Source organism: Camelina sativa, chromosome 7 (assembly GCF_030686135.1).
Source record: "Camelina sativa cultivar CO46 ecotype springtype chromosome 7, ASM3068613v1".
NCBI classification, from domain to species: Eukaryota; Viridiplantae; Streptophyta; class Magnoliopsida; order Brassicales; family Brassicaceae; genus Camelina; species Camelina sativa.
Window position 1 is genome coordinate 16992070 of NC_141886.1, and position 121896 is coordinate 17113965.

General features: G+C 36.0%; 9 protein-coding genes, 4 long non-coding RNA genes and 3 pseudogenes across 20 annotated transcripts in view; 5 read left to right on the forward strand and 11 right to left on the reverse strand.

Annotated features, from left to right (window-relative positions):
- The window catches only part of LOC104701159 (protein ASYMMETRIC LEAVES 2), a 3004-nt gene extending 2244 nt beyond the window's left edge, over positions 1 to 760 (forward strand). For all 5 annotated transcript variants that reach the window (XM_087456682.1, XM_087456683.1, XM_087456684.1 and 2 more), the window contains one exon: positions 1 to 760. This exon is cut by the window's left edge and continues 127 nt beyond it. In XM_087456682.1, coding sequence (XP_087312808.1) covers positions 1 to 516 — 516 coding nt within the window. In that variant the 3' untranslated portion in view covers positions 517 to 760.
- Positions 761 to 6618: 5858 nt separating this feature from the next.
- On the forward strand, positions 6619 to 7056 carry LOC147941327 (uncharacterized). The gene has a single exon (XM_087458474.1). The coding sequence runs from the start codon at positions 6619 to 6621 to the stop codon at positions 7054 to 7056; it is 438 nt and encodes a 145-aa protein (XP_087314600.1).
- A 17650-nt stretch (positions 7057 to 24706) lies between these two features.
- Positions 24707 to 25750, reverse strand: LOC147941328 (uncharacterized). The gene is made up of 4 exons (XM_087458475.1): positions 25478 to 25750; positions 25284 to 25429; positions 24940 to 25193; positions 24707 to 24777 (listed from the first exon to the last, which is right to left on the reverse strand). The coding sequence occupies exons 1-4, from the start codon at positions 25748 to 25750 to the stop codon at positions 24707 to 24709; spliced, it is 744 nt and encodes a 247-aa protein (XP_087314601.1).
- Positions 25751 to 38144: 12394 nt separating this feature from the next.
- LOC104704617 (putative protease Do-like 3, mitochondrial) lies at positions 38145 to 40902 on the reverse strand. Its single transcript, XM_010420673.2, has 8 exons — positions 40497 to 40902; positions 40117 to 40362; positions 39682 to 39877; positions 39229 to 39488; positions 39014 to 39141; positions 38688 to 38861; positions 38552 to 38602; positions 38145 to 38402 (listed from the first exon to the last, which is right to left on the reverse strand). The coding sequence occupies exons 1-8, from the start codon at positions 40900 to 40902 to the stop codon at positions 38145 to 38147; spliced, it is 1719 nt and encodes a 572-aa protein (XP_010418975.2).
- Positions 40903 to 56531: 15629 nt separating this feature from the next.
- On the reverse strand, positions 56532 to 57972 carry LOC104704618 (F-box/LRR-repeat protein At5g02910 pseudogene; annotated as a pseudogene).
- Positions 57973 to 58310: 338 nt separating this feature from the next.
- LOC104701160 (ubiquitin carboxyl-terminal hydrolase 2) lies at positions 58311 to 61087 on the reverse strand. Its single transcript, XM_010416806.3, has 6 exons — positions 60891 to 61087; positions 60729 to 60770; positions 60119 to 60165; positions 59601 to 59647; positions 59312 to 59414; positions 58311 to 59226 (listed from the first exon to the last, which is right to left on the reverse strand). Exons 2-6 carry the CDS (start codon positions 60757 to 60759, stop codon positions 58471 to 58473), a joined length of 984 nt encoding a protein of 327 aa, XP_010415108.1. The 5' UTR covers positions 60760 to 60770; positions 60891 to 61087; the 3' UTR covers positions 58311 to 58470.
- Positions 61088 to 61892: 805 nt separating this feature from the next.
- On the reverse strand, positions 61893 to 65372 carry LOC104701161 (pre-mRNA-splicing factor SLU7-A). Its single transcript, XM_010416807.3, has 10 exons — positions 65258 to 65372; positions 64511 to 64674; positions 64303 to 64415; positions 63662 to 64075; positions 63411 to 63546; positions 63017 to 63316; positions 62718 to 62934; positions 62443 to 62546; positions 62277 to 62345; positions 61893 to 62185 (listed from the first exon to the last, which is right to left on the reverse strand). Exons 1-10 carry the CDS (start codon positions 65271 to 65273, stop codon positions 62108 to 62110), a joined length of 1611 nt encoding a protein of 536 aa, XP_010415109.1. The 5' UTR covers positions 65274 to 65372; the 3' UTR covers positions 61893 to 62107.
- A 13221-nt stretch (positions 65373 to 78593) lies between these two features.
- LOC104701162 (uncharacterized) lies at positions 78594 to 80298 on the forward strand. The gene is made up of 3 exons (XR_015562464.1): positions 78594 to 78743; positions 79405 to 79500; positions 79587 to 80298. It is a non-coding gene; the product is annotated as an uncharacterized LOC104701162 (long non-coding RNA).
- Positions 80299 to 81786: 1488 nt separating this feature from the next.
- LOC104701163 (receptor protein kinase-like protein At4g34220) lies at positions 81787 to 88717 on the reverse strand. Its single transcript, XR_015561984.1, has 5 exons — positions 88664 to 88717; positions 87771 to 88032; positions 87370 to 87627; positions 87101 to 87300; positions 81787 to 81945 (listed from the first exon to the last, which is right to left on the reverse strand). It is a non-coding gene; the product is annotated as a receptor protein kinase-like protein At4g34220 (long non-coding RNA).
- Positions 86927 to 91017, reverse strand: LOC147941329 (uncharacterized). Its single transcript, XM_087458792.1, has 12 exons — positions 90884 to 91017; positions 90794 to 90806; positions 90580 to 90635; positions 90394 to 90433; positions 90199 to 90285; positions 89918 to 90027; positions 89720 to 89828; positions 89503 to 89572; positions 89274 to 89373; positions 88573 to 89018; positions 87771 to 88032; positions 86927 to 87627 (listed from the first exon to the last, which is right to left on the reverse strand). The coding sequence occupies exons 3-7, from the start codon at positions 90614 to 90616 to the stop codon at positions 89794 to 89796; spliced, it is 309 nt and encodes a 102-aa protein (XP_087314918.1). The 5' UTR covers positions 90617 to 90635; positions 90794 to 90806; positions 90884 to 91017; the 3' UTR covers positions 86927 to 87627; positions 87771 to 88032; positions 88573 to 89018; positions 89274 to 89373; positions 89503 to 89572; positions 89720 to 89793.
- Positions 91018 to 91179: 162 nt separating this feature from the next.
- Positions 91180 to 92293, forward strand: LOC147941330 (uncharacterized). The gene is made up of 2 exons (XR_015562059.1): positions 91180 to 91469; positions 91612 to 92293. It is a non-coding gene; the product is annotated as an uncharacterized LOC147941330 (long non-coding RNA).
- Positions 92294 to 106381: 14088 nt separating this feature from the next.
- On the forward strand, positions 106382 to 107533 carry LOC104704619 (uncharacterized; annotated as a pseudogene). The gene is made up of 2 exons (XR_002032631.2): positions 106382 to 106787; positions 106865 to 107533. The product of XR_002032631.2 is annotated as an uncharacterized LOC104704619 (transcript).
- Positions 107534 to 108909: 1376 nt separating this feature from the next.
- On the reverse strand, positions 108910 to 110247 carry LOC104701164 (NDR1/HIN1-like protein 6). The gene is made up of 2 exons (XM_010416810.3): positions 109663 to 110247; positions 108910 to 109370 (listed from the first exon to the last, which is right to left on the reverse strand). Exons 1-2 carry the CDS (start codon positions 110129 to 110131, stop codon positions 109075 to 109077), a joined length of 765 nt encoding a protein of 254 aa, XP_010415112.2. The 5' UTR covers positions 110132 to 110247; the 3' UTR covers positions 108910 to 109074.
- A 2712-nt stretch (positions 110248 to 112959) lies between these two features.
- On the reverse strand, positions 112960 to 115591 carry LOC109124766 (sm-like protein LSM8). 2 transcript variants are annotated; one of them, XR_015560747.1, is made up of 7 exons: positions 115455 to 115591; positions 115125 to 115187; positions 114973 to 115013; positions 114836 to 114894; positions 113704 to 113756; positions 113281 to 113612; positions 112960 to 113092 (listed from the first exon to the last, which is right to left on the reverse strand). XR_015560747.1 is itself a non-coding variant. In XM_010416811.3 (6 exons), the coding sequence occupies exons 2-6, from the start codon at positions 115159 to 115161 to the stop codon at positions 113522 to 113524; spliced, it is 255 nt and encodes an 84-aa protein (XP_010415113.2). In that variant the 5' UTR covers positions 115162 to 115187; positions 115455 to 115591; the 3' UTR covers positions 113336 to 113521. The 2 variants fall into 2 exon arrangements, 1 of the variants encoding a protein (XP_010415113.2); XM_010416811.3 differs by lacking the exon at positions 112960 to 113092 and having other exon boundaries at positions 113336 to 113612; positions 114862 to 114894.
- A 1539-nt stretch (positions 115592 to 117130) lies between these two features.
- On the reverse strand, positions 117131 to 118547 carry LOC104701167 (uncharacterized). Its single transcript, XR_753768.3, has 2 exons — positions 118064 to 118547; positions 117131 to 117564 (listed from the first exon to the last, which is right to left on the reverse strand). It is a non-coding gene; the product is annotated as an uncharacterized LOC104701167 (long non-coding RNA).
- Positions 118548 to 120006: 1459 nt separating this feature from the next.
- Positions 120007 to 121588, reverse strand: LOC104701168 (uncharacterized protein At1g65710 pseudogene; annotated as a pseudogene). Its single transcript, XR_015561275.1, has one exon. The product of XR_015561275.1 is annotated as an uncharacterized protein At1g65710 pseudogene (transcript).
- Between the last annotated feature and the right edge of the window lie 308 nt (positions 121589 to 121896).

Here is a 121896-nt window from a genome sequence, read left to right on the forward strand (position 1 = left end):
TTCCCACCGGACCAGCCACAAAAATTTGCAAACGTTCACAAAGTGTTTGGAGCAAGCAACGTCACTAAGCTCCTTAACGAGCTTCACCCTTCACAACGTGAAGACGCAGTTAACTCTTTGGCCTATGAAGCCGACATGCGTCTCCGTGACCCTGTCTACGGCTGCGTTGGAGTCATCTCTCTCCTCCAACATCAGCTCCGTCAGCTTCAGATAGATCTCAGCTGTGCTAAATCAGAGCTCTCGAAGTACCAAAGCCTCGGTATCCTCGCCGCCACTCATCAGAGTCTAGGCATCAACTTACTCGCCGGAGCAGCCGATGGAACAGCTACCGCCGCCGTGAGAGATCACTACCACCACCACCAGTTTTTTCCTAGAGAACAGATGTTTGGTGGCTTGGATGTTCCGGCCGGTAACAACTACGACGGTGGGATTCTGGCCATTGGACAGATCACTCAGTTTCAGCAGCCGAGAGCCGCCGCCGGAGACGACGGTCGCCGTACTGTTGATCCTTCTTGAGAATTTAGGGTTTTGGTGGTTCATCATCGTCGATCGCTTGGTGTTAATGAAATTATAATTAAAAAAGAATTATATTTGATGTGGAAAACCAAAATATTTTAAACGTATGGTACGTCTCTCTTGATGACATTAATTTATGTTTTATTATTATTATTATTATTATTATTATTATTATTATCACTTAGATATATGATGATAGTCCCTTTTGTATTTCTTTCAAATTATAAGGATTTATTTCTCTTAATTTATATTTTCATATTTATTTCCAGCAAGAAATATAGATCTAATATCAGTTAATATTGAGGTGATTTTTAATCAATACTAGTGAATGTTAGACTTGTAAAGTATTTATTATTAAGAAAATAATGAATATAAAACCATGTAGGGTAGAGTAATGTACATGAAATATGTTGTATATACTATAAATGATATATATTTGCAAGAAAAGAGGTTTGATGTGGAACACTGTCAGCGTCAAGGATAAGATTTGATGTAGGAAGGAGCTTAACGGAATACAACATGAACATGAAGCATCTTATCTCCGGGCGAATGATACCTACTAGGCTCTTTCTAGGCTTTCTCTCTAATTAAGTCTCCTTCAACTATTTATTATGATGACTCTGTTTATTGTTGTTGTAAATACTAATTGTCACATCAAGTCATCAACTATGTTAGAAGATTTGTTTCTTTTTTCTTTTAACTATTTGGTTACTATAGTAACATGCAAAATCTCAGTTATCCACTACTAGAGTATAACTGGTGTTCTTTAAAAAAAAAAATCAGTATAGAAATTCACAGAACAAAATACAAAATAAATAACCTTTCACGAAATCTACAAACATGTTAAAAGAATTCTGACCAACAAAAAAATATGTTAATTTATCTAATGGAAATTCTAACTGAATTTTTGTTGGTAACTCTTAAATAGTTTTTTTTTGGAAAAAATTATTTGGTTATAGTAAGTTGTAACGTGCAAAATCTCAATTACACTACTACATTAGAAGTGGTATATATACTTTTTTAAATCAGCATTTTTATATAAATGAAAACAAAATTATATAACGAATTAGAATGTATATTAAAATCAAATGTAAAAACCTTTCCTAAAATGAATACTGGAGTATTAAAAATAAAGATAATTTCTTTCTTTTGCTCTGGTTTGCTTCTAAATGAAGGAAATGTTGTTAGTTTTTAAATACGCGTTTCTTCTTTTTTTTTTTCTTTTCTTTTCTTTTTACGTGTTACAATGCAACCGTATCTAGTCAATTGCATTATTTTTGTCAACTAGTCAATTGCATTTAAGATACATAAAAATGATGATTATAGTATCTATATTTACACTTTAATTTGATCTGTTCATTAACTAGTATAATTAATGACAAGTATCGACACAATTCCCAGTGTTGACCAAAATCCCCCAAATTTTCAGAGTACTTTTGAAGAAACCCTAAAGTTAAAAGATTGCCAAAATGGTTTGCTCGCCTTGCACCTGTCGCCCGCACGGTTGCATCATCCAATTTTTTTTTTTTTACTTTCTTACTCCATAAATATATTAAAATTAAGCTTATTCTTTTCTTTTCGATCTTTCATTGCCAAAACGGGTTACCAAAGCAAGTTCATTGACATCGGAATTTCTATAGGATAATTAATTAAAACCCTATAAGCAATTTTAAAAAACATTATATATATTAACAGAAAAGGTAATAAAATAATAACAAGTTAGTGCGTATAAAATATTACTAGTTATATCTATTTAAACCATATATTTATAATTAGAATGAGGTTAGAATCACAATTTTTTTTAGTAAAAAAGAAGATATTTGGATTATTTTTGTTCATCAAATGGTAAGTGTAGATTTAAGTATAACCTCATTCTAATGAAAAAGTATTATATGTAAACCATTTATTTAAAATATAATATTTTGTAATACATGGTATATATATATATGTCATTTGTTCACTTTTTACGTTTTGAACACACGTTTTACTATTTTGTACCATTCAAAATATTTATCACAATTTTTACGTTTTAGAAAAGTACAATATATCAAATTATAACTTGAAAATAAAAACATGATTAATCTACTAAAAACAAATTTTCAATAATATATAATTATTTAGAGCTTTTTGTACAGTTCAGTTTATTTTGCTAAAAATTATTCAATTATTATGCTATTTTATAACATCATCTCTTATATAATATAAATAATAACCGTTAAAAATTCTTTAAATCCAACTTAATTGTTGAAAAAAATAATTAAATAGCCTAGATTGTCATCGGTGGAAAAAAAAATAGTTAGTTGTGAAATGACTTTAGTGCATTAAGTTAATGGTAAGTCTAATTATAGAAGACACCATTATACTAATGATCGAGTTATGGTCCTTATGACTATAGAGATTTGGCTAATGAGTCGACTCGTTGTGGTCTAATAATTAATATAAAAAGTTAGTTAGTTTTTATATTATAAATTAGTAGTATGTGAAACGAAAGATGTTTAGTTTGAGTAAAAACTCTTAATATAAATTTAGATTAAATTGATAATTTTTATTTTTATACAGCAAAATTTGTCTTCTTTTTATTTATTATTAGACAATGTACCCAATATATGAAGAAGTTAACGAGATCCCTCCAGGAAGTCATTCAATCTCTCATCAAGATTGAGAGCCGGCTTTAAAACTCGATGCTTTAGTCCAAAAAAAAAAAAAAACTCGATGCTCGGCGGAAAATTTTGTGAAGAGGTTCTCGGAAGGGATTGGTTACGTTTCTCGTGGGTCGCATGAAATATCATGAGTCATGGGAAACATGTTTTGCTATCTTTAACCAACATGGTAAAGGCAGTCTCCATAAAGAATAATAAAGATAAGAGAGTCAAGAGGACCATAATAATGTCGATGAAAAGAATCGTACTAGAAATTATCTGAATCATTTTCCATCACTTGGCTAATAAAATAAACAAACCTTGTAAGCTTTTTGACTCCTCATTGGAGAATCTATGCTGCCATGTCAAAAAGTTCAAAAACTTTTTGAGTTTGATCCTTTCATCCTTTATTGATAATATTTAGTTCTTATAGAAAATATTTTTGCTTTTTACCCTATTTGTTTTCTTAAAAACAATATACATATATACTTATTCAGGTTAGTTTCGCTATAAATAGGTAATGATTCTAATTAGATAATTTATCATACATAACGAGATGATGTCAATGAAGGATTTATAACAATACAAGTTAATTAAGAATACATATTAAAATATTTACTTTATTTTTTATTAATATATTACACTATTGTAGATCATTACTACACAAAAATTTCAGGGTTAGACAAGGAAAATTGTTATAAACATGGTATTAAAATCTGAAACACACTTTATTTTAAAAAAAAAAATATACAATACTAAAACCTCACTAATCTAAAACAAAAAGTAAATTATGGAGTGATAAAAACTAAAGGTAGTGTATAAAAAAGGGAAAATGTATGAGAAGTGTACTTATCTAATAGTGTGATGGCAGAAATAGGTACAGCTTCGTGGGAAATTTTACTTCTTGAATCCATCCAAAACCTTCTTTTGTGATCTTCTCAATTCATAACAAACTGTTTGCTTTTTAATACATTATCTTAAAAGCTGTTTTTTTTTCTACACTCACTCTCCCTATATCTCTGTCACAAACAAAGCGACCCCCACATAATATGAGAGACAATGTTCATCCATGGGGCATGTTTCGTATATACGATTATTTAAAAAGTCGAATGATACAAAATTGGGTGCAGTACTTTCCAAAAAAAAAAATGAAATATATATACATATATCAAGCTGCACATATGCTTTAAGTTTGGGACTCAAAAATTTACAGCAAACAAGGCGAGCCTTTGTGACTCAGTTTTTGGAGTTAGATTTTTTTAAGAAGAGTAAACACATAAGATTTCAATGAAGTCAAAATTAATTATGTCTTCACATATATAATTAGGTTCTGCAAAAACTGTAGGCCAAATGTTTGAAACATTGCTTAGTCCATAATGACGTAGTCGTGTTAGTTATTATTTCATCTTCTTTGTGTTTGGATGATAGTGTTCTTTGTTGTAAGATAACTAGTCACTCTAAAGGCACAAGAATTTATAAAATTTCTTCACCTAAAAAAAGTCTTATGAACCATAATTTTATCACTCTACTGGTTATATTTTCTGGTAATGGTTTATGGTTTTTTTTTTTTTTTTGGCAAAAGGTAATGATTAATCTAATCCAAAAAATACCTATGAAAATTTACATACATACTATATATTGGATGAGCTAATTTAAGAGCACTGGCTGGAGCTTAAGAGAGAGTCGCGTAGTAAGACATGTTAATAACTTAATATGATAAATTGATAACCAAACAAGCCCTCCTCTGTTTCATCACTTTAAACTTGGCAAAGTTATAATACTAGTTGACAAAATCTTGGTATGATTTTTTGGCGTCGGTAAATGGATGTATATAATGTAGTAATGTATATTACACGAGTGTGTAAAGCAATGAATGAGTTAGTTTTGAGAAGACTGAGAAAGAGAGAGAGTGAATAAATGCAAAAGCTCTAAAATAGTTAGGAGAGGAGAGGAGACTGTTAAGCAAGAAGGGCTTCCCAAAAGAAGAAAGCCAAAGAGACGAAATAGAAAAGGACAAAAATAGCGACAAAAAGGCAAATGAATAGTGGTTGTTGAGATATGAGCCTATTCCATTTATTATGTAAATCCTTTTTAATATAAATACTTTTTTTTTCTATTTTCATGGCTTAGTATTCAAAATTTATACTACTTTATATATATTGTGTGTGTGACAGATGGCTAAGGATATGTCATTTGAGATAGAGAGATCATCATGTCTCATTTATTACCTTCTTCTTGCTTTTATTTCTCCATCGATGTTCTCAATTTTTTTTCCTTTTTTTCTAATAGCAAAATGAAATTTATTTATTTTCTTTTGAGTTTAAATTTTGCACATATTGTTGTCTCAAAATAATAGTACTACAAATTGTTGGGACAACAAAAGTAAGTAATACACTAATTTTTTTTCTGTGTTTATATTCTACTGCAATAGTTTTCAACCATCAGAATATTTAGTAACTATATAGTTTAACATTTGCAAGAAATCAATAATAACACAAACCAAATTTTATATTTTTATAGTGGATAAAATAATAAAAAGCGAAATAAATAAATTATGTTATTTATTTAACCTTTAACATATTATAAGAACGCAAGATATATGTTAATACGTTTGAAAGAATTATAGTATTATGCAAATTGCTTTTTTAGAAAAATTAATATTCTTAATATTTACACAAAAGAAATTTAAAAATTAAAAGTTAATACGGAGAGAGATCAATAATGAAAAAAGAACACAGCAGAGAGAAGCTACTTTGCTTTTCGCTCATATCACATCACGCACAGAATTATCAGATGCTACTGATTTGAAAGACGTAGTCAAATTTTTTTATTATGATTTTTATTTAATACAAATTCACTAAAAATAATATATAAAAAAGACAGAGGTTGGGATTACAATGATGACGTACTTTCGCAATGATGCTCTTTGTCTTAAATGCATCGCCACTGTTTTACTCTCTCTCTCCTTTCCTTCGTAATGTAATTGTACCGCTGACGCAATGCACATTCAATTTTTGATTTCTTCGTTCATTTTGTTGATGTGAAGATCAACTGTGTTTAAGCTTGGTTTTTTAATTACTGTAGAATGTTTATTCTTAAGTTCCAATTTTAAACATCTTTAGGCGCTAAGTACAATTTATAGTTTGCATATGGATACATATTGTAATAGTTTAATGTTACGATTGAGAAAATAGGAAACATTTGATAAATCTCTTTGTTAATGAACTCTATTAGGAACTAACATTTGATTTTTTACTTGTTAACCTGGTATTTTAGATACTACTTATGACAAAACTCAGTTAACTATATAGATCCAGTTATGTTTGTCAGTTTGTTATGGAAACTCAATCAATCTCATTCGAGCGGCAATTTTTCCTCCAGACAGTTATGGAAGCACTTACATCCTTCGGGACCTCCAGTTGTGTGGCATTCGCAGGTTTGGTTCAAGGAGAGAATCCCAAAAATGGCTTTCATGACTTGGCTCACAGTTCTTGATAGGTTAACGACTCGAGATCGGCTCAGAAGATGGAATCTCCCTATTCCAGCAAATTGTCTGCTCTGCTCAGCAGGAATTGAATCTCGTGACCACTTGTTCTTCCAATGTAACTTCTCGCTTCAACTCTGGAATGACTTCTTCACTCAATTCGATCCTCCACAGGCTACATCTTTCACAGGATCACTCCAATGGATTAAGAATCCTACAAGAAACAGGAAGCTTAATATCATTTGCAAGTTGATTTTACAAGCTCTGATTTACAATATCTGGAAGGAACGTAATGCCCGACTTCATACGCCCTCTATAAGCTCTGAAAATCAAATCAAGAGAGAGATCCACCAGTTGCTCCGACGGAAACTAGCTATTCTAGACAGGAAATCCAATCTGATCGCGCCTCCACAGTAAGAATCATTCCTCACTCTATGGTTTTCACATTTTCATTTAACTTAGCTAGCCTTGACAAAAGCTCTCTTCTCTTAACCTGTTTTGGCATTTTGTGCTCTCTTAAAATTGATATAATATAAAATCGGTATCCTTTTTAAAAAAAAAAAAAAAAAAAAATGTTTGTCAGTTTGTACGTAAGACTATTACTTAATTCATAAAATGAGACCGTTTAAAAATGAGGCCGATGGGAGTTTTGTTTATACTGCTCTTGGTTTACATTAAATCAAATTATTTATGTCTTAGTGTTACATTATTGATATATTAATTTAGGTGACTACAAAAAACAACTTTCTTTTGTAGATAATTATTTTCCTTGCCATAAGAAGTAAATCGTAAATATTACTGAGTATGTTTTTTTAACAATTTTTGCATTTTACTATGTACTCTCTGTAGTCTGCCAAACCATAAAAAATAATAGCGTAACATTTTTTGCAATTACCTAGTAGCTGTAATTTTCTTATATAATTCATGGATCAATATATGTAATAATTTTTTGTCGATCCCATGGGAGCGAAGACTTCTCCAAGTATTTTATGTTGTATAACCGTATCATTACTTAGTCCAGTTTGATAGTTGATAACCACATCTGATGGTAACTTAAGGGTAAGAAATGAAGCTCACTTGTTCTACTTCCGGTGATAGCATAACATGTCGAACTTTCTATTACTTTGCTTTGACATCGGATGACCCCTAATTGTTATGTCCGTATGAATTCGGAATAACACCTCAATGCCGATTGTTAGATCATACCAAGTACAATTAAACAATGTATGCATTTAAAATTCACGAATTCTGAATATTTGACTTCTATAATTTTTTACAAGACTATCAAACTCCGGTGAATCAGAGAATCAAAAGAGAAGAGAAAAATCAGAGAGTCAACCAAACCCTCTTTATTCAACAATCACTAAAGTTTGTTACAATCTCATCAATCTACACAAAATGTATATACTTTATTAAAATAGAAACTTAGCTTTGTATATAAAGAATAACTCTATTTTATTAATGTTTAGAAAATATATCTCTTAAAACTAAACATACAAAACTCTCTAATATCTCATGTATGATTGTCATAACTCAACAACCATATTTATAGAACTAGAATTTTTTTACTAATCCACATGAATAGAAAACTTCTTTTTCCTATTCCTAATATAATTTGAACTTTTCTTTTTAGCCTATCTTGTCATTAACTCCAGGAACATGTTCTACATCCACCAGCTCTCTTTCAATACATTCTCGTATGAAGTGGTACTGCTTGTGAATATTTTTGCTTCTACCATGAAACAAAGAGTTCTTGGTAAGAGAAATCGCTGACTTGCTATCGACATTAATGACAGTTTGTTCTTTCTTCCATCGTGTGACTTCGCTTAAAAGATCATGCAGCCATATGGCTTGCTTTGCAGCTTTTGTTGCAGCCATAAACCCTTCTTTGCATGAAGATAGTGCAACTGTGTTATGTTTCTGCATACACCACATGACTAGTGAGCTCCCGAAATTGAACAAATGACCAGTGGTACTTCTTCCATCGTGATCAGGATCAATGTTGTGACTACTGTCACTGTAGCCAACAATCTTCTTTAAGCCTCCTCACTTATATTTTAGACCATAACCTGCAGTTCCTCTAAAATAACGAAAAATCTGTTTCATTATCTCTCCATATGACTTACGAGGGCTCTGCATATATCTGCTCATAACTCCCAATGCAAATGTTAGGTCTTGGCGTGTGTGTGTCAAATATCTCAAACTTCCTTTTTTCCTCCTGAACTGAGTAGGATCAATCTTTGTTTCTCCAAGAGCTTTCGAAATCTGTAAACCAAACTCCATAGGTATTACATTCGAATTACAACTCTCTCGAGACCAACTTCTTCCAAGGTTCTTTGTGCACATCCTTCTTGTCTAATACCGATTCCACTCTTTTATCACGTCAAATTTTTTGCCAGTCACAAACAGATAATCTACATAGACACATCCACTAAGAGTAAGTTTCCATCCTTCTCCTTTGGATACACTGATTCAAAAACTCCAGGTTGATCCACATAGACATCTTCTTTTAATTCTCCATGTAGAAAGATTGTCTTCACGTCCAAGTGATGAATTTCCCATCCATCTGATGTCGCTAATGCTATCAACATTCATATAGTATCCATACGTAGTACAAGAGCAAAAGCTTCTTCAAAACCCACTCCTCTTTGTTGAACATAACCTTTAGCAATGAGTCTTGCTTTGTACTTTTTTATAGTACCGTCTGCATTCCTCTTGATCTTAAGATCCATTTTAGACCAATTAACTTCAAATCTCTTGGTTTGTCAACAAGAATCCATGTTCTGTTTTTGTTGATAGAACTGATCTCTTCCTCACAAGCTTTTCTCCACTCTTGCAGTACTTTTGCATCTTTATAAAATCTTGGCTCATCATTGATCAACAACAATAGGTCTTTACTGTCAATTTCCATAAGAAAAACATAGTATTTTAGATACTTTGGTGGATTTGACTGTCTTTCCGATCATCTTAGTTTTTGTGGTTGTGGTTCTTGATCATTAACAACTTCATTGTTATCATTACCCTTGATAACGACTTAAGAGTTGCTTGCTTCGTCTTAGTTTTCTTCCTCTTTTTTTTTGTGTTTGTGAAATAGAGTTTGGAGAGTTGCTTCCTAGAGGTCCTTCTCCAGCATCCTCAATTTCTTCCCATCTCATGTGGAACATCCCTGGATCTCTCCTTGAATCATCTGAAGTTTCATTCCAGGTCCACTTTTTGTCTCATCAAACACCACATCGCAACTTACTACAACTCTCTGTGTTGTATGATTGTACAACCGATATGCTTTGGAACCAAGCTCAATTCCAAGGTATACCAAGGTCTGTGACCTTTCATCAAGCTTCTCAAGATTAGCAGCGTCAATCTTAGAATAAGTAAATACATCCAAAAACTCTTAGATGATCAATGTTCGGTTTTCTCCCTCATAGGCACTCGTATAGTGTCATGTTATCAAGTGATTTCGTAGGCACTCGATTAATCACATATGTGGCATGGCGTACTCCTTTCCTCCAAAGGTAATTCAGTACTTTCACAGCTTTAATCATGCTTCATGTCATCTCCATCAACGTTATGTTTCTTTTTTCCACAACTCCTGTAACGCCCGGATTGCCACCTCTTAGTGGGGCCAATGTCCAATCCCAGTCCATGGGCCCACCTTCCTTAATGGGCCTCACATCCTCTCACTAGGCCCGTGAGTCCATCTATATCCGACGGTCGGTTTGCTACGTCTGGGAGGATTTAAAAACTTGTTATCGTTCCTACAAATAACCACATGATCTTTTCCTGTGTTTTGTCCTCACTCGCATAGTTCCGACAATCACTTCTCGGAAGGTCACACATCCTGAGACTACTCCAGCTTAAGCACACTTAACTCTGGAGTTCTCTCAAGACCCTTGACCGAAAGGATAAGTGCACTTTGGTGTGATATAGGTGGCCAAATCAATTCTTTTAAACCTCTCCACAAGTCTCTGAAACCGGGGTGTCACAACTCTGTTCTGTTGTGGCGTGTATGGAGCCGTCAAGTTCCTTTTGATGCCATTAGCTTCACAAAAATCATTGAACTCCTTTGAATTGAACTCTCCACCTCTATTAGTCCTAGGAGTAATGATTTTTTTCCCAAGATCTTTCTCCATAACATACTTAAACCCATTGAACCTTTCAAACGCTTCACTCTTCTCTTTTAGCAAGATAGCCCACATGTATCTTGAAAAATCATCCACAATATATTTGTTATGAGCAAGTGTAGATGGTGATATTGGTCCCCATAGGTCAGCGTGGAGAAGCTCTAATGGCTTTGATGCCCGAAACGATGTTGCTTTTGGGAAGGCTTGACGCACTTGTTTGCCCACTAAGCAAGTTTCGTACAATCTTTCTCTACTCTTACTTCTGGCAAACCATGAACCAAGAGACAATGCTTTGATTGTTTTAAAGCTTATATGTCCCAACCTTGCATGCTACTTCCATGTGTTCTTCTCTAACCGTGACTGTAGACAGATTGGTCTTCCAATCTTGAGATTAATTTTGTACAACCGGCTCGATGATCACATTACTTTAACCAAAAGCCTCTCGCTTGGATCATGAACTATCAAGTAGTCATGCTTCATGCACACATAACACCATACTTCAGTATTAATACAATCTCCCTAGGATAGAACTCCGATGAAAGGCTGAGGATAAGTGATAGGTGACGAGATCTGGTTGATGATGATGGGCGAATGACTTTGAGTGATGATGTGTGAAGATCGAATGATGAAAACAGTGGTTCGATGGAAATAGATGTTTAGGTGGTTGTATGGATTGGAACAAAGTGAAGAGTTTCTGAATCACAAAGTGTATAGAAACCCAGAAATCAAGAACGCATTCTAGAATTCAAAGTGAGGAAAAAGTGTGACAATACTTGTTCATACAACTTCTTCCCTACCAAACAAGGAGGCGTGGCTTTTGGGTTTTATAATAAACCCTAGGGTTCGACACTCCAAATAAAACAACAAGGCGTGTAAAGGAAATAAGAAAAACAACGAAGCGTTTAAGTGATCTGTAGTAGTACAGAAGCCACTTGTATTAGTACATTATTCCCCATTGGTAATGACTTCTAGATAACTCGACATAGTGATCCATTTGCCTCATTAAAAACCATACCGAGAAAACCCAGTGGGACAAAACTCAGCTATGGGAAAAGTACAAACTTCACACCTAAGTTATCTAGTTATCATTACCGGGTGAAGTCTTCAGGGTGGATATGTTGAAGACTTGGATCCTCGGTAGATTGAATGACCCGTCAGCTATGAGTGCATGAGCTTCCTTGGCCATCTCCTTAGCTCTTGAACGAGTGATCCTTCCCACGATCTCCGGTTTCTCTGCAGCTTCTGTCTCCTTGCTGGCCACGATCATATCATCCTCCCCCTCTTCAAAAGGATTTGTCCTCAAATCGGAATCTGCATAGTAAGGGAGCAAGTCAGAAACATTGAATGTTGATGATAAGGTATACTTACCTTGAAGATCAATCTGATATGCGTTGTCATTGATTCGCTTGATGACTTCAAATGGACCATCAGCTAGTGGTAGAAGCTTGCTCTTCCTCTCTTCTGGGAACCTATCCTTGCGTAAGTGAATCCACACTAAGTCTCCTTCTTCGAAAACGAGCTCCCTCCTCCCCTTGTTCGCATGCTTCTCGTATTGCTTGGTCCTTTTCTCTATGTTCTCCTTAGCTTTAGCATGTATCCTCCTGGCCTGTTCAGCCTTTTCTTTGCCATCAAAGCTACAGTGTGGTAAACATTCTTCCCATGATTTGAGATTGCTTTTCACTAAGGTCCTGAGGAGTGTAGATAGCGTTCTGTTCACAACTTCGGTTTGCCCATCTGTTTGCGGATGGCATGTGGTTGAGAATGATAGCTTGGTTCCGAGTTTAGCCCATAGCGTTCTCCAGAAGTGTCCTAGAAACTTAGTATCTCGGTCTGAAACGATTACTTGAGGTATTCCATGCAGACGTACTACTTCCCTGAAAAACAAGTTAGCTACAATAACAGCATCATCCGTCTTGTGACTTGCAATGAAGTGAGCCATCTTGCTAAACCTGTCAACCACAACAAAAATCGAATCTCTACCATTTCTGGTTCGAGGTAAGCCAAGAACAAAGTCCATAGAAATATGAGTCCAAGGTTGAGAAGGGATAGGGAGAGGAGTGTACAAGCCGTTGGGCTGTACTTTACCCTTGGCCATTTTGCAGATATGGCACCTAGAACAGATTTTCTCAACGTCTTTCTTCATTTGAGGCCAATAGAAGTGTTCTTGCAGTCCAAGTAGAGTCTTTGACACTCCGAAATGTCCAGCTAGTCCACCTCCGTGAGCTTCTCTAATCAACATTTCCCTAATGGATCCTCTTGGTATGCACAATCGATCCTTATAGAACAGATATCCATCCTGCCTATAATAGTTTTCAAAAGCAAACTTATGGCATTTGCCATAGCTCTCAGCAAAATCGATGTCAGTCTCATAAAGTCCTACTATTTCATCAAAACCTTCTAGCTTAGAAGACAAAGTAGAAACGAGAGTGTACCTCCGGGATAATGCATCTGCGACTACATTATCCTTACCTTTCTTGTACTTAACCGTGTAGGGAAAAGTCTCAATGAACTCCATCCATCTGGCATGTCTCTTGTTGAGCTTCTGTTGTCCTTTGAGATGCTTCAGGGACTCATGATCTGTGTGAATAACGAACTCCTTGGGCCACAGATAATGCTGCCACGTTTGAAGAGCCCGAACCAAGGCGTACAGCTCCTTGTCATACGTAGGATAGTTCAATGTCGATCCTCCTAGCTTCTCACTGAAGTAAGCTACTGGCTTCCTATCCTGCATCAAAACAGCACCTATACCCACTCCGGAGGCATCACATTCAATCTCAAAAGTTTTCATAAAGTCATGAAGTAAAAGAATAGGGGCAGTGATAAGCTTCTCTTTTAAGGTTGAAAATGCCTTCTCTTGTGCTTCCTCCCATCTGAATCCTACATCCTTCTTGACAACTTCTGTAAGTGGCGCTGCAATAGTACTGAAGTCTTGCACAAATCGCCTGTAGAACCCTGCTAGTCTGTGAAAGCTCCTGACTTCGGCCACGTTTTTGGGTGTTGGCCACTCCTTGATAGCCTTGACCTTCTCATCGTCCACTCTAACTCCTTCTGCACTGACAACAAAGCCTAGAAAAACAACCTCAGTAGTACAGAATGAACATTTAGAAAAATTAGCAAAGAGGGATTGAGAACGAAGAACATTTAGAACTTGGCGGATGTGTTCTAAGTGTTCTTCTAGACCTTTGCTGTAGATGAGTATGTCATCGAAGTACACAACCACGAAGATGTCTATGAAAGGTCGGAGAGCATGATTCATTAAACGCATGAAGGTGCTAGGAGCATTGGTGAGACCAAACGGCATGACTAGCCATTCGTAGAGCCCTTGCTTGGTCTTGAAAGCCGTTTTCCATTCATCTCCTTCCTTCATTCTGATCTGGTGATACCCACTCTTCAAATCTATCTTAGAGAAGACTGTTGAACCACATAACTCGTCCAACTTGTCATCTAATCTCGGAATTGGATGTCTGTACTTCACTGTGATGTTGTTAATAGCTCTGCTGTCAACACACATCCTCCATGAACCATCTTTCTTTGGTACAAGCAAAACTGGTACTGCACATGGACTGAGACTCTCTCTGATGTGTCCCTTGCTCATCAGCTCTTCTACTTGCTTCTGAAGCTCTTTAGTCTCTACTGGATTGGTTCTGTAAGCTGGTCTATTTGGTAGAGCTGAACCTGGTACCAAATCGATCTGATGCTCTATCCCACGTATTGGCGGCAAACCTGGAGGCATCTCTTCTGGAAATACATCCTTGTACTCCTCTATAATCTCTATCATCTCGCGTGGAAGTTCTCCTGCTGACTTAGTACTGGTGAGTGTCTCCTTATACACAAACATGAATGTGGTCATCTCTGGATCAAATAGCTTGTTGAACTCGCTGTGATTGATGTACAGGCTGTGAGACACTTTCTCTGTATCCTTGCGGTTCATGTGAAGCTGGTCCTGGTAGATTTCGCTGGGTGTAAGTGGTAGAAGAGTGACCTTGCATCCTTTGAACTCAAATGACTGCTTGTTGGTATAGCCATCATGAAACACTCCTCTGTCGAACTGCCATGGTCTTCCCAAAAGGATATGACTGGACTTCATCGGAATCACATCACAAAGCAGCTCATCCTCATATTTCCCAATCGCTAGTTTCACCATCACTTGCTGTGAGACTGTTAAAGCTCCCTTGTTGTTCAACCACTGTAGCTGATAAGGCCTTGGATGTGAAGTCGTCTTGAGATTCAGCTTATGTACCATCTCTTCACTAGCTGCATTAGTACAGCTACCACCATCAACGATCAAGGTGCAGACCTTGTCTTGAACCATACACCTGGTGTGAAATAGGTTCTCACGCTGCCCTCTGTCATCTGGATGAATTTGAACACTTAAAGCTCTGCGTGCTACTAGCATCTCTCCCATGACTGCTGGTTCACCTTTTTCACCGAATTCAGACTCTGGTTCACTCTCTGAACTGTCTACTGGCACAATCTCTCCTCCTTCTTGAAGAAGAAACATCTTCTTGTTAGGACAGTCTCTGGAATAATGCCCCATTCCTTGGCATTTGAAACACCTGATATGACTTGTAGAGGTGCTACTCTTGGGCTTGAAATCGATTTTAACTTCCTCTTTGACTGTGGCTGTCACGGGTTTGCTGTCCTTGGTGAAGGCGGGTTTGCTGAACTCCCTCGGCTTGGACATGTTAGGCGTAAACGTAGACCTCACTCCCTTTCTCTTGATCTGCGATTCAATCAACTCTGCCTTATGTACCATTTCTTGTACATCTTCATAGTCCTGCAACTCTACCTTGTCTTGAATCTCTCTGTTCAAACCTCCAAGAAACCTAGACATAACCATGTCTTCACTTTCTCTTAGATCAGCCCTGATCATAAGCGTTTCCAGCTCTTGATAGTAGTCTCTAACAGACTTAGTGCCTTGGATGAGACGCCTAAGCTTGTTAAGAATCTCTCTCTGGTAATGTGTAGGCACAAACTTCTTTCTCATCTGCGTGACTAACTGTTCCCATGTAGTGATAGCAGGCTCTCTCTGTCGATGTCGAGTAAGTCCCAGTTGCTCCCACCACAACAAGGCATAGCCATTGAATTCGGATATGGCTATCTTCACCTTGTTCAACTCATAAGTACCCTGAACCTGAAAGTTAGATTCCATCTTCCTTTCCCAGTCTAGATAAGTCTCTGGATCATTGGTACCATGAAAAGAAGGATACTGAATTTTGAGGTGCTTCAGCTGCTGCCTCAAAGGATCATAATCCCTGCCATGATCTCTATTTCTGTTTCTCCTCATTGTCTCTTGACTATGATCTGAAACTTCTTCTTCTTCAGAGTACTCTCTATCTGACTCAATGTATAGTCGATGTCCAGCTACTTGTTCAGCTCGTCGTGGGCGTGTAGGATCTCTACCAGTTCGTCGATGCTCTCTTTCTGTGCTTTGAGTGTTTCTTCTCTGATTGAAACAAGTCTCTCTTCCCCCAGTGGGTGACTTAGCTGTTCTGATCCGTGTATGTTTGGAAGAAGCTCCCACGTGTGCCTTTCCTTTAGCTAAACGAAGGGCCTTATTAGGACTAGGCGGTTCTGAAGAACTCTGATCTGAAGCGCTAGTTGTGTGAGCCATATCTTTGATCTGCTTCTCAAACTTGTTACTGAGCTGCTCCATCTGTTGCTGAAACTGAGTAGACATTGTCTTGTTTGCTTCGGCTATTTGCTTAGACATGGATTGGTTCAAAGCTTCCATAGCTTCTGGAGAAAGCTCCATTGTACCTGCAAGTTAAAACAAGAAACTCGCAGTAAAATATTCCTTGAATGAGAAAAACGAAAATAAACTCTAAGACTCGGAATTTTAGACAATAGACTCACGGCTATAGACCTAATATCGAGCAACACTACAAGAGAATCGATCAATACCAACCCTATAATGAACAAACTTCGAAATAACTAAACCCTAATTTGCAGTCTAATTTCGAAACAACACAAAACTAAATCCTAAACTCACAGAATTCGATCTAAACACCAATGAACAACGAAAACAAACCCTAAAACTAGACAAACGAAATAAATCAAACAACACAAACGAGGTTAGGGTTTTTAGAATCGCTTAGCCTTTGGCACAGAGTTGGCTCTGATACCACATAATACGATCTCCCTAGGATACAACTCCGATGAAAGGCTGAGGATAAGTGATAGGTGACGAGATCTGGTTGATGATGATGGGCGAATGACTTTGAGTGATGATGTGTGAAGATCGAATGATGAAAACAGTGGTTCGATGGAAATAGATGTTTAGGTGGTTGTATGGATTGGAACAAAGTGAAGAGTTTCTGAATCACAAAGTGTATAGAAACCCAGAAATCAAGAACGCATTCTAGAATTCAAAGTGAGGAAAAAGTGTGACAATACTTGTTCATACAACTTCTTCCCTACCAAACAAGGAGGCGTGGCTTTTGGGTTTTATAATAAACCCTAGGGTTCGACACTCCAAATAAAACAACAAGGAGTGTAAAGGAAATAAGAAAAACAACGAAGCGTTTAAGTGATCTGTAGTAGTACAGAAGCCACTTGTATTAGTACATTATTCCCCATTGGTAATGACTTCTAGATAACTCGACATAGTGATCCATTTGCCTCATTAAAAACCATACCGAGAAAACCCAGTGGGACAAAACTCAGCTATGGGAAAAAGAGTACAAACTTCACACCTAAGTTATCTAGTTATCATTACCGGGTGAAGTCTTCAGGGTGGATATGTTGAAGACTTGGATCCTCGGTAGATTGAATGACCCGTCAGTTATGAGTGCATGAGCTTCCTTGGCCATCTCCTTAGCTCTTGAACGAGTGATCCTTCCCACGATCTCCGGTTTCTCTGCAGCTTCTGTCTCCTTGCTGGCCACGATCATATCAAGTATCCTGTCCTAGACTTAGGATGTTGCTCTTAAGTGCAGGGATATAGTAAATGTCTGAAACAAGAATTTGTTCACCATTCTTGCTTTCAAACAAAATCGATCTTTTGCCTTCTATCTCCACACATGATCCATCTCCAAACTTCACTTTTCCTCTTACGTTCTCTTTATGCTCTGAGAAATACTCTTTATTTCAAATGATTACTCACCCCATTGTCAAGATACCACACACCACCTTCCTTGTAGTTCTTTGACATGGGTTTGTCTTTGTTCAGGAACACAATTTCATGCATAGAGAGACTTTGATCAGTATGATTTGATCATGTATATAGTTCTTTGGCATGGGTTTGTCTCCCTTTTCTCAACCTTGTTTGATTCATGCAGTTTTTTTACTCTATCAGGACATGTTGAAGCGACCAGGCTTGTCACAACAGAAACAAATTATAACTTTGTCGTTCTTGTCTTGAGTTTGATTCTGATCAGTTTGATAAGTGGATTGTTCTTGTGAATTATATTTTCCCCTATCTCTACCTCTGCCTATTCCTTGAGTCTTCGTACTATGTCTTTAAAACTGGTAGTGTTGAGGTCCAATTACTTGCTCGAGAGAAGCGATAAGATGAATAAACTTGCTTCTAGGTAGAATGTTTAGAAACTTCTTCACTAGCTTAGGTTCTTCAATCGGCTCTCCATGTGATGCTGCTTTTGTTGCTCTCTCATATAACTTTCCTGAAAATTTATCAACTTTGTCTAAATCCTCGATCTTTATCTTCTCGAAATCAGACATGAGGGTCTGTAATTGTGCCTCCTTGACACAAACAGCTCCTTGATTCCTTGACTTGATTGAATTCCAAATATCCTCGATCTTTATCTTCTCGAAATCAGACATGAGGGTTTGTAAGTTTTTTTTAGTTCTTAATAAATAGCAAGGGTATTCCCCTTGTATATTACCAAAAGAAAATTCCAATAACATCAATTGTTGGTTGGCTAAGGAAGTTTTGTCCATGTAAAGATAGATCCATTATTTCGGATGCTAAGGTTAATTTATAGGTAATAGTTTTTTATTTTATTTTGGACAAAGATTGTAAGCAATAGTTAAACTGAGCTTATTCAACTACGACGTCCTATTTCCCCTTCAAAATTATCATATCGTACCAGATCCACCCCGATCTTTGATCTCGTTCTATATCTCCTCCAAACTTAAATGTTTCATATATTTCTACCTGAATCCATAGTTCTAGCACTATTTCTCTAGTGAACTGGGTTTAGACGGTTTTGGAACTAAACCTAATATAAACCGTTGAAAACCGGTTTAAAACTAATTTATAACCCAAACAAACATGTACAATCTGACCCATCATCTTCTTCACTTGAAATCAAAAATCCTAAAATTTATTCTGTAAAAACTCTAAATGACTAAACCAGAAGAACAAATCATGAACAGTTTTGAGGTAAAATGCATTGCTTCTCCATGAAGGAGCTCTTGAATCTGTAAACACATACACGATTCCTACATTCTTTTTCTTGATCGTGTGTATATTGACCTCTCTACAACCCTGACCCCTTTATTTTAATATTCTTTCTTTCCTCACAACTAAAATGGTCGAGTACTGTAGCAGCCATCAGAGTTTCCTTTTGGGTCTCTCTTTTGTTTGTCCGATTCCAATTTTTTATAAGGCTCTCTCTGCACTTAAAAGAAATATACAGCAAAATAAACGAGACAGACTTCTGATTCTTATTCATTGGCAACTGTATTCTTAAGAAGAAGTTATATGTGAATTAGCTATAACCTAAGTTGCACTGAAACGGGTACGGGAACAGGAATTGGGTACAGAAACGGAAACGGAAAACGGCAAAGTAAAAATTAGAAGATAAGGGTATGGTATGGGTACTTCAATAAACATAAGAAAATTATAAATATAAGTCTCAACATAACTAATAATGATAACTATACGTCTCAAAATAGAAGAAAATTAGTCTTAAATAACTTGAAAAAACAGATCAAGAGAAATCAGAAAAGGTGAACTGGTGAAGATTGAAGAATATAAGGCACTAGACATGGGCGCAGGGCAGTGAATAGTCTTAAATCTAGTACACGTGAACGTGAAGAGATCAAGAGAAAACTAGAAGAGGTGAACTGGTGAAGATTGAAGAATATAAGGCACTAGACAGGGGCGCAGGGCAGTGAATCGTTTATATAAACGCCTTATACCCTAGAATATGCCTTTTAATTACTTTTTTTGTTTGAGGTTCTCTATAGAAAATAGCCTATTCTGAAAAGGGGACACTTAAATTATCTTAGAAACGACTCAGAGACGTCCCCTTATCTGTTTACTCCCGTTTCCTTTTTTGGTTGTCGTCTCTGCTTTCTCTGAAACGGCAGAGAAACATTTCAGTGCTGTCCCCGTAAGATATCCGTCCCCAAAACGAATCCAGGACGGGAGACGGCTGTCCGTAGGCGTCCCCGTGCATCATAGGCTACAACAATCCTCATATGTTTTACACTTTTAACAAATTCTAGGATTTGACTTCTCTGATTTTGTTTAGTAGATGAAAAATATATAAAATCAACCTTTGATAAAATCTTCATGTGTAATTGACTAAGCTTATGTAATTGAGTATCTGTCTTTTTATGATTGTTTGCACAGTTTTGAATTCCACTTCTCTAGAATGAAAAGAAGAAAACGAGGAGAAGAAGAAGACAAATCGATTTGGGAATATTGATTTTAGAGTTTTCTACGTTTAGTTTTGTAATTGGGTTGAATTTTTGTTTGATCCGGTTAAATGAATTCATTAGTTGGTTAATCAAATAATAAACCAACAGTAAACGATATAAACCGAGATTCATGGGGTAATAGATGATATCTATAGTCTAAGGAAGAAATAGCTATAAAACTAGGGATTCATATAAAAATAGATGGAACATTTAAGTTTGGGGGAGATATAGAAAGAGGTCAAAGATCGGGGTGAATCTGATACGATATGATAGTTTTGAGGGGATATAGGTAGTCAACTCAACTAAAGCATTAAGATCAATTGAAGATAGAGAACCATAACAAAAATACAATAATAAAGTCAAACTAGCAATTACAAATACAATATTGTTGTAAACTAGAGAAACTCGAAGGAGGTTTTCTCTTGTCTTATTATTGATTTAATCGTTTAGAGGTTATACATATATATAGTAAAGCAAAGGCTTAAACATAAACCGGCTTAGACTAAGACAATATGGCCGATGGGCCTTTGTGGTCTTGGACATGTATGGGCCGGTTATGGAAGTCCACTCCAGTGTTTTACAACACTCCCCCTTGGATGACATAACCATGTCGATGCTAAGAGATCAGTACAATACGCTTGGAGGTGCTGCCTCATTAAAACCTTACCAGGAAAACCCAGTGGGACAAAACCATGGTGAAGGAAAAAGAGTACAACACGCATTGCTCCCCCTGTTCTAAGCATTACTGAAAGTCCTTAAGCCTCCGCATTCCAATCTGATGCGTGAGCTTCTTGAATGTTGATGCCAGTAAAGACTTGGTGAAGAGATCGACTGAATTGTCGCAGGACTGAACTTGTACCACTTGAACTTCTCCGGCCTTCTGTAATTCATGCGTGAAGAAGAACTTAGGTAATATGTGCTTCATCCGATCTCCCTTGATGTAGCCTTTCTTGAGCTGTGAGATGCAAGCCGTATTGTCCTCGTAGATCACGGTTGGTTCTTCGTCATCGACCATACCACAGTTCGTCCTGATATGTTGAGTCATCGACCTCAACCATACACATTCCCGACTGGCCTCATGCATAGCTAAAATCTCTGCATGGTTAGACGATGTAGCTGCAATGGTCTGCTTCATAGAACGCCAAGATATTGCAGTACCACCGTGTGTAAATACATAACCGGTTTGGGACCTAGCATTATGTGGATCGGATAGATAATCTGCATCAGCAAAACCAACTAAACCTTCTTTGTTATGGTTAGTATAAAATAAACCCAAATCGGTCGTCCCTTGTAGGTAACGTAAAACATGTTTGATACCGTTCCAGTGCCTTTGGGTCGGACAAGAGCTAAATCTAGCTAGGAGGTTCACGACAAAACATATGTCTGGTCTAGTGTGGCTAGCCAAGAACATTAACGCTCCTATAGCACTGAGGTATGGCACTTCAGGACCAAGAACTTCTTCATCGTCCTTCTTTGGACCGAATGGATCTTTATCCAAATCAAGGCTCCTTACAACCATTGGGCTAGTCAATGGGTGAGCTTGGTCAATATTAAACCTCTTGAGTACCTTTTCAGTATATGCCATTTGATGCACAAGGATTCCATCATCTATGTACTCAAGTTGCAACCCCAAACAGAACTTAGTCTTACCTAGGTCTTTCATTTCAAACTCTTTCTTGAGATATTCAACTGTTTGGGCGATTTCCCCAGAGGTTCCTTGGATATTAAAATCATCCACATATACTGCTATGATTACAAACTCTTTGTTTGCAAACTTCTTTATAAAAATACATGGACTGATGGGATCATTCTTATAGCTTTCTTTGGCTAGGTACTCACTTAGTCTATTGTACCACATTCGCGCACTTTGTTTCAGTCCATAAAGGGATTTGTCTAGCCTTATGCAATATTGTTCTCGAGAACCACTCTTATCTTTGAGCTCAATACCCTCTGGTAATCTCATATAAATTTCATTTTCCAGTGGACCATATAAATATGCGGTTACAACATCCATTAACCGCAAATCCAGTAGCAAATATCTAAAAGTCGTTGCATCCATCACAGGGGAGTATGTCTCCTCATAATCTATTCCTGGTCTTTGAGAGAATCCTTGTGCTACAAGCCGTGCTTTATATCTCACGATTTCATTATTCTCATTTCTCTTTCTTACAAAGACCCACTTGTGTCCAACTGGTTTTATATCGAATGGTGTCCTTAAGATCGGACCAAACACATTCCTCTTCTTTAAAGAGTCTAACTCCACGTCAATGGCTTCTTTCTATTTTAGACAATCTTTACTTTGAGTGCACTCTACTATAGACGTGGGTTCATGATCCTCATTTATCTCAAGTGCTACCTTGCATGCAAATATTTCATCGATGTCGACATCTTTTCGGTTCTATTGTATTCCAGACATGATATAATTGATTGAGATCTCATTATTATCAACACCTTCAGGACCTTGAGGTTCAGCGTCCCAAACCTCATTCGGTACCTTAGGATTTGCCGCAGCCATGTCGATAATTTCCTTAACCTCGGTTTGTTTTGCACCTTTCTTAGATTTCCGAGGGTTCTTATCTTTGGAGCCTAATGGTCTACCATGTTTCAAACGGGCCTTAGACTCTGTAGCAACTTGATTATTGTGTTCCTTTTGAACATCAATATGTACTGGTGCATTACAAGCTGGTATGTACGATTTAATTACTCTCTTTGGGTCAACAATTGAATAGCTAGCTTTTGCAAATGTATAATATTTTGGACCTCTGCCTCACATGCTAGAGTCCGAGGATCTTGCCAATTTAAGGATGTTTGATTCCATGATATTTTTTTGACCAGCTTGTTATTCTCTCCACTCAACATAGAAAATTCGGATTCAGCAAACTGACAATCCGCGTATCTGGCCTTAATTAAATCACCCATAGTTGGCTCAAGAAACTTAATAATGGTGGGAGAATCATATCCAACATATATTCCCATCCTCCTTTGAGGTCCCATCTTAGTTCTCTGTGGTGGAGCAATCGGTACATAAACGGCACACCCGAATGTTTTTAGATGGGTTATGTCTGGCTCATGACCCATTAATAATTGGGATGGTGAATACTTATGTTCACTAGATGGCCTGATGCGTATAAGCTCAGCTGCATGTAATACTGCGTGTCCCCAAGCTGACACAGGAAGCTTCGACCTCATAAGTAATAGCCGAGCAATCAATTAAATACGTTTAATGAAGGATTCAGCTAATCCATTATGTGTATGGACATGTGCCACAGGATATTCCACACTCACTCCCATGGACATACAATATTCATTAAACGCTTGGGATGTAAATTCACCAGCATTATCTAGACGTATAGTCTTAAGTGGAAAATCTGGAAAGTGGGCTCGCAGACGTATAATCTGGGCCATCAATCTAGCAAACGCAAGGTTTCTAGTTGACAATAAACAAACATGCGACCATCTGGTCGATGCATCAATAAGGACCATAAAATATCTAAACGTCCCACAAGGTGGGTGTATTGGTCCACATATATCTCCTTGTATCCTTTCCAGAAAATTTAAAGTCTCTTTAGTCACTTTGAGTGGTGATGGCCTTATAATAAGTTTCACTTGTGCACATGCTACACACGTGACATGTTTAGGGATAACTTTTCTCTTTTTAAGAGTGTGCCCATTTGAATTCATAATTAGCTTACGCATCATGTTAGAACCCGGATGGCCAAGCCGGTCATGCCATAGAGTGAATTGTTCATTGAACATTTTATTCATTGCCAAATTAGCCTCTATCATATTTATCCTAGCATGATAAAGACCAGTAGCTAGTGCGGGTATAGACTCTAGGACTTTCTTATGTCCTTGGGTGATTTTAGTAATATATAGGAACTCTTTGTTTCCTTCACCCTTTGTTTCAACATGGAAACCATTCAAACGAATGTCCTTAAAGCTCAATAAACTTCTCTTTGAGCTGGGTGAATATAAGGCATCACTTATTTCAAGATGTGTGCCATTAGGTAATAAATTATGAGCCTGCCGTAGCCCTCAATAAGACTTGCTATACCCGCAATTGTACTAATATTGGCAATTTTCATTATGAGATTAACAAAATATCTCTTGTCCTTCAAAATTGTGTGGCTTGATCCACTATCAACCACAAGTATATTCTTGTCCTCAGCCATTTCTAGAATGGACAAGAATTTATGTTTTAAACCTTAAAGTAATAAAACAAGCAAATATATAATGAAGAAAAATAATTGAATTTAAACCAAAAATAATAATCCAAACAATAATCCAATCAAATGCAATGCATAAAATATAAAATTAAATCAAGACCACATTCGAGTTTAATTATCCTCTCTTAAACAATCAGAGGTTTCGTAATCCAACAGATCATCCTTCTCATGGTCGAAATCACCTTCACCATCGAGATGAACCAGGTTAGCTTCTGGATCCTTTTTCAAATTCTCTTGATAGAGATCAACAAGGTGCTTAGGAGTTCTGCATGTTTTTATCCAGTGGTTATCCATACCACATCTATGGCAAGTGGACTTGGTCTTATGTTGCGGTTTAAATATACCGCGACCTCTACCCCGACCTCGGCCGAAGCCGAATCGGTTTCCACGGCCTTGACCACCAAAATTGTGTCCTTGGTAACTCCCACGACCAGGACCATCACGTCCACTTCTCCCACGGCCACGGACAAACTTGTCCCTATGGACATAGTTAGACTCTTTAGTCTCTTTTGGCTCTTTAGGATCTTTGGGATTTTTCTTTGCCATGTCAACCTTGTGAGCTTCCGATAATGGAGCTGTACCCGGAGGTCTCAAAGCACTATTCATCATCAATAGCTCATTGTTCTGCTCAGCAAGCAACAAACAAGAAATGAGATTTGCATATGTCTTAAACCCCTTCTCACGATACTGTGGTTGAAGCAGTATGTTATTGGTGTGAAAGGCTGAGAATGTCTTCTTTAGCAAATCCTTCTCAGTATCCTCAGTACCACATAACCTTAGGATTGAGACTATCTTAAATAGCTCTGAATTATATTCATCCACAGACTTGTAGTCCTGGATCCTTAGGTTTTTCCAATCAAATTGAGCATTTGGTAGGAGCACCGTCTCTTGGTGTCCATATCTGCTTTTCAGCTCTGTCCAAAAGTCAAGAGGATCTTCAACACTGAGGTACTGGTTCTTGAGACTCTCAGCAAGGTGGTGGCGTATATGCATAATTGCCTTGTACTTATCCTTTTCTAAACATTCAACCTCATCCTCAATGCATTCGTATAAATCTTTTGATTTCAGATGGATCTTAGTGTCCAAAGCCCATTGCAAGTAATTGTCTCCAGAAGCATTAAGGGCAGCATATGAAAGGTTGTTCAGCTTTGCCATCTATAAAATAGAAAACAAGCACCAAGTTAAATCATGTGGTATTTGAGACCGATCCATGCAACAAAATTAGGCCATGCGGTATTTGAGACCGAACCATGCCAATCACTTAGGGCCATGCGGTATTTGAGACCGAATCATGCCATAATATTACACTTAAATTTTGTGGTTATGCATGAAACAACAATCCTAAATACTAACATGCAAAGATTTCTTTTTTCTTAAGTTTTCCTTTTCTTAGATTAAATTTCCCTTTTCTTAACATGGGATAACAACAAAATATTTTCTTAAGCTTTTAAGATAATGACTATAATTATTTAGAAGTTATCCTAATTTATTTTCATGCAAGCATAGAACAAACAGTTTTATATTTTCTATATGAATTTCAAATTTAAGGGTTTAGTTCTAAAGTTCTCATGCATCAAGTAAACAATCATAATCGGATTTTAATCATAGTATAATTGGTTTAATTTACAAACAATCTATGCAACCCTAAGCATCAAGACAATCGATTTTATAGTTTTAAAGTTATAGGGTTTTAAGATTTCAAAGCATAAGAACTTGTTTGTTGATCGTTTACTTGTAGTTTTAGGGTTCCAATAAATTAAGAGATCAAGTGCGATTCATAGGTTCTAAGAGGGTTTGATTTTATTTACCTTCCACCGATTTGGGGTTGATTGGAATTGAACCGGGAGCTAAAGCCCTCGGTTGTACCTTGAGTTGATCCACGAACCTCGAACAGGGTAAGCACACGAACCGAGCAGAGCTTGACCACGAACAGATCTCCGAACAGGAACTAGCCGCGAACACGGATGGGAACTGATCGTCGTCTTGGACGAACAAGAACTTTGTAGGCGACGATTTTTAGGGTTTTAGGGTAAGGGTTTTTCTCAGCTGGTTTTAGAGGTTCGTGCTGATAACGTGTTGTAAACTAGAAAAACTCGAAGGAGGTTTTCTCTTGTCTTATTATTGATTTAATCGTTTAGAGGTTATACATATATATAGTAAAGCAAAGGCTTAAACATAAACCGACTTAGACTAAGACAATAGGGCCAATGAGCCTTTGTGGTCTTGGACATGTATGGACCGGTTATGGAAGTCCACTCCAGTGTTTTACAACAAATACAAAATATTCTAAATATTTTTCATTTGCTAAAATATATTTAAATGAAGTTATATCTAAAAGAGAAGTATAAATTGAACTTGGGTAGGGTCATAACAAGAAATTAACCTGAAATTAACAAAATCGGATATCGGGTTGTTTATATCCGAAATCTCCAAATGGGTGATCCGAAATCTATATTAAATCATAAACATTAAACAATAGTCTTCAAAACAATTAAACAAAGATCTTCAAAATAAATTAGGTCGTTTTACGGTTCCTATAATTTAGGAAACAATTAAAAATTTTGAGATATCAAAGATATCATATCTTAGCCAAATATATTTTCTGGGATTCTTATCCTTAATTTCAGTCAACTAAAATCTTCTAATTAGTTTGGAAAAAAATAAGGAATCGCTAAAACATTGTAAGATCTCATAACTTTACCAAATATATTTTCGCTTAAATGATCCTTAATTTTTGAAGCGTAATTGATTCCCAAAAACTAAATCGAAAACTCATTCAACTAAACTTTCGGAAATTTAATTACCGAATTAATTAGTAAATCAATGATAAAATACTCTACCTATAAATACTCATTAGTCATACACATAAACATCATATTTTCGACCAAAGATTTTCAGCACATCTCGCTTAAGCTAAAAAAATGGCTGTCAATCTAGCAATAACTGACCTTGCATCGATCAACCCTTTCAAGACTGTTTGAAAGATCCAAGTCTAAATAATCCATAGCTGGCAACCGTGTACTACCTACTCTGGAGAAACCATGGAAATGGTCATAACTGATGTCTCGGTAAGCTTCATAGTCATCCTTTTTACAAATATAGAGATGTTTATGTTTTGAATATATCACAAAAATTGAGCATTTACTATGAATATGTTTTCCTCTCGCGTTTAGGGTAATTTGATCCATGCGACTCTAAAGAAACAACAGCTACATAAGTTCCAGCGTATGATCGTTCCTGGTCAGTGGAGAATCATTGAGAATTTTTCATTGACTAAGGCTACTGTAAAATAGCATTTTATATATGCAATAACCAATCTAACATATCAATATGAATATATAAAGTAGATGAGAATACTTACCATTATCAATTATGTTGCACAATTTCATCTCCAATCTAGATAAAACGAATACTAGCAATTAGTAAAATTGTATAGGATATAGAAAATTCAAACTTGATAGAAGTGATAGTCGTTTATTAATTCTGGAACCAGAAATTAACTTAACCAATTAACTGGGATTAGTTTAGAAGATTAGTAAAATCCACAATATAATCCACCGTTTATGATGTCTCTGTCTTTGTCCGTCTGTTTGATTAGATCTCATTCACATATTCATTGAAAATTTGCAACATATCAATAAGACCATTACAAATTAAAGCAAAGGATACATATAACATATCGTAGACTAATATTTTTTTGATAGAATTGATAAAACGAATTCTAATAATTCCTCAAATTGCAAACAATAAAGCTAAATTCAAACCCGTGAAGGTACTGATAGTGGTCTTATTATTCGTAATCAGAATCAACTTACCCAATTAACTAAGGTAGATAAGGAGATTTGTAAAACCCACAATTGAATCCGCCGTGTAAGAAATCAACCAACGGTAAATATATTTACACTTTGTCTTCGAGTTGCAGATTTGGTTGTTCTTGATTACGACTACCTCTCCAAAATTGTAGAACAGAAAAGGGACTGCACTGTGTGATGGAAATAATCGGGTTTCAATCAATTCTCTCCAAAAGGATTAGATTCGAGAAGTGGAAACGGAGTAAAGCAGTCGATGGATTCTTTTGGGGAGGGTGATCGGAAAAACTATTAACTTCTCCAGGCTTTTTTTTTCTGTTAAAACCCCCACGCATTGTCATCTGCAGTTGTTTATTGATGATTTTTAAATAACTATAAAACACAATTTCGGCCCAACTGAGCCCAATCACAACATAAGTGCAATATTTTGGTCCATTTTAAAAATATACATACTATATTATTATGTTCATTAATTGTGTATTGTATCCCCCAATGTTTTCAAATCTAATTCATAAATAAGACTTATATAGAGATAAAACCCTACCATACTTAACAGTTGTTTAGAATGAACATGTATATAAAATTTTCCTCCGCGCTGTAGCAGGTCAAATTCTAGTTGTAATAACAAAAACTAGTTAAAAAGTCTAAATAAAGAAAAACAAAGCGATGAAGAAGGCGACGACGGATCTAGGTCTTTGAACAGTTTTGATTGGTTTTTGCTCGGGGATTTTTTGGGTTCTTGATGTGGCCTGTCTTTAGAGATTCTCTCTGGATTATTGGTTTGATTGGAATATAAAAAAGAGGTTTGATGATCTTCATAAGGAAGATCCTCTATCGATCCGGAGATATGGTTTCATTTTAAGATATTGGGTTTCTATGGGCAAGTGAAATCCGGAATGGGAGATTCGATCGGAGCTGCGGGGGATTGAGATTGTGACATCAGGGATCTTTCTCCCTTTGAGATTCGATTGTTTTGTACGATCTCACATCACCGGTAATGGTGGCTATATGATTCGGAATGGAGCTATGATATTTTTTCTGAATTAGATCAGTGCAGATTGATTCTCAATGGAGAAGGAATGAGATTCGTATTCTTGTTTTGGAAGATTTAGTAGTGTTATCGAGTACTCTGTCAGTATCTGTGTATCAAGAGATTATCAATTGTCATTATTTTTTTAAATCACTGGGATTTCTAGTCCGATGCTATTGGAAAGTTTGGGTGTATAAAAAGGACCGCATCACAATATTCAGTCCTCATCACAACAACTTTGCTTTCGAGTTCTCAATATTTGGCTTTTCCTTTTGCTTATCTCTTTGGTGTGTGTGGGTTTTTCTGGTGAGTTTGATCATGTCATAGAGTGATCTTTTAGGGAAGAGTGTGTCAGGTAAGAGTGAAGAAGGGATGGTTCCTAAGCGGAGAATCAAAATCCCATATTTTGACAACTCGGCTATGACAGCGGGTTACTCGAAGATGGTCGTAGGTCGTTGTATGAATCCTCGGATGCAGGACATGAAATCGCTCTTGTTCATGCTCCCCAGGATCTAGCATTTGGAGGGGAAGGTTATCGGAGCTGATTTAGGACTTGGGAAGTTCCAGTTTAACTTCGACAATGAAGACGACATCACAGAGGTCCTCCAGATGGCTCCATTTCATTTTGATCGTTGGATGGTCAATGGTACGCTGGAGTCCAACGGTGGATCCGGCTTACCCCTCAGATTTAACCGTTTGGATCAGGGTTTGGGGTGTCCCCTTTCAATTTTGGGTTGAACCAACTTTTCGCAGTACCGGTTCAGACCTTGGTCGAGTTCTACAATGGTGAGGAGACCATTGTTACTCTCCGTTTTGAGAGACTTCATGGCTTCTGCAAGAAGTGTTTCAGCCTCTGTCACGATGTGGATCACTGTACTTCATGGGCTTCTTCTCGGATCACTCCTGGTTTACACATTCCTATGGAGGAAGACACGATTCGTCCTAATGCAGAGCTACAAAGGGGCGGTCACAAATGACAGGAAGAAAGGAAAAGGAAAGGGAAAGGAGGTGGAGGGTAAAGAGAAGGCACATATTAATGCCAAGCAACAGTCACTTAAAGGGAAGCAGGATTCAATAATAAAGATTCGGCCAGAGGGGGAGGCTGGTGAACCTTCATCTAAACCTCGCTGGTTTAATAACTATGCTCAGTTCAATGACCACCGCCACATGGCTCGGGTTGTTGCGGCTGCTGCCTCTTCATCTGGAGCAGTACTGGTCGAAGAACTAGAACAAGGACAAATCCCAATCCCTAAATAATAGGGGGCGTTGCAATCCGTGACAATTAGTATTCCACCGTTAAAGAGGGTGCAGAGACCCATCTTTCAGGACTCAGGTTTGATCACCAATTCTTATCAGGGAGAAAGGGGTGTCTCAGACACGGCTATGGTTTTGCCATGTACTGGTTCAGCTAATTCAGATGACGGTGTGACAGGTGCAAGGTCATTTGTTTCGGATGCCATGCCGATTGATTCAATGGAAGAAACTTTGGTAATGTCCCTGAGGTTACACACATGACAGGTCTAGAGATGGTTCGAGAGGATCAGTCTGTGATAGGGAAAACTCCGGAGGAATCCTCTAAACAGCAGATGACTCAGGCTCAGATCAAAGATTCAGGTTCAGAGGTACTTGCTGCAGACCAGAAGGTTGATGAAGGAGTGGAGGTTTCTTTGGAGGACCCTGCCTTGGGTACTGATTCAATTACTGCAGATCTTGGAGGGGAGGTTGCTCATAGAGGGGAGGATTCCATGGATATGACTGTCGATGTAAGTGTTGAGTCCGTCGTTGCACCGCTGATGGATAAGGTTCGTAAGACTAAGCCTCCTTTGGCTCTCAAGGGAATTACTTCTAAGAAACTGAATGTATATTTGCGCACAACACCAAGGAAATGTCCTGCTCCTAAAGCTAATGACTTAGCTGGAGAAGGAACAAACCCGAGGAACCAGGATCAGGAGAAGGGAACAACTGGTGGGTCAAAGCCACCAAAACCAACGCTGGATAAATGAGGATTTTAAGCTGGAATTTTCCAGGATTTGGGAACAAAGCAACTATTCGATATCTCAGGGATTTGTGGGGGAAGCATAGACCTAATTTTTTATTTTTATCTGAAACTAGACAGCCTTTATCTTATTTGGAACATTTTGTTGGTCATTTTGGTTTTTTAACCTTATAAACGGTTGATTCTATTGGTTGTAGTGGCGGTTTAGCCTAATTTTATAATAATAATTATGATGTTTAGGTTTTATTTGAATCTAATATGTTGATTGATGTGGAACTTACCTATAAAGGACAAATAATCTACTTTACTTTTGTTTATGGTGATCCGGTTCCAACGAACCGTGATTTAGTGTGGGAACGTTTAACGCGAATTAGTTTATCTAGAGATTCTCTTTGGTTTATTATTAGAGATTTCAACGAATTAAAAGGCAATCATGAAAAAGGTGGAGGGAAACTCCGTCATGCGTCCTCCTTTGTTGGTTTTAATACAATGATTCGACATTGTGGCTTACTAGAGTTTCCTGCGGTTGGGGATATCTTATCTTGGCGTGGATGGCGGGATAATAATCCATTTCATTGTCGCCTCAATCGAGCTCTGGCCAATGAGAAGCTACATGATATTTTTAGTAATGCTTTCACAGAATACTTACCTATGATAACTTCAGATCATAAACCGGTATTAGCCTCTATTGAGGAGACGTTGCTTTCGTTTTGACCGACGTTGGTTTAATAAAGAGGGTTTATTTGGAGACATCTCAGAAGGTTGGGATTCTGGGGTAGTGGTTCCAACGGGCAATTTTATGGACAAGATTATTAAGTGTCGTTAGGCAATTTCCCAGTGGCGGAAAACGCAGGTCCCGTATGGGCGGGAGACGATTGAGGAATTGAAGAACCAGTTGGCGACCGCTTAGGCAGTTGACTTTGTCTCTCTTGAGGTCACTTTAAAATTGACTTGGAAATTGCGAGAGGCTTACCGGGACGAAGAGATATACTCGTATCAAAAGAGTAGGAGCCGTTGGATGCGTCTTGGGGATCAAAATACTAGTTATTTTCATGCTCAGACAAAACAAAGACGATCTAAGAATTGCATTGTGGGTCTTCATGACGAGGCTGGACATTGGGTTACAGATGAGACCGAGGTTCAGGGCATTGCTGCCTCTTATTTCCAGGATGTTTTTACGTCCACGGATCCTTCAGATTTCGAAGAAACACTGGGTGAAAGTAATGAATCCTTGACGCGATCAGTCACAGAACAGGAAATCATAGAGGCTTTATTTATGATGCATCCTGATAAAGCCCCGGTACCGGATGGTATGACGGCCCTTTTTTATCAGCGAGCATGGGATACAGTTAGGGATGATTTAACGCTTTTGGTAAACTCTTTCTTTCAGAATGGTGTTTTTAATAAAAGACTAAATATGACAAATATTTGCCTTATTCCTAAGGTGGATAAGCCGACTCGGATGACTGAATAGAGACCCATAAGTCTTTGTAATGTTGGATACAAGATCATCTCAAAAATCGTATGTCAGCGTTTGCGTTCTTTTTTGCCGGCATTGATCTCTAAGACACAATCGGCATTTGTGGAGGTACGTTTGATTACGGAAAATATTTTGATTTCTCAAGAGATGTTTAATGGCCTCCGCACCAACCCTTCTTGCAAGAGTAAGTTTATGGCCATTAAAATAGACATGAGTAAGGCCTATGATTTGGTAGAATGGTCTTTTATTGAAAATTTACTGCGAAAATTCGGTTTTTGTGAAAAATGGATTTCTTGGGTTATGTGGTGTGTGACGTCTGTTTATTATAAAGTAACCACATGGTTCCATACTTCCTTCTAGAGGGCTTCGGCAGGGAGATCCCCTGTCGCCATATCTTTTTATTCTTTGCACAGAGGTTCTCATTGCAAATCTCTATAAGGCAGAACGCGCCAAGTTTATCACGGGTATTAAGGTATCGACTGCTTGCCCCGCGATCTCTCACTTGTTGTTTGCAGACGATAGTCTTTTTTCTGTCGTGCTACGAAGGAGCAGTGTGAGACTGTTTTAGGGATTCTACGGCAGTATGAACGTGTTTCTTGACAGCAAATTAATTTCCAGAAGTCCTTGGTTCAATTTGGTTATATAGTTGATGTGAATTTACGAGAGGAGTTAAAAGGGGTCTTGGGAATTACTACCTTGGGTGGTATGAGCTCTTATTTGGGCATTCCCGAGAGTCTTGGGTGTTCAAAAACAAAGATTTTTTCCTTTGTTCAGGATCGACTGCAAAAACGGACAGGTGGCTAGCCTGCCCGATTGCTGTCTAGGGGGGGGGGAAGAGGTAATGATCAAATCATTAGCGACTGCTTTCCCTACCTTTGTCATGTCTTGCTTCCGTCTCCCAAAAACGGTTACGCGGAAACTCACTAGCGCGATTTCTAATTTTTGGTGGAGTGCTTCTGGGGACACACGAGAGTTACATTGGATAGCTTGGGACAAATTGTGTGTTGATAAGCTAGACGGAAGATTGGGTTTTTGGTGTTTGGATGATTTTAACACCGCGTTGTTGGCTAAACACCTATGGCAGTTGATTACAGTTCCAGACTCATTATTTGCTAAGGTTTTTAAAGGTCGGTATTATAGGCATTCCAACCCGTTGGATCCAGTTAAATCTTATTCACTGTCTTATGGATGGCGAAGTATGATGTCTGCTCTCTCTCTGGTAAACAAAGAACTTATTAAACAGGTAGGATCCTGTGATTTCATTTTAGTATGGTCTGGTCCCTGGATTCGTGATCAATCCCCGAGACCAGCATTGCGTTCGGGATCGCCCACTGATCCTACGCTTAAAGTTGAAACTTTTCTTGACAAGAGCTTGCACTCCTAGAATCTGTCTTTGCTTTCGGCCTCTTTCGAGCCGGAGGATGTTGCCATTATTTCTGCTTTACCTCTTGGTAATTCAAATTCACCGCATAGGTTGGACTAACATTTAACAAAAACTGGTCTATACACAGTTAAGTCTGGGTATAATGCTTTGCGTCAGAATCAGGCAGTCTTTGTACCTGTTTTTGGCCCCAATATTATTCCTTTGCATTAATTTGTTTGGCAGATTAGGTTCCCACCAAAAATTCGACATTTTATGTGGCAAGCAATAACAGGTTGTGTGGCGACAACATCTAATCTGTGGCAACACGGTATGGCTTGTGATTTTGAGTGTGGCCTTTGTGGTGGATCAGAGGAGACAATCAATCATACCCTTTTTATATGTCCTCCGGCTAGACAGGTCTTGGCTTTGTCCTCATTCCCGACATCCCCGGGCTGTTTTCCTTCAGAATCTGTCTATGCAAACATGGATTATTTATTCTGGAGATTTCAGCAGAGTCCTTCAGCGGATATCTTCCCATTGATTTTATGATATATTTGGAAGGCTAGGAATGATAAAATTTTTAGCAATTGGGATTCCAACCCACTAGCGATTTTACAGTCAGCAGAGGAGGAAGCTAAGCTTTGGTTTTCGGCGCAAGCAGGCACATTAGGAATATCTCCCCAGGACGGGTCTCGACTCACTTCTGACCCTATGATTAAGGATATTGCTGCAGTCAACAGACATGGAAATAGTTACCGATGTTTTGTGGATGAATCTTGGAAGGTGACTGACCATTATACAGGCCGAGGATGGTATTGCATTTCCCCTGAGGGGGAATATCCCACTATGGGTGCATTTAACCTTCGTCGTAGCTTGTCACCCCTCCATGCAGAAGTTGAAGCTCTAATTTGGGCAATGCGATGTATGATTGGTGCGGATAATGAGAATGTTGTTTTTCTCACAGACTGTTTTGATTTGGTGAAAACTGTCTTCGCCTTCCGAGTGGCCTGCTTTCAAAATATATCTGGACGAGATTGAGGCGGACAAGGAGGATTTTCTATCTTTTTCATTAGTTTTCGTCCCCCGAACGCAGAATGGTAATGCAGACAAGCTGGCACGTCGTGCTAGAATTGAGTCACATCAAATTACCTTTGTAAACGTTTTTCCTACCAATTGGCTCGTTTGAGTCGATCTTGTACCTTGTTGTCAAAAAAAAAAAAGATATTTAAATGCTCCTGGTTCATGCGATAAGCGAGTACATAACTATAATTATATATATTTTTACGGGTTGGTCATAAAAGACGCAAACTATTATAGTTTGATCTAGGAAGAGTAAAATGAGAGAATCCTACTATATTAATTGGGAAGTACAAATATGAAACTAACCTTAAAATGTGTAAAAAAATACATTCAATTGCCATTATAAAACCTTAATTAAGATTAATTAATTAATTAAATAAATATAATTAATTAAAAATGAAAATTGGATACACATAAAATAAAATTAATTGTAGAAAAAAAAATCTATTAGAATCAAAACTAATTCGCACTTTAAGAAAAAAATATAACAGGTAAGATTTTTAAAATCTATATAACTACAAATTTTATCAAAAACCTTTTCCAGCACGGATTAAATTTTTATCAAAAATCAAATAAAATACAATATATAACAGTTCTGTTTAACAGCTTAGATTTTAAAAATTAATAAATAAAAATAAATGATATAGATATAGTATCTTATCTATTTAAAAAAGCTATATTTTTCTTTTAGCCAGCATTTCTTTAGCAAGGATTGCGTTTAATTGACAAATGTTTAAACAAATTCATTCATTACATGCAAATGTTTTATTGACAGGTTTCCAATAAACATTTTTAAAATACAAAAAATTTAATATAAGCAACCCAATTTTTTAATCACAAACCTTTATAAATAACATAATAACAAAATAAATTATTAAAAAATTTCATTAGAAAAAAGTTCAGCCCGCGGTTTTAGCGGGTTAGTACCTAGTTGTTACATTAACCCTAACCCATGCCATCTTACTCATACATGAAATTGAAAATAGTTATTAAAATTTTATAATATAGATTAAAAAAATATTATTAAAAAAATATTTTGTTTATAATAATTACAACTACTAATCCTTTATCCTATAAAGCACAAATCACATGTTGAATGAGATTATGTCACATAGATTTCTATATTAAATTTTAATTTTTTTAAAAATAATTGTAAAACAATTTTAAGATCGTGTGCAAAACAGCAAAAAAGATGAAAAAAAACTGATTATTTGAAATGCCCGAGAACCGGAATACCGATTTAGAGACAAGAAGCACAATACAATGCCTTAAATAAGCACAATACAATGCCTTAAAGAAGCACAATACAATGCCTTTTCTCAACTTAATTTCATCACCATTCCTATACGTCTACTCCTTAAATTATTAAGAGAAAGACATGACTTGATAAAATTTCCACACATCATGAATAAATTATCTCCAACCATACGTATAATACAATGTTATGCATCACTCTATATACCCCAAAAATGATAACTAAACTGGAGGCAATATTACCTGCACTCCATTGACTTGCATTTGTTGAATAAGCTCGGTAATTTATAGTACTCTTCACTTCATAGCAGTGGCGGAGCAGAAAAATTATCCATGGGTGTCATAACTCAAAAAAATATAGATTATACTATAAAAAAAAGTTATTACAAAAGTTCATTCTAAAGATGAATCCTACGCTCACTCATACTTTGGAAATATTTAATCACTTTTAACTGGATCCCATGGCAAATCATCCGAATCAATGTTGGGTGGTGGAGATTTTCTTTTCAAAAATCTATCAAGTATATTGCCTATAAAAAAATACACAAAAGAACGAATTATCTATACATATTTGCATAATTATTTGTAAAAAATCTAACATACAAGTAATAATGAAATAAGTTTTTGTTATGTTCCAACTAGGTAACAAACTAACAATAATAATATAATAAGTCATGATTCCATTCCCACGAAGATATCTAACTAAGAGAAAAACTATTAAGCAATCCCTTCTATTTTCACAAATCCAAAACCGTGTATAGTATTTTAATTACTTAAAGTAAACAAAAAAAGTTTTTAAACTACAAATCAATTAACTTACGATTCATAGTTTTCAATCTGCTGATGATGGAAATTGGAAGAGGAAGAGTAAGACACGATCTCACACGATGGTGATAGAAGAGGAAGAGTCCAAATTTTTGATAAATTAGGTTTTTTTATTCAACTTATAATTATGTTTAGCCCATAAATTAGGTTTTTGTTAAAGGTTAAACCCACAAGTTTGTCAAAAGCCCAATGACCATATGTTAATATTTATTTAACAGGTGTCAACAAAATTTCAGAAGGGTGTCAAAGGTTACGTAAACATATGCTAATTAATTATTTTTATAAAAACTCATCTAAAATTTATAATTTCATGGGTGTCATATGACACCCCTCATTCTTCACTACCTCCGCCACTGCCTGTGTTTGCAACATCTCAACATCTCAAACGACTCTTTCTCAATACCTTTTGATCTCTCAGCTTCTTCCAACATTTCCTTGATTCTCTTATTCTTTTCCAACATTTGGTGATTCTAAAAGGCTCTTTTAAAGAGAACCCAATGAAGTGAAGAGTCAGTTAAAAAATCAAAATTTGGGCTTTCCCAAGGCTTTTGTCACTTCCTCTCCAATAGAAGTTAAGTTCTTAAGTTTAAGTCATTTGAAATTTGGTATTAGAAAAAAAAAAAAAAAACAACTAGAATCAAATTTAGTTAAGTAATTGCCTTTAAAAGCCTATAATAATCCTTGCTGGGATCAAGCTGCCACTGAAGCTGACTCAATGTTTCTTGCTCCGCCGTGGAACTTTGCGGCGCTCGTGACTATTGTGCTGTCTAGGCTGAAGGTCTTCAGACACGGCGGATAGAATTTTGAGATTTTTCAAGATCTTAGGAGTGGCTTCCTTCGCAGATTTATAATGGAGGCCGAAAAACTTGTCTTTTTCCAAATCGAACCTCAAATACTCGGTGCAACAGTTCTCTATTAGGTTAAACAGGTGCTTCAAATTATCTACTTGCACTCCATTCACTTTCTTTACCTAATTTCCACCACACATAACGTATTCAGGGAAAATACATTCATTTTCAAGTAACTCATAGAGTGTACGTGAAACTAAGTCTTAAGATTCACTTTTCATAAGTCGTTATGTTTTGTAAAAGTATATAGAGTAAGCAATAAATACATTACCTGTAAATCTTCAAAAATACCGAGTCCTGAAGTGATATCATCCTCTAAAATCTGTACCAGGAACCAAAATCTTAGCTCTCGAAATTAACACGTTTAGAAAACTAGAAATGAATTAATGTGGAAAAGCATAACGAACCTGGGAAATAATTACTATTTGTTCATCGGCTTTTGTTGGCATCTTTTCTAAAGCACATTCGGAAACATAAGAACTATCAACGTATGCTTGGCTTAGAGGTACAAAAACAAGACCCCCGAATATATAGTAACTTGGTGGCTTGTCAAAATGATTCACTGGAACTAGCGGTTGCACCTGCATACATATTTCAAACCGTAAAAATCCTTCACATTACATATTATGTGTTTTAACAAAATGTCAACGTCCATCATTTAACCTAAATCATGGAATCAGTTGTTTATTTATCTGGGAAAGAAGTTACAAAAAAGAGGAACGAGACATCTTACAGGTTTTAGACTTATATTGAACTCATACTCTTTTCCTTCTCTTAAGACTTTAATTAACGCTGTATCACTTGATTTCTTCATAGAAACCAAATGCTTGAAACTTATTCGTTCCTGTTTACGAAGAGGAACTGTACACATGCATGCATGGGAAAATTTGGCAAATTGGATGCAGATCGATGAAAGAAAATAATGATAGTGTAGGACTATATATTTACCTCTACTATCATTTCCTATCGGAACACCATCAATTGCGAGGATAACATCATATTTTTTCAGAACTTTGTGAGCATCCGCAAGCGGGTTTATTTGGTTTACGAGAATCCCTGTCATTTCTTTGCTCATCTGTAAGCAGTCACGGGTTTGGGCATGCTCCATAGTTTGATATGATAAATTCATTGAGCAGAAACTAATGTGTTTACCACTTTCTTCTACACCATTTAAAAAATGCCTAATCACTGGAGTTGGAATTATGTAGCTGCAAAAGAAAAACATAAGCTAGTATAATAGTAATACTGCAAACACACAAATTTGAAATACAAGCTTATTTATCATGTTCAGAGAAATAACACTTTCATAGTAACATAGATAAATCATATATATATATAATTCAGTTTCAAATCTGCAACCCAACAACGTAAAGCAAGATTTAATTTCTGTTTTTAACTCACCCTATATTATCAGACGACCAAAGGCTTTCAAATGCTACACCAGCGACTTTGTCTCCCATGATCACCGGACCACCACTGTTTCCAGAATTGATAGCTGCATCTATTTGTATTTTCAATAGCTCCGTGGAGCTGTGACTGTATTTTCTCAGTTCAACTCTAGACACAACACCTTTTGTAACCGATATACTATCACCACCTGCATTTGAGCACGTTCGTAAGTAACTAGCCATTTGTAAATAGTTTCTACGTAATGCAATGCATGATATTATCCTTTTTTCTCAAGATCGTTCTTAATTCAAAGGTATGATTGATTTTTAAAGAAAAATATGTTTATGTATTCCAGACATGTTACGTTGCAAACCAATCTTGGTATGATGTTCAAAAATTTACCAATGAAAACATAATTAATTCCTAGTCATTAAAAGTTTGAAATACCTTCCGGATAGCCAACGACGGCCACAGAATCCATTTGGCAGGGTATGTCTCCAAGCTCTAAAACATTCAGACCGTCCCAAAATTCTTCGCTATCGATCTCCAAGATGGCCAAATCACATTCATGACCAATCGCTTGAACTTTTGCTTTGTACTTTGTGGGTGAACCATGCTTTCGGACTTTAACGGATGTGTGATCAGCGACTACATGAGCATTCGTAAGGATCTTCTTTCCTGAGATTACAAATCCTACAACCATTCCAAGCTAAGTATGTAAGCCAAACCAAAATTTCCAACACTTTTATTGGAAAAAAAATATTCCTATAGCTACTAGACTAAAATTAATGTGATTTTTTAATATATGAATATAAAATTATCAATACCAGAGCCGGTGCATTGACTCTGCATACTAATCTGCCAAGGTTGAAAAATTCTTGGCTTGCTATAGACGGTGAACACCTTCACCACCGAGTTGAAGGCCAAATCAATGGCAGAAGGAGTCGTCTTTTCTGTATCATCCACACTAGATACTTCTTTCCCTGGAAAAAACTTATTCTTCCAATCTTGAACGATGCGAAAGACCGGGAAGTTCTTCCGCACCAAGTTCAACTTATTCTCTTTAGCTTCAGCATACGATGGTGCACCATGAGAAGAAAAGAAGCGAGAATTAGAAGGTGGACGGCAGGAAATTGCGGTCTTGGGGGCAGCATTGCCGTGAAGAAGAAGGAATCCATGAACAGAAGCGCTCGAGCAGCGGCGAAGCCAGGACACGGTACGAACAAATGACATTAGAGCTGTTTATAGTTGATGGTTTTGAGGGTTAAGAAGATTAGGTTTTAACTTAGACCAATAGGTCATATATATATATATATATATATATATATATATATATATTACACCAGTTACCAACAAAGGAAAGAAATAAAATCGTTAAATAGAAGATGTGCTTTGCTTCCTTTTCTTAAAATGTAAAGTTTTCAAATTCCACACCATGACTTCCTAATGATAAACTCTTTGGTGGGAGATTTGAGATTTGTTTCCAGATGGAAAAGCTATGAACTTCCTAATGTTTATTAGTTCCTTTATGGGCATGCATATTTTTTTCCTTGCTTATAGTATGTATTTAGGTCGTAAATTTAAATTTATAGCGAAACTGCAAAATAAAGGATGCTTTTTTTTTAAGTTTGTCCATATATGTATTTGAATTGCTCTTGAAAAAAAAAAAGGTTTACCGAAAACATATGCCCGATCAAACAGCCTTAATTAACTTAACGTAATGTCCATAGTTTATTATTATTGAATTTAATTGTTTACCAGAATTTGTATCCGTACTAATTTAAAATATTTTTTGTTAATATAAATTCTTGAGCTCAAATATAATCATTAAAAATTTTGAGTAGAAATTTATATAAACACTAAACTTAATTTATTAAATGATATACAAAATATCTATTGTTGAAAATAATATTTATTTGTTATATCTACTTGCGCGAAATTTTAATTTAATTTTTTATCAATAAAATTATTGAATATATATATATATATAACATATATTGTCTAGTGTCGAATGAATGTTTTATTGGCAAATCAAAGTATATCACATGGTAACAAAAAATGACTTAATAACCTCACTAGAGAATCGTCAATCTTCTGATCTTTTATCCATAAAGAGTTTATTCCATATTCATATTCCATGAAAACATATTTTTAAAAGTTCTAATGTCGAATATCAATCGTTGGCCTAATTATAGCTAGAGATAATTTAAACATATCAATATCCCATTTTAAATACAAATATATAAAGTTTCATGAACATTTTTAGTACTATGTCGCGACAACGGGATAATCCAAGTGCATCATCTGCCATAATAGAATTTCTAACCAAGTCAAGAATGCTTATATGGTGAAACGGTTAAACCGATAATGAATATTTGTTCACTAATCCAAGTTATTTTTCTAAAACCTCATATGTTAATTTTGTGATGCAACATCAGCTTCGTCTTCTCAAAAAAACATAGTATACTTTAAATATGTTGTTTCTGCCAATGTTTTAGGTTAAAAGCATTTGATAAAATTGATGAAATCTCTAACTTTTTTTTCTACTTTACTTTTTTTTATCATGTTATAGAATTGTAGCTTTAGTTGATAATGTGTCTTCTGAGATATGCTACAGAAATCATACGTCACTTCTTGTAACAGCTTACATATCATTTTTTCTATATTTTGTGACTATTGATTTTGTTTGTTTAGATGGATTATTTTGTCAAGAGTCTTTTTCATAGTTTTTCCAAAAAAAAGTGTGGCCCTTACAATGTCTTCATTTTTGATCAAAACTTTTAAGTTGAGTTGAGTAATTAATTTTTTTTTCTTTAAGTAAAATATAATAAATATTTGTAGTACATGTTTTTTAGAAACTAATGTTTCACTTCAATTTTATTTTTATGTTAAGAATTTTATAAATACAATTATATAAATTATTTTTTTACTCCACTATGCATTAAAATCTTATTTCCATTCTAAAACTCATTAACCCATTCTAAATTCTGGTTAAATTTTGATAATAGCATTATTACTAAAAAATTCATAGTATTGTTTTCACTATTTTAAAATTTTCATTTATGTTACTTAATTCATTTTTAAATTGTTATCCCTACTATTAATTGAAAAGTCATTTATAAAAGAAACATTAGTTTTGTAAGTAATTACATTGCAATGCCATTGGAGATAAGGCAAAATAATTCATTAACGAGAGAGATAAAATCGTCAATTAAGCATTTATAATTTGGATAAACACGCGGGTTACCGGGTCAGATCTAAGATTTTTTAATTTTTTACAATATGTTGCATCTCCTTTAAGTGTATTGTGTTCCGCATACTGTTCAGAAATATACTAGTGGTCTGGTGGTCAAAGACATTGACAACTTTAGTTAATTATAATTTTTATTTGGTTCTTTATTGGTTTAATATTTTTAATTTATTCTCTTTCTTTATATGTTTCTTTTACAAATTAATAAGGAAACAAAAAATTAATTACTAAATTAGAAAACACTATCATTTTAGAATTCATATATTGCAGTTTCCATAAATCTCTATTGTATTATTTAAGCAACCTTTTAAACAAATAATCCTACTCCCATGTGGTATATTACACAAAATACCACTGTATAACTTCATCTTAATATTAATTTGTTGTAACCAGAAAACATATTTTTATAAATATAATTATTAAAAGAAAACAAATTCACGTAAATATTAAGATAATTATTTTTAGTGTTTATTAATTGTTTTCTTTTTATTTTTCAACTCAAAAAATCTTATAAAAGCAGAAACAAAAATCTTGTATAATAAATATTTACGTGAAAATATATTATAAATATTTTAACAACAAATTTTAGAAAAATAAAAAATCTTCTAAAACGATTTTAATTTTTTATAGCCTAATATTTTTGAAATTATTTAATGAAGTTCTTTTAACAGATTTCATTTATTGTTTCAGAAACCTTAGGAAACAATAATTAAATATTTAGAACAATTATAAAACTTAATTTTATTTATAAAACTAAGATTAAATATATGCATCCCTAAATCATTTAATAATGATATACATATTTTAAAACTAAGATACAACATTGCTTATATTTTTAAAATATAAAATATTATATCTAATTTATTAAATGTTTGTTTTTACTGCACATAGACGAAGAGACATATATTAAAATATAAGAAATCACAAATGTTATGTTTTATTTAATATAATAATATAACTAAAAAAATAAATCAAAAAGTTAAATCTAGATTTCTAAACATGACTGCTTCAATAAAATTTTCGTTTTAGTTTTAGGATTACCAAATTTATATGATTCATGGATTTGAACATCGTAGCATGTAACCAAAACGGTATGAAACTAAGTAAATGAAATGTAAAAGATTATAAAATGTATAACACGGGAAGTATCTATACATTTCCTTGTGCTAACTATCTAGAATGAAATATTATTCAGTCAAGATATACTCATTATAGTTGCTTTTTTAATTGTTTTTCTTTTATTTTTCAACACATTACTTATATAATATATTAAGAATTGTTTAACATTTAAATAATGAAAAGGCTTAAATCATGATATCAACTGAAATTTTCCTTTTTGATTACAAATTATCATAATAATAACAAGGTACCAAAAGTAAAGTGTTTTCAAATTACATAAGTTAATGCTTTTTTATTTTGAACTTAATCCGTATTAATAAAATTTATACAAAAAAAACAATTCAGAATACATTTATTCATAAATCAACTCAGAAAATCTCAATTTTATAATAAATATATTTTAATCAATTAAAATAAAAAAACCTACTTTCGTCAATAGTATCAATAAAACAATTATTCTTTTTTTTTGTGACAACAATAAAACAATTATTCATAACATTAATATTAGATTATAACATATGATATTTGAATAACTAGAAATCCAATCTTTCTTGTACATAATTTTAACCTTAATTTTTCAAAAAACATCTACACAAATCTTGTTTTTACTATAAAAATCGTAAATAATAATTATGATCAATCATTATATTATTTTCCCTTAAATAATTATTTTAATCATTTGAAATAAAAATAAAAATAATTATCCCCGAAAAACTATTAAACCTCCACTATCTAAAAAGTGCGGGTTACAATTTTTTTTGGCAAATATTTTACAATTGATGATCTTATTTTCTAAAAGATTTCGCTCATTCACAAATTAATTTAATTTTAGAGAATTTGATATATATATATATATATAATTTAATATAATGAGATGATTAAGAAATTGACTAAATTTTCTATCGTATGATAAGTAATATATTGTTCTGTCATAGTATTCAAAACACACATATATATATATATATTTATTTATTTATTTACGGGTTAACTTATTTGATACTTATAAATATTCAAATTTTTATGATTTTGCACTAAGATCGATGAGTTTTAGTAACAAAAATATTGTGTTATATTCCATTTTACCTCCCACTCATATAATTTTCTTGCACTTTAATTCAGTTTTGGGAAAATCCCATAAAAAACCACCGAAGTGTCAACGACTTCCAGTTTAAACCTTCAAACTATTATACTCCCAACTAAAACCACCAACGTGTCAAATTTATTAAATCAAACCTTCAATATGACATTCGTGTTCGTGGGTCCACATTTATTACTGGAACAGTTAACTCCGTTAACAGAATAGTTTACCCTATCAACTGAACAATAACTCCGTTCGTTCTATTAAGTAACATGCTTTTTCATAAAATATTATTTTAAACGTGATAATTAATTTCAAAATGAAACAATGAAATAAAAAGAAATCATTCCATAAAACTTAAACCATGTTCATATAAAATGCTTATAAGTCATTACAAAAAGACATTGTGTAAGTCTTTTTTTTTTTTACTAACCCTAACCCCCAAATCGATTTGATTTTGAGTGTTTATTTTATTTTATTTTTGTTTTAATTATTTTAATTGTTTTTATTAATAGAAAAATTATTAAAAATCACATGTGGGTTATTAAACGAACAAAGTTATTTTTCAGTTGACGGGTGAACTATTCCGTTAACGGAGTTAATTGTTCTGGTGGTAAATATGGACCCACAAACACGAATGCCATATTAAAGGTTTGATTGAATAAATTTGACATTTTCGTGGTTTTAGTTGGGAGTATAATAGGTTGGAGGTTTAAACGGGAAGTCATTGCTACTTTGGTGGTTTTTTATGAGATTAGCCCATTCATTTTTTACATTGACTCAATACTACTACAAATTGTAAAGCAGATCACGAGTAAATAAGGGTTTTCTTGATTCTACCAAGTCTAAAAAATTTAAGCAATTATACCCAAAACCTAATAATGGTAAGTCGTTAAGTTTATTGTACCAACTATAGTCGAAACTGGAGTATGAAACTAGGTAAATTAAATTTATAAATTATAAAATAAGTAGAATAAATTAAATAAAGATAATACTATTTTGTAACTAATAAATTAAAATTAACGCAAATATTTCCCCGCACTGTACAGTGCGGGTTATCATCTAGTCTTGAATATTTACATTCATTGTGTTAATCAGATAAATTTTCTTAATGTTGGTAACCAAATAATCCAGAAACTGCAATATTTTATTTCATTATCGAGATAAATTTTAAACAAAAAATATATTTTAATTTCAAATAATACAATTATCGTAGTTTCCATATATCTCAAATATTTAATTAAATCATTATAATCTCCTAAATTATCTCTACCTTGGTAACCAAGTATTTGAAATTGAAAAATAATTTAAAATTTTCTTAAATATTCCTAAATTTTGCAATTAACTCGATACTTGGTTAGCTGTTAAAACCATTTATCCGGAAAACATCTTTATGTATTAAAATAAATATTCGGAAATTATTGTGAGTAACCGAATCTATACTAAATAAGAGTAGGAGCTATAAGCTCCTAAAGTTGTCCACATAAGATTTTAAACATCTAATAGGAGTTTGACATGTCACTAATTAACATTTTTTAAAATTTCCAGAATTTTCTATATTAAGAATTATTTTAAACAACCAATCGAAATCAGAGATCTCAATATTTAATATTTTGAAGTTATGTAAAATTTATATATTAAAATACTTATAAATAAGTGTATGTACAACGTCCCACATTGGCTAGAAATTTTTTAGACAATGGCTGTGAAGCAGTATAAATAGGACTATTATGCTTTCAGCTACGAATGAGCAGGAAGCTTGATTTAACAAGCGTCCAAATTTAAAAATTTTAAAAGTTTTAAATATTAAAATTATAAACTTTTAAAAGGTTCAAAAATATTATAAATATTTAAAGTGTATAAAATGTTTAAAAATATTATAAATACCCTCATAGAAAGTTTAAAATATTATAAATATTTAAATTCTATCAAAAATTTAAGTATCATTAATATTTAACACAAAAAAAAATCTATACTAAATAAGAGTAGGAGCTATAAGCTCCTAAAGCTGTCCACATAGGATTTTAAACATCCAATAGGAGTTTTACATGTCATTAATTAACAATTTTTCAAATTTCCAGAATTTGGTATATTCAGATATTTTAAATGACCAATCGAAATCAGAGATCTCAATATTTAATATTTTGAAGTTATGTACAATTCCTATATTAAAATATTTATTAATAAGTGTATGTACAACGTCCCACATTGGCTAGAAAAATTTTAGACAATGGTTGAGAAGTATTATAAATAAGACTAATATGCTTTCAACTTCGAATGAGCAGGAAGCTTGATTTAACAAGCGTCCAAATTAAAAAATTTAAAAGGTTTTAAATATTACAATTATAAACTATTAAAAGGTTCAAAAAAATTATAAATATTTAAACTCTACAGAATGTTTAAAAATACTATAAATACCCCCATAAAAAGTTTAAAATATTATAAATATTTAAATTCTATCAAGTGTTTAAGTATCATTAATATTTAACACTAAAAAAATTAAAATTTTATAAATATTTAAACTACATGTAAATTTTAAAATATTATAAAAATTTAAACTCTATTATTAAAAATTTAAGTATTATTAAATATTATATATTTGATTTTTAATATCTTAAAAATATTTTATTTATCTCTCTTTCTACTTTATATCTCTTATGAGCTGTAAAACATGTTTTTGTGTATGACTTTATAGGTGATATGATATTGTTTTAGTAAATTTTTGGGTCCAAAGAAGAAGGATTAACGTCGCAAGATCTTGATTTGTGTTGTTTGAGTTAATTTTTGATGTTTATAGAAAAAAGATCGACGACAAGCACACATTTTTTATTAACTATACATGTGTTCATATTACTTTCTCTACAAGTAGTTTGCAGTTTCGTAGTATTAAAGATTTTGGTTTGAGAAGTTTCAATATGTGTGGATCTATAACCGAGTAAGTATACAGGTGAAAGTATCAATAATTGAGTGCATGTATTGACTATATTGATCCATGAATTGCACAAATTTTACGAGAAAAGAGGCAATGATTTTGGTCTTGGAGTTTGATGGGTTAACAAGTTATGTGGTAGTCTAAAAAAAGGTTTTAAATGATTATTCAGTGGAAGAATGTGAGGAAGGTGACGAGAAAGAGGAAAGAGAAGAGTATTACGAAGAATCGGACGGTAAAAATAATGATGACAATTATCATGAAAATTTGACAATGAAAATGACGAGAAAGAATATGAAAAGTAAGAAAACAGTAGAAAAAACGTAAAGACATAGATGGTGGTGGTCAATTAAATATGAGAAAACGAGATTAATTCATGATTCTAAAAATGTTTCGTTTGTCTCGTGACAAATAAATGGTTTAGAATATGCATATCACCAGTTTGAATGTTCGATCCGCCTCGCCTCGAAGTCCAACTAAATCCAGTTAAATTTATGATTCTTTTGATCATATTTAAATTTTTAACACAACTGATTTTTAAAATTGTGTATCTAAAATAAAAATTTTGACTTAATAGTAATTTAAAGTTTTCTACAAGATAATATTTCATAACTGTCATCAATCATATATAATTTTCACAAAAATATATCAAATAAACCCACGTAGCGTGGGTTCAAAACCTACTGTATATTAAATAATTTTGCCCGTGTTCATCTCTCCAGTCAAGTAAGCTCACATCCCCGATTGTTTTCTTCCTTATCTGAATTGATTTGTGTAAGATACTCTTCTGGTGGGTTCTGTGGTTTTTAATGTTTTTTTTTATTGTTTGTGATAGATACGAAATCCAATTGAACAATGCTATTCTCGGAGAGGACAAATATTTGCTCATGCAAGTTAATCGCTTTTCTCATTCCTATTTTGATTTCAACACTATTACTTTTCTTGCTATGATGTTTTTAAAAAAATTCCTCTTCTATTTCTATTTATTCAACATATATAAAGGAGAAATTGTTGTTTTTGTGAATTTGCATATGTTGATGCGAGTGACCTATTGGGAACAGTAAGCCTTCTTCTCACAACTCTCTGTCTTATGTATTATACTATATGCAGAGCTTCTTATATGTTATACTAAAAGCAGAGTTTATTATGTGTTAGCAGGGGAATAAATCTACTTATGCAATTTTTCAGAATAAGAGACAAGTTTAGGTGCAATGGAATGAGCTAGAAGTTCAATGTCCAAGTAAATTGTTGAAGGTAATTAGTCTTCTTGTGCTAGTATTCTATATTTGGTGTTTATGTGCATTATTAGAAGAGTTTGTGATATCTTCTTGATTTTTTTTTGTTTTTTCAGGTGCTATCCAAAACTCAATCACAGTGGAATTGTAAATCTGCCTAAAGGTATTACCTTTTACTTCATATGATTGTTTTTTTCTTTTTCTTTTTTGTTATGAAATCTGAATTCTTGTGTTGTGTGACAATGAATTTTAGGTTTTTTAATTCTATTGCAAGTATTATTTTATGGGTCTAAACTGTATCGTATGTTGTTTTTTTTGTTTCAGCTGTTTGCTTCTCAAAGGAAGAGAATATGAAGAAGAGTTCACCTTCAGTGATAGTGATTGGAGGTGGTATGGCTGGGATTTCAGGTGCTCGCACTCTTCAAGATGCTTCCTTTCAGGTATGTATGCAATCTTTAAGCTTAAACTATTCTGTAGGTGGATAGTCAAACCTTCCGCCAGCAAAAAGGAAATTCACAAATTTTGTAATCAGCAAGATCAACCCATGAACTGTTTCCAATATACTCTTTAAAGTTGGCTGAAAAAGAAACGATCTAATCAATGATAGGATGAGGTCGATGGTGGGGTGGAGGGAGTCTTAAGGAGAATAATATGAAATTGTAGTTCACGGAGAGGCCAAAGCTAAGCCTGACTACAATATGGTGATATAGAACTAGAACTTGATCCTGGTGTAAATGAGGGTGAGAGGGAGTTAAATCTGCATAAGGTTAAGTGTGTTGAGACACAAAAAAAAAAGTTAAACAAGAAATGGTGATATTGGTAACAAAGACGAACGTGTGGGGAGAATAGCCATATACATGTTACATGTATAGAGTAAATTAGAATCGTGAAAAGCATTATAAGAATTGCCATATACATGTTACAGGTATAGAGTAAATTAGAATACTGAAGCATTATGAGAGTGCTTTGAATTTTATATTACAGAAAATTGTATCAAATGAGAAGAAAGATAAAAAGCGATTAGTTAATTCTCGCAGAAGATCACTTTGTAATTTGTAAACAGGAACATCACATTTTAAATCTCCAAAGTGTGATTTAGTAGCACTTTAAATCTTGACATATTTTCACTAACACTATAAACCTTTAAAATGATTTCACTAACACTTTAAACTTCAAAACTAAATTTTCTGTTTGTACCGCCACGAAAGATGACAAAACAGTAATAACCGTCAGCGTGAAATAGTTAAACTATGCTGGTTTGATTTAAATATACTTATTTAATTAATTTAATTTAAATTAATTATTTATGAAAATTAATAAAAAAAATAAAAATACATCAAAGCAAAAAAAATGAAAAATCATAGGTAAGGTTAAAACATTTGACAAATGTAAAATTGAAGACAGGCAATATATTTAGAAAATTCATTGGTTTCCAGTGAGAAGTCAATCGATTTGAATCAGAATCCAGTGGAGATGCAATTATTAAAAAGATTAATAATGTGAAGAGTAACGTCGTAAAAGTTTTGTCTACAATGAAGATGAACACAAATTTATTTTTTTATATTTTTTTATTTATAAAAACTAAAACTAATTAAAATTTAAATTAAACCAACATAGTTTAACTATTTCGCATTGACGGATATTATTATTCCGTTATTTTTTATGGCAGTACAAAAATGAAAGTTAGTTTTAATGTTTAAATTGTTAGTAAAACCATTTTAAAGGTTCAAAGTGTTAGTAAAATCATTTTAAAGGTTTATAGTGCTAGTGAAATTATTTCGAGGTTTAAAGTGCTACCCAGTAATACTTTGAAAAGTTTAAAACGTGATTTTCCCTTTTGTAAAATAATCAAACGTAGCTTTTGCATTTATAATTGGTTTTGTAATTTAAAGAGAATGATAAAGTCTTTTAATTGTGGAAGTGAGTTCTTTTATTTGAAGTTGTATTATACTTTTACGGGTGTTTTAACTGGGTTTAAAACTATATCCAAAGTCCAAACTATTATTCAGTTTAATTACTCTATTGTAGATTGCTTTAATTAGAATCGGTTTAAATTTACAGTTTCCAACAACTCCTTACAATTGTATATTTTTAAATAAATTTACCAACATTTGTTAAAAAAATAGCACGGGTCATTATTATACACATTTTAAGGTACTAAGTGAATACTTTTAGTATTCACTTGGCCAAAAATTTCCCAACAATAATTAATGTTTGCAAACTCATTATGTATTAGAGCTTTGGGTTTTAATTGATTATTTTTAAGGCTAATCTCATAAATACCATTAAATGCAAAAATACTACTTTCAGTTTTTTTTTCCGAAAATAATGTATTTTTTTCAAAAATACAACAAAATCAAACTAATTTTTTATATTAAAAACTACTCCCTAAATCATAAAAACTAAATCCTACCCGGGCCTTAAAAACTATACCCTAGATTTAAATTTGTCAACCCAAACCTAGAAAAAAAATTTTACCCAATAAAAAATCAATTTTTTTTGTGTTGGTGGTATTTTTGGAAAATAAAAATTTTTGTGGTAACTTTAGAAAAAAAAAACTTAAGTGTGGTATTTTAGAAAAAAACTTAAATTGTGGTATTTTGAAAAATTCCTCTTATTTTTAAGCTATACTGTAGTATATTTATATTAAAATATAAATAAAAATACTTTTAGCTCAGGATGTTTTTAAAAATAAATATATAGCTTCTCATTTTATAAAAGAAAAACTCAAAACATTATAACATATTTATACTATTTTCTACATATATATATATATATATATATTTACATTCATAATTTACATGTATTAATTTGACCTTAAAATTAATTTTTTTAGTTTAAATTTAAATTTCTCAAATTAGTTTAGGGTTATAATAATTTCTCAAATTTATTTTAATTTTGATTTAGTTTTTAAACATGATATGACATGTCATACTGTTGTATTTGATAGGTTAATTAAGAGGGGAGAACAGGAGAGTTTCACCCCTACGGATGAACCTAAGAATTTTTCATAGTATTAATTGTTGATATTTGTTTGCTATATTTATTTTTGATATTGTAACTTCCGCTTTCTAAAATTGGGATGTAGAGAAAACCGAAGGATGAAAATTTTAATTGATTTTGGTTTAATTAAATTCTGGTTTAATCTAATTAAACCAAAACCCTTAATTCTCCTTCTTATTGTCGACGTCTCCTCCTCTTTTGTGCTTTTGTCGACATTGTCATTAGAGAGTGGGAGAGAAAGAGAGATAACTCTTGGTTATTTGGTGTAAAGGAGAAAGAGAAGGAGATCAAGCTTTTTCCTTAAAGTAAAGAGAGAAACAGAACTGTCAGGGTTTGGGAGAAGGAGGATCCAACTAGTCAAATCGTTTCGAAAGGTATTTATTTTTCGTAGGGTTGTATATAATAGATTTTTGTACACTCTCCTTTTTTACAGAAGTGAATTATAGTTAATATTCTAGGAGATATTGGCAGTTTCGTGGGACGTTTTGTCTCAGTCGCGGATTGAGACCAACGAGTGTTTCGGGATCGATTGCGGTTTCATCTGAGATCTGATCGTGCTGAAAGTTTGTGGGAAGCGTCTGGACATATAGACCTTGCTTCTAGCTGGAGGGATTAGAAAGTTAACGGTTTGTTTTGATTTCGTGGTTTCACTTGTGAGGTTGTTTTTTCTGTTTTTTTTCTAGCAGTTTGTTTTCATTGTTTGTTTGTTGTTGTGATTGGTTGTAGGAGCGAGTTTGGTTGTTCTTGGATATTGGAGAGCCTCTCATTTGGTTGTTGTTATTTTCTTGAATCACTTGTTAAGGTGAGTGCGTGACCATGAGCTTATCTAAGCGATTGGGTTATATGACTTGTTTTGTGTGATGATGTGTAGGTGTGGTGAAAGTGTTATTGGTTGTTCTATTTAATGGTTGTTTGTTATATTTTATTTGTAGTTGGACTCTTGATTTGCTTGTATGTATAGCTCGTAGATGGGAGGATCGCCTCACTGGATATTTCTGGTAATACTCACGCATCTCATTGTGTTTGTGGTGTATGTAGAGGCAAAGTGTGACTGTGAGATCATGGCAATGAAGAGGAGGATATTCTAGGGACTTAGTTGTTATGTTTTGGTTTATGCTAGGTTGCTAGAATTGGAATATTGGTGTTAGAACCATGGTTTAAGTTGCTAGTTTTTGGTCTATGATTCTGATTAATTATCCCTATATATTAATAGAGAAACACTCTCACAAAAAGCTGATGTGTCGCGCTCACATAGCTCTTGTGCTTTTTTTTTTAATAGATACCCTTACATCTCATTATCATTTACATAAATATGTCATTGAAAAATATAAGGTAATGTTCTTTTCTATTATCCCCTATATATTAATAGAGAAGCATTCTAACAAAAAGCTGATATGTCGTGCTCACATAGCTCTTGTGCCACTTTTTAATAAATACCCTTACATCTCATTATCATTTACATAAATATGTCACTGAAAAATATAAGGCAATGTTCTTTTCTATTAGTTTTAAAACATCAAAGATTTAATCAGCAATTAAAATCCAAAAATGTATATAATTATCAATTTCATAATATATTTAATTATTATAATTATATTACATTTCACAAACAATAAAAAAATTATTCATTTATTTACCACTTTTATACATTTTTCTCATTGCATTTTTTAAACTTAGGATTAGTTTAAATTAAACTGATTAGTCTAAACAATATTGTTTTATTTATTTAATGGTATAGTGATGTAGATAATAATGTGAAACATAAAATATGTGAATTTGATTTTTAGAAACACAAAAATATATTAAAACTTTCTACACCAACTTAAAAAATTTTCCAAGTTCAAATATTTCACGGGTGTAATTTATTTTACAAAAAATAAACACAAATTTGAATAAACGAAAAATAAACTTTACTTACATATTCTGTTTTACACATAAAAACTTAAATCTCAAATAATAATTTAACTATAATATTTTATTTAAATCAATTTATCTCGCACTATGTGCGGGTTGGTACCTAGTTGTTTATTATTATTGATATTTTTGCCTTGCTTATTTGGTGATTTGAGTTCTGCATATTTAAATAAATATTTTTGAGTTATTTATTTACTATTTATTATGTATTAATTATAATTTATTAGTTATTCAAAAAAAAAAAAATGGGTCGGGTCGTTTTAGTTTGGTATCAGAGTCCTTACGGTTCTAGGTTTAGGTTCACTAGGTTTTGTGCTGTAGATGTTTGGGATTTGCACGTCTTAATTGATTATGTGAGTTAGTCAATTGTGTGTGGCATGGAGTCCTAGAACATCCTCTTCGAGCCTATAGTGTGATTCCACGGTGAGTTATGTTTCTGTGTTATGTTTAATTGCGTGCTTAGCCTTCCGTTCATGGTAGTTCAGATGGTTAGAGAGGATGATGTTGCTGTCGTGGTCGTGGTAGGGGTAGAGTCCTAGTGGTTAATGATATTGTGGACCAGAATGTGACAGCTGAGGGTGTCGGCGAGTCGCAGGGCCTTCAGGAGGGATCCACGAGTGTGACCGGTGGGGGCAGTGTTCGAGTGGTCGGTGATGCTAGGGTTCCGGGTGTGGGAGTCCCAGCTGGTGGAGTTCCTGTAGGAGGTGTTGACCTGGCGGGCTTGTTGACACAGCTGTTGGAGCGGATACCGGGAGTGGATCTGGCTCAGGCAAATGTAGTACCGCCAGTGGCTGCGGATGTAGGGGTTCATTCTAGTTATGTCAGTATGCTGAGGGAGATGAACTATATTGGTACCAAGCGGTTTTCGAGAGGTACTGATCCTACTGTTGCTGATGTGTGGAGGACGAGAGTGGAACGTAACTTCCAATCTCTCAGATATCCTGAGGAGTTTTGGGTGTATATAGCAGTCCACAACCTGGTTGGTGAATCTCAGTTGTGGTGGAGAGCAATGACTGCTAGGAGAGTGCAGAGGGAGATATCTTGGGCTGACTTCATCTTGGAGTTCAACCGTAAGTATATTCCTAGAGAGACACTAGATCGGTTGGAGGTGCAGTTCCTTCAGCTATCTCAGGGGACTCGGTAAGTGCGGGAGCTTGACTTGGAGTTCAGTCGACTTCTAATGTATGGGGGTCGGGCTATGGAGTCTGAGGATGCTCAGATCAAGAGGTTTATGAGGACCCTACGTGATGACTTGAGGAGGATATCCGGGCACAGCCAGTGACGGTTAGTCCAGAAGTTTAGCCTAGGAAGGCTCATCACCATGGGGGTTCTGGGAAGGGCGGCAAGCCTGCGCAGGGAACCAAGAGGAACTGGGAAGCTACGCAGAGACCGAGTGGTGCAGGGTGCTACGGGTGTGGTAGTTTGGAGCACAAGGTAGCTAGCTGTCCCCGTAGGAGTGCAGCACCGGCAGCTTAGGCAGCAGTTCGTTTATTATCATTGCAGGGAGCTTGGGCACATCAAACCCCAGTGCTCCAAGTTGCAGCAGATGGTAGTGGCAGCGGTGCAGCATGTGGTGCAGTCTGGAGTGCAGCAGGTAGCACGGATTGAGCAGGCGCCACGAGTTTACACGACTGTCGAGACTGGTGGAACTAGTGTCGGGGCGATCACAGGTATAATTTCTTGTACTTAAATTCGTGAATTTCAGTAGGTTCAGATTTTATGTTTTGTCTGTGTTAAAATGTTAGGTTCTCAACACATAAAGTTTGTGTATGGACCTTGTTGGTGGGCAGGTTTCGGTAGGGAAGTATTAATCTACTTAAACTAGCTACATTATAATCTTAGCATTTTGTGAATATTGTGCAAACCTTTATTCAGTTCTTTTCGTTTCGCTATTCGATCACTCGACTATGCCGCTATTACAATATCTAGCTTACATACCACATACATACTAGTCAAGCTTTATATCATTTATTTAACAGTTTTCACTTTTCCGGTAACATGTTATTAGTTTCATATATATATATATATATATATATATATATATATATATATATATATATATCTAAAACCAAAATGAGAAACATAGACAAAGGGCCAATCGTCACTTGCAAAAATGTTGATTGTATATATGATCGTCGATAAAAAGTGGAATGGCGAACTTTTGCTCGAGAAATAGATATCACTCTAAATTAAAGAGAACTTCTAGATAAAGATTAAGAGAATATTCTAAAATATTGAAGACTAAAAACACTGTTTAGTTTAAGTCTATACGATAATAACAGATAACTATCAATCGTATCGTTGTTTTTTAAGAAAGTGTAAGAATCGTCTCAATCAGTAATTTGAACCCAGTTGTATAGCGGTAACCTCCCAACCGTATAAACCATTGTCACCAGTGTTTTCCATTAAAAACTCCATGAACGAAGTCATGAGTTTCGGCTCAAACGAAGTCAGGAAGACTAAATTTTTCGGTTTCACGCATTGAGCTGGATCACGGCCTTACAGATTCAAATAGCTTTTAATATGACTATCCTGTAAAACATAAAATGTTTAATGCAAACTTAGATCTTAAAGATTCTTTCTCAGTATACACTAGAAAAGAAAAAAATAACTCATGGGCAGTATATATACCGGTAACCGGTAGTAAGTTGCGGTCCACAGCGTTTAGTTTTAGCGTCTTTACTCCAGGTGAGTTTCATAGCAGCTTTTCTATACCAGGAATGACAGACGGAACAATCATTGTTTCAAGAGTCAAAACTTCGACTTTCATCGCCGGGAAAGGAACATCAATGACGTTAGCAAGAGATAAGATCTAGCAACATATAAATGAGAAAATAAGAAGTGCAGTCTAATGATAAAAGGAGACAAAAGTACTTCTTGGAGCTATTATTCATGTTTTCATAATAATCTACCAAAGACAAAGAAGGATATATATATATATATATATAACCACTATAGTTATTACCTCAAGAATGAGAGCACCAAACGTAAGCTTCTTTACATTATGAAACTTTTCTATAATCTTTGGCACCATCTCTTCAATCAAATTAGTTCCGGTACAGTTATAGAAAAGAAAATCACTGGAACGGTAGATGTTAAAGTAAGCTTCGGTTAAAGAAGAGACATCCACTAAACCACATTGTATCTTAGAGTGCTTCAATCTCAAGAAATGGATATGTGGTGCCACAATCTGCTTTAGTCCCGGATTATCTATATCCAATCTCTTTAGCCGCAGCGGCTTTGTCAGATCAAGAAGCTTAAGTTTATGACAGTGATGCAATGGCAAGCTCTCGAGCAGTGGTGAGCAAGAAAGAATCTGAGCTAATGATGTATCAGAGAGTTTGCAAGAACTCAAGGACAAGTTCCTTAAGGATGTCCAATACAAGATATCAGTAGTTTCCGAGTCGACCAAGAGTAGCCTGCTGTGCAAGTAAAAGAATAAATCGTAATTAAGAAACTCAAGAGACAGCTTCTCCATGTTGCGCGACCTGGAAAAATCGATCAAGCTGTCAATCATGTGTGCCTTGCTGCTTACGCAGAGATGAAAACTCATGATCTTGGGAGCTAACTAGTTAGCTAGGGTTTTGTTTATCGAGTTAGCGTCCGCACTATGGCAATCGATGGAGAGAGAAGGTGTATAAGACCATACATGCCTCCATCGCTTGGACAAGACAGAGGTTCTGATCGCGAACTTAGTCGGAATAAAGGAGAAGATCAGTTGTAGTATCTCGTCGGGTAAAGAGCTGATAATGTCCACACCGTCATCTCCGGTCATTCTGTTTTGGTGGTGATTGACGGATTTAGAAAAAAGAACTACTGTAGTTATATTATAGTTTTTAGTGGACTATACCCAAGTTGGTTATGGACCAAGGCCCAAGTTCTAAATACTTTTATTCAAACAGCCATTTATACACAAACTCTAGCCGGCGGGCACAGTCCAGACATGAAATATAGAGCAGGGGTTGTTAGGGTTATCAAATTGACCACGGGCTGACCTGCAATAACCCACAAGAAAACCGGTATCGCAGCGGGGCGGGCTAAATGCGACCGGTTAGTCTGCATTGACACCCTTAAAACTAACCTTCTTCACCTAGAGAAATTTGGATCAGACCGTAATAAAATCATTGGAAGTCAACTTAATCTAGAGAATCTATTTGTCATGTAACAAAAATTAGAATACAAAAGTCTTTTTAAAGGACGAGAGAGTGTATCGATTTGGTGAGAGAAGAAAAAACAAGTTCCAACACATCGAGAAGTCAAGTGTCTACTTTTCTCAAGTGGAGCTTTCTGTTTTCTGTTTCTTGGCCTTCTCGATAAGAGGTTTCAACTGTTTCTTCTCGGCAAGAAGTTTGAGGAAGTTGAACAAAAACGGAATGTAGTTATGCTTCCTCCTAATGTTCTCCGTTCTCCATTTCATGAACTTCTCTTCCTCCATCACAATCTTATCACTCACAGCCTCAATCCCAATGCTCACTTCACCAATCAACGCGTCTGCTTCGCTTTTGTCCATACCAGTAGCCTGCTGCTGCAACAGCTGTTCCCTCTGCCTTTGAAGCTCCTTGAGTTCCGCCGTGTAGATATCCTTCCTGTTTTTAATGACAGCCAAAAGATTGAACCTAATCTCGCTCTGTGAGTACCTCTCAATCCGTTCTTGGATCACTGGTTGAACCATTTGCAGCCACTCGATACCACTTTGGTCTTTGGGGCATGGACCAAGGCTGATAGGTCCTTCCTTGAGCCCATCAAGCTCGTACAAGACTCCATCCACAGGTATGTAGCTTAGGAAATGGTATACATCATCGTCTTTTGTAGCAGCTTTCTGTTCCTCCGGGACGAATGGCTCAGGCCTTGCGAAACTGTTGTGAGCAGTCCGAATCGCCTCACTGTTATTGATAGCCAAACCCTTAAGATCGGATGGAAAGTTCTTGCTGAATTCTTTCAGCGCTGATAGTTCAGGCCCAATGTCAACCTCTGGAGAGTTCAAGAGGATAGCCAGAATTGCTTGGGTTGCACAAGCATTGTTAATGACCTATAAAATTGGAATTTTGAGACAAAAAAAAATTGAAAAGGTAATACTATTACTCAAATGCTATGCTTGTGTTATCGACACGAACCTGATTTGCGAAAAATAAGTTTGAAACTTGATCTTGGATTGTTGGACGGTCATCTTTTTCCCCAGCTTGCCATTTGAAAAGAAAGATCAGACCATATACAGGCCTACAAGGAAGCCACAGGGTTGATAATCATTCATCAAACAAGGGCATAGCTATAACAGACAAGTAAAAAATCTAACTCAAAGACATTGGGGTTTGTCTCAAAAGAATATTATTTCGACTGCAACAAAAAAAAACGGAGTCCACAAACTTCACAAGGGAATAAATAGTCATGGATGCAACTACTCACCTGAGGTTATTGAGAGAATCTAGATCCAGCGAATACAATTCTTCAACCTACGGGGGAAAAGAGTAAAAATCAAACGGGATGTTCTAAGTGGTAGAAAATGATGCTATTTGCAACATCCAATTCATCTGTTGAGGATTTATTTAAACATGAAAAAGGGACGAGTAAGGATATCAGTATAGTACAGAACAAGCCATGAAATAACAGAGACTAAGGACCTGAGTAAGAAAAATAGTACGAAAGTTCCGATTTTTTTGCTTCAGAATAAAGGAGTAGTAAACTTTAGACTAAAACATAGCAACTTAGAGACAAGAAGCACAATGCCTTTTCTCAACTTCAATTTCATCATCATTCCTATACGTCTACTCCTTAAATTCTTAAAAGACAGACATGACTTGATAATGTTTCCACACATCATGAATAAATTATCACCAACCACACATATAATGCAATGTTATGCATCGCTCTATATACCCCAAAAATGAGAGCTAAACTGGAGGCAATATTAAAGAGTATATTACCTGCACTCCTTTGACTTGCATTTGTTGAATAAGCTCCGTAAATACACCTGCAGTTGCATAAATATATACATAAATATAAGCAAAAATACAAAGATGCAACAATCAAGCATACAGATGACGTTCCCATTATGAAAGACTAACAAGAGCCCACCACAGAATATAACCAGAAACAGACTACAGACAGTAAGAGTATGTAAAAAAACCCTTCAAGAGATCTACACCAAATACCAATATCTTCTTTACTAAATGAACCCAAATATCATCCAAGCCGGATACGAACTATCTACAGGAACTATGAACTCATCATCAGATGCAGCTAAAAATAACCAGTTGAATAATACTCCAGAATCTGGAGATAATCTTCCATGTTTACCAAACCCATACAACACAGACTCCTTCAGATATTCCCACATCTACTCACATCACTAGGAACACAGATTGTACAACTTTACATCAAACAAACAAGATATATAGTAGTAAGCAAAACAAGGATTTAACATTCTAAAGTTCGAATAAACAACTTCAACACAGTGAGAATCAATTCAAGCACAAACCCAAACCCAAAAACCCCATAAAGAGTAATAAAAACACTAAGGAGACACAAACGTACCAGGATCCGACTCAATCGTGCACCAAGACATGACGAAACTACCTGTAAAAATCACGAAGCGATCACTGTATGAGCAAGCGCAACAATACACGGAAAGAGTAGAAGCCTAATACTAGTTCAGACGGAAAATTCGGAGGACAAAGATGAAAACGACGAACTTACTGGAAACGAATCGCCTTGAAACCTTGCTCTAATCGAACTGGAGAGATTTGGGATGCTCAAGATCGCTCTCTATGAATCCAAATTTCGGAATTAGGGTTTAACTTGGCCTGATTTTATTTTTCTTTTAAATAGTCGCCTTGTCGTGTACTCGTGTTTGTTTTCCGGGTTTAGTTTAGTTGGCTCGTGCTACTGTGTGGGGTTAGTAATACTAAATAGTTGGACCTTTTTTTCATATAATATAAGTGAAACACACAAAAATACAATAAATTCTTAGATTACGGTAAAAATAAAAATAAAAACAGAGTTACATTTTCCAATAATTATTGACAAATATTTGTTTTTTTTTAAATGTCGAACAAGAAAAATACAGTAATAATCTATGTTTTTTGTGGGTTACGATATAAATAAAAATAGAGCTAATTTGTCCAATAACCAGAATTGGAGCCAAAATAAACAATATTGCTTTATAAGTTGGCTAATTTCCGAAATGCTCATTACGTTGATCGATAGTTTAGTTTTGGTTCGGTGGTTCATATATACAACTTGGTAGGTTTGGGCCGTTAGTCTAACACACTTGAGCTTAAGTATTTTTTTATAAGTTTTTCTACGATTTCAATTTCTTGATAAATCAGAATTTAAAAAAGTTTTTCTACGTTTTCAATTTCTTCATAAATCAGAATTTAAAATTTTTCTACGTTTTCAATTTCTTGATAAATCAGAATTTGTGTGGCCACAATGGACCGCAAACGTATGCATGGTGATGGTGGTATACGTAACAGGTGGTCAAGCCAGAGTACAAATGGTGGAGAACAAAGGTCAATCCTTGTTCAATGCGGTGGGTCAAACTCAAGTTCTTGTGGTTCCACAGGGCATTGAGGTTGTCAAAACCGCTTGTTAAACAGATTTGAGGTGGACATTTAGTTCAACACTACTCAACGACGTAACATCTTATTTGAGAGCATCACCTACAGATGTGATCAAAGTGGCGTATGAAGAGTCATGGAAGAAGAAGCAAATGAGATATAGTTCAGTCAACTATAAACAGTAATGGCCATGACACCTTCTTCAGGACAGTAACTAAAAGCATTTAAGTACTAGTAGTAGCCAACTTCCACAAAGCTTCAATGCCAAAATACGTACAACACTACTACATGATATAACATAATAAGAGATTTCTCCAGGTTATAAGGTAAAAAAGGGAATGAAGGTAACTTCTTTCAGCCGAGGAAATCTTTCATTGGATCCTCATGGTGAACTCTCTTCATCCTGTAAGCTTCCATCTCTTCCGGAGTCACCTGCAATGATATAACAGATTTTGATTTAAGTCTCAACTAAATCAAGAATATGAATCAACAGAATCTTAAGGTTGGTTCATTAGATCATTACATCGTTGTTGTATTTGACATTGTACTTGCGTTTCCTTTCATCTTTTTCCACCCTCCTACTGAGATCCTCCTGCAAAACAAGAACATAAGAAAATGCGTCAGAGAAATCTCCAGGTCAGAGAAACGTTTTTGCAAGAGAAAATATGAGTGAAACTATTGCTTCTTACCTTTTTAAGAGCATTAGCAAGTGCCTCCTCGTTCAATTCCAAATCTTCAGGAATATCGGTTCCCCATGAGGCCATTCTCTTCTCTTCAACCTTTTTTGGGCTCTCTGATCACCAAATACAAAACCAATGTTACATGTTCAAAAACTTAAAACAACTTAACAAAATATGTATATATAGAAATGGGTGGTCACTAGACATCCCTCAAGAGCAATTTGTCCATCCAATGCAACACGAAAACATAAGAAGATGGAAGAATAAATAGAGTCTATACATACCTTCAGTGGCTTCTTTGCGAGCAATATTAGCTTTCATCAGATCAAGGGCAGCCTCTGCAGCTTCAATTCCAGCTGAACCCGTGCAGTAACTATTGCGAATCGTCTGTTGGCAACATTTATATCCCCACTGATGATCTTTCCAATATGAGCCCCAGACACTAGTGTGATTGTTGGCATGAACATCTTCTTCATATTTACTCTTTGGCAATATCACCTCCTGTTACACAACAACACCGTATTAAGAATGACATATATTCACACAAGCTGACAATAACTCAAGGAAACCATCAAAACCGTACCTGTCCCTTAATAATCCTCCCAGCTCGGTCATACTCAACCTGTCTTTCGCTCTGCCCAAGCAAAAGTTCCATTGGAATTTCATCTTTTGTAGCTGCATTCCCGTACTTGTCCATGATTGTGTCCTTTGTCTGAGATTTCAGTTTGTCCTTTGCAACCTGAAAACTCTTATAGAGCAATTCAGCTTGGGAGGGAGCAGCTTGCATATGCATGTCCTGTCCCTTGTCAAATGCTTCCCATGAATGGATGTTTAGCTGTTTAAACTCCAAAGCTTGGCCACTGTTTCTATACTGGTTATCTCCCTGGATAGATGATAAGGAAAAAAAAATGGTTGTTATGTAAATATCATCAAAATATAAGATACAACTTCATGATCCATGATGATGAGGAACTTACCAGATAAAATTTGTCATTTGGATCCGCATCTGGAAGAGGGTCTTCACGCATGGATCGAGTTTTAGGGTCATAATGAGCTGAGTTGACGTCAAGATTCAACAAGTATTTTGCAGTATCTTCTCTGATACGCAGATTCCTGAAATTAAGTGAAGGTCACACCATTAGTGCATCAAGTAAAAGAGTCCAGCCAAGAAAACCTCTGCGATGGAGATGAGATATCTTGTAGATGAAGAATAATGACTAGTCCATACCTTACAGTTCCTGTGCTACCACCACCAGTTGTTCGAACACGCTTTTCAACCTTTGCAAAATCCATCTGCCTGCTCTCATCAACCTTGGCTTCATCGACCCTTAAGTCATCTTCTTCTTCATCCCCATCACTGGCTGCATCATCACCTTTTTCGTTATTGTTCTTTTCCTCAAGTTTCTTAAGTTGCTGCTCCTTCAGGTACTTCTTACGCGCATCCTCTTTTGCTTCATAAAGATCTATCACACGATGGTATGTTGAAGGATCATAACCGTTCCATCGATCCCTCTTGCCATCGTAGTCAAGTTCAAAACTCTCAATTTTCTCATCTGGTGCGATGTTCTTGTCTGTGTATTTTGCCCCAACCTTACGAGGCCTATCCATACAAGCTTTTGCAGTATGCGTCATTGCACCACAGCTTCAAAATAAGACAGGCCAAATTAGAGAGTGAATAAATTAAAACAAACACAAGATTTTCCAATCTCTCAAAATAGCCAATTTCTCAAAATTTCAAAGTCAGAGAAATAACATGTTGGGCACAGGAATGTCACAACGATCAAACGAATAAACATTCAAAGGGACTGAATCATAAAGCTAATAACAGAAGTCATGGAAACAGACAGAAAAAAAGAGGGAAGGACATACTTTTGACACGCTCCCTTCCGGTATTTTTCGGCTTGAAAGATCTTTGCACCTCTGTCATACCATGACTTAGTGTAATTAGGATCACTCTTCCATTTCCTTTGATGCTTCAAACTCTGTCAAGACCAACCAACAAAGAGTGTATTCAGTGTGAATGTTCAAAATAAGAAAATTCAGAGAAGCAAGTGAACAAAAGAAGGATTTAGCTTACCGGTTTTTCAGAATTAAGATACCATGGAGCAGATGACATGTACTGCGGGATATGAGGATTAATTTCCTTTCCATCCTCATCTACCTCAGCTGGAGCAAGCCCGGCTTTACGAGCCTCCTCTAATTCAATTTGCTTCCTATGATCTTCCCTAGACTTGAAAGCAACTGCAAAATTCCCAAGATTATATATAAGTCAGAAAACATTCAAAACTCACTAAACAATTAACTCTGCAGAATTCAGCCAAAATAACAAACATCAGAACAATAAGTAGGCATATATCTATTAAATACCATACTGTATCTCACAGATAGAAACAAAGAAACCAAATCAAACTCTTAAAGTACCACAATTTGGAACTAAACATAACTAAAACCAAAACAGAGCGAACTAATGGTACACCAACCCCAGAAACTGTCAGAACCCTAAATTCACAACTAAAACATTACAGAAGTAGATATCAGAACAGCCAAATCGAGAAATTGAAGGCATCGATCACATATGGGGAAAAACTGAATCTCTGATTCAGTAAGTGTCACAAACTGAATCAAATGAAAAGCAAAAAACAGAGATCGATAGAGAACTCGATGATACGGCAACTTCCAAAACAGAAATAACCCTAATTTCATGACAAAAAATTACGAAAGTAGGCTTTCAGAATCGAGATTCTTAAGCGCCAAAGGGAAATTCAAAGCCAAATCGAGAGGCTAGCTAAACTAAATCAGAAGAAAAATCAAAGGATTTTGGTACCTGAAGCCGTCGCCATGATTATACGATCGTTAAGCTTTCGACTCTTCTCTGAGGCGAAATCTAAAGGAACGAAAGAAGAAAAGGTTACGGCTTTTATGGTTAAAATCAGGTGATATTGAATGTGTAATCAAATATGGGCCGTCCTAAGGCCCATATTCGGCCCGTTTATTAGTAAACACATCTTTCTTTATTGTAGAGACCCAAACAAAACTTCTACTTATGCAATTTTTGTTTTTCTTTGATCTTTTGCAGTGTTTTGAAATTCAATTCAAAGAGTCAGACAAACCGGACTCAACCATGACCGGATGCATCGAGTTTGTTTTGACAAAAAACCGGGATATAGTTAAAAGTGACTCAATTTTTTATTGATAACAAATTTGGAAGGACGTACCAAATTTGCATGTTTTAGGAGTTTATCGGAAGAGAGAATAACAAGTTTTATATAAATGCAAAAACCTGATAATATGCATCATACTATTTTTTTTCCTTTTTTTTTATGTAAAGATGAGAATGAGTAAACGATATTCATATTCCAAAACCCTCCTAATTGATCTACTTCATTTTCATATTATACCAAATTAAGTTCAACAAAGCTTTGATGAAGTTAATCAGAAGCCATTCTAAAGAAAATTTTAGTTAATTCAAACTTCAGAATTTGAGACCATGAATGGTTGTTAGTTTTTAAATGGGAATTTGGCTGAGAATGCCATTTTGCACAAAAAGTTTCTTACAAATGCCAGTTTTATAATTTTCTTCTGCAAAATGCCACTTTCTATGTTTAGGGATGGAGGAAATGACGAAAATATCTATTCATGAAAAGAGGTGAAGAGAAGACGCAGACAAATTCAAAACGGCAACATTAATGATGATGGAACACATATTAATGGCAGGGAAAACAACTATGTTGGTAACATAGTTAGTCCTCAAACACTTCAACAGTGGGAATCAAAACGTCTTCCAAATTGTCGACGGACAACAACCATGTTAATAACATATTTAGTATTTTTGTACAATAATAGACTAATGCATATTATGTTGTAAAAAATGGTCCACCAAAAAGTGGACATCTACCTTAGCTGACGGATCTGGTCCACCAGGGCCACATTATGTCAGTGAGAACGCCATCAACATAACTGCAATGACGACATATTCAGTTGTTGGTTGTAAGTGATAGCATAAAAAATTTGAATAACAATTATGACAATAAAGATGGATGACCAAACTGATATGAACATGTAAATGGCAGACATATATGATAGTGGTGGACATGGTTTTGATGGACATGTATCATGCCTATTTAATCTGGTCCAATCATAAAACAGAAATAAATAACATGGGTGGACATACCTTGGCTATTATAACTGGTCCACCTGATGTAGGACAAGTCTTTTGCATGCATCGTCATCAGACCTGCAATAGGGACATACATGTCAATGGTGGACAACTACTGTCTGTTGAATCTGGTCCACTAAAACGAACAAGTGACATAATTAGAGTGGACCTACCTTGACTGTTGAAACTAGTCCATCGGAGGCAGAACATTCCCAATTCTTGCGTCGTCATCAGACCTGCATTGGAGACATGTTAAGACAGTGGACTATGGAAATTTTATGTCTGTCATGGACAAATGAAAAGATGTTTGTCTATTAGCAGAGAGAGAATACATTTCCGAGGTGAAGCGAAAGATATAGTCCTTAAAATATAGCAAATAACATAATATGGTCCTCTAAATAAAGCGAAGGACATAATACTTGTGGAAAAAAACTAATATGTTGGATCTGGTCCACCTAAACTACAACCTACAGTGTGGACAATTTTATACTGATTGTAAAGGACAACAAAATGTAAAGCCAAAGGGATATTAATGACTTAAGAAACCTAGGGAAATAATCGGGGTAGACAAAAATCTTGGATTTTGGATTATGTCCACCGTATCTGCAGACTTGGGATGTAGACAAGTTGTTTAGTTATCAATTGACAAAAAAGGATATGGTCCACAAAATGAGACGAAAGACATAATGTTGGCGGACAACAACCTTATATGTTCGCTCTTGTAACATCCGCGAACCAAAATCCCAGTTCAGAGATTGCATCGGTCGATGCAAAGTTGTTTTCTGCGGATGAGTTTAAGTTAAACGCTGCGTTTTGAGCAAAGGAAAAGGGGAAAAACCCATAAGTCGTTCTTTTGTCTCATTAGACGACTTTGGCCATTTTTGGAGAGAAAAGAGAAGAGAGAAGAGTGTTATTGGTGTTCTTGGTGTTTCCTGTGGATTGGTGGCTTTCTTGGTGAGATCTGATGCCTAGGACGTTGTAGGAGGCTTCTAGAAGTGTTTTTCCTGCGTGTTTAAGGTTCAGGATTTTCTTGGCAAAGGTAAGTGCATGACCATGGCTTATCTAAGCTGGAGATTTCTTTGATCTGCTTGTTATGTGTTGTTAGACTTGTTAGATTGTTATTTGAGATGTTGGGAAGCTTTCTTGTGGCTTGGGATCGAGTTTTGTGGTTGGAGGAACGAAGATCCGACGAGAAGCTTCAGGGAAAAACGATGCTCGGCATTGCATCGGTCGATGCACATTGTGCGTCGGTCGATGCAAATGCGAGGACGACGCGTAAACTCTAGGGTTTTCGTGCTATGTCGAGCATGCGTCGGTCGATGCAATGGGAGCATCGGTCGATGCAACGGTTGATGCAGATCTTGCGTCGGTCGACGCAACCTCCAACTGGTGTCGGTCGATGCATGTTGGTGTCGGTCGATGCTGAGTCCTGGTTTGTTATTGTTGATTGTTGATTGTTTATTGATGGTTAGAGATGTCTCTATTGCTTGTTTGTATAGCTCAGTAGATGGGAGGATTGACTTACTGAGTGTTTATAAAATACTCATGCATTGCAATATGTGTTTGTGGTGCAGGTAAAGACAAAGTGTGATCGTGGAATCAAGGCAATGAAGAGGAGGATGTTCTAGGGACTCGATTGGTTGTTGTCTGGCATTGCTAGGTTGCTAGAGTTGGGTCTTTAGAACTTGCTAGGTTGTTGGTTCTTTGTTTCCTATTGTTTGATATTGGAGTATTGTTATATTCGATTATTGGTTATTAGCTATTGGATTATTGTTTGGATATTAGTATCTGTTATTTCCGTTGTTGGTTGTGCTTGTGGTTAGGTGGCTAGTGGGTATGAGGCCACTATTTGTAGTTTATTATTATTATTATTTATTATTTATTATTTAAAAAAAAACGGGTCAGGTCGTTTCAGTTTGGTATCAGAGCCCTTACGGTTCTAGGTTTGGGTTCACTAGGTTCCTGTTGTAATGTTTGGGATTGCATGTCTTGATTGATTATGTGAGTTAGTCAATTGTGTGTGTCATGGAGTCCTAGAACATCCTCTTCGAGCCGAGAGTGTGATTCCACGGTGAGTTTATAATTTTGTGTTATGTTAATTGTGTGCTTAGCCTTCTGTTCATGGTAGTGCAGATGGTTAGAGAGGATGATGTTGCTGGTCGTGGTCGTGTTCATGGACGCGGACGTGGTCGTGGTTGGGGGAGAGCCCCAGTGGTTAGTGAGATTGAGGACCAGAGTGTGACAGCAGTGGGTGTTGGCGAGTCGCAGGGTGCCCAGGGTGCCCAGGGGGATTCTGTGAGTGTGGTCGGAGGGGGCGATGTTGATGCTCCAGTAGCCGGTGATGTTAGGGCCCTAGGTGCGGGTGTTATAGTGGGTGGAGTCCCGGGTGTTGACCTTGCGGGTTTGCTGGCACAGTTGTTAGAGCGGTTACCGCCAGTGACACCGACTCAGGCTCAGGTAGTGCCACCAGTGGTGGCGGAGGAGCGGCAGCCAGTGGCTGCAGATGTGGAGGTCCATTCTCGTTATATCAGCATGCTGACAGAGATGGGTCGTATTTGTACCGAGCGGTTTTCGGGAGGTACAGATCCTACGCTGCAGAGGCGTGGAGGACGAGTGTGGAACGTAACTTCCATACTCTGAGATGTCCTGAGGAGTTATGGGTGGACATTGAGGTCCACCATTTGACTAGTGATGCTCAGTTGTGGTGGAGTTCTGTGGCAGCCATGAGAGTGCAGAGGGAGATGTCTTGGGCTGACTTCTTCTTGGAGTTCAACCGCAAGTATTTCCCTAGAGAGGCACTGGATAGGTTGGAGGTGCAGTTCTTTCAGCTAGCTCAGGGAACTCGGTCAGTGCAGGAGCTTGACTTGGAGTTCAGTCGACTTCTGAGGTATGGGGTTCGGGATATGGAGTCTGAGGAGGCTCAGATCAGGAGGTTTTTGAGGGCCCTACGTGATGATTTGAGGGTTCACTGTAGAGGGTGGATATCCGGGCACAGTCAGTGGCAGCTAGCCCAGTAGTCCATCCAAGCAAGGCTCAACATCAGGGAGGTTCTAGCAGGGGCGGTAAGCCTGCGCAGGGAACCAAGAGGAGATGGGAGGCTACGCAGAGGCCGGGTGGTCCGAGTTGCTTCGGGTGCGGAGGCAAGGATCACAAGGTTGCTAGCTGTCCCAAGAGGAGTGTTCCAACGGCAGCAGATCATGTGTGCTATCATTGCAGGGAGCCAGGGCACATCAGGCTCTATTGTCCCAAGTTGCAGCTGGTAGCAGTGGCAGCAGTGCAGCAAGTGCAGCCTGGAGGGCAGCAGGTGGCACAGATTGAGCAGGCGCTACGGGGTTACACGACTGTAGAGACTGGTGGAACCAGTGCCAGGGCGATCACATGTATAATTTTGGTACTTAATCTTTGTGAATTCTTAGTAAAATCAGATTTTATGTTGTCCTGTGATAAAGTGTTAGGTTCTCAACACATGAGGTTTGTGTACGAACCTTGTTGGTGGGCGGGTTTAAGTCCCATGTTATGTTTGATTCTGGAGCTTCTCATAGCTTCATTACCTCGGAGTGTGCAGAGAGTGCAGATATCGTGGGAGATCCCGGAGAGCGTACAAGAGTTGTCAGAGTTGCTGGAGGCAGGTTTCTGAGGGTCATTGGTAGAGCGAGGGGTATCGATATTCAGATCGCGGGAGAGTCTTGGCCTGTGGATTTGCTTATCAGCCCAGTGGAGTTGTATGACGTTATCTTGGGGATGGACTGGTTGCATCAACATATGGTTCATTTGGATTTCATCGGGGTAGAGTGGAGTTTGAGCGCTCATGAGGGAAGTTGGTTTATCAGGGGATTAGACCGACTTCGGGGAGTCTCGTGATCTCGGCCAGTTGTGGAGGAGTTTGAGGATGTGTTCCAGTTATTGCAGGGATTACCACCATCTCGGTCTGATCCTTTTACGATTGAATTGGAACCAGGGACGACACCGTTATCCAAGGCTCCTTACAGGATGGCTCCAACAGAGATGGCAGAGCTGAAGAAGCAGCTAGAGGATTTGTTGAGCAAGGGATTCATCCGTCCTAGTGTATCACCGTGGGGAGCGCCGGTGTTATTCGTTAAGAAAAAGGATGGGAGTTTCCTCTTGTGTATTGATTACATGGGTTTGAACCGGGTCACTGTGAAGAACAAGTACCCTCTTCCGAGGATCAATGAGTCGTTGGATCAGTTGAGAGGTGCTACTTGGTTCTCCAAGATAGATCTAGTGTCGGGTTATCATCAGATCCTGATAGATGAGGCAGATGTGAGGAAGACTACTTTCAGGACGAGGTATGGGCATTATGAGTTTGTGGTGATGCCTTTTGGGTTGACGAACGCACCAGCAGCATTTATGAGATTGATGAACAATGTGTTTTAGGAGTTTCTGGATGTATCTGTCATCATTTTCATCGACGATATCCTGGTTTATTCTAAGAATCCTGAGGAGCATGCAGTGCATTTGAGGTTAGTTATGGAGAAGCTGTGTGAGCAGAAGTTGTTTGCTAAGTTGAGCAAGTGTAGTTTCTGGCAGCGGGAGATGGGTTTTTTTGGGTCACATTGTGTCTACAGATGGGGTTTCTGTAGATCCGAAGAAGATTTAGGCTATCAGGGATTGGCCTCGACCGCAGAATGCCATAGAGATCATGAGTTTTCTTGGGTTGGTAGGGTATTACAGGAGATTCGTGCAGGGGTTTGCGAGCAGAGCACGGCCTATGACAAAGTTGACGGGGAAGGATGTTCCTTTTGTCTGGTCGCAGGAGTGCGAGGAGGGGTTTGCAAGCCTGAAGGAGATGTTGACTACTGATCCGGTGTTGGCTTTGCCCGAGCAGGGAGAACTCTATGTGGTGTATACAGATGCATCCAGAGTTGGTTTGGGTTGTGTGTTGATGCAGCATGGGAAGGTGATTGCCTATGCTTTGCGGCAGTTGCGGAAGCATGAGGACAACTATCCTACACATGACTTGGAGATGGGTGTTGTAGTTTTTACCCTGAAGATTTGGAGATCTTATCTTTATGGTGCAAAGGTACATGTGTTTACAGATCATAAGAGCCTGAAGTACATATTCACTCAGCCCGAGCTGAACTTGAGGCAGAGGCGATGGATGGAGCTTGTGGCGGATTATGATTTGGAGATATCCTATCATCCTCATAAGGCTAACTTGGTTGCAGATGCTTTGAGTCGGAAGCGGGCGGCTTCGGCTCAGGAGCAGGATATGGAGTCTCTGGTAGGGGAGATCAGTTCGTTGATCTTGTGTGCGGTTTCTCAGGAGCCGTTGGGTTTGGTTGCAGATGATAGAGCAGATTTGTTGAGCAGAGTGCGGTTGGCACAGGAGAAAGATTTGGGGCTGGTGAATGCCTCAAAGGATGTTGATTCTGTGTATCAGGTTTCGGCTAATGGTACTATTCTGATGCATGGGCGGATCTGTGTGCCCAAGGATGAGGAGTTGAGATAGGAGATTCTGAGAGAAGCTCATGCTAGCATGTTCTCTATTCATCCAAGAGCGACTAAGATGTACCGAGATCTCAATAGGTAATATCACTGGGTCAGGATGAAGAAGGACGTGGCTAGTTGGGTTGCGAGGTGTGATGTGTGTCAGCTAGTGAAGGCTGAGCATCAGGTACCAGGTGGTTTGCTGAAGAGTCTTCCCATTCCAGAGTGGAAGTGGGATATGATTACTATGGACTTCGTGGTTGGTTTACCAGTGTCTAGGACATTTGATGCTATTTGGGTCATTATGGACCGTTTGACTAAGTTAGCACATTTTCTGGCCATTAAGAAGACTGATGGAGCAGAGGTCTTGGCTAAGAAGTATGTGAAGGAGATAGTCAGGTTGCATGGGGTGCCAGCGAGCATTGTGTCTGATAGGGATTCCAAGTTCACTTCGGTGTTCTGGAGGGCATTTCAAGCAGAGATGGGCACTAAGGTGCATATGAGTACAGCTTATCATCCCCAGACCAATGGACAATCAGAGAGGACGATCCAGACGTTAGAGGATTTACTGAGGATATGTGTACTAGATTGGGGTGGCCATTGGGCAGATCATTTGAGCTTAGTAGAGTTTGCTTATAACAACAGTTACCAGACGATTATTGGCATGGCTCCTTATGAGGCTTTGTATGGGAGGCCATGTCGTACACCGTTATACTGGACTCAGGTGGGGGAGAGGAGCATGTACGGGGCAGATTTTGTTCAGGAGACCTCGGAAAAGATTCGGGTTCTCAAGCTGAACATGAAGGAAGCTCAGGATCGGCAGAGGAGTTATGCCGATAGGAGGAGGATAGATCTTGAGTTTCAGGTTGGAGATAGAGTGTACCTCAAGATGGCCATGTTGTAGGGTCCGAACAGGTCATTGACTGAGACTAAGTTGAGTCCGAGGTATATGGGTCCGTTCAGAGTGATTGAGCGAGTTGGACCAGTGGCATATAGACTGGAGGTACTTGAGGTTATGCGTGCATTCCATAAGGTTTTCCATGTGTCTATGTTGCGGAAGTGTCTCCGCGAGGAGGATCAAAGAACTTCGGAAGAAGAAGATTCCTTTGATAAGAGTCCTTTGGGACTGTGATGGTGTTGAGGAGCAGACTTGGGAGCCTGAGGCGAGGATGAAGGCAAGGTTTAAGAAGTGGTATGAGAAACAACCCGCGACTTGAGCTTGCCTAGCCATGTCCCATCTGTAATCCGTGGCTGGAGCGGGAATTGAGTATTACAGCTCATCTCTCTTGTTTACTTGGTCGCTTGGGGTGGTTGGTTGTGCGACTAAGTAACAAGATGAGGTGGTGTTTGGGGTACAAAGTTTCCGCAAGGCAGTGTGTTGGAGGAAAGTTTTATGTTTTGGAAGTCCTATAAGTGGAAAGTTTCCAGAAGTGGAAAGTGCTAAAAATAGAAAGTTTTATTTGAGTTAGAATTTGCCCATTTTTAATGGCGGAGAGCCTCGGAGAGGGCTTGTGTGGCCTTAGTGGCGGACTTTTGAGTCATTGCGCTGTGTGCGGTGGTCTTTTGAGTTATTGTGTGGCCTTTGTGGCGAGCTGTTTAGCCATTGTGTGGCCTTTGTGGCGGGCTGTTTAGCTGTTGTGTGGCTTTTGTGGCGGGCTGTTTAGCAATTGTGTGGCCTTTGTTGCGGGCTGTTTAGCCATTGTGTGGCCTTTGTGGCAGGCTGTTTAGCCAGAGTGTGGCCTTTGTGGCGGGCTGTTTAGCCAGAGTGTCTGTTGAGGAGGTCCTTTGGGACATATATTCTTTGTGACGGTCCTTTGGGACGAGTGGCCTTGGTGGCGGTCCTTTTTAGGACATTTGTTTTGCCTTGTTGGCGGTCCTGTTTAGGACATTTGTTTGGCCTTGGTGGCGGTCTTGTTTAGGACATTTGTTTGGCCTTGGTGGCGGTCCTATTTAGGATATATGTTTGGCCTTTGTGGCGGCTCGTTGGGCAGTGAGATGGTCCTTGTGTGGTCATGAGGTATCCTAGTGAGAGGATATGTGGTTGGTAGGACATTGAGATGTCTTACGCGAGCCACGGGAAGGAAACCTGGATAGGGATAGGACTCAGACGTGTTCAGAATTGTTTGCTCGCGACTCTTGGGGGACTTTGGTACTCCTAGTACTGCCATATTCGGAGACTTTGTGACTTGGGAGTATGGTTGGTATATCGACTTCAGATGACGATCCGGAGGCGCACTGTAGGGTGACGACCCAAGAGACGAGTATTGGATTTTTTCTTATATATTATGGCATGCGGGATTAGGACCGATGAAGAGCCAATATTATGGCATGCAGACTTAGGTCTGATGAGGAAAGGAAATACCAAAAGTCGAGAACAAATAATGCCTGGAGCGTGAGTCTATCGCCTAGAGGTGACCTTTCGTAGTTCGGTCAGAGGAGTGCAGGCCGTGGAGACGGTTGCACGGGAGTCCTTGGCTAATGGTTGTTCGAGATTTGAGGACGAATCTAAATTGGTGGGGGAGAATTGTAACATCCGCGAACCAAAATCCCGGTTTAGGGATTGCATCAGTCGATGCACTATGTGCATCGGTCGATGCAAGGTTATTTTCTGCGGATGAGTTTAAGTTAAACGCTGCGTTTTGAGCAAAGGAAAAGGGGAAAAACCCTTAAGTCGTTCTTTTGTCTCATTAGACGACTTTGGCCGTTTTTGGAGAGAAAAGAGAAGAGAGAAGAGTGTTCTTGGTGTTCTTGGTGTTTCATGTGGATTGGTGGCTTTTTTGGTGGGATCTGAGGCCTAGGACGTTGTAGGAGGCTTCTAGAAGTGTTTTTCCTACGTGTTTAAGGTTCATAATCTTATTGGCAAAGGTAAGTGCATGACCATGGCTTATCTAAGCTGGAGATTTCTATGATCTGCTTGTTATGTGTTGTTAGACTTGTTAGATTGTTATTTGGGACGTTGGGAAGCTTTCTTGTGGCTTGGGATCGAGTTTTGTGGTTGTAGGAACGAAGATCCAGCGAGAAGCTTCGGGGGAAAACGATGCTCGGCATTGCATCGGTCGATGCATACTGTGCGTCGGACGATGCAAATGCGAGGACGGCGCGTAAACTCTAGGGTTTTCGTGCTATGTCGAGCATACGTCGGTCGATGCAATGGGAGCATCGGTCGAGGCAAGTTAACCTTGCATCGATCGATGTAGATCTTGCGTCGGTCGACGCAACCTCCAACTGGTGTCGGTCGATGCATGTTGGTGTCGGTCGATGCATGTTGGTGTCGGTCGATGCTGAGTCCTGGTTTGTTATTGTTGATTGTTGATTGTTTATTGATGGTTAGAGATGTCTCTATTGCTTGTGTGTATAGCCCAGTAGATGGGAGGATTGCCTTACTGAGTGTTTATATAATACTCATGCATTGCAATATGTGTTTGTGGTGCAGGTAAAGGCAAAGTGTGATCGTGGAATCAAGGCAATGAAAATGAGGATGTTCTAGGGACTCGATTGGTTATTGTCTGGCATTGCTAGGTTGCTAGAGTTGGGTCTTTAGAACTTGCTAGGTTGATGGTTCCTTGTTTCATGTTGTTTGATATTGGAGTATTGTTATATTCGATTATTGGTTATTAATTATTGGATTATTGTTTGGATATTGGTATCTGTTATTTTCGTTGTTGGTTGTGCTTGTGGTTAGGTGGCTAGTGGGTATGAGGCCACTAGTTGTAGTTTATTATTATTATTATTTATTATTTATTATTTAAAAAAAAACGGGTCAGGTCGTTTCAGCTCTGGTCCACCAGAGGTACATCATGATCAGTACATGCGTCGACAACAGACCTGTAGTGTGGACAAATTTTATATTGATAGTAGAGGACAACAAAACGTAAAGCCAAAGGGATATGGACGACTTAAGAAACCTAAGAAAATAATTGGGTTAGACAAAAACCTTGGATTTTGGATCTCGTTCACCATATCTGTAGACCTGCGATGTAGACAAGTTAGTTTGTTAGCAATTAACACAAAAGGATATGGTCCACAAAATGGAAGAAGGACATAATGTTGGTGGACTAAAACCTTAGATGTTTGATCTGGTCCACCAAAGGCACATCATGATTAGTGCATCGACAACAAACCTGCAGTGTGGACAGAAAAAGGTCAAGCCAAACACTAAATAGAGCAAAGGACATAAGACTAATTTGTTGGGTCTGATCCACCTAAAATACATATCTACAGTGTGGACAAGATTCTTTTGATAGCAAAGGTCATTAATTCTGTAAAGCTAAAGGATATTGACGACTTAAAGACATAACTAGGGTAGACAAAAACCTGAAATTTTGGATCTCGTCCACTGTGTCTGCATACCTGCGATGTAGACAAATTATTTTGTTAGAAATAGACATAAAACGGCAAACCAAAAAAACAGTTTAATGCATAAACAAAATAGACAATTTACAGAATTGTGCACCATTATCTCCTCTTACCTGCTAGAGGTGCCACCAGAAAGATTCCCTTTGCTGTTTTGGGGAAGACTGAAAACCAAAAAAATAGGGTAAGAATATGAAATCATAAACTCTAATTGACTATCATCATACCAACTGGTGTCGGGTATGGAAACTACAGAACTAGATCCGACAGAGTTAGAAGGATCAGACGGAGATTTTAGAATTTTATGGCACCACCGACGGCTGACGGAGATTGAGATGAAAGAAGATGAAAAGTCAAGAGAGACGAAAATGAAAGAAGAGAGAGAGAGAATTGAATTTTGGAAAAAGAGATTTAGGTTATTGATGGCTCTCAAGAAATGCAGAGAAAAATAGAAAAAATAATTGGATTTGTGTTTCAAAATAAAATGAGGGTATAATAATCTTTCTGCAATTGAATTGTGGCAGCCGGGAAAATGGATTGAGGAAAGTGGCATTGCAAAAAATGTTTGACACTGTACATGACATAAGTGATAAAATTCTCTTTTTAAATAGTCCTTTTTTTTTTGGTCAACCAACATTAATTAAAATAAAGTGTCTAATCTCTGAATGTAGAGGGGACGAACTTCTTTATTGACATTGCACTCCCAATATAAACATTCTCCTCAGTTGCATCATCGTTTCAGGCTTGGATGAGGATTTATATCTCTCCATCAACCATCAATTCGGCATCGGATTACGGTTTTTAAATAGTTTTTAGATTATAATTTCTAGTTTACAATTTTTGGATTTTGGATTTTAAATTTTAGTTTGTTGGCTTTTGGATTTAAAAAATGAATCAAAAAATTAAATAATTAAAAAAATAGAAAATTTCATGTAAAATACTTCTTTTTTAAGGAAAACTGAAAAACTCATATAAGATATTTTTAGATCATTAATGAAAATTGTTAAAATATTCCAAAAACTAGATTCCCTAAAGAGGTGTATTCAATATAATATTCCAAGTGATTTGAGTTTCGATGAGATTTTAAATAATTTTGATGATTTTAGGAAAGTTAGTATGATTTATTGTAAATTTCTTATAAATCCCACCTAAAACCATGAGATTGGATTTCAATATTTTTAACTAAATAAATCCTCTTAAATCATCCAGAATTCCTAATAATCATTAAAATCTAAATCCACAAATTGTTTTGAATAACAATGGATTTTAAGATAGAATTTTAAATCATTAGTTCAATAACAGTGGATTTACGAAGAATTTTTAAAATCCATGATTGAATAACATAAAATTTGTAAATTTTACACAAATCACTTAAAATGTCAAGTTGAATACAACCCCCTAAATTTTAGGAAAACCATTTTTACATATTCTTGAATAGATAAAGGAGATTTCCAAAAACAAAAAAAAAGACCATTACAAAACTATTAACATTCAAAACATGATTTCTTAATTGTAACGCAAAACCATTTTTTATTCATTGATTGAGTAATATTTTCCTGTTTTAAAATTTTTGAATTAAATCATAAGCAGAAAAATCACATATTTTAGTTACTAAATGTATTATATAATAATTTAAATATAAAATCAAATAAAAGTGAAAGGAGGATCACATATTTATGTTTTCATTAGATAAATTTCTTTATCTTTTAAATCTTACCTAGATTTTGAAGTTTTTGTAACTAATATTAATGCCAATGGCATGGTCCTATAAATAAGTGACTTATTATAACTCGAAACTCCAAAAAAAAAAATTTCAAACTTACTTCGAAATATATATATATATATATATATATATATAAAAATATTTGTATTTAATAATCTCATTTTTCATTCTTTCAGGTTTAAGTTTAATTCTAATTTTGAAACATCATAATTATTGTACACAAGAGACTATAAGGTAACATGTCCTAAAAACTTTGTTGATAAATTTTTGGTCTGTAATTAACTGTTTGATATCTATGTGAAAAATGTATATATTTTAAATCCTATATATAATAGCACAGCTTTCTCTCATTTGAGGGTGTCCACATCAGCATTCTAACTTAAGAAAATCAACATAATCGTTAGAGTTTATATGTGGGTTTGAAGCCCATATTCATTAAAATAACTTATTAAGTCTAAGCCCATTTGAGTTGTTTGTTTTGTCCAATTAATGTAAGCCCAGTAAAAAAAAAGGAAGCTTATCCCTTCCATGCTCACCTTTGTGTCTTCTCATGTTCATCGCCGGCATCGTCTGAGTTTCATAATTAAGAAGATGGATTATCAACAGTCATTAGCAGTTAGTTATTCACAAGTAAGATTCTTTAATTCATGTGCTCAAACCTTATTTAAACTCCACTACTTGATCTTAATATTGTGATTGTGCTTATTCTCCAATACTGAAATGGACATGGAAATAAATCAAATCCACTGTATGTCGATTAGTCTTTCTATAAACTACTATAAATCACCTCACACCACCTACAAACACGAATTCATCCTTCCACCTTAGGTAAGAAAACTATAACTTCATTTTTTGAAAATGTCTGAACTTGGTGTTGTTGTGATTCCTTCTAAAGCAAACTATGTAAGCTTAAATGGTTTACGTCTTGGTCATTCTTCTCAACAAGTTGTTGGTCCACTACTTTGTTTTTAAGATACATCATCACTTCAGCAAGTAAACCATGATATTCGTCTCAAATTTTAATATTGTTGCTGTGTGTTTTTGTGAATTTTGGTTATGTTTGGTTTTCTCAGTTTAGTGAGCTGAAGTTTTATATTGTAGTAAACTGGATTTATGTTTCTGTTCAGTTTATTTTGTTTGGAAATTTTTGGTTATAATAAAAGTAGTTCAGTTTGGTTGTTGTTTAGGTCTGATTTTGGTTGTGGTTTGGTCTGAATTCATGCTATTTTGTCTGTATCTGCTTTCCAAACCTTAACCAGTTGGTTTGTTTTTGTTTTGCTTTGATCTGCAGAATGAAAACTCAGCAACATGGCATCAAGTTCAACAACCCAATATCAAGAAGGATAATGAATTTATGGGGATAAACCTTCTTTTACTCGATGAACCGGTTAATCTTTTTACATATTTTGATGTATTTGTAATCTTGTTATATGTTTATCTTCTTACTAGCTAAATGATTCTTTTTCTCTTCAGTGCTCAGTAATCCATACCTTTATCCCATCAGCCTATGCCTCTCAATTTCGTAATGTTTTACGTGAAGGCGTAATCTTCAATTTTGGAGGATTTAAAGTGGGTCGATGGACAAGGCTTTGCAAGATCATTTGTTTCCTTTCTGCCACAAAAATCGTTGAAGTTCCAGATACATCGAGTAGAATACGATTGAAAGAAATGGTTTCCATGCTGCAACGACTACCGCTACTCCACCACAATCCTACTGTCCAACGACTACCGCTACACCTTCCTAGGGAACATAGCAATGTATTTGAAAAAAAAGATAAGCTTGATAATGAGGAATATCGTTACGGACATGGGACGGCAATGCTTACATAGTGTTTTGAAATGAACAACATATGTCAAGAAGCCCAGAAGTTGAAACATATTCAGATGCCAACAGAATTTTTGTGGGATAGTGCAAATAAAATGTATCGTAGAAGAGAGCAGCGGAAAAACATTCGAAGGGTTATAAACATACACCCTACATTAGGTGATTTTTAATGTCTTCGGATCATTCTCAACGATGTGAAGGGTGTCACAAGTTTCGATCATTTGAAGATTGTAGGAGTGTTATACATAATAGTTTTAAAGCAGCATGTTACGCAAGATGATTGTTAGATGGAAACAAATAATGGGATGAAGCTATTGATGAAGTCTCACAATGAATATATTCTGTTAGGTTCATATGTCATACTTTCCTTTTCCCAGAAAACTTCATAACGTTTCTTCTTCACTGGATATAACAACACCATGATTCATGACTCTTTTCGAAACCCCATTCTTTTTTTCTAACTTTCTAGAATTAATTTTCCCTGGATATATTTATTAAAAGATGTTATTATGATTATTGCTTCTTCGTTGGAGGATATGTCTCTTTGTTAGAGCAGCATGTTCTATTTGTTTACAATTTTTGGCTTTCATGCTTTTACCGGTTTAAGCTTAATAAATGCACAACATAGGTAGCAACAGCACAAAAAGAGATATCGTAGTCACCTTATATGTTTGTTTTAAACCAGTTATGGTCTACTAAATTAGCCATTCATTATGGTTAAGTAAATAACAGCTTCCAAGGGTACACAAACACATAGAGAAAAATATATATATAGTGAAACGTCGAATACATTTTTTTTTTTGTCAAAAACCTAAAATACATATAATCTAAAACATACAAATTAAAAAAAAACAAAAAAAAACATATTAAGATAGAATAGAATACATCCCCGCGCGTGCGTGGGTTCTCAGCCCTAGTATATATTAATCCTTTTGGCTTCTTATAGATTAAAAATGTATATACAATATACTGTTATACCAGTTTGTTACTAATGTAACAGTTTCTAATAATTTGATCTAAAAAGAAAATTGATACACTGATATGTGTGTGAAATATATCATACTGTGTATTAAAAAAATCAATTTTTTTCATGAAGTTCTCCAACTAAGTTTTTATGGTATAAAGTTCATTTTTTTCCTTTAATTTTTCAGAGCTGGTCTCTTGTTTTTGACTAATTTGGTTTTGTAATCGGTTTTGCTGTTGTAATTGGTTTTTAGATTTGTCTCTTCTGTACTGACTTTCTTTTGTTGAGAACAATAATACTCCAGTGGTGACAAAAAAAAAAAGCTATCCATTTACATGAATTATAACGTAAATGGGCGGCATATGTGAGCCAACCTAAGCTTGCAAGCTTAAATATAAACGAGTTGTAAAACAACAAGGACCAAAAAGGCTACTTGTTATATTGGTCAGGTCACAAAAGTCTGTTTTAACATCCTCAGGTGATGATATGTTTACTCTAATCTCCTTATTTCGAAGACAATAATGTACTTTAATTTTGTTCAATTATGTAATACAAACACACAAGACAAATACACATGTTATAGATGTGAATGTAACCTTACATACACGAGTATACATCAATCAATATCTATATTATCAATACGGATCTTATGATCATAATATCTCTTGACAACATTAAAAAAACAGACGGATTGATCAAAAAGATTGGTATGACAAATATGATCAGATGTGACAACAGTGTAACGAAAACTGAGAAGGGTTTTATATCTAGCCAATGATACATCAAATCAGTTGTAGTCTCTATAATGATTCCTCTGGTAATTACGATTGTTGCTCGGCTGATGATCTATAATTCAGCAGTAAACTTTGTCGAGAAGAGACTCGTCATCGTAATCTTCCTTCAGGTTCCTTGAGATACATCCAGTCATCTAAGTATGCCATGATATCGGCTATGATCAGTTGTAGATTCAACGTGTCCTTTTTCGTCCTCAATCTTTGCAAGAAATACTCTCTGAAAACATTCACAAACTGAGATTTGTACCGCTGATGAACACATGTACACATACAAATTAAACAAATATCATAGTGTTGAGTAATGTCATTTTGGTTCTCAACCCAAACTAGTAGAAGGAAATGAGTTGAGAATGAAAAATAAGTTAGTTAATTAAGCTAATGAACTTGTTGTAATAGCGTTTTAGTACTACTTGGTAGAAAACTTTTGTGGTTTCTTGTAAAACTAAGCTAAGTTAGAGGCAAGTGGGAATTGTTAATGTACTTAGTAGAGTTGCACGTGTGCAAGCTCTATATATGTATGTGTTTATATTGTTGTTATGTATGGATAATATACACGAGTTTCTTCCAAAAAAAAAGAAATGCAAAATAGTTTGCAGAGCAACCAAAGTCTTTAATTCAACATGGTATCAGAGCTAAGAGCTCCATATGATTCATTCCTGGAGTCGTGTTAGTCAAGATAAAGGGAACAAAGAACGAAAAAGAAGAAGACCATACATTCAGTGTCGGATAAGAAAATCAAGAAGCAAGTAACGAAGATATGACTCATAGACAGTGGATGAACAAATCAGATGACGCCAGATGAGAAGTTTGTCAACATTAAAACCAGCATAAATGTTCCCATACGTTTTGGAAATGATGCAGTGTTGATCTCAAAAGGAAAAGGAGACATTGAGGTGGTGACCAAGAGAGGAGTCCGGCCGAATCATAAAACATGTCTTTCTTGTACTAAATCTTGGTAAGATTTTTCTAAGCGTGCCTCAGATAATCACAAATGAATATCAAGTGAAGTTCAAAAAAAAAAGCTACATTACACGTGACAAGTTGGGGAGAATAATTGAAGAAGCCAAGATGGTGAACAAGAGCTTTCATATTAAATGGTCCTCCAAAGAAGAAAGTGCAACGGTGGCAAGTAGAGGTGATGATGAGCAAATGGTGGAAGAGTTCAAGACTGCCATGAAAACTGAGTTTAAAATGACTGTTTTCTCGGCTTCAGACACGAAACTGCTCAACAAATTTATCGGTCCCTAGCTCGAACCACCTGTCCTTGTTTCCCCATGGATCGATGGATCCCTTCCTTGAACCGATCCTTACTTCTGGGACATTGCGTTCCAGTTTTCACCTTTGTATCTCACTATAGGGAATTAGTGTTGCGATTCTACAAAGCTGAAAGATCAAAGAGTATAAAAATCAAGTGTGTGCTTGAATTCGACCTTAGGCATATAAGAGCATTGAAAACTTTGAGATATAACGAGAAATATGTTTTTATGTACTACGTGCACATGTTGGTTGACAAACGAAGGTTTGTTCTCTTCTGTTCAACTATCTTTTAAATATACATATGTTTTTAGTGTTATGTACTTGCAGTCTTATAGTGGGTTGTTCTGGTGTTAAGAATGAGAGGTGGTGAAAGCCAAGGGAGATGCTAATTATGGTGAAGATGATGTAGTATAAACGCTGATTCACGACTATGCATAATTAATCATGGAAGAGTAAGACATCTACCTGTAGCAACTCAAAGTCATGACTTATGATCATAGTTTTAAAAAAATTATCTCTATTCCTATTTATAATGTAAAATATTTTTCTACTTGGATATATATATAAAAATATAGATACATATATATGATTTCGTCGTATACTACTTCAAATCAATACCAAATACAATTATAACCAAATTTTCAGTTTTGTTTAAAACAAAGGTCGAACAATGATTTTTTATTATTTTTTTTTCTAGAAACAAACCGCTTTATCAATGGGCCATCCCAAATGGATTATAAGCGTCAAAGAATTTGAGACAAGATTAAGTATTGTAAAATCTGAATTATTTCATGAGATGGTATGCAACGCTGACTTGAACTGAAGATGAGAGTGCAAAGAACTTGGTGTTTACGATTGCTTTTGTAATAATGAGGGCGTGAATGGAAACATGATAAAAGCGGTTTTTCAAGAAATTTTTTGACAAAACCGCACATGGTTACCAATCATACAGAAAATTATAAATTTGCATTTTTTTTTTTAAAAAATTGTTTTGTGATTTGCGGTTTTATGTACTGATTTTTGTACTTGGACCGCTTTTGTAATGCAATACGTGTTTTATGCAGCGATTTTCAACTAAAAACTGCAGTAACACTACACTATTATTTTAACAATTAAATACAGATACAGAAAAACATATAACTATTAATAAATAATTTAATAGTATGTATATATAACTATTAATAATTCCAGTTAATCTTATACATAAATAAATTTCTTATGAATAAATTTAGATATTTGAAGTTCTTAATATTTTTCTATTAACACAAAGAACATAATAATTTACAATTATATTAATTATTTATAATTTTAAATTTGTTCATATAATTGTTGTTACAATAATAATATATATATTTACAAAATAAAAAAGTTATTTATTAATACAAAAAATGAAACTAGATAGTTATACATGTTATTAATAAATCAATATGAAATCTGCACCGCAAATATTTTTTCACCAATCAAACATTATTTTGTACCGCTTATTTTGGGATAACCGTATTTGTCCCGCAAATACATTTGTCCCAACAGAGATTTTGATCATGATTTAGATGGCATAGAAGCAAAGTAATAGATAATATTTTGTTTAATGTATTGTACTTTTTTTATGATATAACTATTCAACGCATTTAACAATATGTATGTTAAAAAAATGAATTTATATTTTGATTAATTTTTGTATTAGTGGTTTATAAATATATGTTATTGTTTATTTATTAATAAGGTAAAAAATAATTAATTATTAATATATATATATAAAACCCGCACCGCAAGTATTTTTTTCACCAATCAAACATTATTCTGTACCGCTTATTTTGTACAAACCGCACTTGTCCCGTAAATATATTTCTCCTGCACGTACTGCAGTTGAACCTACCGCCCTGTATAGTAATACCGCTTTTCCCGCACAACCAAAACTGCGGTTACCATTCGGACCCTGAGAGTCAAACTTATAAAGCTCCGAGAGGTCATTAGGACAGTGAAGGCTTTCGGTTTTTGTTTTTTAAATGTATATATAAGAATTAGTTTTGGGGTGTTTGCAAAATTATCCTTTTTCTATGTATTATATTAAAAGTATCTTTTGTTGTTGTCCATTTTCTAAATTATTATTTTTGATGATGCATAACAAGACTAAGGTCCCAAAGAGCATTGTGATTCAGTTCTAGTGTGGTTACCCTAATCGGAGTATTACTAGTGAATGGCAACGCATTTAGCAGGCGACATGATTCACATGCTTTTAGCCAACGATTAACTGCTCGAAAAATTGTGCTGAACCTCGTCGCAGAAATTTGGTCCAATTGTGATGCGGCAAAACTCCATTCAGCTGGTTAATGACACCTATGCCCTGGGGATATTTATTAAATTACATATAATTTTTTTTTCTCATTGAGTCTCTTGTCTCTATTTCTCAAGACTCACAAACATTTTTGTTGTCGCCACCATCTTCATCCTTTGTCACTGTCGTAATATTCTCTGTCGTCATCATCCTTGTCACGGGCGTAATATTCATCGCCGGCATTTTTATAACCCGAGAGACGAATATTGGACTTCTTTATATATTATAGCATTCGGACTTAGGTCCGATCACTTCAAAAAATCAGGTGTATTGTATCATTTATTTTGTATCACAAAACTAAATGAAGTAATTTTAAATTACTTATTTTCAAATGAAGCAAAGAAAAATGATTAGCATCGATTAGATCATTTGATGTTATAATTATCTAATTTTATGTCAGTTATTTATAATTGATTCAGTTTCAACTAGTTTTGTATCACTTTTTTTAAATTGATATAAAATATATTTTTATATCATTTAGATAATTGATGTTTTTTTTTTGATAAAATCACTTTTAAAAACGATTTACAATTTACATCAACTAAAAACTGATGTTAAACAAAATTATATTGCAGTTCACATTCAACCTCGAGACATGTATGACATGGGCGATTCAGATGAGGTGGATGATGAAGTTGACCCTCTCTCCACTAATATTTCATAATCTCTATATAATTTTCACAAATAGAGAGTCTCCAACGAGAGAGTCGTGGTTTGGTTTGAATTTTTTTTTTGTTCTTGAACAATTTTTTTATTCTGCTGTTATGTTTTAAAGGTTTTTGTTGCCTAAACTACATGTTTTGATAAATTAATTTGTTTAACTTTGCTATCTAAGTTGCAGACCGCAGATTTGCTTTGCATAATTTGGTTCTCTATATTGTTTTGGTTTTTAAGTCTAAGGCTGCTTTGTGAAATTGCAGGCTTTGCTTTCCTAAGTTATAAGTTTTATTTTTGGTGAATGAGGTTTTCCTGAGTATATATATATATAGTTCCACAGGGAAGAGTTCAAGAACAATAAGAAGACATTTAGTTTCAGGGATTTAACTCTATATGAATAATTTGTATTTGCAAATTTTTGTTGTCTAAGTTGCAGGTTTTCTTGTCTAAGCTATAGAGTACAGATTTTGGTGAATTAATTTGTATAATTTCGTTTGAGTTTGAGACATTGCAGGTTTGTTTGCACCTTGAAAATAGTCTGAAAATTTGTTTGAGTTTTTTGGTCTTAGGCGATCTGTTCAAGTCATTTTTATTAAAAGTGAGCTACTATGTACGATACTAATGTGTTTGATACATGATGTCTTTCTATCACTTTTAATAGTTTGAATTAATTTTTAAGTTTAAGGTTTAGCTTGAGACATTATATATAAATACAATGATCGAGAATTTAATAAAAAAATAGTATAGGTTCTGATTCTTATCAAATTGTTCGATATTGTTAAACAAACTACCTTATTCCTTAAATCAAGGAAATATCTTGTTCATCTTGTTATCTCCAAACTTATAATACAGTTCACAACAATACTAAGTTTGTAGTATCAACAAGGTTATTTAGCCAAACGATCAGCAGCTTTGTTTGTTGTATTTCTTCATGAATAACTTACTAAAAAACCTAATTACATGAGGTTTGTGAGGTTCTCATGAGACAATATTTGCACTTATGATTTCACTTATACATGATAGTTTATCAAAAAAAAAAATTCAAAAAAAAAAAGTAAACAACAATTTAAATGATCCATTTGATTGCAACAAAATTTATGCAATCTTTCTAAATTTGAATAAAGTAAACAATTAAACAAACATTTTCTCTAGCACTTGCACCACATCCTTCATAGACGGTCGCTTTTGAGGCAAGGAAGAGACACAACCATAGCCTAACTTGAAGCATGCGACCGCCTCATCTTCACGGCGAGCCACCTCAACCCTAATTGTCCCATCAACCAACCTCAAAAACCAAGTTTTCTCATCGGTCTCATAATCACGAACAAGATCACGATCAACCGAAAAAACTTTGCCTGTGAGAAGCTAAAAGAGTATCACACCAAAGGAATAAACATCCCATTTGGGATTTGGTTTCTGGCTACTCGACCACTCTGGTGGATGATGCTGTGAGCTCGACATTGGTCCAGCCGTGAGTGAATCAGCCGGAGTCATAAGACGATCGAGGCCCATATCAGTAATTACAGGCTCAAACTCAGAGTCCAAGAGAATATTATTGGGCTTGATGTTGCCGTGCACATGCTTCTTGTCGTGTATATAAGCAACTCCTCTAGCTATGCCCTTTGCTATCTTCAGCCGTGCCTCAAACGAGAGAGGGTTCTGAGAAGACGAGCCTGATTTAGCTGTTTTCGAAACAAACAAAAAATATATGTCAAAACCAAAATCTTGAGTTTCGAACTTGGTTGTTACTAAAATGCGCATATTAAGCGTATGGTAGCATTATTTAGTATAACGTACGCCTTTTATGAGAAAATTGAAAACTTACCGGAGATGGAGGAGAGAGGTAGATTCCCATTGGGGACATAGTCGGAGATGAGAAGCTTCTCTTCGTTACCCCAGACGAAGCCACGAACCCTAACGAGATTTGGGTGACAAAGTTTAGCGATACACTGAAACTCTTTTTCGAATTCTTTAAACTTCGTCACCGTACAACACTCCGCTCCAATCCGCCGCACCGCAAAAGCTGAGCCGTTCTCTAACACGACTTTGTACACGATCCCTGTTGAGGGATGAGTCTTCGATTTGCCCTGCAAAAGAGAAAGACGAAAAGAGTGAGCCTAAGATGATGAAGAACAAGAAAATCGGAAGTTAGTCGGAGAAGAAGAAGTGGTCGTATGGAGAAGAGAAAAGAGAAAGGAGAAGATTGCTATTTTGTTGTTGTGGATTAAGAATACTAATGGGCTGGAGTTAAGCCCACTTAAGGTTTGTGTATTTAGTGTTCTTTAGACTATTAGTAGTGTTAGGCCCAAAATAAGAGTCTTGTGTTGTTTACTTAGTTTAACTAAGGAAGTTGATGAAAACCTTAGTTAGACTAGAGTAGATAATAGTTGTTGGAGTTGTTAGTGGCTAATAGCTAAGGTAAGGTTGTTTAAGGTTGCTTGTGTCCAGAAGTCTAATGTCTAGATATAATGATGTAATAGTTGCTAAGTCTAGAGTCTAAGTGAATGAGTGTAAAAGAAATCTACTATAAGTATGTAATGTGTGTGAAGTTGTAAGAAAAAAAAATGAATGAATGAGAGTTTTAAGAAAATTAAGTTCTTTGAGTGAAGAAAAGAAAAGAAACAAACCTGAAATCAAAGTGAAAATGTCAACAAGGTATCAGAGCGCAACTTGATCCTAGGAGCCTGTTAAAGCAAGAAAGAGGAAGTGAAGAAGTACCTGAAAAGAAGAAGAAGAAGAAGAAAACAGAGATGGCGATAAACCTGCAATCATCTCATCTTATTGCAGTCTTTGATGGCCAGAATTACGAGTTCTGGTCTGCAAGAATGAAAGCCACACTCATGAATAAAGATCTTTGGGATTTTGTCAAAGATGGAGTACCTGAAGCTGAAGTTGAAGATGAACCTGCAGATCCAGGAGCAGATAAGAGCAAAGAAAGTGCAAACCTGAAGGCACTCAAAGCTAAAGATACGGTTTCTCTCCAAATCATTCAGCATGCAGTGGCTGATGTGGTCTTTGACAAGATTCTCTCTGCAAACTCAGCACATCAAGCATGGAAACTTCTGGAGCAATCCTATCAAGGTAATGAGAAAGTCAAAACTGTTAGACTTCAGTCTTTAAGAACAGAGTTTGAAAATCTGATAATGAAAGAAGGGGAAAAGGTTAAAGTTTACTCCTATAGGATTCAGGCTGTAGCGAATCAGATGAGATCTTTAGGTGAGGGTAAATCTAACTTTGATTTAGTGGTGAAAATGTTGGCTTCTATGCCAAAAAGCTATGTCGGTCTGTCATCCTTAATGGAAGAAACAAAGGATCTGAACACTGTTACCTATGCTGAGCTGCTTGGTTCTCTGGAGGCACATGAGAAGAAGTTCTTTCCAGAGGATGAAGAAGAGGCTGAAGGAGCCTTCTATGCACGGTTTCGAAGTCTGAATGTGGAGAAGAAACACAAAGAAAATTTTGGTCAGACAAGTTATAGAGAAAAAGGTGGTGTGGTTATTGTAAAAGAGATAATCACAATGAAGATGTATGTTGGCTCAAGAGTGGAAAAATCAGACCTGCTTTCAACGGAAACAGAGAAACTAGAAGTTGTTTTCACTGTGGAAAAGTAGGTCACCTAATCAGTGACTGCAAACTCAAGAATGGAGAACAAGCTCAAGTTATTCAAGAAGACAATGAACAAGCTCAAGTTACTCAAGAAGAGAATAAAGAAGAAGAAACTTATCATATGTTCACTGCAAGACAAGAAGACCAAGAAATACTAGAAGAGAATACCTGGCTCATTGATAGTGGATGCACAAATCACATGACACCATATGAGAAGCTGTTCACTCACATCAACACAAGCTTCAATGTTCCTGTACGTGTAGGTAATGGAGTTGTGCTGACAACAAAAGGAAAGGGTGATGTTGAAATCATGACAAAGAAAGGCAAGAGAATCATCAAAGATGTTCTACTAGTTCCAGGAATTACCAAAAATCTGTTGAGTGTTTCTCAAATGATTGAAAGAGACTATGAAGTTGAGTTTAATCCCAGAGGCTGTACCATTCACGATCCTGCTGGAAGGAAGATAGCTGAGGTACCTATGATCAATAAAAGCTTTTATCTGAGAATGTCAGAAAATGAAGAGACAACAATGGTTGCTACAAAAGAAAAGGTTGAATCATGCTGTCAAGGGACTGGATATACGGCTGGAAATCAAAAAGTGTCACAAACTTGGTCTATTAAGAAGAATGCTGAAGACCTGAACAAACCTGAAACTCATCAACCTAAGAAGAATGAAGCTGGAGCCGTGAAGGAAAAGCCAGCGCTTGAAGTTAAAAATTAGGGAGGTTCTGAAACTGGAAAAGAAGAAAACATGGATAGAGAAGTCGAAGATAAGAGCCCAGGATGCAAAATGAACAAGATGGTGATCAAAAGAGACACTGTGGAGAAAACCGAAAGCTCACCTAAGTTTGAGAGAGAGCAAAAGTGGATTAGAAGGGAAACCTGCAAGAAAAATGCAGAGGAGAATCAAGCAACAAAGCACAAAGAATTTGGGGTTCACAAGTTGGAGATCAATGACAAGAGTAAACTTGTTGAGAATCAAAGGCTGATATTTCAAAAGCAAAACAAGGAAGAGGTAAATGGATTACCTCTGTTTGGATCGAATGCCATCAAGTTTGGAAACATAAGCTTATGTCCGGAGCCTCTGCAAAAGAAGATCAAAGTGAGCTCAACCGAAAGTGAATCAAGACTGAACAAGAATGAAAAGACCATTGTTCAAGAGGGAGCAAAAAAATCCAATCAAGGGAGAATCACAGAAACTTCAATTAAGAAGGAGATCGGAAAATCAAATTCACCAATGACCTATGCAGATGTTCTGAAAAGTGGCACTCAGATGAAGAGGAAAGGAAGCTCCATTGGAGAAGTAAAGGCTTCAAAATTCAAAATCCTAACCTGGAATCAAGAGCCCAAATCGAAAACTCAAGAGGGAGTGTTGAGGGATGAGTCTTCGATTTGCCCTGCAAAAGAGAAAGACGAAAAGAGTGAGACTAAGATGATGAAGAACAAGAAGATCAGAAGTTAGTCGGAGAAGAAGAAGTGGTCGTACGGAGAAGAGAAAAGAGGAAGGAGAAGATTGCTATTTTGTTGTTGTGGATTAAGAAGATTAATGAGCTGGAGTTAAGCCCACTTAAGGTTTGTGTATTTAGTGTTCTTTAGACTATTAGTAGTGTTAGGCCCAAAATAAGAGTAAATAATAGTTGTTGGAGTTGTTAGTGGCTAATAGCTTGTGTAAGGTTGCTTGTGTCCAGAAGTCTAATGTCTAGATATAATGATGTAATAGTTGCTAAGTCTAGAGTTTAAGTGAATGAATGTAAAAGAAATCTACTATAAGTATGTAATGTGTGTGAAGTTGTAAGAAAAAAAAAATGAATGAATGAGAGTTTTAAGAAAATTAAGTTATTTGAGTGAAGAAAGAAAAGAAACAAACCTGAAATCAAAGTGAAAATGCCAACAATCCCGCCGCTTCGGCTTGTACCAAGTACGTAAGCTGATGTCTTTAGTAAAGTATCTAGCTCTAGCTGAGTCTCTCCATCGACCATCACTAGTTTTGTTTCAGTGTTGCCTTTTTCACGCCCACCACTTGTTCGATTAAATGCCTCAATGGGTTTCTTGTCTTGCAGCTGGTTCTCTACGTCGCTCTCGGATGATGCAGACGTTGTCTCGTCGTACCTTCGAATTATCCACGAGCCACATCCAGTTTTTGTAGCTGGAGATTTGGTGATCTCTGAGGCGGCGACTATGGTGTTTTGTTTCGATTTCTTGACTGGTAATGTATCGTTTCTCTCCAGTCATTTTTGTAAGACGCTGAAAGTGCTGTATTCTCTGGAGCTTCTACGTTTCTTGAGCTGGTATATGTAGAGGATGAACATAGCTATGATAGCTAGACCAGCTATATCTGCAAGTGTAGTGCCTACGATTGTGCTTGGCTTTAGTTTGCTTTTGGTTGTTTGATTTGGTGATTCTACTGATGGAGTTGTTGGTGTTGGAGTTCTGGGCATTACTGCTATTGCTGGTGAAGTAGTTTCAGAGATATTTTGTGGGTCTGATAGAGTAGAAGGGATTGAACAAGGAGTTTTCAATGGCTGCCCACACAAGCCTGTATTACCAGAGAAGGACTCGGTCTTTTGGTTAAGCAATGGTGGTGTACCAGGGATTGGTCCTGTTAGATTGTTGAAGGAGAGATCGAGGATGGTGCTTGCTGGACGATTTATTCAACATGGACTAAATTAGTTATTTTCTTTGCGTATTATTAATAATATTGTTAATTGAGGTTAATTAAGTAAGCTAATTCATTTTTTGTCATTATCTTTACCAAGAATCGAGTTTTTTTTTTTTTTTTTAATTTAACATGAACTTATAAAACCTCTTCAAATAAAAATTTATTTGGCGAAAACAAAATTTCAGATCCCACCCACTTAAATTTTGTCTCAAGCGCCAAACTATTAATTTTTACTATATATCGAAATGATTAGAGTTAGGGTTTTTAAGGCAAATCTATTTGGTAGAAACTGCTGGCAGAAAAACAGAAGACGTAAATTTGGTAGAGTTAACTTGTTTTTTTTTTTTTTTTTCTAGATCCCGCTTACCTATTCTGTAGTGTCTAACAAGTTTTTATTTTATTTTTAGTTTACGATTGATGATGGATTCAAAGACACAAGCACCTGGAGATTTATCACAGTTGGAAACTGATTACACGATGCCTCCTCCACTTGCTTCTGAATGTAAAAGTTTCAAATGGAAAGTACAAGTCATAGGTAAATCTGATTAACACTGACCATTATTTTTTATTAAATCATTTATATATATAGCTCTTGGATCTGTTAATAATTTCAAGTTTTCGACCAAAGCTAAAGAGATCAGGTATTAATATAATGCTATTTTTTCTACGTTAATTTGTATATTTATAATTTAATATATCAAACTAATTTAGGCAAGAGCATGGGCTACAAGTTTTGCTGCAGCTTTTAAGAACAAACCAAATCCACCTTTGACAAACACACCAAGTTTGGCTAATCCTAATCAGGTAAATAGTATTCATATATTAATTTAAAATTTCAGATCCCACATTTTATATAATATATATATATTTTTTATCAAGGAATGGACGATGGTGCTAATGGATATTAGTGGAAACAACGTTAGAGATATATGATCACAGAATGGACAATGGTGCCCATAGACTTAGTTTTACAATGTATTTTTAGCTGCTTTGCTTTATTTATGTTTCATGGATTTACAAGATGGATGATTTATGTTATTTATTTTCTAATTTATGTTTAATATATGGTATTTTATTTAATTATTTTTGGTTTTAAATTTTTAATTTGTAATCTTTTATAAATCAATTAAATAAGCTATTCTGAAGTTAAAATTCAATTATTAATATGAAAATAATAATATTCGAATTAGTTTTTTTTAACAGAATCATTAATGAAAACTGACAAAGTTACCATCAATTATGTACAAATGATAATAATATCTCAAATCGATTAACGCAAATGACACCGTTACTAAAATCACTTAAGAAAATTGATACTACTTTTTACTTCAGTTATATATAACTGATTCTAATATTTGAATCGGTTACTGTCAATGATACAACAATTAAAATCACTTCAAAAAATTGACACCAAAATAACATCAATTACGTACAAGTGATATTAATAGTACAATCGGTACTTGAAACTGATGCAATTATTCTAATCATTTGTGATAATTGATACTGATTTTAAATCAGTTTAACTAAATGACATAAATACTAACATCACTTAAATAAAATGATATAAACGTTGACATCAATTTTAAATAAATGATATATATTAACATTGATTATAACAATCGATGTAAATATTTGAATATTAGCATCGGTTTGATATAAACTGATACAAATTATTTACATCAACAAAATATAAATCATTCATTAAAGTGATGCAAATTATTTTTGCATCACTTAAAACTGATGCAAAAATAGAAAATAAATTATGTAATACCAGACTTTTTTTGTAGTGGATGAGGAGCCAATATTATGGCATGCCTGATGAGGAGCCAATAGAAACTCAATGTTTAGGCCTGTGAAAAAAGGAAAGTCCAAAAGTCGAGAGCAAATAATGCTTGGAGCGTGAGTCGATCGCCTAGAGGTGACCTTCTGTAGATCGGTCGGAGGAGTGCGGGCCATGGAGACGGTTGTACGGGAGTCCTTGGCTGATGGATGTTCGAGATTCGAGGACGAATCTATGTTGGTGGGGGAGAATTGTAACATCCGCAAACCAAAATTCCGGTTTAGGGATTGCATCGGTCGATGCATAGCTGGTTAGTGCGGACGAGTTTAAGTTAAACGCTGCGTTTTGGGTTTAGGGAAAACCCTTAAACTCGAGTTTTGTCTCATTCGGCGAGTTTGGCCGTTTTTGAGAGAAAAGAAAAGAGAGAAAAGGTTCTTAAGTGTTCTTGAGGATTTTGAGTGATTTGAGGCTGTTCCTGTAGAGATATGTAGCTGGGATCGTTGTAGGAGCTTCCTGGAAGTGTTTTCTTGTTTGTTTAAGGTTCAAAATCGTCTTGGCAAAGGTAAGTGCATGACCATGGCTTATGTAAGCTAGAGATATCTCTGATTTGCTTGTTATGTGTGGTTAGGCTTGTTAGATTGTTATTTGGGATGTTGGGAAGCTTTCTTGTGGCTTGGGATCGAGTTTTGTGGTTGTAGGAACGAAGATCCGCTGAGAAGCTTCGGGGGAAAACGATGCTTGGCATTGCATCGGTCGATGCAATGGGAGCATCGGTCGATGCAAGTTAACCTTGCATCGGTCGATGCAGATCTTGCGTCGGTCGATGCAACCTCCAACTGTTGTCGGTCGATGCATGTTGGTGTCGGTCGATGCTGAGTCCTGGTTTGTTATTGTTTATTGTTTATTGATGGTTAGAGATGTCTCTATTGCTTGTGTGTATAGCCCATTAGATGGGAGGATTGCCTTACTGAGTGTTTATAAAATACTCATGCATTGCAATTGGTGTTTGTGGTACAGTTAAAGGCAAAGTGTGATCGTGGAATCAAGGCAATGAAGAGGAGGATGTTCTAGTGACTCGATTGGTTGTTATCTGGCATTGGTAGGTTGCTAGAGTTGGGTCATGAGAAACATTGCTAGGTTGCCGGTTTTATGTTTCCAGATGTTTGGTATTTGGATATTGTTTATGATATAATATTGGTTTACTATTGGTGCTGATTATTGTGATTGTGGTTAAGTGGCTAGTGGGTATGGGACCACTAGTTGTAGTTTATTTATTATTATTATTTATTATTTACTATTTATTTAATTTTAAAAAAACCGGGTCGGATCGTTTCACAAAAGTCGAAGAACCGCTTCTCATCTCTTCCAAATCGTCCAAAATTCCCCCAAAAGCCCTGTAAACTCAAGCGAACCAACAACCAACCACAACCATACAATCTGTAACACCCGTGAACCAAAACTAGGAGTTTTGGGGAAGGGTGTCGATCAACACCAAGGGGGCGTCGGTCGACACCATTGTTCTCTGGTACGACCAATTCGATTTAATTATCGATTTGGACCGGTTTGGTTTAGGGAAAACTATTGAACCAAGTTTTTAAAGAGAGAAAACGACCTAGGTCGTGTTTTTGTTTTGTCTCACGCCGTTTTTGAGAAAAACAAAAGAGAGAAAAGTGTTTTGAGGTTCTAGAGAGAGATTGGGAGATTTCCTTGCTGTTCTTGAGAGATCCAAGGCTGGGAAGGAGTTAGAAGCTTGCTACAAAGGTTGGATTCGTTGCTGTTGGTCTGAATCTTCCTGCAAAGAGGTGAGTGCATGACCATGGCTAATCTAAGCCTTTGATGTCCTTGTTCTTGCTTGTTTGTTGTTGTTTTGTGTGTTTTTCTTGCTGGGATTGGTTGCCACAAGTTCCTAAGGACGTATTTGGCCTGGGATTTGAGTATTGGACGATTTGGAAGAGGTTGGGAAGCGAGATTCGACTCTCGGCTTCGAGCGGATCGTGGTTACAGAGGGAGTGTCGATCGACACCAGCAAATTAGGCATTGATCGACACTGTGGGCTAGTGTCGGTCGACACCAAGGCCAGTTTCGGTCGACACTTGGCAGGTGTCGGTCGACACCTCCCTTCCAGCGAGATGATGTTTGATTTCCTGTTTTGTTTGTCTTGTTTGTTTATTGTTTAGAACATTGGTATCATTGTTGCTTGTGTGTATAGCCCAGTAGATGGGAGGATTGCCTCACTGAGTGTTTATCAAATACTCATGCATCTCAATATGTGTTTGTGGTGCAGGTAAAGTCAAAGTGTGATCGTGGAATCAAGGCGATGAAGAGGAGGATGTTCTAGGGACTCGATTGTATGTTGTCTGGCGTTGCTAAGTTGCTAGAGTTGGGTCTTTAGAAACATTGTTTAGGTTGCCTGTTTCATGATTTATGATGTTTGATTATTGGATTGATGTTATGAATTATTATTGGATATTTATTGGTATTGTTATTTCCGCTGTTGGTTGTGGTTGTGGATAGATGGCTAGTGGGTATGGGACCAATAGTTGTAGTTATTTATTATTATTATTATTTATTATTTATTATTATTAAATAAAAATGTGTCAGGTCGTTTCAGTTTGATATCAGAGCCCTTACGGTTCTAGGTTTAGGTTCACTAGGTTTCTGTTGTGATGTTTGGGATTCCATATCATGATTGATTATGTGAGTTAGTTAATTATGTGTGGCATGCAGTCCTAGAACATCCTCTTCGAGCCTACAGTGTGATTCAACGGTGAGAATATGTTTTTGTGTTATGTATAATTGCGTGCTTAGCCTTCTGTTCATGGTAGTGCAAATGGTTAGAGAGGATGTTGTTGCTGGTCGTGGTCGTGTTCGTGGACGCGGACGTGGTCGTGGACGCGGACGTGGTCGTGGTAGGGGCAGAGTCCCAGTGGTTAGTGAGACCGAGGACCAGAGTGTGACAACTGAAGGTGTTGGCGAGTCGCAGGATGTATAGGGGGATTCTTTGAGTGTGGCCGGAGGGGGCGGTGATGATGCTCCAGTGGCCGGTGATGCTAGGGTTCCGGGTGTGGGAATCCCAACGGTTGGAGCCCCTGGTGTTGATCTTGCGGGCTTGCTAGCACAGTTATTAGAGCGGTTGCCGGCGGTGGCACCGACTCAGGCTCAAGTGGTGCCACCAGTGGTGGCGGAGGAGCGGCAGCCAGTGGCTGCGGATGTGGAGGTCCATTCTCGTTATATCAGCATGCTGACAGAGATGGGTCGTATTCATATCGAGCAGTTTTCGGGAGGTACAGATCCTACCGCTGCGGAGGCGTGGAGGACGAGTGTGGAACGTAACTTCCATACTCTGAGATGTCCTGAAGAGTTTTGGGTGGACATTGGGGTCCACCATTTGACTGGCGATGCTCAGTTGTGGTGAAGTTCTATGGCAGCCTGGAGAGTGCAGAGGGAGATGTCTTGGGCTGACTTCGTCTTGGAGTTCAACCACAAGTATTTCCCTAGAGAGGCATTGGATAGGTTGGAGGTGCAGTTCCTTCAGCTAGATCAGGGAAATCGATCAGTGGGGGACCTTGACTTGGAGTTCAGTCGACTTCTGAGATATGGGGGTTGGGATATGGAATCTGAGGAGGCTCAGATCAGGAGGTTTTTGAGGGCCCTACGTGATGACTTGAGGGTTCACTATAGAGGGCGGAGTTATGGTACGCGTGCAGAGCTGGTTGAGATTGCAGCAGGGATTGAGGAGGATATCCGGGTACACTCAGTGGCGGTTAGTCTAGCAGTTCACCCTAGTAGGGCTCAGCAGCAGGGTGGTTCTAGATGGGGCGGCAAGCCTATGCAGGGAACCAAGAGGAGGTGGGAGGCTACGCAGACGTCGGGTGGTGCGAGTTGCTTCAGGTGTGGAAGCAAGGATCACAAGATTGCTAGTTGTCCCAAGAGGAGTGCTCCAATGGCAGCAGATCGTGTGTGCTATCATTGCAGGGAGCCAGGGCACATCAGGCCCTATTGTCCCAAGTTGCAGCCGGTGGCAGTGGCAGCGTTGCAGCAGGTGCAGCCTGGAGGGCAGCAGGTGGCACGGATTGAGCAGACGCCACGGTTTTACACGACTGCAGAGACTGGTGGAACCAGTGCCGCGGCGATCACGGGTATAATTTCTAGTACTTTAACTTTGTGAATTCTTTGTAAGTTCAGATTTTATGTTTTTCTGTGATAAAGTGTTAGGTTCTCAACACATGAGGTTTGTGTAGGGACCTTGTTGGTGGGCGGCTTTAAGTCCCATGTTATGTTTGATTCTGGAGCTTCTCATAGCTTCATTACTCCGGAGTGTGCAGAGAGCGCGGGAATCAGAGGGAATCCCGGGGAGCGTACAGGCGTTGTCAGAGTTGCGGGAGGCAAGTTCCTGAGGGTTATTGGACGAGCTAGAGGAATTGATATTCAGATCGCAGGGGAGTCGAGGCCAACAAATTTGCTTACCAGTCCAGTGGAGCTGTATGATGTTATTCTCGGGATGGATTGGTTGCATCGACATATGGTGCATTTAGATTGCTATCGGGGTAGAGTGGAGTTTGAGCGTCCAGGAAGGAAGTTGGTTTTTCAGCGGATTAGACCAACGTCGGGGAGTCTCGTGATCTCGGCCATTCAGGCTGGGAAGATGATCGAGAAGGGCCGTGAGGCTTATTTGGTTACCATATCTATGCCAGAGTCAGTGGGGAAGTCTACGGTTAGCGGTATTCCGATTGTAGAGGATGTTTGAGGATGTGTTCTAGTCGTTGCAGGGATTACCACCATCTCGGTCTGATCCTTTTACAATTGAACTGGAACCAGGGACGATGTCGTTATCCAAGGCTCCTTACAGAATGGCCCCAGCAGAGATGGCAGAGCTGAAGAAGCAGCTAGAGGATTTGTTGAGTAAGGGATTCATCCGTCCTAGTGTATCACCGTGGGGAGCACCAGTGTTGTTTGTCAAGAAGAAAGATGGGAGTTTCCGGATGTGTATTGATTACCGGGTGTTAAACCGGGTCACTGTGAAGAACAAGTACCCTCTTCTCAGGATTGATGAGTTGTTGGATCAGTTGAGGGGTGCTACTTGGTTCTCCAAGATAGATCTGGCGTCGGGTTATCATCAGATACCGATAGATGAGGCAGATGTGAGGAAGACTGCATTCAGGACGAGGTTTGGGCACTATGAGTTTGTGGTGATGCCGTTTGGGTTGACTAACGCACCAGCTGCGTTTATGAGATTGATGAACAGCATGTTTCAAGAGTTTTTGGACGTGTCTGTCATCATTTTCATCGACGACATCCTGGTTTATTCTAAGAGTCCTGAGGAGCATGAAATGCATTTGAGGACAGTTCTGGAGAAGTTGTGGGAGCAGAAGTTGTTTGCTAAGATGAGCAAGTGTAGTTTTTGGCAGCGTGAGATGGGTTTTCTGGGTCACATTGTTTCTGCAGATGGGGTTTTTGTAGATCCGGTGAAGATTCATGCTATCAGGGATTGACGTAGACCGCAAAATGCCACAAAGATCAGGAGTTTTCTCTGGTTGGCAGGGTATTACAGGAGATTTGTGAAGGGGTTTGCGAGCAGAGCACGTCCTATGACTAAGCTGACAGGGAAGGATGTTCCATTTGTCTGGTCACAGGAGTGTGAGGAGGGCTTTGCAAGCCTCAAAGAGATGTTGACTACTGCTCCAGTGTTGGCTTTGCCTGAGCAGGGAGAACCCTATGTGGTTTATACAGATGCCTCTAGAATTGGTTTGGGGTGTGTTCTGATGCAGCATGGGAAGGTGATTGCCTACGCTTCGCGACAGTTGCGGAAGCATGAAGGCAACTATCCTACTCATGATTTGGAGATGGGTGCTTTAGTTTTTGCCCTGAAGATTTGGAGATCTTATCTTTATGGTGCAAAGGTGCAGGTGTTTACAGATCATAAGAGGCTGAAGTATATATTCAATCAGCCCGAGCTGAACTTGAGGCAGAGGCGGTGGATGGAGCTGGTGGCGGATTATGATTTGGAGATAGCCTATCACCCTGGTAAGGCTAATTTGGTTGCAGATGCTCTGAGTCGGAAAAGGGTAGCTTTAGCTCAGGAGCAGGAGATGGAGTCTTTGGTAGGAGAGATCGGTGCGTTGAGTTTGTGTGAAGTGTCTCAGGAACCGTTGGATTTGGAGGCGGTTGATAGAGCAGATCTTCTGAGCACAGTGCGGTTGGCTCAGGAGAAGGATTTGGGGCTGGTGAATGCCTCAAAGGATGTGGATTCAGAGTATCAGGTCTTAGATAATTGTACCATCTTGGTGCACAGTCGGATTTGTGTGCCCAAGGATGAGGAGTTGAGGCAGGAGATCCTGAGAGAGGCTCATGGGAGCAAGTTTTCTATTCATCCAGGAGCGACTAAGATGTACCGTGATCTCAAGAGGTACAAACAATGGGTCGGGATGAAAAAGGATGTGGCTAGTTGGGTCGCGAGGTGCGATGTGTGTCAGCTAGTGAAGGCTGAACATCAGGTCCCAGGAGGGTTACTGAAGAGTTTTCCCATTCCGGAGTGGAAGTGGGATATGATTACTATAGACTTCATGGTAGGTTTGCCAGTGTCCAGGAAGTTTGATGCTGTTTGGGTCATTGTGGACCGGTTGACTAAGTCGGCACATTTACTGGCCATTAAGAAGACTGATGGAACAACGGTCTTGGCTAAGAAGTATGTGAAGGACATAGTCAGGTTGCATGGGGTGCCAGCGAGCATTGTGTCTAATAGAGATTCTAAGTTCACTTCGGTGTTCTGGAGAGCGTTTCAGGCAGAGATGGGCACTAAGGTGCATATGAGTACAGCTTATCATCCCCAGACGATGGAGGATTTGCTGGGGATGTGTGTGTTGGATTGGGAAGGCCATTGGCCAGATCACTTGAGCTTGGTAGAGTTTGCTTACAACAATAGTTAGCAGGCGAGTATTAAGATGGCTCCCTATGAGGCTTTGTATGGGAGGCCGTGTCGTACACCGTTATGCTGGACTCAGGTGGGGGAGAGGAGCATTTACGGGGCAGATTTTGTTCAATAGACCTCAGAGAAGATTCAGGTTCTCAAGCTGAACATAAAGGAAGCTCAGGATCGGCAGAGGAGTTATGCCGATAGGAGGAGGAGAGATCTTGAGTTTCAGGTAGGAGACAGAGTGTACCTCAAGACGGCTGTGTTGCGGGGTCCGAACAGGTCATTGACTGAGACTAAGTTGAGTCCGAGGTATATGGGTCCGTTCAGGGTGATTGAGCGTGTTTGAGAAGTGGCTTATAGACTGGAGTTACCTGAGGTTATGCGTGCATTCCATAAGGTTTTCCATGTTTCTATGTTGAGGAAGTGTCTCTGTGAGGATGATCAACTGTTAGCTAATATTTTCGAGGATCTTCAGCCTAACATGACTTTGGAGGCGAGATCAGTGAGGGTTCTCGAGAGGAGGATCAAGGAACTTCCGAAGAAGAAGATTCCTTTGATGAGAGTCCTTTGGGACTGTGATGGTGTTCAGGAGCAGACTTGGGAGCCTGAGGCAAGGATGAAGGCAAGGTTTAAGAAGTGGTATGAGAAGCAAGCCGCGACTTGAGCTTGTCTAGCCTAGTCCCATCTGTAATCCGTGGCTGGAGCGGGAATGGAGTATTTCAGCCCATCTCTCTTGTTTACTTGGTCGCTTGGGGTGGTTGGTTGTGCGACTAAGTAACAAGATGAGGTGGTGCTCGGGGTACAAATTTTCCGTTAAGGCGGGGTTTTTGAGGAAAGTTTCCTGAAATAGAAGTTTTTAAAAGTGGAAAGTTTCCAAAAGTGGAAAGTGGTAAAAGTGGAAAGTTTTATGTGAGTTAAAATTTGTCCATTTTAGCGGAGAGAGCCTTGGAGGGGCTTGTGTGGCCTTAGTGGCGGACTTTTTAGTCATTGTGTGGTATTAGGGGCGGTCTTTCGAGACATTGTGTGGCCTTTGTGGCGGGCTGTTTAGCCAGATGTGTGGCCTTTGTGGCGGGCTGTTTAGCCAGATGTGTGGCCTTTGTGGCGGGCTGTTTAGCCAGATGTGTGGCCTTTGTGGCAGGCTGTTTAGCCAGATGTGTGTCCTTTGTGGCGGGTTGTTTAGCCAGAGTGCTTGTTTAGGCGGTCCGTCGGGACAGATGGTCTTTGTGACGGTCCTGTTTAGGACATTTGTTTGGCCTTGGTGGCGGTCCTGTTTAGGACATTTGTTCAGCCTTGGTGGTGGTCCTGTTTAGGACATTTGTTTGGCCTTTGTGGCGTCCCTTGCGGCAGTGAGATGATCCATGTGTGGTCATGAGGTATCCCAGTGAGGGGATATGTGGTTGGTAGGACATTGAGATGTCTTACGCGAGCCACGGGAAGGAAACCTGGATAGGGATAGGACTCAGACGTGTTCAGAATTGTTTGCTTGCGAATCTTGGGGGACTTAGGTTTTCCTAGTACTGCCATATTCTGAGACTTTGTGGCTTGGGAGTATGGTTGGTATATCGACTTCGGATGACGATCCGGGGACGCGCTGTAGGCTAGCAACCCGAGAGACAAGTATTGGATTTTTCCTTATATATATTATGGCAAGCGGGCCTTGGCCCGATGAGGAGCCAACATTATGGCATGCAGACTTAGGTCTGATGAGGAGCCAATAAAAACTCAAGGTTTAGGCCTATGAGTAAAGGAAAGTCCAAAAGTCGAGAGCAAATAATGCCTGGAGCGTGAGTTTATCGCCTAGAGGTGACCTTTCGTAGATCGGTCGGAGGAGTGCGGGCCGTGGAGACGGTGGCACGGGAGTCCTTGACTGATGTTTGGTTGAGATTTGAGGACGAATCTATATTGGTGGGGGAGAATTGTAACACCCGTGAACCAAAACTGGGAGTTTTGGGGAAGGGTGTCGATCAACACCAAGGGGGTGTCGGTCGACACCATTGTTCTTTGGTTCGACCAATTCGATTTAATTATCGATTTGGACCAGTTTGGTTTAGGAAAAACCATTGAACTGAGTTTTTAAAGGGAGAAAACGACCTAGGTCGTGTTTTTGTTTTGTCTCACGCCGTTTTTGAGAAAAACAAAAGAGAGAAAAGTGTTTTGAGGTTCTAGAGAGAGATTGGGAGATTTCCTTGCTGTTCTTGAGAGATCCAAGGCTGGGAAGGAGTTAGAAGCTTGCTACAAAGGTTGGATTCGTTGCTGTTGGTCTGAATCTTCCTGCAAAGAGGTGAGTGCATGACCATGGCTAATCTAAGCCTTTGATGTCCTTGTTCTTGCTTGTTTGTTGTTGTTTTGTGTGTTTTTCTTGATGGTATTGGTAGCTACAGGTTCCTAAGGATGCATTTGGCCTGGGATTTGAGTATTGGACGATTTAGAAGAGGTTGGGAAGCGAGATTCGACTCTCGGCTTCGAGCGGATCGTGGTTGTAGAGGGAGTGTCGATCGACACCACTTGGTGTCGGTCAACACCAGCAAATTAGGCATCGATCGACACTGTGGGGTAGTGTCAGTCGACACCAAGTCCAGTGTCGGTCGACACTTGGCAGGTGTCGGTCGACACCTCCCTTCCAGCGAGATGATGTTTGATTTCCTGATTTGTTTGTCTTGTTTGTTTATTGTTTAGAACATTGGTATCATTGTTGCTTGTGTGTATAGCCCAGTAGATGGGAGGATTGCCTCACTAAGTGTTTATTAAATACTTATGCATTTCAATATGTGTTTGTGGTGCAGGTAAAGGCAAAAGGTGATCGTGGAATCAAGGCGATGAAGAGGAGGATGTTCTAGGGACTCGATTGTATGTTATCTGGCGTTGCTAGGTTGCTAGAGTTTGGTCTTTAGAAACGTTGTTTAGGTTGCCGGTTTCATGATTTATGATGTTTGATTATTGGATTGATGTTATGGATTATTATTGGTTATTTTATTATTGGATATTTATTGGTATTGTTATTTCCGCTGTTGGTTGTGGTTGTAGATATGTGGTTAATGGCTATGGGACCACTACTTGTAGTTATTTATTATTATTATTATTATTTATTATTTATTATTTATTATTATTAAAAGAAAAACGGGTTGGGTCGGGTCGTTTCACAAGCAAACAACACAAACAGCCACAAACAAGCTAAACAAGGGATTCTCAGACTTAGATCAGCCATGGTCATGCACTCACCTCTTTTACAGAAAGTCTCTGAGCCAAACTGACAAATCCAACACCTTGGAAGGCTTCTCCTTCGTTTCTAACTCTAGATCTCCACTCCACAGGAACAGATCTCTCAAGACCAGCTAAGAATCTCTCCAAAAAGCCTCCAACTCTCAAGAACACTTTTTTCTCTCTTTTCTCTCTAAAAACTATGGAACAGCGACAAAATAACACCTTCCAAAACCCTTTTCGTCGACTTCTCACTTAAATAGCCCAGTTCTAAGGTTTCCTCAAACCAAACCGGCCCAAATCGACAATTACGACAAACTCGCCGAACTAGAAATTGCTGGTGTCGATCGACACTACCCTTGGTGTCGATCGACACCCATCCCCAAAATTCCCAATTTGGTTCACGGATATTATAATTCGGGCCGCCCAAGTTACATTTGTTTGATGTGAGACATGTTTAAGTCCAAACCCTAAATCCCAAAATTATTTTCTTGAATAACAAGGTCAACCATTAACTGAGTGTATGTCTCAGTTTGGATTAAAAATAAACAGGAGAGTAAAACAATATCAAACCAGCAAAATCAAAAATTCCTAGGCCATGAATGGTATGAGTTTTTAAAATGTTTTGTTTTTTACTTTTGGTTTTTGAATATTAGTTTTTAGTTTCTAAATATTTGGTTGTTGATTTTTGTAATTAAAAAGAAAAATAAAATAAAAAATGAAAGAAATAACTCATAACCCACATTGAGAAGAATATAAGAAACCAATAGTATAAGACTAGCTACAACGGGGTAGTTGAATTATTAACATATTAGAAAGAGGAAAAATCATATGTGGGTTTATATATGGGATTTTTGTTAAAAATGCCACGTTTTGAAGAAATCTTTTGGATATACCATTTTTTGAATAATTTGTAGATTTTACCACTTTTGAGAAGAAAAAATATGTATTTTCAGTTTTTTTAAAATATAATACATACTTATTACCAAATACTAAATCCTAAGAAAAAATAGAACCGACTAAACCCAAACATAACAAATAAAACGCATGTTAAATCAAATTTTTGTAACTTAGAAAATGGTAAAATTTATAAACTATTCAAAAAGTGGTAAAATCAACAAAGACCACTCCAAAAATAGTTTTCTCATAATTGATTCTTTATATATGTTGGAAAAAAAAATTCACGACCATAAGACTATGTACAATGGTTTAATTTTTCAACACTCTCTTTTTAACATTTTAACACTCCACATCATCTTCTCTCTCTTCCATCTAATAATTCAACACATATTTTAATTTTAACTTGTACAATGGTTTTATTGAATAAAATTCAATACCTTACGCTATCATTTTTATTTTATATTTAATTTGCTGATAATTATTGATATGTAGATAGAAAATAATTTGTATAATTTTGAATGTTAAAATAGTTATTATTGGAATCTATTTCACAAAAAAAAATATTTAAAGATATAAAATGACATTTTTATCTCCAAATAAATAGAGTGAGATAAAAATAAGTATTTTGACTCATAAGCTGACATGTGGCTTTAATGGTCCCTATTTCAATTTTTACAACATGTTGAATAAATTCAAAAGACAATTCATCTTTTTATTTTTTTCAACAACCTCATTGCAACAATTCAACAGCTGAAAAAAAGATTCAATAACCCCATTGTATATGTCTAAAAACAATGTGGCGCTATGTGAAAATAACATGTGGGCTGTAAGGTGCACATACTACACATGAGCTTGAATGTGTCAGAAACTATCATATTTTAAGAAAGTTTTTGGTTTTTCTTTGAAAATGAGATAAAAATTTTATATACTAAATTCCCTACTTTTTGGGGAAACCAATATTGTAAAATCATAAATGGCTAGCTATAAAACAGTATTTTGGAAAATTAAAACAAAAATAGTACTTCAAATATAATAAACATGCAAGGTCTTAGGTAGACCGTCTCAAATAGTTGCCTCTATATTTTCCTCTAAATATAGAGATTTCTAAAAATAGAGTAGATGTTTACTTCAATGGTTACCTCAATTTCTTACCCTAAAATAAATATTTTAAGTATATACTATTTTTATTTTATTTTTGTTAATTTCTAAGATAACTTTTTACTTGTAAAATGTTAAATTCTATCCACTTATTTTTTCTTAACAAAAAATCCACAAAATTATAATATTATATATTTTCATAATGATTTTAGAAATGTGAGATTCTTTCCTTTTCTTTTGGTCATTTAATTGTTAGTTTGTCTGATAGTTGATTGAGAAACGTGAGAATCTTACTATCAATTCATCTATAAATAACATCTTTCATTTTTTTCTTTTTCCATTCAACCATTCCAAAATTTAATAGACATATCTTCAACTTCTCTTATTTTCTTAACAATAGAATGTCTCGTTCTTCTGGATATTCTAAAGAAGAAGATAAGTTTTTATGTCAAGTCTATCTAGAAATTTCTCAAGATCCAGTCATGGATCATTACCAATCATCTGATCATTTTTGGGATCGTGTGGTAAAAGCTTTCAAAAAAAGAAAAACTGCAACTTGGAGTGAACGTTCAAAAAAATCTCTCTAATGTCGATTTCAAAATATTGAGAGAGCAACAAAAAAAACTAAATGCATGCATCAGACAATGTGAAAAAAAAATGTCAAAGTGGTGCTTCAAGTGTAGATATTGTGAGTACTTTATATGATTTTTCAATTATTTATTGTTGTTTGACTATAAAGTTTTTTTATTTTAAAATTATATGTAGTTCAATCAAGCTAAAGAAATGTTGATGCAAGATTCAAGATTCAAATCTGGTTGGAAATTTGATCATGTATGGAACATTATTAAAGACTTTTAAAAGTTTAAAGATGGTGTCACCCCGGCTAGAAAGATACCAACATCTTCAGAGTCAAAAAATCTTACCCCTGATTCCGTTACACCATTGTTTCCAGGTTTGTTTTCATTTGCTCTAAATTTAGATGAATAAAATGACAGAAGTGGCGGATCTTCATCTCAACTATCAAGTGGGGTGAAAAAATTAAAACTAAAAAGAAAAAACGATGATCGAACATCAAATATTATCAAGACTTTAAAAGAAGGGAATAAACAACTTTTGGAGCAACTTAAGAAGACAATTGAACAAAGACAACAATATTTGGAGCTTCAATGTGAGAATTTAGCATTGAAAAAACTTAAAGTAGAAAACAAAATTTTATGTCAAGACTTAAGTTTTATAAAAGATCCAAATATTTGTGCCTATATTCAATATGAGCAAGCAAAAATCTTAAGGAAAAGGATTGATTAACAAGCTCTTTAGGCATCTACTTCATTTGGGTATTTTAATAACTTTATTGGATCCGAAAAGAATTTTCTGGATTATTAAATCACTAATTTATGATGTGTTAAATTTTATTAGGACATTTTTTTATTTGGATTTTCTATTTATACTGAGAGAGTATCCACGTGATAAGCGTGTTTTATATTATATAGTTACTAACAAATTCAATACTACAATTTGGGTAAAAAAGGGAAAAAGGTGAGAGGCTTATTCTCAAAACTTTGGTATTCTAATTAAATAAGAAGAAGAAATAAACACTAATTATTCTATTTGGTGTAGTGTACTATAAAGTTTGTAAAATATAGTATCTCACCTCGTCTTTCGTAAATAATATTTTAAAAAACATTTACAAAAACACAACCAGCCATATTGATCTTCTTTGATAACACTATCCACACAGAGTACTTTCCTGAATATTTGATGGTGTGGCTTGTCAATGCTCATTCTTACAACAAGACTTGGGAGTTGGGACTTCTCTATATAGATAAACCTCAGATAGAAAAGAAAAAAAAAACTACTTTGAAAATAGAAAATTCAGAAAAGTAAAAAACATCTATTGAAATAAACACCAAAAAGCCAAAGGAAAAAATTGCCTAAAATATTTAAAAAAAATCTTAATTAAACTGTAAAAAAACAAAAAAATCTTAATTAAACGTTGAACGACTACTAATCTCATACACCTCACCATTTGATCCTACGACAGAAGGGATTCAAGAGATGACCTTTTCTGCTGAGACTGAGGATTGTTACCATATCTATGTTCATGGCATTGATGGTATGTACCTAAAGTTAATAGAAAATGTCTTTGTGTAGCTCACGCTTGTTGTAGGATGCATGACTTTTCATAAAATATGAACGAGATTTCATAAAGTAAGATTCTAGTCAACTTTCAATATGTCCTACATTTCCTTGAAACCAGTGTGTCTGGCCAAGATGATATTTTGTCTTGTAAAACTTTGGTGCAATACTTTACGAAATCTGAAAATTCACGGTGCTAAGCTCCACAAGAACCTATACAGGCCAAATACGTACGTGGAAAACCTAATATCACCAAACTCATTTGTGTTTTGGTCGCTGGTTTACCGGTCTGTTGTTGAATCTTAGAACATGGCTTCTGATCGAAATGTTTAAAATGGTTATTTATGATTCTCTTGGGGTTAATTAGGTTTGGAGAAACTTTTCAGTTACCTAAAATTAGCCTTGATTAATCAATCCGGCTTGGATTCTGACAAATTCGAACAACTTTATGTGGATTGATTGATTACGTATACTGAGTGAAGGATTGATTTTGAACATAATTACATGCATATTATAATAAATATTGAACTGATGAAGACCATCAAGATAGGCCATATGGTATGAATTATGGATGATTAGTATGAAATTTAAGTCCCACTCCACAATAGCATTTAGCTTTAGCGGTACCTCTTATGAAACAACGTAAATAAACCAATTTTTACCAAACAACTATGTGTAACAACTTGAGAATTTAGATTTAACAAAAAAAAAAAAACTATGTGTAACAAAAATAAGTAATTTATTATACAACAAAGGTATCAGAATATGAGACATAATAATGTAGTTTAGAGGAGAACTATGTGACTATATATATCTGACAAAATCTCCTCAAAACTGATTTATAACCTGAGTCTAAATTTGCAGCTACTACTTTGAATCTTAATAACATTATTTGTTGCCAAGCTATCAACAAATACACCACATCGGACCAAGAACCTCACCTCGAAGAGCTTTAACTTCCCAAATTTAACCCGAACCGGTTGGTTAACTCTAATTCTCAATGGTATGTTCCCGGTTCTTTGTTGTTGCTCTTCTAATGTTGTCCTTAAACCCAATGCATTCTGAGTTTGGCCAGTCATTTCTACGTATATCACTGTCGTATTTTCATGGCCTTGGTAAAATTTTGGCGACGACCCTATAAAAAAAAAAAATCACAAAAGTTCAGTTAATTTAAAATCTAGAAGAAGATCCGAGTTTCATTTGGTATGCTGTAAACCAACTATAATCAAACAAGAAAACCAGCTAACATAAATAAATTCATTTAGTTTTGAGCTGTTCAATCCGGATAAACCAATATAATCCGACTCTAACCAAAATATTTGGTTCAGGAAAAGAAACCGAAATAAACCAGTTTGAACTGAGATTTTGAAGCCTTAACCTTTAGAAACCGAAAGAAAACAAACCGGAGTAAACCAAAATCGACGTACCATTGCTTAGTTGATGTTCCAAGTACCACACAGTAATCTTGCTCCCATCTTCATAGTAAATCCCAATCTTCTCATTCGGATTCTTAGCGGTTATTGTCACGTTAAAAGCCGTAGTCAAACTCGAGTCTTGGTTAAGTGCAAAACGCGTGAGCTGTAACCGGTCAATAGAGTAATCCGGTAGCTTCGGTTTAAAGACAAGGTAGAGTATACCAATCGTCGCGCCTACAACAACAACAAGTAGCAAGAGAAAGCAAAACGTGTAGCAAAAGCATCTACAACAACAGCTTCTTGATCCTCTCTTCTTTGGAGGAGGCAAAGGCACGAACCGTTGTGGCCCTTGGTTCAAAGGGTCTTTGGAACGGTCTCCTTGTTCTGATCTTGATGAACCACGAGGAACCAAAGGAGCCGTTGGACGTGCCGTTGGGGCTTCTGGGTCGTGGTCCGGATAGATTTTTTGGTGCTGGGACATTCTTGATGACACCAAAGAAGAAGGAGTTTCGTTTGGTGATATTATTTAATTTAGGGGTTAGGGAAATGAAATATAAGGACGTTTGGGTTTTGAAAGTCAATAAGGAAGAACTTTTCAAAGGGGGAGACACTTATCCCCTATATAATAAAACCGAAGTACACTATATTTTTTTATAAACTATATAATAGATATATTTATGATTTTTTATTATAAACTTATGACATAAATGTATTATAATATACGGGTTACTCTGATTTTTGGTAAGTAAGGATAGTATGGATTTAGTTAATTATAGTAACATATAAATCAATTATAGGTAACATTTAAAAGATAAGAAAATCTCTCAACCTAATTAAAACAAAAATATGTGATTCTTATTTCACATTTATTTTATTTTATATTTAAATTATTTTCATTTTTTATCTAATATATTTAGTTAATAAAATTTATGATTTTTTCTGCATATGATGTAATTTCAATTTTTTAAAACAGACATATATTGCTCAACTGATGAATAAAAAAAATATACAAAATGCCCTACATCACCTAAGAAAACTAGGCAAAGATTCAAAGTCATATTAATAAAAAAGAGACCAAAATGATTATGAATACGAATGAGCAGAAACCTTAATTTATCAGGCATTGAAATTAAAATTTTGATGCATTTTATTATGGTTCTTTATTTTAAAGAATTTCAACTTTTAATAACTTTAAAAATTCAAATGTATAACTTTTTAAAAGTTTTAAAGATTATTAATATTTAAATTATTAAAAAAATATCTTTTTATAAAAATTTTAAGATATGAATAATATTTAAACTTTACCAGAAGTTCAAATATTATAAGTATTTCAATTTCTAAAATAATAAAATTTACTCAAACATTTTAAATTTTAATAATATATACGAATTAAAATATCACATGACGGGTTATATGGCAGCACATGTTTGAGTTGATATTAATAGAAAATTAAAATGTCATTAATTCGGTGCTACACGGGTAAAATATCATCTCATTATTTTTTGAACTTTTTAAAGACTTTAAAGATTATTAATATTTCAATTATTAAAACATTTAATTTTTATAACTGTTTAAGATATTAATAATATTTAAACTTTATAAGAAGTTCAAATATTATAAGTAGTTCAATTTCTATATAAAAAAGAAACTTTATTAAAACATTTTAAATTTTAAAAATATATTTAGATTTTTATGAAGTTTTTTCTGCGGTGTACAACAAATTAACATATCACACGACGGGTTATATGGCTATACATATTTGAGTAGATATTAATAGAAACTTAAAATATCATTAATTCGGTGCTACATGGATAAAATATCATCTCATTATTTTGTTAACAATATAAATATTAGATTAATAGATGTATCTAATTAAATCGATTAATTAATACTGTAACAAAATAATTAATATGCGGTATAGTGTAGGTTAAGTCATATAATTAACAATCAAAATACAATATATAATTTTAAGAACTAAACAAATCAAATAAAATTAATAAACAGAAATTAATATTTTTATCAAATAACTTAAACTGCAGTTTACCGTGGATCAAAATCTAAAACTACTAGAATAGATCTTACAAAATAAATGTTATTTTCATAAGTTATATTCAACATATGATTTCATAGCATATTGTTTGAGTAAAAAAAATAATTTTAAACAAATAAAATAATCATATATATAACACTTTAAATAAAAATTACAAAATAAATAAAATAAATATTAACATGTGGTCTAGCACGCATCCAATTCTAGTCTATCTATATATGTGTAACTTATGTAAGGTTTTAATTTTGTTTATATTGAGATATTATGAAAAACGAGAAGACTCGTTTCCATACAGCATGTCACACCTGTAATGTGGATTTGCGTGTGTGTTGAGGCAACGGTCTTTTATGGAAATTGAAATTGATGTGAATCCATCAAATAAATAAAAAAATCTTAGTAGGTGAACTTGTATACGTGTAATATAGATGAAAAAAAATATAATGACTTTCAAGAACACAATTCATACGTCATCAAACAATGACAAAAATATAGTCATTATAGATACTGTTCCTTTTCAAATGATTATTTTATTTTTCCTAATCTCTTTTGCTCTTTATGTCTTTTTGTTGTTTTGTTAGTATCTAAAAAGAATAAAAAAAATTTGGTTTTAACGTTAAGCTGTTCTTTCATCTATACAGTTTCTACTCAATATCATCTTTATATTCTCGAAATATGTTTTTATATATAATATAATTTTCTTAGTTGTATCTCTTAGTCTACAAAACAAAATCACACATCTACGTTTGATCAAACAGTTTTTAAAATTAGTGCTTTTGATAATTAGATCGGATACCTTGATTCTGATTTCTGAGTATGTTGTAAAGTAAGATATCAATTTTTGTTGACCTAATCTTCCTTGACTAAATGCAGCAGTGTTCTCATGCATTCCGTCACGGTTCTTTTTATTTATTTAATTTCCTAACATGCCACTAGATTTTCTTCCGAACAATTATTATTAATTTTTTTGATTAAATTTTAAAATTCATTGATAAAGGTTTGTTATAATGGAGACTAAAAAAAACAATTAATCTTGTGATAGAGAAAGGAATCCATCTTATTGATTTTTATTTTTTTCTTGACGGGTATAAATCAGAACATTTCAACGAATATTTCTAGAAGACTATTCTTCTGCTCGTCATATCAAAAACTATTTCCAATTGGTCCTTTATTGCGTATTTGAAAGGTTGTTCGTATATTTCGTTGGATTTTTAACCTCGCTTAAAAGTTTGGAATCAGATTCAGAAGCTTCTTAAGAGCTACACTACAAAAACGTGACAATTGCCTATATTTAAATTTTAAACATATCTTTGTGTCACATACAACCTTACATCTTACATGAGAAATAATAAGTCTAGAGGAGCCTTGTTTGGTTTGGACATTTTCAGATGGATCCTTCTGATTACACAAGTGGTGTAGGATGTGTTCTTCGATTTCATGATGGGACGATGACATACCTCATGTCATGAAACCAAGCCGACGAGTGGGATGTTTACTTCACATCGGATGAATAACCGACATATAACGTTTTTATGGAGTTTGTATGTGACAAGCGATAAGGTTCCAATTTAGTTTCAGCGTACAACTTTACTTCGACCTTGAATCCGATAGCATCTGGTTTCACTTACTACATAGAAATTTCAAAGCAAACAAGAGATCTTTCAAGACGAAAACGTTAGAAATAGAAATATCATATAGCCTTTGTCCTTATGATACACAAAAACAGACAACTCCCCAGACATGACATCAAAAACAAGCTATCCAAATTGTTTACAATCAAATCTTCTCTTTGTTTTAGGCTTTCTCACCATGACTAGTTTTCAATCAATGCACGACGGGTTTCAAAGGATGAGCTCTCAGGTTTGATAAGTCCAGACTTGCATCAAGCTCCTCGTCCAGCTCCCCAATAACACCTCTGATAAAATAAAATAAAAACAATTGCAGTGTTAGAATATTTCCTATGCTTGGCCAAGAAAGAAAAAGAAAAATACGAGGATGAGATTTACATGTTGTCGCCTCTGATAATGAACAAACCCAACACATGCTGTTGTACCCCTTCCTGAAATATCAAGACAAGTAAACCACTAACACATCAAAAGATCTTACCCTGAAGAGACAGAGAGAGAGTGTGTGAAAAATATAGTAAGAGGTCTCGATGCTAAGTGAAAAACTTAAGGGTGGTTTAAAAGCGACTTTGTTCATATTTTGAATCCACCAGACACTAATGGAAGTCAATAATAAGAAACTAAAGATGCAACATGTTTTAGACACAAACAACATATAAGGTATAACCAAAAGAGTTTTCTCCAAGTATCCATCATTTTAACAGAAGCATCTCTATATCCAAGCCAAAAAGATCCATGGATGGGCCCTGACGAATACTAATCCCTTCCAATAACATTGGCCTAATCGAGTATTGACATGGACACACTTTTGTGCACACAAGAAAACAGAAAGGAATTGTACCTTTAAGCATCTTTATGTAAACAAAAGTAAATTACGCATAATTACACATTGCCAGTAAAGATTTGACTCACATAGAAGTATCTAAAGCTTTAGTTAAATGCAATCACAATCTCTTCATTTCAATCATATAACATTTGATAAATTAATAGTACTAAATCTATTTCAGTGTATGCACCATGTAGTAAATATATCCACTGTATCTGATATAAATTCTTTCATTCAGAGGCCAATTATTTATTTATCCACTCTGACGTCTCACTACTCAAAGTACTATAGTGATCAGCCAATCTTAAATGTTAGACTATGTTTGTACCTCAATAGATGGCACAACACAAAATAAACCAAGCAATGACTCAATGTACATTATTAGCAAGAAAGTACTACCAATTTAAACGTCCAGACAAAGAAAAATGCTCTGACAATGAATACAAGTTAAATTAGCATCCTAGTGAGCTTGCATCTCGTTTGTTCTAATTCTAATGCGATCACTAAAGACACAATATGGAGATATCAAGAGCTCTGCAACATCAATAGAAACCTCATGAAAATGACTCCACGGTTAGATTAGATGTAGCCACTTAAAAGATCCAAGCCATTAAACATTGGGGTGAACAAGGTCACAATAAAAAAAAACTTGCAGAAACTAGTATTTGCAGCCATTCAATTTGGTACTTTAAAACAGAAACCAGAAGCCTAACCTTTGTAGCTTGGTCAAAACCTTTAAGATATCCCTGAAAATTTAAACATCCGCATTGCTCTCTTTGCTTATATATTTCGATACAACACACAAGAAGAGAAAATAAACATACCACAATGTTGCGTCCATCATTTGTAATCACCGATATATACTCTGCAACACCAACCAAAAGATAAGATTTTTATACAATTCATGCAATAACGCATCACTAAACCAATCTAGAATGTTGCTTGATGGAAGAAAAAAAAAAAAAGGGCAACTTACGATCAACAAGAGACTCGAGTCCAGTAGCTGTCGCCATACTAACAGTCCAGAGAACAATATGACCTGAAAGGGTTTCTAAAATATTAGACTAGGAATTTCATCGAACAGCTGGTGGGCATTATAGATAACAAACATAGCTCTACAGATTTTATAACCAAACTTGACATGAACCCAGAATTAAGAGAAACAAGAGATCAACCCAGCGTAATTCGACCCAAATCAGAGAAGAACCAAGTATAAAATTGGTTCTGGTTCCTGGGAATTATTACATCGAAGGGTTCCAAAGTATTCGAAAATGAGGAAGACGAAAGATAGAAAAAAAGCTCTAACCTTTACTGCTTCTAAATCAAAACCCAGTTGCTTAGCAGAGCTTTCTGATTCGTAAAGCCCTAAAAAAAACCTTCTCACTGCTTTCAGAGAACTCCTCGGCTGTGTTTTTTTGCCTTAGAATTAGATGTATAGGTTTTAAGGGAAATTGCTCAAAGAAACAATCAAACCGAACCAACATTTTATCCGGTTTAATTCGACAATTTTTGCCTAAACCGAAATTCAGAGATTATCGACCCGAACCAAACCGGTTTAACCCACTCAAAAATTATGTTACTCCACAAAATTGTCATAACACGAAGAAGAGTTTATCAAAGAGGTATTAGTAATTTTAGTGCGTTTTCAGAAAGATATGTTACTGTATTAATTGAGAAGTACAAATATGAAACTAACTTTAAAATGTGTAAAAAATTACATTTAATTGCCACTAGAAAAATTGAATTAAGATTAATTAATTAGATAACACTAAAGATCAAAAATAAAAAAATCTAGAAAAGCAAAAAAAAATATATTCAAATCAAAACTAATTTGTACATGAAAAAAAAAATTAACAGCTTAAGTTTTTAAAAAAATACAGATAATTATTAGTTAAAAAAAATTATTTTCTCTCTCTAATAAAATTATGGACGAAAATTAATAATATTTTTAAAAAAATATATAAACCAATCAGAATTTCAAAAACTAAGATTTTATATCCAAGTAACAACAAAATTATTTTTAATAACTAGATTTCGAAGATTTTATAAGATTTCAAATTATGATTCTCCTATCATCTTTCTAATATTTTATGTACAAATTGTTTGGAATTTTCATATAATACTTATGATTAATAAATATGCAGAATTTTTTGCGCATATGTTGTGATTTGAATTTTTAAAAATAAAGATATATTACTCTTTTTTTAATGTAAAAAATATATTACTCAATCTATGAAAATTAATGATTGTTTTAATTTCCATATTAGCGGGTTGGTAAAAATAAATTTAGATAGTTGATAAATTAATAAATTTTATTTGCTCACAATTATAATATTAAAATTACTACTTCATATTTCACAAAATATTGATGCAAATACAACAAACAAATAATATAAAACTATAATATACATCAAAAAGTAAAATACTATAATATTCTAAAATAATTAGTATTAAAAACATATATATAGATTTATAGAACAATTAAAAATAAATATTATCTCAAACAAAATAATTTTTAAAAAGAAATATAACAATAATTTTTCTAATTATATTATAATTTTTTAAAAAATGTTGACTCGTGCTTTAAGCACGAGATATCTCTTAGTTAAATATTAAGTACGTTTACTATTTACAATGTGATAATTAGACGTGGGACCATCTGTGAGATAGAAAAATAAGTCATGGGGAGTTGGGGACCATTAGACCAGAGTAACCCTCCTAATTTACTTACATATTAATTAATTATATAATTAATATTAAATTAATTAAAGCAACCCTAAGAGAATTTTAGCAAAATCATCCCTCCACAATAGAACTCAAAAAGGTTGCTCAATCATTTAAATAATAATTTTTTTTAATTTGTGTTTATTAATTATCAAACTTTAATAATCTAAAATGACAAAACAATTATTAAACATATTTTACAAACTATGAAAATGAAGAAAATGAATTGATATTTTAACATATTTTACAAACTATGAAAATGAAAACTTTAATAGTCATTTCGAAACATTTTAACAATGAATTGAGAAAGGTGACGATATATATATATATATACAATGATTTGTATCACATCATAAACTATGAAAATGAAGAAAATGCACCTAGTGGATAATAAATTATTACCTTAACTAGAATTTGTATTACACATATTCGGCCGTTGAATACCAAACTCAGAAGAACTGTTATTATACTAATTTAATCACCAACAAGATTACAGCAAAATGCTTTTGAGTTCCATCAACCTATGCCATCTTCTATGAATTTCGAGGATTCCTATGTTTGATCCACGGTCAGAGCATTTTGTGCGGGTCAAAGATTTTACTTTGGCCTTAGAGGAAGTGTAGTTCATTCATTTCTGTCAAATTACCCGAGAGCACAAGGTGGACGCTTGGTGGAAAGGTGTAAGGTATTGGCTGTGAGACAGGGAAACAATCAACTTAACATCAAAAATGGCCAGCTTCAAAGGGAAATGCTCCGAGATCAATAAAGTGAAGAACATTAATGGTTTATACGTTTAAATCTTTTAATCTTAATTTGTTCCATTACTAGCTCTGCTCTGCTATAGTATTAACTCAGTTTCTTAACATGATGCAAGGTCAAGGTATTCTTAACATGAAACTCTTCCAACAAACAACCACTAAGAAATACAAATAAACTATGATATCAACAGCGAGCTTGAAAATGCTCAATCAATGGAAACATCCAGATCAATAAAAGCCTATACAAGCCGTGAAAACATGAATATCACAATAGGATCTGACAACCTAAACAACAAAACTAAATTCTAGAGTAACAGAGAACATAACAACTTGTAATCCTCTTTCTTCATCTTATAACTCATTCCAAACACATGGAGCCAAGTGGTTAAGTAAATTGGATCGTGGTGTGAGTGAGAGAGATGATTAGACATACTAGTGTGGCTCTCTAGCGTCGAATCAAGCGGCGGATGAGCTCCGTAACGGTGGTGATCCGGCGGGTAGGGTTCGTTGGAAGAGTGATGACCGACATGGCTCACATGACCAAACGGAGGCGACGGTTCCGGAGCATCAAAGTAAGGCGGCGGTGCCGGAGCTTCGAAGTAAGGCGGTGGTTCCGGAGCTCCGAAGTAAGGCGGAGGAACGTGAGGCTCGAATTGAGGTTCCGATCGGTAAAGCGGAGGCGCGTAAAGATCGAAAGGAGGTTGTGACTGGTAAAGGCCATGGGGTTGTGGTGGAGCATCGGGGAAATTGTTGCCCGGCGGTGGTCCCCCAAAGTTTTAAGGATCTTCATCGCCGTCGTCGCGTTGGTGGTGGTAGTGTTCCATTGATTTTTTCTGATTTCAGAACAATCGCTTGTTCTCTCGCCGCTTCATTGGACAGAGAAGAGAGAGAAAGTCGGGAAGAAAGAAGAAGAAAATGGCGAAGAAAAAAAAATTACCTTTTATATTTACGAGCTAACCAATGAAAAAACGCCACGTAGCGTTTTTAAAGGGTTGTTTCATATGCTTCCCATAGTAACGATTCTCTCTTCTTTGGACCCATTAATGGGTTTTTTATTCAATAATTGGGCCTTCTTTGGACCCATTAATAGGTTTTTTATTCAATAATTGGGCCTTCTTTGGACCCATTAATGGGTTTTTTATTCAATGATTGGGGTCCAAGAGTAACCCTCCCACTAATGATGCTCTTATGGGTGAGAGAGAGATGTGAGTCGTGGGACCATTGTGGAAGAAAAAAAATCTGAATCGTGTGTGTAGGTGTGTGTTAGAGGAGAGTGAAAACAAAAGAAAATATTATTTTTCTTTTTTTTATATATGTCATCTTGTTAAGTTATTCAAATATTGGGTAATATATTTTTTTTAAAACATTTTTGTCAGATACAAAAAAATCTATGTTTTTTCTTTATAATTTGATATACATTATATTTTATTATTTTTATTTTTTTTATATCACAACTGATGTATATGATTGTTCTGTACACATTATTGCTGGATGGTTGTTAATCCGTACATTGAATTGTTTTGATCAGTAAATGTTTATAGCTAGATGGTTTATACACGTTTATGGCTGGATAGTTATTATACATGTTTTTTTGTTGGAATTGATATGTAAACGTTTATAACTGGATAATTTTGCTAGAATTTATATATCTAACAATCCAGTGTACGGATTAAAAACCATCCAACAATAAATATGTACAGAACAGTAATATACATCAATTGTGATATAATATATATTTTAAAATAATAAAACAAAATTTATATCAAATTGTAAAAAAAAAACATAAATTTTTTCTATGTGACAAATTATATCTGTAAATACATATGTATAAAATCATTACATATATCACTTTTGAAATGAAAATATATTTGAAATTACTAAAATAAAAAATGCATGTCAAATTAAAAAGAAAAAAATATAGATATTTTGTATCTGGAAAGATAATAAAAAAAATAATTTATATAAATAGATATTTGAAAAACTAAATAAGAGAGGATGTGATTAAATAAGAAAAGAAAAAAAATATTAAATAATAATTTTTTTCTTCACTCTCGCACCAACAACACACACTCTCTCACTCTCTCACTCTCTCACTCTCTCACTCTCTCACACTCACACACCACACACAACCGGACTTCACACACCAATACACCATACACTATCACCCATACACTAACACCCTATTTTAAATAGTAAATGTACTAAAAAAATACATTATTTTTTCAAAACAACACACCCTTTATTAAATTGATAAGTGGACTCAAGCTAAACCGAAATTTATTTGGTATAATTCAGCAAGTTTGTTTTCCGAACCGAAATTTCTGACCCGAACGGGACAATTTAACCATCAAACCTCCCAAAAATTGTCAGAACAAGAAAAGAAAAACAAAAATTCATTGAAATATGAGCAAAGTGAATACACAATAAACCAAATAAACAACAATGTCTCCTTATTAAACTTAAACCACAACAACACGAGTTTGTGTCATTGCCTAAAGAAGAGTCATGTAACATTGTTGCTGCCTGATGATTCCTCCAACGAACCACCTCTCTTCAGAGTCACATATTTTTCAAAACTCGGTTCCATCAAATCCGCTTTGTTAGCCGTCAATGTAAATCTAAACCGGCTCGAATCAGAGTTGTTGGTAGCCATAGAGTTAAGATCAGCCACTGCTTCAACAATGGAACAAGCTTTAGTAACACACAACGGCAACAACGAGACCGAGTTGTCTTCAACAACACTCTTCCCATGAAAATTCTGAATATCTTTCAACAACAATGCTGTGTAATTGTTATCTTCGTTCGATACCAAATCGAAATCTCGAGACTTCCTCAACGATCTGCTTCTCTTTAACACAACTTGAGGAGGTTTCGCTATCGATACTTCTACAACCGCTGCGGCGCGACTACTCGGGCTAGCAGCTCTACTAGTTCTTGGATTAGGTTTCACAGACTCTGCCGTCTTCTTGGTGTTGTTACAAGATCCGATCCTTGATGAGTTTTGATCAATCTCTCCTAATGGGTTTCGTCTATACGGGGATTGCTCCGCCTTTCTTGAATTGCTCCGGCTCAGCGAGGGACCCGTTCTTGCCGGAGACTTTGATCTCGGAGACGCTGCGATTCTACAAGCGTCTCCTATGTTTCTCTTAACCGTAACTCGTTTAACTGACAGCTCCACGTTGTTGCTCTTATCCGTCGCCGGAATCGTAACAAACTTTCCCGGTCTGTTGCTGTTAACATTTGGAAACTCCGATCGTTTCGCCGGAGATCTACTCACTCGCCTGCTACTACCACCGCCGTTGTTTCCTCTTTCTCTGCTTCCTGATCGATAACTTCTAAAATCATCCCTTTCTCTACTCGGAGTTCGTCTTCTCCGTTCTCGTGGCGAACCGTTTACTCTCTCAACTCCACGGTGACGATTCCGGTGAGTCTGCCTCTCAGCCTCTTCCACCTCCTCCGCCGCAGCATCGCCGCCGTTTTGGTCAAAATCAAAACTTCTCTTTGAACCAGAGTATCTTCTTGTTTTAGCAGCAGAGTTGCTTCTACTCAGCTTTCCACATTGTATTAATATAGCATCGACTTCTTCTTTAGTACAGCTCGAGATCCTCACAACAAGTGTTGTAGAGTTCGGTTTCTCAGCAGCTACAGGAGACGAAACTGGAGAGTCTTTATCTGACTCTGTCTTCTTGGATCTCTCTTCATGGCTTCTTCTGTGTTTTATCATCAAAGCTTCTTTTTTTGGAACTTCTTCTTCTTCTTCTTGATTCAGTTTCTGAGATTTGGGTTTTGTTTCTTCTATTGGCTCAATCTTGGGTTTGATGGGATCTGGGGATCTAATAATAGTAGAGGAGGTGACATTAGAGGAAGGAGAAGGTTTTTTGCTAAGACAGCAACCCATTTGTGCTCTCAAAGAGTTTGGAAAGAACAGGGAAGTTTGAAGTAGAAGTAGTCAAGATCAAGAGAGATTTTAGGGGAATGTCTTTGTGTAAAAAAGACAAAAGAAATATTTAAAACTTCAAATTCCGAGAATATTATTTAATTTGGTAATGCGATTTGTGACAGAGACATATCCTTTTATTTCAGTGAATATTCGAATTAGCCCTTTTATTATTCCATAGTGGGTGTGAGATTGTAAGTTTTTAAGAAGATTGGGGTCAAATTAAAATTATTTCATTTTAATAAGGACAGAACAGTGAGAGAGTAATTTTGAAAATGGAGCCGTTGTAAACTGCAGTCAATCAATGTCGTATTATATAAAGCGAATTT

Coding starts and splice junctions, on each gene's coding strand:
- LOC147941327 (XM_087458474.1), top strand. CDS start 6,619: ATGGCTTTCATGACTTGGCTCACAGTTCTTGATAGGTTAACGACTCGA.
- LOC109124766 (XM_010416811.3), bottom strand. CDS start 115,161: ATGGCGACAGCTACTGGACTCGAGTCTCTTGTTGATC. Junction 113,757..114,861: donor GTTTTGACCAAGCTACAAAG/GTTAGGCTTCTG, acceptor TTGATATTTCAG/GAAGGGGTACAACAGCATGT. Junction 113,613..113,703: donor ATTATCAGAGGCGACAACAT/GTAAATCTCATC, acceptor TTATTTTATCAG/AGGTGTTATTGGGGAGCTGG.
- LOC104701161 (XM_010416807.3), bottom strand. Junction 64,416..64,510: donor ATCTTAATTCTGAAAAACCG/GTAAGCTAAATC, acceptor TGGTCTTGACAG/AGTTTGAAGCATCAAAGGAA. Junction 63,317..63,410: donor CAAATGACAAATTTTATCTG/GTAAGTTCCTCA, acceptor TCATCTATCCAG/GGAGATAACCAGTATAGAAA.
- LOC147941329 (XM_087458792.1), bottom strand. CDS start 90,616: ATGTTTCCAAACTTGATGGCATTCGATCCAAACAGAG. Junction 90,434..90,579: donor GGCATTCGATCCAAACAGAG/GTAATCCATTTA, acceptor TTTTTCTTGCAG/GTTTCCCTTCTAATCCACTT. Junction 89,829..89,917: donor AAACACTCAACAGATTTTTG/GTAATTCCTGGA, acceptor TTTTGTTGTCAG/CACAACTCCATTACCTACAC.
- LOC104701164 (XM_010416810.3), bottom strand. CDS start 110,131: ATGTCCCAGCACCAAAAAATCTATCCGGACCACGACCCAGAAGCCCCA. Junction 109,371..109,662: donor GGAACATCAACTAAGCAATG/GTACGTCGATTT, acceptor TTTTTTTTATAG/GGTCGTCGCCAAAATTTTAC.
- LOC147941328 (XM_087458475.1), bottom strand. CDS start 25,750: ATGGCAAAGCTGAACAACCTTTCATATGCTGCCCTTAATGCTTCTGGA. Junction 25,430..25,477: donor GATATGGACACCAAGAGACG/GTGCTCCTACCA, acceptor CTAAGGATCCAG/GACTACAAGTCTGTGGATGA. Junction 25,194..25,283: donor AACATACTGCTTCAACCACA/GTATCGTGAGAA, acceptor GATGATGAATAG/TGCTTTGAGACCTCCGGGTA.
- LOC104704617 (XM_010420673.2), bottom strand. CDS start 40,902: ATGTCATTTGTTCGTACCGTGTCCTGGCTTCGCCGCTGCTCGAGCGCT. Junction 38,862..39,013: donor TCAATATAAGTCTAAAACCT/GTAAGATGTCTC, acceptor ATATGTATGCAG/GTGCAACCGCTAGTTCCAGT. Junction 38,403..38,551: donor GTATTTTTGAAGATTTACAG/GTAATGTATTTA, acceptor GGTGGAAATTAG/GTAAAGAAAGTGAATGGAGT.
- LOC104701160 (XM_010416806.3), bottom strand. CDS start 60,759: ATGTCTTGGTGCACGATTGAGTCGGATCCTG. Junction 59,415..59,600: donor GATTCTCTCAATAACCTCAG/GTGAGTAGTTGC, acceptor GCTTCCTTGTAG/GCCTGTATATGGTCTGATCT. Junction 59,227..59,311: donor ACTTATTTTTCGCAAATCAG/GTTCGTGTCGAT, acceptor CCAATTTTATAG/GTCATTAACAATGCTTGTGC.